Raw genomic sequence first — 116263 nt, forward strand, 5'->3', positions numbered from 1 at the left:
GCAAAACACACATAAGCTCTGTCTCAGATTAAGATAAGTACAAAAACAAGCAATACCCTACAATAAGTACTAGCATTTCAGTTACTCAACAGGGATGCAGGATACATGGTCATTTAAATATTCCACAAATAAATGGGTGTTCAGTCTGCATTTGAAGACTTCAAGGGACTCTGCTGTCTGGACAGCCAGAGGAAGTTCATTCCAACATCTGGGAGTCAGGACAGGGAATAGTCGCTATGCTTGTCTTCTATGAGACTTGAAGCATAGTGTTTCAAGCCGAGCTGTCCTTGAGATTTGAAGTACTTGAGGTATAGATCAGGCTTTGATCATTGACATCATGTATGGAAGGGATGGTCCATTTTTGGCTTTGTAGGTGAGCATCAAGGTTTTAAATCTGATGCGAGCAGCTACTGGAAGCCAGTAAAGGGAACGCAGCAGTGAAGTGACGTGTGAACTTCGGAAGATTGAAGACCAGTTGTGCTAATGCATTCTGGACAAGTTGTAGAAGTCTGATTGCTCTTAGAGGAAGACCAGCAAGTAGCAAGTTGCAGTGGTCTAGCTTTGAGATTACAAGAGACTACACACGTACATGCCAGTTTTCTGTGAGAGAAAGGGCTGAATCTTCCATATGTTACAAAGGAGAATTCTGCAACACCGGGTCAGATTTGAAACATGAGATGAGAACGACAACTGGTTGTCCAAAGTTATGCCCAGGCTGCGAGTAGCTTCAGATGGTGATACCAGGGAGTTCTCAAAGGAAACTGTGAGGTCATGATAAAGGCTTGGAGTTCATGTCATGTACAGAAGCTCAGTTTTACCGGGCTTGAGCTTCAAGTTGTGGGCAGTCATCCATGACGCAATGTCAGTCAAGCATGTTGAGATGCATCTGGAAACCTGTGTATCGGAGGGTGGGATAGAACTAATTAATCGGGTGTCATCAGAAAAGCAGTGGTAGGAGAAGCCATGAGAAGATATTACATCACCAAGAGAGCGAGTTGGAAGTGGGTCCTCCATGTTACCTGATAGAAACATCCCTCCAGATAGGACTGAAACCATTTCCATGCATAGCCAGTCACACCAAGGCTGGAGAGAAGAGAAAGAAGAATGTTGTGGTTTACTGTGTCAACAGCAGTCGAACAGTCCAGAAGAATCAAGACGGATAACAGTTTGGCAGTTTTGGCAGCATGGAGATTCTTCATACCTGCTATGAGTGCTGTGTCTGTTAAATGTACTGGTTTGTAGCCAGACTGTTTGAGATCGATGATCTGGTTCTGGGTGAGGAGAAGAGATCATTGATTGTAAACTGCTTGTTCAAGAACTGATCTTATATTGCTTGACACTCTTAAGATTTTGGAATATTTTAGATTGTAAATGCAAGTATTCCGGTGTGAACAAATATTTACAGGCACATTTTCAGGAGCATATCTGTAACGTGTGCCCGAGTGCCGAAGGGCGAGGGGCAGAACGCACAGACTTCATCGACGTGTACAAACATTTATTGATACATAAAGACAATGGCACTCGCATTAAACAAAAACGATGAACACGAATACATTTAACAATGACAACGTTAACATTAACCTCAACATGCTACATCAACAATGACCAACAACACTGCACACAATGACCAAGGTTTAAATACACAAAGACAAAATGAGGTGCAGGTGTGTGCAGGCGTGGCCACAAACAAAGATCCTCCCACTGCACGTGGCGAGCCAAACCACGTGGCGAGCCAAACCACATGACTCGCGAGAGGCGAGCATTCCATGACAATATCCAAGTCTGTGAAAATGTCCTCACTCAGTTGTTGGTTACTTTGTTGGATTTGCACCTGTGCAGGTACTGATTTAAATTACATCATTTATTCTACAGCAATGATCACCAGATCAATCATTCCCTGGTTCTGAGGACACCGTAGCAAAAGCAAATGTAGGCAGTGTATTGTCACACCTTCCTGTGCTCACAGAAGCCACATCTGTACTCCAATCTTGGACAAAATCTGAAAACACGAGCTAAAGCCATTCAAGTCACACTTTCTTTTGAATCATTGCATTCTGTTTGAGGGTGGCTGAAACTCTGAGATACCAAGGATTTAATAATGGCTTAACCGCGTTCGCCCTGTAAGACTCTTAGTGTTGAAGTTGCCAGCAGCCTTTATCTGCATTTATCTGCCATAAATCCATTAGAGAAGCTTATTCAAAGAAGCTTTCACTTCTAAATGTTAGCAGCACTACTGCTGACCCAGAGTCACCACTATTATACCAATAGAACAACAATAGAAGTAGTTTGCTACAGTTGTTCATTTGAGATAAAGAAAGACACTATGGTAGCGCACTGTTTGAAACTTTACTTAAGAGAAAAGTCAAAAGATCTTTTATTTTTCATATTTTATTGAGTGGAAGCAACACTCACGGTTTTGGACAGTTTTGCAGCGGATTCAGAAAATCACAAGGTCCCCAACATCTATTACTGTGGTACGACCTAAATGCAACACATACCACTGCTAGCACTGCACTCACTTGTGACACCTATATATAACTGGAAAAAACACACAAAATTATGCAGCTACTCATTATCAAGGTCCTACAACAGAAAGATATTTCGCTATTTATGGCAACTTTATTTATTTTCCTAGATATGTTTGTCGGACCATCTAGAAGTTGTCACGGTTGGTCGGCCAGCTAGCAGGATGGACACGCCCACTCCTGCTAGGGATCACACCCCTTACCTGCCCCGCCCACAATGTCCTGAGTATTGATTATGTTCACCTGTTGCTTAATTGCTTTCTACCCTTACATAAACCCACAGATCCCAGGAGACAGGGCTGCACATTAGTGGACCTTCGACACCACAGAAGCCCTATTTTTGAAGTGTACACTGTATTTGTATAGTTCTCTAATTCACATGTATTGTCTATATTTTCCTGCTCTGAAGAAACACTTTGACGCACCAAACGTATACAGTCCAGCAAAACTAAACTTGCCTCATCTTGTCAGTAGGTGGCTGAATATAAAAATACTCTTCCACCAAAGTTGATACCTTTCACACTGAATTGATCATTAAGCCAACAAATTATAGAGAATTTACCGGCTGTTGTTATTTTTGCAGACTGATGATATACTGCCGTGGACATTTTTGTAGACTGGTGATACGGCCAGTGAAATCATGTTTAATATTTTGTATTGAGTTCCTAATTTAAAGGGGATAAGGCTGCAAAGGTGAAGTTGTATTTAAAAGGTCAAAGAATAAAGGCTTCCTATCACTCCTGTATGTTTCATCTGTGTCCTTTTAATTCAGCTTCTGCAGAAGGGTTTATGTGTGTTACCAAAAGGGACATATTTGTACAGACGCACTCTTAGTTAAACTCCAAAAATACGCTCAAAATGGATTCTGACAATGGAGACCAGCACTGACAATGAGACAAAATCCCAGCCGGAGCATCTAACTGAACCTCTTATCACAGAAGCTGTAACTTGAGTTATTATGTATGGTCATTATTCTGCACCAGCTGACACAGAAAATGCTGCATTGAACTTTAATCCACTGATCCCCACGGAGGAAGTTCAACATGCTGAAAAAGTAGACCTACCCTACTGATGCTCTCCATTCTATAACAGTGCTCTTTTCTGTCCTTTAATATGAACCACACATGCACCTATGTGACAGTGGCACTGAAGTTCCGGTTGATTAAACTGGGATCAGCCAAGTATGCTGATCCAGTCGACAGATGCAGACGCAGCAATCACTTCCCCCCGACTCCCAGAGGCAGTGAAACCTGTGATGGCAGTTTCAGAAATGGCAAAATGAAATAGATCAGGAGTAAGAGTTTTAAACATCCTGTCTGAACAGGAGAGAGCTGTGGTGCTGTGGTTCGATTTCAGAAGGTATGTCTCAATCTCCTTGTGCTACTTTTGGAGCAAAGAGGAAAGAGGACCAAGCACATGTCTGACTGCATGTGATAAAATTAAAATGGATTAATCACCATCATAATCATCATCATCATCATCGTCATCATCATCATCTCTCAAGGAGTAGAGTAAAAGGAGGACCTGATCATTACATCTCCTTCTTTTAGATGTAAAATGGAATTCACAATGTTCTGGCAGACAGTGTCATTAGCGGCTGTTGGTCTTGAACACTTATCTCCCTCAGACCCTGGGCAAGTCTTTTTGAGAGAATATTCTGCTGGTTTCTGAATCACACTGTTGAGAACTCCCAGAGCAAGTGATGTTTATCTGATGAGAGCCAGAGCAATAGCCACGTATTGAGCCATCTGAGAGTACAACTCAAGTAGCATTCCAAATTGTTTAGTAACTGTACAAAGTAATACAAGATTGATGCATACAAGATTGCATACCATTCAAGAGTACTTCATTTTCAAAAAAGTTTGTTAGATTCATAATTACATCATCATCATAATAATAATAATTACATTTTAAAAGATTTTGTTCCAGTTTTGAAACAAGCTTATTTTCTGTTTATTTTAAGTGGACCCACTCACCAGATGATAAAAATGCTAAAAATGCGAAGCCATGTGCAAACAAATATCTGGGGCAAATCAGAAGCCAAGTTCTCTATACACCAAAATGTATTTCCATTTTATTCCATGGAAATCATTCATCACACCTGATTCACTACAAACCCAAGAACCCAACAACAAATCACATTCCACAGTACCCATAATCTACACAGACAGGATATGAAAGGAGAAAGGAGAAAGTTCTGGATGTAGAAGTCTTAATTTTTTACATAACTGTAGCTGCCAGACTGCCAGGTGAAAACATACAGATGTAAGACCACCAACGTCATCATCACTGTCATCATCCCACGATGACAATGTTCACTAAATGATGCCTCCCCCGCTGCGCACTGCTGAACAGCCTCCAGTAGGCGACCTGAGAGCACCCTAAAGACTAAAGGGAATGGATTTCTACAGTAACACCGTGAGGACATGATTCTGTGGGTACACTGAAGGCTGTTTTTGTCAGCGTCAGGGAAAAAATCAATAGTCCAGAGATACAGTTTGAAAAGGAACGTTGATGGTGAGTTTTCTAGATTCCCGGACTTGAAGATTTGGGAATTAGGAACCGGAGGTCGGGGCTGGGACGCATGAAAAGCAGACCGAGAGGGACAACTTTTCCAAAAATGGATCAGAGTTGTTTTTACAAATAGGGAGTTTATAAACTTTTTTTTATTATCAAGAAGCCAATCCGGGAAGACCGAGGTTGTGGAGAAAGTTATCTACGAGGGAGACTTCGTGTAACAATGTTCGGAAATATTACCGATTTCAACAGCACTGTCCCGCTGGTTATCAGTGATTACAATTTTCCTGCTCTCATATTTGGGATATTACTGATTATAGTTATCATCTGTGGAAATGTACTCGTATGCCTTAGTGTTCATATAGAAAAAGCTTTGAAGACAACAACAAACTACTTCATTGTTAGTCTGGCTGTGGCGGATCTTCTGTTGGCAATATTAGTTTTACCTCTTTTTGTGTACGCAGAGGTAAGTAATCAAAGCTTGAGGTTTTGAGAAAATCGTGTGTATAAAAACGTTCACCTTAACATTGTATATGTATTTGTAATATGAGGAATATGCGGCAACTGTCAGTAATCCAAGTTTTATTAGGCTATTTGTAATCAACATCTCTTTCGTGTTACTGCATAACATGAAAAAATATAGCCTATATGAATTAGGAGTAACATGAAAAAACGCGATTTGGAGAAACATTTTATATTAATTACCCAAATCTTCAAGTACATGAGACTAATAATGATAAAGGAGCGTGATGGGAAACTCAGTCACTAGTGGACTTTTACACCTTACAATCTGTCATCCTGAATGAGGCGACTTGTCCGATCGTGTTAGTCTGAAGTTCCCACCACGGGTTGATTCTGCACAGCTTGTCTAGACTGATGACGGTTCCAGGTACGCTCAGTGAGACACGCGGTGGACAGTCTCCGGCTTACATTCAACACGTACCATTACTTATTCCACTGATGATGGCGAGTTTGTACAGGAAAATGAAGCAAATATATTAAAGGACACGAATGACACCGTTTGCGTTTGTAGTAGGCTATATATTATTTATTTGAAACGCCACCATAAGAATAATGTTTGAATAAGTATGGGTGCACGAGAATGAGTGATGTCCGACTGCGCTCTGTCTAGTTTCAGGGTGGCGTTTGGTCTTTAAACATGTTTCTCTGTGACGGGTTGATGGCTATGGATGTGATGCTTTGTACAGCGTCTATTTTCAACCTATGTGCAATCAGCGTCGACAGGTTCGCATTTTCAAAATATTCATATCTGTTTCTAAGAAGTATAGAAGTGTATTGTATTGGTGATCTGCCATATATCCGTATGAATATAAGTTTAATAAGCATTCAGATGCATGTATGTACATATGTGAAGTATATAGAATATGGTGTAATTTGCTTGCTCATTAGCTGTCATCTACTGCCCTGCAGAGTGTAGTTTAAACACTCTAGCTTTAATATCTCGATGCTACTGAAGACCTTGATGCAGCGTGGTAGATATAAACTCTGCAGGGAGTAGCTGTAGTAATTGTTCGTGGTACTCTGTGACAGGTTCATTGCAGTGACCGTCCCGCTTCATTACAGCCGAAAGCGTATTGACCACCGGCAGCTTTTCCTGCTGTCTGCCACCTGGCTCCTGGCCCTAGCAGTGGCCTTGCCAGTCATCTTTGGCATAAACAACGTCCCTCAGCGCGACCCGGCGGCATGCCAGCTGGAGGTCGACTCCTACGTGGTGTACTCGTCTGTCTGCTCCTTCTTCATCCCCTGCCCCATCATGCTGCTTCTCTACTGCGGCACGTTCCGAGGCCTGCGTCGGTGGGAGGAGGTACGCAGGGCCAAGCTGAGGAGCAGTATCCTGCCTTGCCGCCAGCTCCAGTACGCTGCCGCTCTGCAGGCCCCCGGGTCTCTCCTGCCCTGCGTCATGGAGCAGGACCTGGCCCAGACCACCTCAGATCAGCTGGACGGTGACATGCAGCCCAGCTGCCCGTTGCCGCCAAAGTACAGCAACAGCCCAATTAGAACACTGACCTATGCAGAGATTCAGAGCGCAGGCCAAAAGAGGAAGAGGGCTAAAATCAACAGCAGAGAGAGGAAAGCCATGGGGCTCCTGCCTGTTATTGTGGGTGAGTGTTAAATTCAAGATTAAAGGAGCTGGACTCAATTTTGAAGTTCTTGCTAACTTCCTCTAGACTTAGACTCTAGACTTAGATTCGAGGTGTAGACTCTAGACTTAGATTCGAGGTGTAGACTCTAGACTTAGATTCGAGGTGTAGACTCTAGACTTAGACTCTAGACTTAGACTCTAGACTTAGATTCGAGGTGTAGACTCTAGACTTAGATTTGAGGTGTAGACTCTAGACTTAGATTCGAGGTGTAGACTCTAGACTTAGATTCGAGGTGTAGACTCTAGACTTAGACTCTAGACTTAGACTCTAGACTTAGATTCGAGGTGTAGACTCTAGACTTAGATTCGAGGTGTAGACTCTAGACTTAGATTCGAGGTGTAGACTCTAGACTTAGATTTGAGGTGTAGACTCTAGACTTAGATTCGAGGTGTAGACTCTAGACTTAGATTCGAGGTGTAGACTCTAGACTTAGACTCTAGACTTAGACTCTAGACTTAGATTCGAGGTGTAGACTCTAGACTTAGACTCTAGACTTAGATTCGAGGTGTAGACTCTAGACTTAGACTCTAGACTTAGATTCGAGGTGTAGACTCTAGACTTAGACTCTAGACTTAGACTCTAGACTTAGATTCGAGGTGTAGACTCTAGACTTAGCCACCAAAGGAGACCATCCGTTCCCTTAAATCCTATACCCTGCTTACAAGCCTTTTTTCAAAGCCCTCCAAAGACATGCACACCTAGTGCTTAGTTCACCCTTTTATGTGCTGTCTGCCTGTAATAAAAACCGAAAGACAGGTGGGCCTGCCTCCCTATACAGAAGTTTCTTGAATGGTTAATACAATACATTCTGAAAAAAAATAAAATATTGATGGCTGTAAGGGTGCAAAAACAGTTTAGACTAAATGTTCCTAAAATAAACCACTTGTATCAGCATATATTTTAATAAAATTAAGAATAATGCATTCCACTCTAATACTGCAGTATATTCCTGACATAAAAATAATGGTGTTTCACTATAGTGCTGTATTAAACCAAATACTCCTAAAGTTTTACAAAGGCGGTATAAGCTAAAGATTATTACACCCTTTAATGTCTAGGATTTATCTTGGAAATAAGATTTGAGTCATTTTTTAAATGTCAGCCAGATAGATTAAATTTTTTATGACTATAATTTTGAGTAGTCCCTTTCAATGTATGTTTTTTTTTTTCACTAAAAAGAAAAACACAAATTAGTGTCTTTCTTAAAATCTTTGAAGTGCTCAATATCCCTTATTGCAGTATAACATAGAGTTGTGTATTTCATGTGTTATTGCTGAAAAGTCACAGTGTTTTTGTTAAAGGTTCACGCAGTCTGGTTAGAATTTTCAGCAATAATAGTGCTTAGGTTAAGAAGAACAACCAGTCACTTTGGAATTGTAATAACACGTAAACAGTATCATTTGTGTATCTGTTGTTGGAAATTTCTAACAAAAAAAAGTCTAAAATTTACATTCATAAACACATTCAGACATTGAGATTATACAATCAGCTCACAGTTTTCATGACATTTGTATAGACACAGGTTAATAAGGTTCATTTCTGTTATAAGGTTAATTGTTAATTAAGTGACGTGTTAAGTCATGTTGGGTGTGTTATGTTTAGGAAACAATAAAAGGTAGTGTAGCAGTCCTCCAGGAACAGGACTGGGTAACACTACCAGAGGTGTATAATGCAGACTTAATAACTGTGACGCCATCAGCATTACTGAATTATCCAAAGTATTCTGTGCAAACTGCCCACTGAGCTGTAATTCTTGTTCATTCACAGCCTTCTTATCTTTTGTAAGAAATGGAGGGCATGTTTTAATCTTAGCATATTGCCTTTTAGGAATAATTCAGATTCTCTCCTTTTTACTCCCATATTCTCAGTTATCTTAAAAGAGATATTTGAAATGCCTATAAGATATTTTGACAGTTCAGCGAAATTTGTGAACCCTATACACTCTAAGACCAGAACTGGTCTTAACAGTACTATCTGCTGGTAGAGGGCAGCGGTATTTGCGGTGAAGTATGTTCTTTTCCTATGACTACAGGTGCTTTCCTGCTCTGCTGGACCCCATTCTTTGTAGTTCACAGCACACGGGCTGTGTGTCAGACCTGCGCCATCTCGCCCCATCTCATGAGCACTGTGACGTGGCTGGGCTATGTGAACAGTGCACTCAACCCTGTCATCTACACAGTCTTCAACGCAGATTTCCGGAAGGTCTTCCACAAGTTCCTGCACAGCTGCTGCTAACAGCCACTGAGCCAAACAGACAAACAAGTGCTACAGAATAATCATATAGGATATACTTAAATACAGTGTATAACACACATTTGTAAGTGAATATATTATATATAGCAAGGTTGTTTTACTTATGGCATTTGTATTTTACGATTTTACTATTTTTTATATTATATATTTTGCAACAGCAAAATATATGTTTGGCAAAAATGTGCTTACTGGTGAATATTGTCCACATTTTATATTGAAACCATTGAAAGTAAAGGTTATGTACCTGTGTGCAGCTATTCTTATAATGAAATTAAAATTTTTTAAAGGCATTTTCCTTTACGGCATTTAGCTGATGCTTTTATCCAAAGCGACTTTTCACAAACACATCACATATGAGACAGTACATTTGAGAATGTACCGTTTTTTGAGCCATATTGAGCCATTTCTTAGTTCTAAATTCTAATCTGCTGTCTTGTTCCAAAATTTTATGTGATACTTTCTATCCCAGTTAAAGGAGCAATGTCATTTTTACCACCAAAAAGTATCAAACAATATTTATGAATGTGATTTTTTTTCTAGAAAGTGCAGATCAAATGCGATGAAGAATCAAATTGCTTTGTAGTCCTCAAATAAACCAGTTTATGCTCCATGGAGCTTGTCCCCCACATGGAGGTGGCCGTGTTCAAAAAGACATTTAGTATACAGTCGCTGAAGAATCCAGGCCACTAGGTGTCAGTATAATGACATAATCGAACATAATCCATAATCTGAAGAAGAATCGTTGGGAAAAAAAATGATTTATTTATCATTTATCGAAACATAACCTCAAAATTATGAACAAGCATTTTTAATCCCTTGTCCATCAGACCAGTATCCTGAATTTGTTGCACATTCTGACTTTGCAGTCAAACTCCAAAACTAATTGTTAACATTCGGTTAAAGTTTAGTTTGTTACACATGCACGTAACAAGGTGGAGATATTTTTCTTAAACTACAAAGGAGACCAGAAACACTTGTGAGATAGAGTTTATCTATAGCCTTTTTGAAACTTCAAGAGCCTAAACTGAGAAGTGGGAAGACTAAAGGCAAACATATAGATATTAAGAAAGTCCTGATCAGTTAAACATTGATTTGACTTTAATCATACAGGCAATGAAAATGTTAAAAATACATAAATAAATAAATAAATAAATAAATAAATAAATAAAATTTTAACTTGAAATTGCCAGTGTTGCAGTTCTGGAAAGGGCTGAAGATACATTATGAATGGACCAAAATATTACAAAATGTCTAATTAACTACTCTCTAAGCCTGAAGGATTTTACTAGCCTGAGATTCCCTGAAGAATAGATATGATAGAACACCATATTCTAATCTGTGCACACTGTATGTCAGTATGCAGAAGGCTCACATTTTATTTTTATAGCTAATATGTCTGTATAATCAGGTTTATCCCTGCCAGTCTCTTGAAAATTCAGGACAAAACATGACCATATCAATTTCCTGCATTTCCCTACATTTCAGAATTTCAGTTTCTTTAACATTTCTGCCAAAAGTATTAAAACTTGTGTTTTAAACCATTTAGTTATACTGTATTTTATCATCTGCTGCACTGAGTACATTATTTTAACTGCATTATTACTATGACATAACCTGAAAAATTCAAAGCTTGGGTGATTAAAATAATTAGTAAAATTATTTTAGTAAAATAATGGGCAGAATAAAAAGAAATATGTCCTGCTCAGATAAATAAGTCCTGCTCGAACTGTAAGCCACTCTGGAAAGAGTATCTGCTAAATGCCATAACTATAAATATTAATGTAAAAAGGCAGATAACCAAGCAAGAATGTATATAAATATTTATACTCATCTCCACTGATATTACAAACACCTTGTCTATACACAATGTTTGCGTAATTAGGACAACTATCTTATAGATGTATTTTTTAGTTCTAAAACTACAGACCAATGTTTACCTGCTGTCATTAACAAGGGTTGTCTATCACAAAGAACCATTGCCCGTTGGGTCTTTGCTGGCTGGCAGACTATTCTTAACACAACAGTAACATGGTAGTGATAGAAGTATATCTGTAACGTTGCCGCTGGCCCGAGTGCCAATGGGTGTGGAGCAGGACGCACAGACTCCCTCGATAAAGTGAAACATTTAACAAAAAACACAAACGACAATGGTGGCACTCACATACAACATTAATGACAGACATGACTTATATGTTTAACTAAACACAGGCTACAGTAACATTTAACAATGACTGCACACACGTTTTATGTACATCAGCAAACAAACTATGAGCAACAGGATGCACACACTAGCAGAGGTTTACCTAATACATTCATGCCTCTACCAAAGTGGGTTGTGGATTATATATATATATATATATATAAATTTGGGCATTAGATGTTTCTTTGCATCTAAAACCACTATTTAAACACCAAGACAAAGACAGTTTCAGCACTAAAACACATGAAAAAAGAATTAAGCCTTTAGTATTAAGTCTTTCGATTGGACAGAGCCTTTACCTCAACATGGTTGAAGCTGAGTGGTATGAAAAAAACAAGAAGCAGCCAAAATCCAGCAAAGAAACTTGAAAGAATTCATGAAATCATCAGTACTTTTGTACAATAAACACACATACCTACAAATATGTATAATTCACCATGAACCCATCCTCACTTTTGTATAATACTGTATATAAATACATATATAGAGAGAGGTAGCATAAAGTGTGGTGTAGTACTTTTCCATAAAAACAGGATGCTTCGGACAGAGGTCCTTCATATGCCATGCAAGCAAAGGACTTCATTCATTCACAATACCATGTGTATACGAGTTTGTATGAGAGACACAGTCTGAGTTGAACTAAGGTGAGAAGAAAGCAGTTATCATGCTGTTATCATTCATTAAGAATGAATACTTGGAAGAATTCTGTCACTTCATGGTAGTCTTGCAAACATCTGCAAACACAGTCTTCATTCCCCAATACCTTGTTTGTCATTCATATACCCAATTCAGGTACTACTAAAGGGTTAAGACGATATCAGCACAAAATAATCAGGAATTTGGGTCATGAAGTGTTGATGAATTTTTGTAACAGGTTGTCACAACATTCTAGGCTTCCTCCAGAAGCCAAGGTACTGTCAAGACCAAAATCTACTGAAACTGGAGATAGAAGTGACATAATGGAAGTGAACTAGACGGTGAATTAAACAAACTTTCCTTACTCACCTTTGTGTATATCTCAGAAGAATTACAAGGCAATATATTTCTTTGCAGGACAATTTAACCAGCAAGAAACTATTTTCCTCACACCTGTTGAAGGCGACTGGCCACAGTACTCCTGACATCCTGCTGCCATTGAGACAGTGGTGACCATGGGGCTGTGTCTTCCTGCACTGGTAGATGCTCTTCTCTGCCTGATTAAGTACATTTGAGCAGAAGGATTACAAAATTGGTTCAGGTGGTTTAGGTTTGTCACCTGGAGATGGACATTCATTTACACATAAGAAATTGATGGAAAAAAAATCTGTGCTGAGATACCTTGAACACCAATAAAGTGCATGCAACACATAATAGCATATTACTGTAAAGGAGTAAAATTTTAATTCCTTAATGAGAGTTTATTGACATTGATTAGCTCCACCTAGAAGTGGAGCTTTATTATGGACATAATGCTTGTTATGATCTTCCATGGAACACTGGAAGGTTTGATTTTATCCCTCTTCTGACTGCAATCAAAGTATAGTATTTAATGAATAAGTTATTGAAATTATCAAGAAACTACATGATAATGTTCAATGCCTTTACCTTTAAAATAGCAATGAAAATCATCTGTAAAGAATATCACATTTAATAATTCATTGTTTATGACTCAGTTGTAAATTACTATTATTTAAAATTGAAGAAGGATGTGCTATCAGACACATTCAAAACATCAGAGAGCTTTCAAAGTGCTGACATGAAAAGCCTATATCATAAAACACCAACCACAAAACCACTAAAGACAAAGTATCAGAGGCTAAAATTAAACTCATCCAATGGACTAATTAGGGAATTAAGGATTCCCCAATAAGCTTGAGGCTGTGAAGCAACCACTGCAGTAAGAGTCTCAGAGCACTGCAGCCCTCACAGTGTAGCCTCACTCCCAGTTCCTCTGTGCCCACTCACAAGCCAGTGGGCCATGCCAGGGCACTGTGGCTCGAGCTATGACATCACACGGCTGTGTGGTAAGAGGAAGAGTCCTGCAGTGAAGCTTGCCTCAAATCTCACTGCTCATGCATCACTTTTCCTGGAAGCCTACAGAAGGGGATGGGGGGAAAAAGGTTTTTGCAGAAAGTTGGAACACCACGCAGTTAAATTCCACAAACGTTTTTATCCAGTCACGGTGCTTTCTTTTGTTTTATTTTAATTGACACAATCTTAACAAATGCAAGGATGTGCTCTAAGAATACGATCATTTTGAAACAAACCTAAAGCCAAGCAATTCAAAGTGATTAAATGTTGGTATTCTGTTTATCTCATATTTAATGTAAGTACACAAGTTCATAACACTTGGATATATAACAAACATATGTGATTATAACTAACCTTCTGAGTTTCAGCAGCCATAAGTGCCTCCAGCTCAGACATCCAACCCAGGGCCTCTGCCAGCTTCCTTACCCCACTCACCACATCTCCTAGCTCAGCCACGTCATTGTGCCGTGGAGACCCACAGGCAAAAGGCCCAACCGGATCACGATTTATCAGGAGGCGAGGAACAGAACCACGCACAGTTCCAGCCAAGCTGGCAAAGGGCTCTACCTGCAGAGGCCCAGTCAGAAAATTACAGCCAGTAAGATGCAGCTCAACTGTGACACTTGTTGGCAAAACTGATTAACAACCGTTCCTGTCTGTCCCTAAAATGATCCTTTACTGATAATTACTGATAATTACTGATAATTCTCTTGCATGGAAAAAGAAATTAATTCTTCATACATTGGCCTAAATATATAGCTTTAGCCCAGGGCCTAGACAAGAGACAAGGAAATTGCACCTCACTTTTAAACAGAACTGCACAAATTTGCAAATAATGTGAAGTCTACTTACCTAATGCAATATAGGGTTCTCTCACCTCTAAAGATGTTCCCATTACAATTAGTAGGTCTGTCATTGGGAAGTCTGTGAGATACAGAAAAAAGTGCTGAGGCAGTTCTTCACCAAAGAATACGATGTCAGGCTTAATGACTCCCTTACAGTGAGGGCAATTAGGCACTGTTCCATCCATTATGTCATTCTGGGAAAGACAAAATCAATTAAGCACTAAACAGTTTCTCTCTATAAATATGTAAAAAGCAAATAAAAGAACGTCATTTGGCATGAACTCAGCCTGAATCACACGATCGTTCGTTTCTGGGGTGTAGACAAAGGACACATACTCGCAGCTCTTCTCCTTTGTAGTCCCTGCGACAAACCATACAAGTGGCTGTGGCAAACGTCCCATGTGCCTCCACCAACATCTTAGGTGGAATACCTGCCACTTGAATATGTGTAGAAACACAAGAGCAATTGAAGAGTATAAATCAGTTCTATATGTGGCATGTATACTCTGTCTCATTTTGCCAGTTCACAGAGCAAGAGACCCAGTACTCACTCCGTTCCAGCCCATCTATGTTCTGAGTGTACATCCGGAGTAGCTGGCCCTTGTCATGAAGTAAGCGGATGAAGTAGTGTGTCAGGTTTGGCTGGTAATTACCAGGATACAACTCCTTTGCCAAGGCAAAGAAGGGTTTGGGGTTGTAGTGGAAATAGTTGATTTCAAAGATAGCCTCAGCGTAAGGCAGGTTGTACTGCTGGAGGTTGTCGTACAAACCACTTCCAGGTGACCTGTTTGAAAAAAGGAAGTTTGGGGTTTTCTACTCTGAAACCAACGTCAACAAATTCCTAGGATGTGGTGCTGGTAAAATTCCGATAGCATTTCCTACCTGAAATCTGGAATTCCACTCGGAGTACTGATTCCTGCTCCTGCCATCACAGTTATTCTTTTGTATTGTCGTTCTCTAATACTTTTCGCAATATCCTCTAACGTCTGCTGCGGGGCACTGCCACCTCCACCAAAAAGCCCGCTGTTTTCATAGCATTTATGTAAGGTTCTCCTATAAGAACAATATAAGAATCGTTTAGAGAACATGCATGAGATGGGGTACCATTTACTACACTACAAACGTATACTTACTGGCAGCAAAAAAAACATGGTGGTGAAGGTTCTCTCTGTTTCTGAGCATGTGCAAATTTTTGTGAGACCTGCTGACTGGCATAATATGTCCTTGATAGACCTGCAAGGTAGTTATAGATATATATTAAGAAAATACTAACTATGAAGCAAATTCAATTCTAATTGAGCGTCATTGAGTATTATACAATAAAGATTATGAGCCAAACCAAAGTGGTTTTTAGATTAACAGATACCTCGACGAAACGAAGTCGCTGGTTTCGGACACCCTAAGACGTGTGAGGTCCGTGTTACTCTGTACCGTTTTATGGAGCTACCTCCGACGTCTCCTCCGCTGGTTTTGACAATTCTAGTGAAATAGCGTCTAGGTAAAGTCAGCAAAGCGGTCATGTTATTTGTTTAATGAGACTGACGCTGACTGGCAGTCTACTTTCTGAAACACTTCTAGAACAGGAAAACTTATACAGAGTTCGTCTTACAAATAAATTCACCCAATTTCAGTACCCCATGTAAATACAAATACTATCGTACGATATCGTAGTCGTTCCAGTGACGTAGACTGACGCAACACCGTAATAGCCTGTAAGTATTAAAAATGATCTAAGCAGGAATGTAGAGATTGCAACAGTTTCTTCCCCAATAAGCAAAAGGCTACGTGTTTCATCATCTATAAAGTTAAAAGCATGCAATTTAAATGTATACTAAGAAATAACCGTGTTTCGCTGTTGTATGTGTGCTACTATTATGATGCTTTAGGTAGAAAGAACAAATCTCGTTGAATGAAATACCGTGTTTTTTGGTATACTATACAATATAAACGGAAGTGGCGATTGGTTTATACATTTTTTTATACATGTTATTTACTAAAAATCAAAAACAAATTAATAAAATGAGCCAGACAGTAATGTTAAAACCTACGGCTTTTCACGTCGAATCTGACGAGTGACTTTTATTTTCAAATTTAAGCTCCGCACCATGCCGGAAGTTGCTTGAGTGCTGCAGGATTCGTGTTACACGGACGGCGAGAAGTGTGTGTGTGCGGTGCCTAACGTTGCATGTCCTCTGCGCCAGCAGTACTGGCTAATTAATACAAGACGGATTCAAGATGAAAGACGTGCCAGGGTATCTCTGCTTTCAGCAAAGGAAAAGTTCCACCCCTGAAATGGCGGCAGAGTGGCATGCGCTTGAAGATTTGTACAACAAAAAGTAAGTTGCGTTATGTGCTGCCTGCCAGCTTATGTTACTTAACGTTAACCCTCTTTACACAAACGTGTCCTTCTTCATGGTTTAGCAGTTTGTATGGGTGGTTACTGGTCAACAGACTGTCCTCGTCCCGCCGTCTGAGGCTAATGGGATGCAGAGGTTTTTTTTGAGGGGGGATTGCATGTAACGTTGTGTTATGCATAGCTAAATACATTATGTTTAATTGAGGGGAAATGAGTTAAAATTCGGAGATCGTGTTGGCAGTATGGCATTTTTAATTCTCAGACTGTGGCATCAGTTGACTCTGAAGATGACGGAGTTTGTCAAGGACCCTTACTTTAAAAGTGGCGACAGCCTCATCCAGGTGAGTGGTAACCTGGTAGCTCCCGTGTGAGAGTCGTTTATGTTCACCATCATCTAATTCGCGGCCTTTTCTCTGTCTCCAGCTCTATGACAACTTTCTGAGTGATTTTGAGCACAGGTATACCAAATGTCTAATAGATTTAATATAGTGATTTTTAACAGTTTTTATTTGTCTGTTCAATTAATTGGTGGTGATAACCCCTGTTGGTGTTTCTAGGATCAATCCACTATCTCTGGTGGAAATTATTCTCTATGTTATCAGACAAATATCAGGTAAGTAACTATAATACACATGAGCCAACCATTTGTAAACCTTAAAGGGGACAAAGGGTGGTTATCGCAGTTGTTATTTTATTTTGTAGAGGTCCATATAATTTTTAAAGTGGAACCACAAATTACTGAGCAGCCGTAACAGGGCTCACAGGTTTTCTTGCTGCTTAAAAAACCCCGAAAACACCCCAGTCAGATTGTAGCATTCTATTCTAGTTTGAGATTGCTTTATTTTCCCAGAAAACTAAAATGAGATGGAGGCTAAATGAAATAGCGTCCACCAGAGTAATTGTAGCTATGCTATAACTGATCACCATGGCTCATTATAGACTTCATCTTCTGGCAGATCCGAATGATGCGATCACCTTTCTTGAGAAAACTAAAGAAAAGGTATGTGACAGACAAGATAAATTCTCACATGACTGTGGGATTTTCAGAGCGTTCCTGTTTCCTAAGTCCTATTGTGTAAACAGGTAAAGAGCAACGAGGAGGCTGTCATCTTGTGCAAAACATCTATAGGGAGTCTGAAATTAGAGATCAGTGACCTCGCTGCAACAAAGGTAAACTAACAAAGCTCAGAAACTCGTAGAATAATAAAATGAGTCCAGGTTGGTGAGTAAATCTGAATTTGGATGCATGCTTAAGGGTCCAACCATTAATGATGATTAATTTGTTCTAACTGCATTATCCCACATATATAGGACTTAATGTCAAAGCAGATGTTCAGATTTTATTAGGTCAATGACTGAAATATCTTATTGCTCTGTTGTTTTTATTCCACACTACTGCCTTTTTTTATGGGATTTTTTAACATATTGTTTTCTTGTCACCTTTATCTTTTCTGAGGCCTCGGTTGATTTTGCCAGCCTTGTGCCCTGATGACCAGAGGGGAATAGTAATCCTTTAACAGTATCTCATTATATTATATATTATTTTGGTAGGACACCTTAAAAACCATTTAAAAAAGCTTTTGGAATATTGAAAATGGCATTAAATGTTTCCAGTGAGGTCAATATGGGAATGTATATTTGTATTTTATCTGAGTAAATGTTGAATATATGAAAGGCAGTGTTTACCTTATTGTGACAACTCTTGCTGTCTTCTTTTTTGGATGTCTTAGTTTTTAAAATAGTACTAGTAGTGGTATTGGTTAACCTTTTGTCAAAATAATAATACTGATTATCAAAAGGGCACAGCAAGGGAAAACAAATACATGAAATTTTAGATTTTGGTCTTTTATTATTAAAAATTGTGCAATGATATTACACATCAATTTTTTTTTATCACCTATAGCATGTTAAGCATGGTTCTGTATGTATTTAATACATATCCTGTCATTGGGGAAATATTGCTCTGCATGTTTTGCATAGCCCTTTATTTACATTTCAGTTGGATGCATCCGGTGATGCTTTGCAGATAACATGATTTTGTAAATAAAATCCCTTTTCACAGTCGGTTATTGAATTAGATTTTGTGGTTTGCAGAAATTGATCGAGGAGGTTGAAGAGATGCTGAATAATCTGCCTGGTGTAACATCAGTTCATGGGCGCTTCTATGATTTGTCCAGCAAGTACTATCGGTTTGTTGGAGACCATGCGTTATACTACAAGGACGCCCTACGCTATCTTGGCTGTGTAGAAGTGAAAGATTTGTGTGGTATAATATGCAGTCTTTTTTTTTTTTTTTATATGTCTATATTTTGTTTGATGTTGATTTGTACATGAATATTTCAATTTCCCAGACTCTTGTCTTTTTGTGTTCTCCTTGCCCTCACAAAGTAAGGTGACTGATTTGTTTCTATGTTGTTAGAAACAGAGAAACAGGAGAGAGCCTTTACTCTGGGACTAGCAGGACTGCTAGGAGAGGGGGTTTACAATTTTGGAGAACTTGTAAGTCTCTTCTGCTTTCACAACACATCTGTTTTAGGCAGTATGTTTGGGGCAGTGGTAGCTCTGTGGTTAAGGTACTTGACTTGTAGTCAGATGGTTCCTGGTTCAAGCCCCGCAACTGCCAGGTTGCCACTGTTGGGCAACCCTCAATTGGTCAAGTTGTACTCAGTCATAATTGTAAGTCACTTTGGATAAGCGTCAGCTAAATGTAAATATTTGGAAGTTATCATACTGACTGGTATTGCAAATACTGTTATTTCAGAATGCCAATGCTCTTAGCAATAATGTGCTGTAAGCATCGTGACCAACCTCAACCATTTCCAAATGAATTTTTTGATGGTGTTGGTTCATTTATGGTATTCATAAAATTTAAATTATTGAACAATTTAGGTAAAAATTAAGGTCTTAATTGTGCCACATCAAGGGGTCATAAATGTAATTTTGATATATTGCTGGGCATATCGCAATATGCCATAATCCATATTGTGCAACCCTACTAAATGCCAAATCCTTTTGTTATATCAGTGTATAATGTAAGCATATTTCTTTATCAGCTGATGCACCCAGTTCTGGAGTCTTTGAGAAATACGGACAAGCAGTGGCTTATTGATACCCTCTATGCTTTTAATAGTGGCAATGTTGTCAAGTTCCAAGCCTTGAAGTCAGCCTGGGGCCAGCAGGTAAGGTTTCACATTCTCCAGAAGTTTGAAATGTTAAAAATGTACAGTGGTTATTTGGATCAACATTATAGGTGTACAGGCAAAGAGATCTTGTATTTTGTGGAGCTTGTCCAAATAGATTTTATCTCAAGTAACGGATGAGGACATATCTGTTCATTACAGCCAGATCTAGCAGCTCATGAGCCCAAACTGATGCAAAAGATCCAGCTGCTTTGTGTGATGGAGGCAAGTGTTTGTTCTTCAATTTCTTTTTTCTTTTTTTCGTAACATTCCCTGTTTTAAAGCCTAACACCAGCTAACTGCCTGCCTTTGTGCTGCTGTTTATTGCATAAAAACTGCTAGTAAAGGAATTCTAGAAAAAGCAGTGTTCAATCATTAAGCAAAATTAGTGGCAAATCATGGCATGGACTGGCAGAAATGTCTGAGAAGTGACTCACACTCCATTGCCTTTTATTCTTTATCCTGTCTCTTAAAAATTGTTCAAAAATACTTTGGTACTGTCAGAACTCAGGAAATGCTGACCTGTGCCCCAATAACTCTCCCAATAAAAATAAACGTTGACATCTTCCCATACTGTTAACAGCCATTGACAACAAATAAGAATGTTCTAGCTGGCCAGCTTCAACAACCATGTGCATTGTATAATCATGTTTCATGTTAGCTTCACAGTTAGCTGGTGCTAGAGTACCCTTTAATATGCTGGATATACTTCACAACTGAGTAAATCTATAACTTGCATAATTTCTTATTCTTCCTTAGATGACTTTTACACGACCTGCCAATAATAGACAGTTGACGTTCCAAGAAATAGCACAGAGTGCACATATCCCAGTGAATGAGGTGATCTGTGCTTTCATCTCAAATTCTGTCCATCAATTGATTTAGTATAATTTTACATACATATATGACCGTATGTAAACTGAGCATTGGCACTTAATCTAAATCACATTTAATCATCCTCTGTGTCCTCTCCCATAGTCCTACATATATTTTTAAGTTCACATTTTCCACATGTGCAGGTGGAACTGCTCGTGATGAAGGCGCTCTCTGTTGGCTTGATAAAGGGTAGCATCGATGAGGTGGACCAGACTGTTCACATGACATGGGTTCAGCCAAGAGTTCTGGATCTAATCCAGGTAGAACTTTTCATGACACTTACTAAGATTGCGGATCCGAATGCTTTCTCTGCTTTGCTAACATGTTTGAATGTGATGTGACTAAGCCGACTTTATTTCAATTAGATTAAAGGTATGAATGACCGTCTGGAATTGTGGTGCAAAGATGTGAAAAATATGGCAGTGTTGGTGGAGCAGCAAGCCCAGGACATCCTCACTTAGAGCAACTTGCCAGTCCTTCAGATCTTACATGTCTACCATTCCCTTTACTGTTTACCCAGTGTTTCATGATGTTTACAACTTACATTTTCAATGTGGAGTTACCTTTGTTTGTATTAATGACTGGTATCTGTTAATATAAGTTAATGTTTTGGGTTTTTTTGTTTTTTTTTCCACTGGTTTACTGTGCTGATTGATCTTTTGTGTTGTTTTGTTATTTTTTCCTAGAAGAAAATGACTTGAGATTCCTTTAATGTGTTTTGCCTTTTTTTTCATAAAACGGGTCCTCATATTTCACACAATATTTTGGGTTTAACCTGGATTAGAGAAGAAGCCATATTTATGATTTTTACTTTAAGTAAACAGCTACTTTGAAAACAGTTCTTTCACTACTTTCTAGTAGGGTTGACTGACTAAGATGACATGCATAATTTCACATATAAATATCTGAGAAGCATATATGCTGTATGTATTATAATGAACTGTTATGCCTATTTGAGGTCATTGGGTGAGTCAAAAGTGTACCTCCATGTACAGCTGTTGGGAAAATCTTGCATTTCTCAAGAGCTGTAAAGTGACATACTTCAAGGTCACACCATCTGCTCTATTATCATCTTTATTTTTCATTCACTGAGTTACAAAACTATGAAACAATGAAAACCGTTGGCATGGTGAATTAGGAATTTAACCTCAGCTGTGTATCCTACCAGTGTGGTGGTTAAAGTATGTTACAGGGCTGCAAAGTGAATTACTAAGTAAATCATATTTTTAAAATATTCATAATGTTACGTGCTGGGCTGCACATATAACAGCAGCTCTATTAGCTTAATATTTGTAAGCAGATTGTAATAATGAAACTACTACAGTTGAAACGTTTGCTGGATTCACATGTTTGCATGCAAATTTTAAATTGGTAACTTAACATATTAAACAATTTTAGCTGGTGAGCTTTAAGTTATTAAACCAACCTGCTTTAGTAGACGTAGGAGAGCAGAGAATTCTCTAAATGTGTAGAGATGCTTGCCAATCTAGGTGTGTATATTTTACTGTGTCTTCCTGGTGGTTGACATGTAATGTGTGAAAATTCTCAGCTACACAGATAAGATCTGACTAAAATGAAGAAAAGATGGTTTCCAAAGAGTAAACTTTTAGGTCTACTTTCACCTTCTACTATTAAAGCATTAGACCACACTAAAACCATGGCCCACCTAAACATTTCACCTCTAAGCTGTGAAAGTAGAAATCTTGTTGAGAAAAATATTTTTGTTTTCTGATTGTGGAACTAATGACAATACAGCTAATGTCACTCAGATAATTGCTGGAGAAATGTTTCTTCTGTGTTTGCTGTTTTGTTATTCAATGACCACATTTGTTTACATTACTCGCAGTGTACACAATACTTTCAACAACTCTCAAAGTTAGTTTTGTCAAGTTGGCACCTTAATTTAAAGCATTAAAGTTGTATCAACAAAGATAGTTATTCCAAAGAGGTGTACTCTGTACTATGATTAGAGGTAATAAATGTCTTAAGCAATGTCATGTTTATGGATTTCCTGGGAAAGACTAAAGAATGACATTTTGTCAGTTATGTCAGAGGTAGATGTCAGTCAATGTTTTGTTGGGGTTTTTTTTTTGGGGGGGGGGTGATCTTTAAAGCATTATAGCCTACCTGAATTGCTAAAACATCTCAGAATTTGCATTTTGTTTACCAGCAGACATAGAATATGTTTTTCTATATTTGTACATAGTATCTAAATGTACATTTTGGTTGATCTGTCTTTAATGTTTGCTATTGCAGGTTTCTAATTGTGGACATTGTGGGGTATTTTGTGAGTGTGTGTGCTTTGAGTGTCTGTGAAATCATCCTTAATTCAGTTTGACAGACATGTGATAATGTGATTAGTGAAGGTTGTAAATATACTTAATGGACAATTTCAATACATGGAATAAGCCAACAATAGCCAACATATTATCTTAAACAATAATATATCTACACAAAATAATTTATAGGGAAAAAAATGGGTGTTTTTATGAAGTATGAACCTTAATATTGTCACTTAATATATTGGCCTGCTTAAAACTAAATGTTAGAATCAAATTCACATGTTAATAGTGTAGATATATTAATTACCTTATTTTTTTTAGGGTTAGTGTAGTTGGCAAATTAATATGTTTTGGCAGAGCGGTCAAAATGAATAGTGCATATGCGTGTAAGCTATGTAGCTGCAGATGGTGTCTCAGACTCTTTCCCTTTAAGAACGAGGACGAGGCGCATGAGTGGGGGAGGGTATTGGCTGGGGTGGAACGGTCCAGTAATGAGCACATTCTGAGCATCATATGGCTTAAGACAATACAAGATCCATTTCTTTATACATGTCTTTAAACCAAAAAGACAAAGGGGCTGGGAGGGAACCAGATCCTTCGCATTTTCTTATCTTTTCACCACAGTCTTCCGGGGAAGGAGCTTCACCTCTACATCACAGCGGGAGCGCAGAAAGGGAACAGAGAGGAGCAGAAGCACTGGGAAAATGCAGTGCCAGATAGGTCTTGTTAGGTGCATGACTGAGGAAATGCTGTATTTTTGTATTTAGAGCATGATTTAGACAGGAAACCTTGTTCTCTTCCACAGCTTTAGGCTCCTACTGGTCAACAATTACCCTCTGGTATATCATCATTTTTGTGTGCCGGTGCAGTACGTTGTTGGGGAGGGGGAGAGCGATGCAATGTCTGATTGAGTGTATCAATGCTGCTGCTGTGTGGGTCTGTGTGGCTGTGGGAGAAAAAAAAAATTGGGCCTTGTTTGCCTCCGGATCTCCACGCACGGAAAGCGGAGGACGGATGTGAGCTGCTGCCCAGCAGGGCCGTGTGGGGAGCAAGGGAGAAGCACACCATCTGCATGCTCGTGGGAAGAAGCAAGCATAATAAAGGCATCCATTACCCCAGGCCTGGCACTGACCGTGAGGAGCTATAACGCAGGAATGAGGGCCCGATGAGTTTGGTTGCTTCCCCTTATTTTGACTGGACTTTAAAGGAGCCTTCCCCCTTCTTCGCTTTATGCTGATGAGCTACTTGAAGGTTGGGAAGTGAAATCATTTTAGCATTTCTAATACTATCACAGTCTTCCTTTACTGCTATTTTCTGGGTTTCCTTGAGATTCTGAGGATTTGCCAAAACCTGTTACATGCATGTCCACTGGAGGCAGGTTTGACTTTGATGATGGGGGGTCGTACTGTGGAGGGTGGGAGCAGGGTAAGGCTCATGGCCGAGGGGTCTGCACAGGGCCTCAGGGCCAGGGGGAATATGCAGGGGCCTGGAGCCATGGGTTTGAGGTTCTTGGAGTGTATACATGGCCTAGTGGGAACAGTTACCAAGGAACCTGGGCACAGGGCAAGAGGCATGGAATTGGTGTGGAGACGAAAGGGAGGTGGAAGTACAAAGGGGAGTGGACACAAGGATTCAAAGGGCGCTATGGGAGGCTGGAGAGCACCAGCAGTGGGGCTCGTTATGAAGGAACTTGGAGCAACGGATTACAGGATGGTTATGGCTCTGAGACTTACTCTGATGGAGGTGAGAGTATTCCCACATCTATCACTGCTAGTTCTTTCATTCAGAATCTTTTGGAATTTCTGATACATCTCCACATATGTATAACGAAACTAAATTACTAGGGTGACAGTAAGTCAATCAAGTGAATTATTTTATGATGTCTATTTAAGTGGGCGTGTGGGTGGGTTGTGGGTGTATGTGTGTAAGGTAAAAAGTGCTATTGACAATTATGTAACACTGCAGTCTAAATTAGTATAGACTTGCTACATTTGTTAGTTTTTTTTAAATGATACACATTGTATGTTTATATCGACTCACTTTGACAGCCCAGTAAAAAGGACCTTAAAGTTAATTTTTGAAGCGATAAAAGCGCCACCATTACTACTACACCATGTCAGCCCATTTCTACAGCAACATCTACACAACCGACGCCTCTGTACAGTAAATTGCCATGGAAACCCAAAGGCAGCGGGTCATTGTGTCACCAGAGACTCTTGTGTTCTGAAATCTGATTGGATGTTTCCCATTTTGTGGTTTTGTATCTAATGTGTAACAATATCCGTTCATATATGAATGCGGAAAAACAATACTACGGCTCGGGTTACATTAGTACAAGACAGACGCACAGAAATGTTTTAATCTCACTGTTTTAAAATTATTTAAAATAATCCATATAACTACAGCTCGTTTACGTCTGAAAGCCCTAACAGAACACATTTATTGCTAGCGAGATTGCCGAAAACCAGGCACTCGATCGAATGTATTGAGATAGCAATACTAAAAAACGAAACAAGCAAAGTCTAACTGCCAATCAAATATGATAACAAATGTATTTATATCTTATTTTACCTACTGCAGGTTTAAACAAATGATTATACGAATGATGACTCGGTGCCAGATTGTCAGGTATCAAGCCATTGTTAAATTTCAGCACCATGGACAGTTACGCAGTGACAGTCACGGATTAACGTTAATTTGTGTAAGGAACCATGTGAGTTCGCCTTTGTTTAACGTAATTTTATTGTGTGGCTCTCGGTGCTTACTTATGGACTGATGACGGATGAATAACTAAGAAAAGGCTTGAAAAATCAATACCTAGAAATGCATGACATCGATTCTAAGGTACATCATTTGGTCTTACATCAGGTTCACAACTTTTGTTAGCAATCTTAATTCAAAAACAAATGTATGTACATTAGCTACGTGAAATTGCTACAGTAAACGAGAAAGAATTTTCTAATTGAGAATAATGGGAAAATGCCTGTACAAATTATAAATGATATTTTATTAGAATCTAATTTATTATTAAAATTGCAATGTTTTATTTTTTAAACACATCTCACACTGATCAGCAACACCACTGTTATATAGATAATGTATAAATTATATTATAAAGTTTCAGAACTGAATATATTTTAAGACTAAAATGCAGACTAAGGAGACTAAAGTGCTCAAATTAGAAAAACAGTTGTTGATTTTTTTTTTCTATAGCCCATCAAAGTATATTTTAAAACATGATTTTATTTATATATTTAGACAAGTTTTCAATTAATTTGTTTGGGAAGTTGTAAAAAAGCATCAGGCTACAGGTCATAGCCAATCCCAGTAGAAAAGAAATCGCATTCATTATTTCATGTGGAAGGTTTATAGCTATAAAATGTAATACATATACTTAGCACTCATATTTACTATCATACATACACACATAGTCTGTATGTGTTAGTACTAATACTTGGTGTGTTGTGACCAAGTTTGATTTTCTCTGTTCTGTCTTTCTGCAAGGCACATACCAGGGACAGTGGTTAAGTGGCATGCGACATGGCTATGGGGTGCGGCAGAGTGTGCCTTATGGCATGGCTGCAGTCATCTTTTCCCCTCTACGCACCTCCATAAACTCCCTGCGCTCGGAACACAGTGAGGGAGCCCCGACGCCTGAAGATGGCCCCGCCATGAGTGGGGCAGCTGGGAGCCCAGTGGGACGTGGAGGCTTCGTGCTTTGCGCCCAGAGTGATGTGGACAGGCAGAGAAAGCGGAAGGGCCGTTTCCGGCAGTCCATCCTGAGTGGCCTGAAGCTGCGGCGCTCTGAATCCAAGAGCTCCCTGGCTAGCCAGCTAAGCAAGCAGAGCTCCTTCTGCAGTGAGGCAGGCATGAGTACGGTAAGCTCGGCCGCATCCGACATCAACTCCAACGTCAGCCTAGGGGAGGCGGAGGCAGGAGGCAGTGTGGATGCCACAGTCACCGAGACGTACGTGGGGGAATGGAGGAACGACATGCGAGCAGGGTGGGGCGTCAGCCACCGCTCGGACGGGCTGCGCTATGAGGGCGAGTGGGTCGGGAACAAGCGGAACGGCTATGGCTGCACCACTTTCCCAGATGGGACCAAGGAGGAAGGCAAGTACAAGCAGAATGTTCTGGTGAGTGGCAAGCGGAAAAATCTAATACCTCTGCGCACCAGCAAAATCCGGGAGAAGGTGGACCGTGCTGTTGAGGCTGCTGAGAAGGCTGCGGAAATCGCTAGGCAGAAGTCCGAGATTGCATTGTCAAGGTAGGTCCAACACCTGACTCATCACGTTTTGATTTTAACTCTCAACTAAGCATACAGCTTCTAAAAACTCTAGCAACAACAAAGCTGTTGTATGTTCAATATTTGTATTAGCCAATTAGAACATGCTTAATAATACATAAAAAATAATATGTCATGCATAAAAAGGTAAATATTAAACTGGAGATAGTCTTTATTAATACCACTTGCTGCAGATCAAGCCATGCCCGTGGAAAAGCTGAGGCAGCAGAGGATGTTGCACTGAGGGCCCTGGAAGAGTGTCGTCTCGCCCGGATTATTGCCAAAGAACTCTCTCCCTCCTTCCATCATTATGGAAATGGTGAGAAAGACTCCACAAGACAAACACTTTCACTTACTGTATCTCTGGCTCAGTCTTAATTGTGAAGTATAGTAAGAATTTGCAGTTTAGAGAATTACTTACAAGTGATGTCTCCATGCCATTCACCAGGACTGGAGTGCCAGAGACCAAAGCGTCAGGAAAGAAAAGAGAAAGACATGGAAGTGATCTCCACTGGAACTGACAGCCCTGAGCTCTGCACACCAGACACAACTCCCCCAGCCCAGACCCCAGACCTGAGTCCTGCCCTGAGCAGCCCTTCCACACCACCCTGCAGCCCACCTTCTCACCGTGCCAGGAGCACCTGCTTCATGCGCCAGAGTGCCATGGATGAACAGGGAGGGGCTGAGATTCAGGTCTTGGTTGAAGGAAGAGGCTTGGACAATGGAAGAGGCAGCACCAACAGCTGGACTACTGACATGTATCCCAACAGGCGGGGGAGCAAGGGAGAAAGTAGCCGCTCCACCACTCCATCCCTGCTGGAGGAAGAGATCAGCCACATCAATGGACATGACCAAAACTCCTCCACTCACCACTCATGGGAGAATGGCTCTTCAAATCACAAGTCCAATGAGCGTGTCTCCTCAGATAAGGGATGGGATCATGTGCCACCCTGTCAAAAGCCCTGGAAGTATGCATCCTCAACTTACAAGTCCAGGGAACATACAGTCTCTAATCATAGAGAATGGGAACATATTCCATCCAGTCACAACTCTGTGGACCACAACTCTTCCAAGCTTAAACCACAGGTGCACACATATTCCAATCACAGGGCCTTGGGTCGTAATTTATCCAATCACAAAACCCATGATCATTCTTCCTCCAGTCACAGGCCAAAAGAATATATCTCCACACAGGCAAAACCACAAGACCGTGTATCTTCCCATTACAATCCTCGAGAGCATGTATCTTCCTATCGCAAGTCACACGAGCATGTCCACTCCCATCATAAACTAAATCAGTCCTTAAACAATCATACAGTTGGTGAATCAAGCTTGAATGACTACCAGCCACCAGAGCATGGAGTCAACAGCTCCACTTTGGGATGGACTGTTGAGAACTCTTCCCATTGGATCCCCTGCCACACAGAGCTGCCAGAGAAGGAGGACGAAAAGCTGGACGACTACCGGGTTGAAATGAGGTTCCAGCCCTTAGACTCCATTTCCCAGCAACACTTTGGCTCGGGCACAGAATGCCCGAGTCTCCAAGGGCACAATTCACAGAGACTGCGTCTGCGGAACCATGAAGGCAAAGAGTGGAGCCTGGCAGCCAGGGAAGGGTCCATGGACTCTGTGCAGATGCTGGACAGCCTGAATGTCGGGGTAGATTTGGAAGAGTGGCCTTTGCACAGGGACGTAACCCTTTCGCCCCCTTTAACATCTTCTCCGATCACGCTGGAACAGGATGGCGAGCATCTGAACCTGATCAAAACCAACTCAGTAAGTACACAGCCACAAATAGGGTTCTCTTTGTTTGCAGTTCTCCAAGGATGATAGATCTGCAGTAAGTGGAGTGATCTGCTGCTTATCATTGTGAACAGTTGCAAATGTACATAGATTAGCATTGTCATTCTTATTATACTGAGTACTCTTCAAAATAATGATCAGATTAAGAAAATAGAAGAAATTGCATGTGATTTGCAGTATGTTTTATTTTCACGGTCTCAGATGAATTATTTAAATGTTAAATATACCTTTAAGGATAACTAATTCTAAGTTATTTTTCCTGTTCCTTTTTGCAGGGCTCCAGCTCAGTCCTGGTTGTCATGGTGATTTTACTCAACATTGGTGTAGCCATTTTGTTTATTCATTTCTTTATTTAAACATAATGGCCTAGAGAATGTTACTAACAGCACTTACTATTAACAAAAAGTAAGATATGCACATGATGCACATTTAGCACCACTTCTTTATGTAAGGAACCCAGAATTTACGTTGGTCACACCCATGTACATTGGACAAGTCCATGTAAACTGTAAGCTTATTTTACGGTTCCATTAATTATATATTTCTATTATTATCCATTAGGTATCTTTGCTTACTTTTTCCTTATCCATAATAAAGGCCCATCCACAGTATTATTTAGGACTAAAAATAATATTGCACATATTTAGGTTTTAAAGATACAATATTTGCCTGATATAATTTGCCTCATATCTTTCAGCTCTTACAAAGCTATTTCTTTCCTTTTCACGGCACATCAGGCCTGATTCTTTTCTGAGCAGTAAGATCGTGTAGTTTAGTGAGATGGTCTTGTGGTCTTATGTACAATGATGTTGTAGCGCATGTGAGGTCTAGTGCAAAAGGCACTGATATGTAACTAGCCAGTCCAAGACTACACACCCCCACTAATATCCCAGGGTACAGCCCTACAAAAACGCTGCAATCGCTCATAAGTTTATGCATCTAAAACCTCTCATATCCATAACCAGATTTTGCATACTCTGTAAGTCAGAGGTAAGAGCTATCTTAAAGGGCTTCATCATGATATATTTTCATCAGAACCGAGACACACACATGCACAGTGAATGGGATAAGCTTGTAGCTGTCATGTTCACTGATATGATCCCCTTTAGCATTGTCACTGAATGTCAGCACAATTCCCTCAGTCGCTTAGTTTTACTTCACAGTATACACAAGTTCACTAGATATACACTACTATGCTGAACTCGCTACTAAAGAAAATAAGTTTCTTTGTAAAACACATCATACTTGCTATATGACATGAACCACAACAGAGGTACATCGGTGATTGAGTGTTATGCTCTGTAAAATTTGAGACTGTTACCTTTTGACCACTGCTTTCAATATATATATTCTGTATTACCGAATTAGTATCTTTTAACAGTCTGCAAGATATAATTGATAATGCTGAGTGCCTTTTTAATTAAAAAAAATCATCCCAGCAAGCAGGCTTTGTATAGGTGACAATGCATACAGAAGTCATACAAGGAGGCATGGAACAGTCTGTCTCTATCCCAACCCATGTTTGATCCGATTGAGTTGGCTTTCGAACACTGAGCCTGTGGAGATTTTTACAGCATGTTTGTTGGCCTGTTTTATTCTGCTGTTAATCTGTGTGAATTTCTGCCTGTCTCTCTGTCCAGCAACTTTAGGTGACAATAGGGACTGAAAGCAGTGTAAAAAAATGCCAGCTTACGTTACTCAGTGGGACCTGACTGAAATCGTCTAAATTAATGAATGATAAACTGCTACTGTATATTTTATACTACTCATCCAGTGACATCTTCATGTTGTGAAATCATTGCATGCCCGCGCATGCCTTTTCTTACGCAATGATTTATGAGGTTGTTTCCAAGTTATGTGGAAAAATTAATAAAATGTTTGAGGTTATGATATTCTCTGCTTTTTCTTAACAAAAAAGAGAGAGTAAGAAATAGAAAAACACAAAAAGGGCAAAATACAAACATCGTGGGCGAGTGTTTAAAACCGTGTAATGCGAGAAAAAAATGGAGCAGGTATATGATCAACGGATACTGAATATTTTTTTAGATTAGCTAATGATAGGCTATATCTGTAGAGTGTAGATTACTAAACAAAATTTAAAGAAACAACCGATCTACACCATAACAGTTTGTAACGGTTGTAGTTTATAGTTTTTTTTTTATTGCAACGCAATCGGTCATGACTAATAAATCACCAGATGTTGCTAAAATTGTCTAAATCTGTTACTAAAATAGTCTAATAGTGACTTGCTATGTCTCCCTCTATGGATATGCTGCTGTACTCCAGGACCGATGCTCTAATAGCTATAATAACAGGAGCGATGCCGTTCCACTGTCTGGACCCGCGGCACTGTGTGAAAGCGTGACTGTGAAACACTGAAGCGCCACGGAGAATTTAGGGTCCTGCTCAAATAAGCGTGTCATATTGCACATCGTTTCAATATTCCGATAAAAGGCACACATTATGTTTTTATTAAAAAAATAGCATATGATCGCTTCTGATTTCAAACGTTTTTTGTTTTAATTGAGCGAGACTTTTACTATTTTGAGTGGACTGTTTATGTCGGTTTTACGTAGACGCATGCAAAGCTCATATAAAAAACACGGTAATATCATTTAAAATATGAATTAGGATGTTTTTCTCTTGTTTTGAATCCGCCCATATTATCTGGGTGTCAGCCTTGTTCGGGGGGCTGGTCAATGAGGTCCGATGCGTCACATTTCTTTGGGCCTTCTAGATCCCACCGGCAGCGGATCGACTGCTTTCCCCCCCTCGACCAGAACCGTCTTGGGTTTTTTTTTTTGCGCCATTTGGATCGCTCCGAAAATAAGGTATTGAGTCGGACGCGACGAAAAACACGGCTAACGAAATGTTGCGACATCATATCCCTATATCGATGTACTGTGTCTGTCTAGCCACATAGTGAAGTGGGGAGCCCAGGGCTGGCGTCGCTCTGGGGCTTCTGCACGGCCTTTGGGACTCCTGCTAGCCAGAATACGCTCTTTGCGCCTCTCACCTATCGTACTTTGTGCAGTTTTGCATGCGCTAAGCGTTATTAGCGCTACCAGTCGGTTAAAACAAGGGCATTAGCCAAGCTAAGTGTGAAGGCTAGCAGCCGATGTACAATTGCTAGGCAGCTAGCTAAAGTTGGCGTTAAGAAACTGCGAAAATTGCTGATAAAACGCAAGTTTAACCAGCACTTTGCAGCCTGAGCCTAATTTTTGACTGTTTGTTGCATCGACCAAGCATTTGTTCTTCTGTGGAAAAGCCGAGGAGTGTGTAGATGTATTTTTTTCGGGTTTCACCTATTTCTGTTGGCTATAGTAGGCTAGCAGGCTTAAATCTGATCTGCGATTTCAGAGACCGTTTTAACCCTATAATAACATGACGTGAAATGGTAACCCATTATATTTTAGACATGGAAGATTGACTTCCTAACTACTGTACGCGATATAATCTTCACTGAAAACGCAAAAAGGGTCAATTTCTGTGCGCACACATTTGTCTTAACAGCTTAGTGCAATGTGTACGGTAAAGATCATTTAAAATTATCTAACATGCTATGCCAAACCAAGTGCATACTACAGAACAATGCACAGAAATATAATTTGAATAGTTTCAAGTAAGTTGACCCTATTTCTTTCTTGGCATGCACACCACCAAATTCCATATGCTGAGAAGTTCTGCCAGGCTGTTAATTTCATATGAACCTAGAGTGATAAAAAAAGAAAATTACATTCACAGGCCTTTCCATTACATTTCTGGTGAAATCCCCATAGTACAGCCCCCTTGTCGTTTATAATTGCCCAGGTCCCACTGTGCACTGTGAAAGCTGAATCCATACATGTACAGCGGAAGGATGACGGAGGCATGGCAGCAGCAGCATGCAGTGGCCCCTCCACCTGTTGCTCATCCCCTTCTTCAGGGAGCAGAAAATCCCCTGGGCAGCGCGGTGTATGGCATCGTCCTGCCGGCCGACCCCGCCTTGCAGCAATCCCAGCACAGCCAGCACGCCCAGCAACACCCGGTGCCGGCCCAGCAGCCCTCCCTGCAGGTGGGGAGCGAGGGTGGGCATAAGTGCGGAGCCTGTGGCCACGACATATCCCACCTGGCCAACCCACACGAGCATCAGTGCATGGTGAGCCAGGATCGCTCCTTTCAGTGCACCCAGTGTATGAAGATCTTCAATCAGGCCACTGACCTGCTAGAACACCAGTGCGTGCAGGTGGAACAGAAGCCCTTTGTGTGTGGCGTGTGCAAAATGGGATTCTCCCTTCTCACCTCTCTGGCACAGCACCACAACGAGCATGCGAATGGGAACAACCCCATGAAGTGCTCTATCTGCGAGAAAACCTACAGACCAGGGTCGTCGTCCTCTAACCCACAGCAGGCGTCCACTGGGGAGACCTCCAGCGGTGGGGCAGCCATGGGCTCCCCATCCTCCACTGCTTTTCAGGCCTCCGACAGGCCCTACAAGTGCTCGGTGTGCTCGAAGGCGTTTCGCCACCTGTCCGAGCTCTCTCGCCACGAGCGAGTGCACACAGGTGAGAAGCCCTACAAGTGCAACACGTGTGAAAAAAGCTTCAGCCAGGCGTCTCACCTGGCGCACCACCAGCGCACGCACAGTGCCGACCGCCCATACAAGTGTGCCGTGTGCGAGAAGACCTTCAAGCACCGGCAGCACCTGGTGCGTCACATGTACGCCCACTCGGGTGAGCACCTGTTCAAGTGCAACCTTTGCGAGCTGCACTTCAAGGAGTCATCCGAGCTGCTGCATCATCAGTGCCAGCCGGCCGGCGAGCGGCCCTTCCGCTGCACGGCTTGTGGCAAGAGCTTCAAGCGTCCGTCGGACCTGCGCCAGCACGAGCGCACGCACTCGGAAGAGCGCCCGTTCCAGTGCGAGGAGTGCCAGATGAGCTTCAAGCAGCAGTACGCACTCGTTCGCCACCGGCGCACGCACAAGAATCCCGCCGACCGCCCCTTTAAGTGCAACCAGTGCGACAAGGGCTTCCTGCAGCCCAGCCACCTCCTTTACCATCAGCATGTGCACGGCATTGAGAGCCTGTTCAAATGCGCCGCCTGCCAGAAGGGTTTCCGGCAGTCCGGGGAGCTGCTCCGGCACAAATGCGGCGAGTCCGGCTCCGGCTCCGGCGCTGCCGAGAAGCCGTACAAGTGCGACGTGTGCGGAAAGGGCTACAAAAAGTCATCAACACTGCAGCGGCACCAAAACTCCCACTGCACGGAAAAGCCATTGAAGTGTTCCCTGTGCGGCCGCCGCTTCCAGTCCTCGTCTGACTTTGTGCAGCACCGCTGCGATCCAGCTCGCGAGAAGCCCATGAAGTGCTCGGACTGCGAGAGGCGTTTCAAATACTCGTCCGAGCTCCAGAGACACCGGCGGGTGCACACGGGCGAGAAGCCATTTAAGTGCCCTACCTGTGACAAGGGGTTCAAGCAGCGTGAGCACCTTGCCAAACACGGCATAGTCCATTCACGTGAGGCCCAGTTTAAGTGTGTTTGGTGTGGGGAGTGCTTTGGAGAGCTGGGGGCCCTTCAGGAGCATACAGTTCAACACACCGCAGAAGGAGGGGGCTACCCAGTAGCCCCATGCATACAGTAGCAGCTTAAAACCTTGGGCTCTCTAGCTTCTTACCTCGTTAATGAAGCCACGAACGTATAGCGCAGACGTTAGAAGTATGACGCTCTTGATAGGATGCTAATTCTGCTCTAACGTATTTTGTTGCGTAATTATAAAGACAAGAAATAAAACCTGTGATAGGATTTTTAACGTTTCATTTTACAATAATACCAGTATTCCTTCTTCCAGCCAAGCCTTAAAAAGCTTAATCTGGATAGACTAAAAACAACAACAAAAAAAACTTGCCTCAGTAACCACAAAGCTGTACCACCTGAATGTTCAAGTCGATGTAATGGTTTGAACAAGTGTATTTCCATGTTTGTGGCACATATTTGTGATAAGGAGTCTTGCCTCTCATTTTGATGACACATTACATACTTGTGGGAGGTAGAGTAAAACAAAACGTTTAAAAGGTATTAGAAGTCTTAACGTCAAATTCAAATAGGTCAAAAAGGCTAGTGATTCTGTTTAACCCTACTCTCTTTGGTATTTGAAATACAAAATATTCTGAAATATAAAAATAGGAAGAATTGTGTGCCCATGTGTGTGTTTGTTACCCTTTCAGTTTTTATTTCAGTATCACTGAACTTAATTCATTCACTGTGTCAGACATTTAGCACATCATAGTTCTGCTGTCATCTTCAAGGTTGACTACAAATACAAGGGACACTTGAGGATTTTTGAAATTGGATTTCACTGGCTGGAATAAATTATTGGGGCCTGTGATTGACAAATTGGTTGCCTTTTGATCCTGTGCAGTATATGTAAAACCTCATGCTTTTCACCAGCCATAGTACTTGTATATATTAAGGCTCAGTATAGTGACTGTAGGTATGTATCTGTAACGTATAACTCCTAATGCCTAACCCATGATGTAACAGGGTATGTGTATGCATGAATAGCCTAAAATTTGTATGTTAATATTTTATGTTGTAAACTGTCACCGGTGCATATTTTGTATGTTCTCTTATAGGCAAAAGAATTAGTTACTCTCGAGTATTGCAATCTATGTGATCAGCAAAGGTGATTTTTTTTTTCCCCCTGTAGTTACTATGGGAATTTAAACAATTACCAGTAACACATTTGCTGGTATGCTTACAGTTTACAGTAACACAGTGACTTACTTTTGCTTTTGACCTGCCTAGTAACAGCATGTCTGTCCTATTTGGATAAAACAAATAAACAGAAGGGGTTGTTACTGCTCAGTGATGCTCTAATATTCACAATACTGTTCAGAAATTGATGTTTTTGTAATTATATTACTTGAGTACAGTGGTAGAATTTAGTGTCTGTGTATTTGCACCATACTGTAAACTTTGTTTCATTGATCATCTCTGAGGACAGGGCTTACTTTATTATAGTGGATCTAGAATGATTACATTTATTATAAGACACAATGTTACATTTATTTGCCATATATTTGTGTGTGTGTGTGTGTGTGTGTGTGTGTGTGTGTGTGTGCGCGCGCGCGCACGTGCCTGCTTCCCGTGAGTTAATGGAACTAATCCCCCTGAATTGTCATGCCTTTGTAAAAGTCGCTGATGGGTAACATCCCATGATTTAATTAGCATCTTATTACTAAAATAGTCAACCAATATTAAAAGGATTCTAATGCATTTTGGTTGTATTAAGTAATACTACTGAGTACTTTGTGGTGTTATTTAATTATAAATCAACTAATGTGTAAATTTGGATAGAATTGCACCATAATGCATCAACAATTGTGCTGATCATAATTATTCATACAAAATGGCAGAAGACTCAAGCAGACAAGATGTCTGTAAAGACACATCTGATTTTAAAACATAATTATATATTACATTTTGTATTTGTTGATATCAGCAACTGCACCGTGGATGATCTAAAGAGGCTGCAGGCTTTTGCTCCAGCCCTTGAAAGCTCTGCCCCTTTCACTAATGACCACACCTCTCTAACCAAGAAAAGATCCCAAGTAATGAAGCCTTATATATTTAAATTGAATGTCATAGATATTAAAGCAGGATTACAACTTTCCCAACCCTACCCCAAGCCATCCTCTCATTATGTTTATTGCTTACACCCTCAATCAATCCGAAGTGACTGGCGTATGTAAATAACCCTATATGTAAAAAAGATCATAATCGTGCACAAATATCTTCACTCGTGTACCATCACATAAGGCTACATGACATTAACCAATAAATGTTTGTAAAGATAGATCTACGAGTCATTTTCTGTTCCTTTTTAATTTATGAGTATTTCGTCATTTTAACAAGACCGAAGAATCGCAAGACCATGTAGGAAACTCGTTCAATTTCATTATGCGTCCAGATTGCCTCGATGAATCTCGGCATACCTTTCGTTTGGAAAATAACTTTACCTGGAAGTGTATTGAGTACTTCCGGCGCCCTAATCTAACCCCAGATAGAAGGGGCTAAGCTAGCAAAGTAGTGAAGGGACCCCTACACCCCTCGGCAGAAGCACTGGGTTCCCCCCCTCCCCCCCAGGATTTTTGGTTAATATATTTTCTGTTAATAGACTCAGACCTCTTAGGTGCATTTCGGGTTGGTAATGACAAACTGTAGCCAATAAGGGGGCAATTTCTCGAAATGACAGTTTAGAATGAATGTCATCCTAATAGCGTTACACGAAAAAAAAACCCGTCGCTGAGGAATCGCGCTATCTAGCAAGCTAGCGTAGCTAGGCAACTGTGTTGTTGAATCTGGCTGGATAGTCCGCTATCTAGCTAGGTTCTCACTCTTATTACGAGCACTCATCGGTGTTAAATGCAGCTAGAAACCATTGACCAGTAGAGAAATCTGACCAGCCTGCTGGTCTGCGTTTATTGTCAAACGCCATTACAATTTCTTGCTAGCTAGCCGACTAGCCAGCAGTAGCTAACGGAATAACCAAACAGAGCAGATTTGAATTGATTCACCGTCGTCGTATTACGGTAAGATCTATTAATTTGCGTAAGCGTACAAGGCCGTCTCCGTTTAAATGAGAGAGCCAGCTACATATTAAGTTAATTAAGATAGCTAGCGCCACAGATGTTGCGTTTCATGTCAATTAGCTAGCGAGCTAGCTAGCTGTTAATCAAGCGTCTGTTTTTCACGTCACTGCATGGCGAGCTAATTAGCCAGCTATGCTTTCTCGCATTTTCATCAGATCTTACTGACTAGTGTTCTTACGCTGGCGTTCTGTCGGAAAACGAACAGTTTGCTTTTAATCAAACTGGGACAATCCTTAATCGTTGCACAGGCGTTGTGGTCATGGTCCCCGCTGCATTGCAGCCGTCTTTCGTTGGAGAAATCTGTCGCGAATTCCTATTCTGAAACATCTTGGTATAAGACCCCTCAAAAAAGACGCTCGGCTTCTCACTGCTGCTTTGGAAGTCTTGTAGTTAGTGGGGGAAAGGCAGATCAGTTGCCCATGCCCGCCATGCCTGGTCCGGTGGCCAGCAAAGCACGGGTGTATGTTGATGTCAACACTTTGAAGAGCAAGGATTACTGGGATTATGAAGCACATGTGCCTAGTTGGAGGTATTAAATGTGTTAATTTATCAAGTATTGGGGGTAAATCATTTGGGATGCTGCATATGATTGAGACACACTCTCTCTCTCTCTCTCTCTCTCTCTTACAGTAACCAAGATGACTATCAGTTGGTGCGAAAGCTTGGAAGAGGAAAATACAGTGAAGTGTTTGAAGCCATCAATATTAATAGCAATGACAGGGTGGTAGTTAAAATACTCAAGGTGAGGTGTGAAGTGATGTGTGTACACACATGGAAATTTGCATATAGCTCCTTTTTCACCATGCCCTGACTTTTCAGCCTGTCAAGAAGAAAAAGATCAAGCGTGAGATCAAAATCCTGGAAAACTTAAGGGGTGGAACCAACATAATTCGCCTTGTGGACACAGTGAAGGATCCTGTGGTAGGTCCTGTGGTAGTTAATGTTCAGTACTCTTGAAACATGTCTAGAGCTATCTGGCATGTATGGGACTGAATGATTCCCTATGGCTAAGGCAAGATTTGCACAAGAATTCATCATCATATTCCAAATTTTAGATGCTTGCTATATTTATACTTGATTATACTGTAATAATTCATATCTTGATTGTTAATGAATATTATGTCTGTACTTCATGTAGTCTAGAACACCTGCCCTTGTCTTTGAGTGCATCAATAACACAGATTTCAAGGTAAAAGTACTACTATTATTAAAGAACTTTGAGATATCTAAACAGAATTGCAGTTCAACAGTAAATGTTGCCAGTATAAAGAACATCATAATATTTCTGGTGGAAGAAGATGTATTTGACTTAATTCTCATTGTCTTAATTCTTATTTTTAGGATCTGTACCAGAGATTAACAGATTTTGATATTCGTTTCTACTTGTATGAACTTCTAAGGGTATGAGCATACTATATCATTGGTTCTGTTTTTTCCCCACTTAACTCAAATTTAAATGAGGATTCTCTTACCTGTTTTGTTATGGTTTCTCTCTAGGCTCTGGATTACTCTCATAGCATGGGGATCATGCATCGGGATGTAAAGCCACATAATGTCATGATAGATCACCAGATGAGAAAGGTAACCGCTAATGTTGTTTCTAATATCTTCAGGCAGCTGATAGGAAGGAAATGGGTAACTTATGGATTCACACACACACACACACACACACACACACACAAAAAAATTACTTATGTGTTTTAGTTGCGTCTGATAGATTGGGGCCTTGCTGAGTTCTATCATCCAGCCCAGGAATATAATGTAAGGGTGGCCTCAAGATCTTACAAGGGACCAGAACTGCTGGTTGACTATCAGGTATAGTGTTTCAGCAGTACTAGACAAACATGTTTTTGTTGTTGTAATGGATACTTCAGTTATTTTGGCACAATGAGAAGTCTTGAATATCCCAAATGCTTTGTAGATGTATGACTACAGTTTAGATATGTGGAGCCTGGGCTGCATGCTGGCCAGTATGATCTTCCAGAAAGAGCCCTTCTTCCATGGCCAGGACAATTATGACCAAGTAAGAGCCACAAAATTGTGATATGCACTAGACATATAAACAAATGGTTGCTTTCTATAGATTGTACAAGTGGGCAATGACTGAACTATACATTGTTGCTCCAGCTTGTCCGCATTGCTAAGGTTCTCGGGACCGAAGAACTTTTCAGCTACCTTAATAAATATCACATCGAATTGGACACACGCTTCAAAGACCTGCTTGGACAGTGAGTTTTATTTAATGTACTGCATCTGAGGTGATTAGCGTTAGATGAAAGATTTGTGACATTCACAGAATCCTCAGTGAACAACACTGATACCAGTTAATACTGAATGTTATATCTGAGCATTTGTGTTTCATTGTGTTTCAGCAGTATAGGTTTAACACCCTTTTTTTTTTTTTTTTTTTCCCCCAATTAAAAAAACTCTGCAGGCAAACGCGGAAGCGTTGGGAGCACTTTGTTCAGCCGGAGAATCAGCACTTGGTGAGCCCCGAAGCCCTGGACCTCTTGGACAAGCTTCTGCGTTACGACCATCAACAGAGACTGACTGCCCAGGAGGCTATGGAGCACCCCTACTTCTGTGAGTCTACCCACACTGTCTTCCATTTTCCATTGCTATGTCAGTCCCTCAAGTTTCTTGTGAATATTTAGCTTCTGTGCAGAATTCAAGCATAGGGTAATTATAAATATAGACAAGTATGTGGCTCTTGTCAGTGTTGCTAGAATGTGCTACAATTATTTTACTTCACACATCAAGTGAAAGGTGAGTCCAGTCTCATGGGGGTTGCATATGTCTGTGTGCAGATCCAGTGATGAACGGACAGTCTCTCTCAAACTCAGATGGCAGTCTGGCAATAAGCAGCTCAACCGCAACATGATGATCTAAAAGCTAAAAGGTAAAGACTGTTTGCAGCAGTGTGCTCATTTGAGGGAAGAAGTCACTGTGACCTTTGTAAACCTTAATTTCTTCTCCTCCTTCTTGCAGGAGAACCTTTTTACCTCAGTGTTTGGCAGAGCCCCTGCGTTTCAGGTGTAAAGCTTCACTATTGGAGCAAGAAGTCATTTAGTATCACATGTACAGAAGGGACACACAATGGGCTGGCCAAATCCCTCTCCTCCCCTCACCTTTCTTCACTTTGTATTAGTGCTGCTTGTTACAGTTACCCAAATACCAAAAACTGGTATTCGTTCTGTCCCCCTTGTCTCCTCTATAATGCTGTACATCTCTCAACAAAAAATAAGGAAAAAAGAGAAATATAAGATATTGTGGTTGGGAAAGAATGCCTGCTCTTTCCTCATGACTCTCAGGCTCCGTATGACTGATGTGGGCTCAGGATCCAGGTTGCATTATGTGCTGGAAGATTGTGTTGGTCAGTGACTTGCCCTGCTGAAATGTGCGCAGATTCTAAATTATAGTATTATTGGGTATGGAGGCTTTTCTGCAATCTATTGAAAAATATCATATATTAAACAAGAGATGATAATTTTTAACCAGTTTGATATGCGAGTGTGTATTTTTAACCTTTGTGTTTGCTGGTGTCATGGATGTTTCAAATATAAACAGTGACAGTTGTGCTGCTATTAAGGAACCAGCTGCTTCCTGGGGTCTAAATTAAGCCTAGCCCTTAACCTAAAAAAGCTTTTAATGGAGAAGCCCAAGTCATAAGTTACGGTAAGTCACGGCGTGACTGGGGTAGCCTAATCATTGCAAGTAATACTGAATACACTGGAAAGTTTGTAGGTAATTAGAATTAGCAAGTTGATTTAATATGTTAAGAGGGCTACAATGCTTTTAAGACCTTTTGAAGTTTTATGCCCATGATGGCACACCAAACCTAATTCACTTTATTCATAAACTCCAGAATTTAGGACGACAGTGGTGAAGTCTATACTATTTTAATAAATTGCAGAGTATTTTGAACATGAAATGTGCATTGTCCGTGCAGTACAGAGAAGATTACTATAGTAAGTTTAATATGTATTTTCAAGCATACAAATGGCCACTACAGATGAGTTCTCCACCCATCTAAGGCACATCCACATCACCTCCTCACATCTCTTCCTGAGTCCATCACACTTCCTTCTGAAATGTACAACACCGAGGAAGCTGCAGGCAATGGGCCAGATCTGGTTGGTTGTGTACAGGCATTGAGAGCAGAGGCTGCAGTGGTAACTGGCTTACATGAGCACTCACATCACATTAGCATGAGAAATGAAGTCCACCAAGGGTGCTCCAAAAAGAACAATCGCATCATCTGTCCATATTGAACTACAACCGGTGGCCTTTTCTATGTTGACATTTATATAAAATGGTGTCATTTAATAGGGTGAAAAGTCAATTGCACTTAGTGGTGTTTTTCCCCTCAATGACACGACCATGGTTCACAGCCACCATGGAACTTTTTGTTGAACATCCTTGGTGTCCTTTTGTAATACTACGGTGTACAACAATGTACTCCTTCAATGGAGATATAAAGCTAAAACCAAGAACATTCAGTTTTCATTATGAATACAAGAGTTAAATAAATAATAAATACTTGCATAAATACATATATACTGACAGTGGTTTTAAAAAAAAACTAGCAGTGTATTAAAACTTCATTACAGGAACTACATTAAATACAATGTTCATGTAGAGAACACAAGGGAAAGTGGGGTCAGTGATGGAGTGTGAATGGTACTTTAAGTAGCTCTGGCTTGGCTAGGAGCTTTCATTTAAATATGGAAATTGATTTATAATAAGTGCAGCCCTGCCAAAGCAATTAAGATACCTTTGAGCTTTCATTAGCCTCTAATTAATTGGCTACCATTATTATACAGTATTTTTGAGGATTCAACCATTTGACAAAGGTATATTGTTCTGAGAAGTTGACGATCTCAAATTGTAAACATAAATATTGTGGATGTGGTGGCACTTCAAGAAGCTTTAATAAAAACTGTTATCACTTCACTGATACCAACATGGTCAATCCATTGTAAAGACCTCTCCTTGGACATAACCACCAAGTGTGTACCAGCATGAAATGCTGTATATGTGAAATCTGATAAAATCCAGGTGGAAATGAATCTTATTTTCTTTTTCTTTCGGACACTGGTGTCACTCCTGGAGTGATTCAGTTCGATTGTGATGGGCATATTTGTGAAAGGGAGGCAGATGTTCAAATCTGCCCACGTTCTCCGGCTGTCCGGCTGCCTGAATACTCAGGGAATTAATTCTTGCAGCTCTGCATCACTGAGCTCATTGACGGTGACAATGTGGTCGAGCTGCTGCCGGTACCGTTCCTCATCCCGCATGAAGTGAGGGATCCTTGTTCCACGGAGAATGGCATGGTGGCGAAGTCGCTCCACGTCTTCGTAAGACACCTGCAGGAAAGATTTCCTTCAGTCATAACTCTGTGCCATGTGTGCAGTGATACAATCAACTCCAATCAATAAAATGTACCTTTCCCAGTGAGGTTAGCATCTTGAAATCTATATTTGTCCTATGGCGTAGAATTCTTAGGATTCCATCAAGATAAACCTGATCTTTACTGAAGCAGCCTGTAGGTTAAATTATCAGTGCAACACCATTAAGACATAACACTCAGAAAAAGGTAAAGTGTCGAAAGTGTGATTGCTGTTCCATGTTTCTTCACCTGGTTTCGAGGTATCTGTTTGTCCCCGTTTGGCACGGAGGCAGTATTCCCAGCGTACAGCAGGGTCCTGGACGAAGCGAGCGATATGACTGAAGAGCTGGCTGAAACTCATCCTGGCTGCATGGTGCACGGTGTAGTACAGAAGGGCAGCTCGCCATAAGAACGGCTGTTTCCGCAACAGCACACTGTGCAGGCTGGCCAGGCCTTCCTCCGTTGGATTGGCTGGCCTCAGTTCAAACTGCTTTCTGCCAACAGCAGTGGCCCAAGGCTGCATGTTGTTGTTCACGCCTCGTATGTAATGTGTACCTGAGAGCGGGGATTTAAGCAGATCAGCAAGAATGTTGCAAGCTGCATCAGAAAGAAAGAAATCATCACAATGAACATGTATGTGTTCCTGTGTCTGAATCTAGAATTTACTAAAGCTTAGATTTAAACTAGACTGCCACATAACAGACAGCTGGGGACTGAGCATTCTCTGCTTCAGCTCCTAAAACATTCCCTAAGCCATCTGCTGCTCTGATACGATCACTACATTTAAAAACAGACCCAGACTGGCTTTCCATGACCAATTGTTCCCATAACCTTAATGACCCCCAGTTTAACTTGGTCTTAGAGTTTTTCCATTATTCTTATTGTTGTTATTATTATTATTATAAACATGAACAACAAGAATAACATAAATAACAACATCAGCTTTGTTCTTTGTAGGATGTCATTTTAGAAAACCTAGTATGCATTAAAACTAAATAGAAAGAAATAAGCAATGTAAAGTCAACAAAAAGCTAATTTTAGATAAAATTTGACCATTGGCTGGTTTACTGAATTGGCTAGAATAGATCTTTCATCTTATGACAACTATACATATTTTTTCTGTTTTGAATGCCTCTGCAAAACTCAATGAATGCCTTTTTACCCCAGAACTATGGACTTAGAACACAACTTAGAACATCAATTACAAAGATGAGAGAACAGTAGCAAGGACATGAAAGAGCATGAGACCTAGAAGGGGGGGGGGTAGGGAACTGGAGACTCACGAGGGGGGCCAGGGAACTGGAGACTAACGAGGGGGGCCAGGGAACTGGAGACTAACGAGGGGGGCCAGGGAACTGGAGACTAACGAGGGGGGCCCAGGGAACTGGAGACTAACGAGGGGGGCCCAGGGAACTGGAGACTAACGAGGGGGGCCCAGGGAACTGGAGACTAACGAGGGGGGCCCAGGGAACTGGAGACTAACGAGGGGGGCCCAGGGAACTGGAGACTAACGAGGGGGGCCCAGGGAACTGGAGACTAACGAGGGGGGCCCAGGGAACTGGAGACTAACGAGGGGGGCCCAGGGAACTGGAGACTAACGAGGGGGGCCCAGGGAACTGGAGACTAACGAGGGGGGCCCAGGGAACTGGAGACTAACGAGGGGGGCCCAGGGAACTGGAGACTAACGAGGGGGGCCCAGGGAACTGGAGACTAACGAGGGGGGCCCAGGGAACTGGAGACTAACGAGGGGGGCCAGGGAACTGGAGACTAACGAGGGGGGCCAGGGAACTGGAGACTAACGAGGGGGGCCAGGGAACTGGAGACTAACGAGGGGGGCCCAGGGAACTGGAGACTAACGAGGGGGGCCAGGGAATTGGTGATTAATGAGGGGGGCAGGGAACTGGAAACTAATGCTCAACAGACACGTGGCCTTGCCTATGCCAAGTGACAACTGGAGGGGGGTTAACTTTTTCCCAGGGAAATATTTTGTAATATTTACAATTACAGATAAGAAGGATTTTTATTTATGTTTTGGTCACCCCCCCCCCCCCCCCCAAAAAAAAGGTTTTTCACTTTTTTTGATGTATGCATTACAATAAGACATTAAAACAATTGTTATTCTGCAAAGACTACTGCAAAAGTAATTACAAAGACTGATAAATATCTCAGTATACTTAATATTCATTTGGAACAGGAAAAAAATGACAAACCATTTATACTCACCAGCCACCAGAATTGCATTATTTATTGTTATTTATGAACTAATGTATTATTTATTTAAAATACCTACTTTGTATATACTTACTGGTAACCTGTTTTATAGATGCATTTTTATAAGCAATAACAGACTGTTGTCCATCTTTTGGCACATAGTGGCTTGTGAGTGAATTTGTGTTTTAATTCAGTTCTGTGTTTATCAATAGTCCCAATTATATAAGCTATCTCCAGTTTTAAAATACATATGATGTTGGAAAATATGCCCTTTGAGCTGTAAAAGAATCACGTAGATGGGAAGTTAGCAAGTTGTTTTACTGGAATAGTTAAAGTTCATACCAATCTCATGTCTTAGCATCCCTTCTAGCCAGTGTTGTCTTGCTCCAGACAAGTTGATTGTCAGAGTTGGCCTACAGCTCTCTACTGTCATAACAGCCTGGGACAGGAGCTCGTCAGAGAGACACACCACCACCTTGCAGGAGAACCCAACACCAGTCAAACAAAAGAATGGGATTACATAAGTCAGTCATTCAAGCACAACATGCAGAAAGAGAAGTATACACACCTCACCCACACAGCCCTCTTTCTGTAAGTACTTGCGTGCAGTTGCCCACACACGACTCTTTGGTAACACACTTCCTCCTGTAACTTCTTCAAAGTTCTCATAGTTGCCAAACCTTCTCAAAACACACTCCATAACACCAACTGCCTGGAAACAGGAATAAATATTGTATTGGATAAACTGAGCAGTACTATAGGGTGTTGATAACACTTGTGAGTCCTAAATAAACATACCTGGGTAAGAAAAAGGGCAGAGCCTTCATTGTACTTCTCCAGGACGCTGCTGGGCTCTGAGCAGGCATACTGAAACTGGGGCTCATATTTATAATCAGACTGGAAAAAGGTCTGACGTTCCTGCTCGAGGTTTATAGGGCGCAGGGCCACTAGCAGGCAGGGCCCACGCGGAGTAGAAGGTGTGGTTAGCGGTACAGCCCCGACACCTCTGGCAATATGTGGCAGGGACATAGCTGGTCGGATTCGTCCTCTGCCCCCTCGGGGGGTCGGTGTGGAGTTCATAGTGCAGGTGCTCTCGCTGCGGCGCATCCAACTTCCAGGGCCCAGGCTGGGGCTCGTCAGACTTCGCATGGGGGGCGACGGCGCCCCACAGCGCCATGGGGGCTGCAGCACCTTCCTTTCAGACTGTGGATTGGTCCGAGGGAGTTGAGGTTTGACCTCCAGGCTGAGGGGCCTCCGGAGCTCCGCCCTCTTTGCAGGTCCATCCAATGGCTCTGTTCCTCGGATGCTGCTCACAGCTGCAGCCTGGGCTCTGAGCTCTGCTGGCGTGCTGCAAGGCACGCCAGCGGAGGGGTGAATCTGCGGCCCATTGTAGAGCCGCCTTTCCCTCTGGGTGATGCTACTTGCTCTGGCTCTGGCCCTGGCCCTGGCCCAGACAGGTCTGGGCTTCTCCAAACTGGACTCCACCTCTTGAATGTCAGCACTGGTAGCTGCCATGCCCTCCCCATCAGCCTGCTCCATACAGTTCTCTCCCAGATCCAGGACCATTGCAGCAGTCGTTCCACAGTCAAGCGTTGCTGCACCCCTGCCCACAAAAGGATATATGCTACACCACTTCTGGACATTGATAAAAATGAATGAAATAACAGCTCAGTAGTGTTCCCTATGCTAGACCAGTGTTATTCAACCCCTTCCTTGGGAACCAGTATCGGACCCATATTTTTTGCTCTATTCCAGTTCCCAGTACAACTGGTTCAGGTATTCAGTGTTACAAATGGCTTGATTCAGATGTATTAGGAGCTGGGATATAGCAAAAACGTGGGCTGTATAGTAATTCACCCTCTTAAAGCTTTAAAAGTACTTAAACAAAGTAATCTTAGTATTAGGTTTGTACAACTTGGTATAATTTGTGGAATTTTGTGGAATTTGTCCATTAATGAAAGCCTCCAAGACTACTGATGAAGGTCTATTAATTTGTGTTTGAATGCATCCCAAGAACTGTTGCATGCAGAGGCTCATGATACACTGTAGTTTGCTCACTTTCAGTGCTTTGAATCATCAATCATAATATTAATAATATTCATATATTATGCATTTAACAAAATAGTAAGTAGCAAGAGTTCGTTTAGTGGTACAGAGAACGGGCAAAGGAATGGGAATAAATTTTTAAATGAAACAATAGTTTTAATTTCTGGACATAAAAATCATTAAAATAAGTATGACCAAGAAAGATTTCGACGAAGAAACCGCTACGTTTTGAGTCACAATGCAATACCCTACTGTATAGAGTAACGGAGTCTGAACTATTGAATGAGTTTTCATTTGCATAAACCGCTCCCATATAGATAAGACAATGTTTTTAATAACCGCGGTAAGAATGAGTAGATAGTATGCTACCTGATTTCACAACACATGTATGACTGAAATAATCTCAGTACTTTAGAGTTTAACATGTAATGACACCTTGTCGAAACGGGATGAATAAAACATGCCACACAATGAGTAGAAATAACGTAACGTATTGTAAATGGGCTCTATCACATACCATGCAGCCTTTTCTTGGTGGGGCGAATAAACGGGCGTCAACGAGTGGTCGGTGTGTGTTTAATTCATGGTTACATTCCGCGAACACTCTCAAAAGCAGCGGCTAAACCTCCGGAACAGACAAGCGAGCAATTTGGGTTTGGGAGTGAGCGGAGCAAGAGAATGGCCAGGATCGCGTTGGAACAAATGACGCGCTGGCGCAGCCAAATGACAGAACCGCGCACGGACGTTCTCTCTGCGTAAGCACGCACTGTCCTGCTTTCTGCACGCACAGTCCTGTCCTGCTTTCTGCACGCGCAGTCCCTGTCCTGCTTTCTGCACGCGCAGTCCCTGTCCTGCTTTCTGTACGCACAGTCCCTGTCCTGTTTTGTTTGGTTTTTTTTGCACGCACAGTTCCGTCCTTGCACGAATCAAAATGCATATATAAACGGACAACATGTGAGCTGGTTTGTCGTAATAAATGTAACATTCAGAAAATGCATTGCTCCATTGTTCACCCCTGTTCCCACACCCGTGTACTTATTCAGTTTCAGACTACAATAATATAATATATTGTACTGACTATAGTGTCAGTCGTCCCTGTTTAGTTTAGTGACTGGAGAACGTGAGACTAAGGGATTTAAATAAACGCCCCGCAAACAGATAATAATTAATAATGTTAAAAATAGTGAATGAACAGGTGCCCTGTCAACATCTTTCTCGTTTCATATGAAAATAACTCTCACCATGCAAACATAGTTTCACATTGAGTGCATGTCATTAAGACTTTACAATAACCGCCAATGCACTGGGACACAAAACTACCAGTTTAGAGCAGGTTTGCTTTACTGAATTATATATCAATACTTTTGTGAGAACTGATAAAAAGTGTAAATAAAGTAACAAACTCTTCCATAGACTACACAAATTAAAACAATGCAAAACATAATCCACAAATTATTATCTACACACATGGTATTTTTAGAAGTTGATCGAGATAAAGGAGAACAAGTAATGTTTAAAGTTATTAGGTATGAGGAATACTTTTAGCTTACTTTTAGAATGTGTGCAATGCTCTGTGGGTTTGTATTTGAATAACTTGGCGCGCACACACACACACACACACACACACACACACACACACACTCTGGAAGGTTGCCAGTTCAAGTCCCACTACTGCCAAGTTGCCACTGTTGGGCCCCTGAGCAAGGCCCTTAACCCTCAAGATGTACTCATTCATAATTGTAAGTCACTTTGGATAAAAGCATCAGCTAATTGCTGTAAATGCATGCATGGACACACACATGTACAAATAGATGTTTGCACACACATATATACACAAAAAGAACCCTGATATTTCTTTTGTTATTTAACTTTTGTTTATACGTTAAACATGCTATGGTCATGCAAGTTCTGCATGCTGCAAGTTGAGTTGAGTTTCCTTATAGACTTTCCTTATAGCAGGGACTTTCCTTATAGCAGGGACAGGGAACCAGGAAAGTGGGAACTGCAAAAGTCCTGCAAAATATACTCTTTTTTTCCCAAGCAATCATAGTTTCTTCACCATAGAGAAAGTGTGTGGGGATTTTCAGGATACCTGGCACAGGCACAGTGAAGCGGCTAAGCAGGAAATAGGGATTTTCTTTTTTTACTATTCAGTTTTGTCATTTCTACTTTTCAATGGAAAACTGTACACAATTTTCCCTGCACACAATGCTTGCTCAAACAGTTACTCCCAGTTCCCACTTCACCAGCGAATGCTTTGAAGACAGGTGTTCACGATATCCAGAGATTTTCCTACTTTAGCTTGGATGTACAGATTGCAGTTTCTTATAGTTTTAACTGCATGATGAATTGCATGATGCCATCATTTCATGAACACACTTAATATGTAAAAACCTCTACAGTGCACTGCACCTCTCTGTGTTTAACATATATTAACACATAACATGTATAACAGTAACATATATACTGTTAGATTATCCTTTTATAAACCTTATTTTGTTTTATCTGCAAGCATCTGTTTCTATTCTGTAGCAACTGAGCATTGTGCTCTTAGAAAATCACTAGCTCTCAACTGACTTCCCAAGGAAAACACAGAAGATCCTTGGAGCAAAGTAATGTTACAGCAAAAGGTACGGCTTTACAATTAAAAAGTAATAGAGGAAGGGCCACTGGAAATATATATTTAACAGTATGCTCCTATCCACACACACACACACACACACACACACACACACACACACACACACACACACACACACACATTTACTAAAACTTTAGTTTATTAAAGTGATGCTGCAGTACAATTTACCACAGGAATACTTAAATTAGGCAATAAAAATTACCCGGAATATTTTAGTAGTCTGGACAACATAATCCTTTTTACACTATTATTCTCCATGGTATCTACTAAAATGCTTAAAACAATACCACAAACTTCAAAATGCTATTTATTCATTGTGGAAAAGGTTTGTCATCAATTACGTAAATCATAATAAAATAATTTAAAATTGAAAAACATTGTAAGAAACCGATATAAAATCAGTTCTGAACTTAATGAAACATTTGAGACATTTGGTAAAACCATTATCATAATGCTGAACGTTGCTAGGCAAGGCAAGCGACGTTTATGGTAGTATAAGAATGTTAATGCTAAATAACAATGATGGTCTGGCTCTCAAAGTGTACAAAGAGAAATGTGAGTCTGACGATAACACCACAGAGTTTCAACCAGAAAGCGGCACATGCAGAAAAAGGATATACAGCATAGAGGAATTTCAGGCTATGCAAGTTAATACAAAGGTAAAGACAGATAAATTATAGAGTATAATAAATTGCATTCTGTTTAATGTATATCAGATTATGATATCAACGTGAGATCAGAAAAGGAATCAATAATTAACCCATCAAATTCTAATTTTAATACATTAATAAATCAAGGGTGTCACGAACGGCCACCCTCCTCACGTCCCTGACGTCACGGTTTCCCTGTCTTCCTGCACTCCCTTGTTCCATGCCTTAGTTTCGTTTTCTCCACCCCGTCTGTTCCTCTACTCCACTCCTTGTCTTAGTGTCCACTGTCCCCATGCTCACCTGTATCTGTTTAGTGTCTGATTGTCTTGCTTATTTAAGCCCTGTGGGTTGATCTTCTGGTTGTTGGTTATGGTGGTAAGTTATGGCTTTAAATTTGTTTATATTAATTGTCATTGCTTTCCTGTGTACTCCAGCTGTGTGTTAGATTACCCTTGGCACCCCTTAGCCTCTTTTTTTTTTTTTTTTACCCTTTGTTTCCTCATGAAAAACTGCCTCCTGCATTTTGCATTCTACCTCTTCTTCCTGCCTTGTTCCTGTTGGAAGTGTAACAACTGAGCCTTAAACCAAATATGCAGCAGGAGGACCTCTCGGTGCTATGTGTTCAGCCCAGGCACCCCCACACAATGGCTTGCTCTCAGATGGGGACATGGATTACATCAGGGCCCTGCTCATTATTCTTTGGGAGGGTGAACCATTGGCACTACCCTTGTGTATGGCAACACCCAGTGAGTAATGGGGAGGGTATGTCAATGGAACATATCATGCAATGCTGTAACTACCTTCAGCACCTGACCTGCCCTGATCTCCTCCTCCCCCCTGGAGTTTGTGAAGGTAGTGTTTTTGAGGACACTTCTCCAGGGTAAGGTGCTCAAGTGGGCCAACATTAATCCTCTAGCACAGGGTTCAGGAGACTATGATGTTGGAGGGTTTCTTCCAGTTGCCCTCTACATGATTTGCTCCTCCTAGTCCACCAACTGTGGCTGCCAAACTCCCCATCAGTCCCTGTTCTGGTCCCTGCTGAGAGGGATGCTGCCCGGCCAGTCTCTGCCTCTGGTGAGAGATGCTGCCTGGCCCGATCCTGTTCCTGATGCCTCTCAGCCCCTGGCATGAGAGGAGCTGCCTAGCTGGATCCAGCCCCTGTGTCTTGAGTGGCGCTGCTGAGCCTGATCCAGTTTCCGGCACAAGGGATGCTGCTACCCGGGCCAATCCAGCTCCCAGCGCGAGATGCAACCCATTCTGACAAGTCCTGGACCCTGGTGTGAGTGCCACTAATCATAAGCTTGTTCCTGGCCTATCCTTGCCACCCAGGAGGCCTCAATTTGTTCTTGTTCCCTGTGTCAGGTCTGTGCCTGTAGGTACACCTCTGGATCCCCCTGCAGTGCCACTGACCACTGTAGCCATGCCTCCAGACCCTGCAGCACCACTGAGCAGAACAAGCCCGTCTTCAGGCCTTCCGGATCTGCCGATGACTGACCGGTGCAGCTGTACCTCTGGACCTGCTGTCATTGACCACTGCAGCTACACTTCCAGACCCTGCAGTGCTGCTGAGCAGTGCAGCCCCCTCCACAGGTCTCCTGGACCCATTGCTGACCAGCGCAGCCATGCCTCTGGACCTGCTGACTGCCTTAGCTGTGCCTCTGGACCTCCGCAATGTTGCTGAATGCTGCAGCCATGCCTCAGGACCTCCTGCACTGATTGCTGTAGCCATGCCCTTGGGCCCGCTGCAGATGAATGTTGCATCACTGGACTCGGCTGTTCCTAGAATGGAGGCCATGCCAAGTCCCAGTGACATGTGCCAGGCCTGTCCCTGTGGTTTCTCCAAGACTCCCCTATACCCCTAATAGCTGCATCAGGTGTGCTCCCAAAGACCTCTAGAACTCCTTCAGTCACACATCACAGTAAGCCAATGACACTTAAAACCTCTTCGTCAGCCTCCTGGACCCCTGCAGTTCCTGCCACTTGGGGCTGGCACAGCCATCTCATTACTGTTCCCTTGTCTGCTTCTGTGTCTTCAGTTCCTGTGTTGCCTGCTCCTGGTTTTGTCCTTGTCCCTGTTCATGTGTCCATCCCTGTGTGCAGATTCTGTCCTGTTCCTGTGCCTCTCGTGGTTCATCCTGTTTGCCTCTACCCTTGTTCCAGTGCTTCTCCTTTCTTCTCCTAACTCTGTGCCCACCTCCTCTTCCAGCTGTGTTGCTGGTCCAACTCCTTTTCCCCATCCTACTTTGTCCCTCAATCTGTCCCTGAGTCCCATACATGCCTGTGGTCCTACCCCATCTCCTGTGGTTGTGATCCTGGCCTGACTTCTGCCTCTGTTTGCGCTGTCTTGTTGGCCCTGTCTCTGCCTAGTGTAACCCTTGTTTCCTGCCTGGTCTTTGACTTCCTGCCTCTGTTTCTACATCTGGTTCTTGTCCTGTTCTGGCCATTCCTTCTCCCAGGTTTGTCCATCTGTGCCTGCTCATGTCCTGTGTTCCACTCCTGTTCCTGTCCCAGCTCCCTGTCTTGTCCATTCTGTCAGCACCTTGTCCTGTTTGTCAACAGGGTGTGTGACAAATGGCCACCCTCCTCACATCCCTGATAGTTTCCCTGTCTTCCTGCACTCCTCAATATCACTCCTTGTTTTAGCTTCCACTGTCTTATTTAAGCCCTGGTTGTTGGTTGTGGCAAGTTGGCTGTCAGGTTTGCCTTATGCTTGTTTTATTGTTGCTTTCCTGTGTACTCAGCCATATTTACCCTTGGCACCCCTTAGCTTTTTTTTTTTTTTTTTTTTTTTTTTTTTAAAACCCTTCCTGTTTCCTCATGAGTCTGCCTCCTGCATTTTGCATTCTGCCTTGTTCCTGTTGGAAGTGTAACAGTAGGCTGCTTTAAATATTAGCTGAAAATTTGTCAGCACATCTTTAAACTACTGAATTGAAAGAATGAATAGTCATTTGGGTAAGGACTTGTTTACTGTTTTGTACATTGTAATGTGGCAATGTTAACATGGCATCATGGCAGAGCTTGCATTCAGTAGATTGGTAGCATTGGAAAAAGTCTAGATGCAGTTTACAAAAATTGCACAAACCCTACACTAACCACAGAAGTGTAAATTTATAATCCTGTTCAAAAATTACCATATACCTGAGAAATCAGAGTATAAGTTTTACACAGTAAAAAGTAACAACATGCATAAAAACAAAGCATAGGCCTAAATGTCTCTACAAAGAGGACAGTTCAAGCATGATTGAGTGGGTGAGACTGTCTTGCATCACAGTGAGAGGAAGATCTTTCAGTGTTGTGCTGAGGCATAAGTATCTTGTGAAGAGCAAGCACATCAACATTTCTATTCAGAAGGGTGGGATCACAAATACTTTAAATACACAGGACACTTGACATGGCTGAGCTGAGAATGAAGAGGTGATTTGACAATGACTGGGCCCTTTCATGACCAAGAGATTTCACTTTGACTTAATTTTCAAAACTCAGTTTCAGTGTGGGTGATTTGGTGTGGACTAAGTTAAGAATACACTTCAGTAGTCCCATCCATCTACTTATCACTAAGGGAAAATGTAAAGAGCTGGAGGAGCTTTCTTGTGGGATTAAATAGGACTGTAATCAAGACAGAGGTGTGTAAGGTTAGGCTTAATAGACTGGTGATTGGCCTCCAGCTAGGGTTGTGCAATGATTGAATGGGTATGTGTCGCTGGCTGTTAACCAAAACTTCAACATCAAAGCCACTGCACATCAAAGTGTTAACTGAGAAAATGGGTCTGAAAACATTCTGGTGGGCAAAGGCATGAAGATGCATTCATGCACATCATTATTATCTTAAATTCTATGAGGATTTTACATCACTATTTCAGGTTTTTCAGAACTGGAATTATAATCATAAATTGTGTTGAGAAGGCATGCGAAACACCTTAATGTCACTGATCCTTTCAAGTACAACTATCCAGTTGTACCTGTTTTAGGCATTAGGTGTTTTGCTAAAAGCTTTCACAAATAGGGTATATTTGGTTGAATTCTTTTTTTTGCAGTATAGATTCAAAATCAATTTAAGATTGATAATGTTTTAATATTTTAGTCAAATACCATAACACTTCATATGGAGCTGGTGGTAGAGGGATGATTAAGCAATATTGCAAACTATGCAGTTGTACCTGTTTTAGGCATTAGGTGTTTTGCAAAAAGCTTTCACAGATAGGGTATATTTGGTTGCAAACTATTTGTGAAACTGAACCCCTATATGAAAGCCAAAACAAGTAGACTACCAAGTTGACTGAATTTTCAGTGAAACTTTCCCCCCTAGCCACACTGACAGCTGGCTGTGAAAACTTATAATATATCCAGAATCACTTTGCTTTCCAAATGTGCTCAGTAAAATGGAATTTAACTTGGCAGAACAGTTTATGAACATATGTAAAAATCCCAGAATATACAAGATTTATATCCATTACACAGCTAGTCAGTTAATTGCAGGAAGGTAAATTGCTTTGACTGCCCTCAGTTCTAAATCATATAGAACACAGTAAAATCAGTATTAAACCTAAGTGGAACACTTTTATTTTGTACTTTTTAATTTTAGACACAAAACTACAAAAAAAAATGGGGGCTAGGAGAAGTCCAAAAATAGTTTCTCCTCTCAACTCACTTTCCAAAAACAGGCACTGTGTCTTATTGGGAGAAAAAGCCACACCTCCACTGCCATACTAAAGATGATGCAACCATGTACTTTTTGTATAAACATAATGACCTCATTGATAGCAATGTAATCAACCTTCTATTAATTCTAGCAAAGTCCATATTTACACCAGCCAATTCTCTGAGCCACATTGTTTGGTTTTCTGAATACATTTTTATGAATTGTTTGTTTTGAAAAATTAAAATCCAGTAAACATTGCAAAGTTCACAGCACCTTTAATATTTGTGCATTTCTACCCTTTTTTTAGCTTTATTACATCATTTTGCCCCATACATTTCCTTTTGCTATTTTTCATATTTTGTCTTGTTGTTGGTTATTATAGCACTTTAAACTATTAATTGCAATAAAAAGGTTACTAGATTAATGTTTAAGACCACAGATAGAAGATTAGAAAAGAACCTAATAACTGTTATAGTAGCCGTTGTTTCTGTAGTTGTGTTTGTCAGCTTTCACCCAGCAGGTGTCAGGCAAATTCATATTCCTCATATTCCAGACTGTTTACTCAGTGGCAAAACACATTATGGCACTGTAGCATTTGGAATTTTAGAGTCAGTCTCCAATACCAATGTTTAAGGATGATGTCGTTTAATATTAGAAATACTTATAGAATAATTTGGGAAACAGATTATTCATAACACTACAAGACTTCAAAAAGAGCCTTGCGCTTTACACCAAAATAAAATAACCTTCTGTCAAACCCTATTGTGCAAATCCTAATGCACATTTTATCATTGAGTAGATACAGGCCCTAAATAGGTTTTACTCAGCCATTCATAGTTAACAAGGAGGTCCTGGCTGCATAAGGTCTTTCCAAGAGTTTATTTGTTCTTGTATATTCCTTGTTGTTGTAGCAATGAGTTTTGAGTAACGACACCGGTCATAAGGGACAGGGACCACATGGAACAGGTCTCCTGGTGAGTTAGTAAAAGGCATTCCCAGATACCTCATACAGAGCCCTAAATAAACATCTTCAATATACACAGCCTTCACATGCTTGGCTCCTTCAATAAACTTTTCTGGCATATCTAAAGAAAATACATAGCCCAGGCCCAGGGCATAGGGTGGATAATAGTCTTCTGGGAAAATGTCTTTTGGCAGATACCATTTGGAGTGGGGATCTCGGAGTACCATGCCACTACTGGCCACAAGCCCTGTGATGTAGGTCTGCCTGGGGGCCTGGAGAAGTTTATTCATTAAAGTGTTCACGTTAAGGAACATATCAGAATCAATCTTCATAGCATAGGAGGCATTTCGGCAATGTGATGCCAGCCATTCCATAATCACCATAGTCTTTATGGTAAGATTAGTGTAGGTGTCCAAGAAATCACTCTGCACAATATCATGGTATTCCTCACTCTCCTGGGATACATTTTTCTGTTGCTCATTCCTCGCTTCTGGACTGACGTCACCAAGCAGAAAGAAGAGACTCACCACCTTATCCATGACCACTTTCTCAGTCCCCCACGTACTACGAACAACATCTCGAGCTTCTCTGTTGCCTGGTGCCACAGGCACCATGAGAACCAAGAAAGGATTTTCTTTACGACACCTCTCAGGTTCATTAAAAATGTATCGGTAGCTACAAGGATAGGCCACGTGATATGGTGTTGCTGGCTTACATGGTTCTGTCACTGATACTGATGTCAATTGAGAAGACAGAGCAGAGGGGTCACTCACTGAAGCAATGGCAGTAGTTGTCCACAAAGGAGATGTAGTGTTGAAAGTTATATTTGAAGCCCCTCTTGTGATTGTTGCATTGTATAGTATTTGAATAGTTGACATCCAAATTTCTGAGACTTCTGAGAGGTTCACATAATAGAAGACCAGTAGGGCCATAACCAGTAAAACAAGAAAATAAACACGGAAATGGTAACTTGGACATTCAGATCCTATGTCCAGCCAGCTCTTCCTGAAAACAGAATGTAGAACTAGACTGAATATTTCATGTTGTATATTTAAGGTTGTAAAAACAATTTTTTTTTAAAGTAACATTTTCTTTTTTTAACATTTATTGATATTTTATTTATGGATACATTAATAATAAAGTACTAATTAATTGTTTGTATATTACTAAATTAAACTCAATGAGGAATACATATGACTAAAAAGAACATTAAAAATATCCACACATTACAATAAAAAAAATCTATTTTGAATATAGTACTGCTCTAGATAACCTGTGTCTATTTAACAAGTTGATATTTGAACTCATAGTTACTAATCCAAAACAACCCTATGTAGAACTATTAAAACAAATAATTAAAGTCAAACCTACAATTCACTGTAAAGCCTATAGATTTATTTTGTTTTTAGTACAAGTGTGTATTACAGAGCAATACAATGCTCAACCCAGAATTATCTACAGTTAACAGTATACAGTTTTTTCTAACCAAAGTTTAAAAAAATTAAATACAAGTGTATTCAGAAAAAGCAAATCAGTCCTTAGGCAGAATAATTATACTTCATACCTTTTTTCTCCTCTTGTGCTGGCTTCCTCTACCATCTTTTCATTCGGACTACAGCACAGGACTGTTTTGTAATTTGCCGCACCTTTCTTTGAAGTACACCAGAGAAGAACTGCTTTTAGAGGTGACATGATCCCATGCAAATGCTGCCTGGTGTCATACCTCATTTATCCACATCCTTCCTCTTCCTAGGTAACATTTGAAAAATATTGTGAAAACAAAGATTACAATATTATATTAGTTGATTCTTACTCCTGCTGCTTTGGAGTCAATAAACTGTCAAAAAAGATATGAATGTACTTGTCCAAGCATCTTCCCAGTTTAATTGTGCCATGGGTTAGTAACTATGGTGCAGACTCCTGAGATTGAGGTAGTGCCTTCTGAGATGTTATTTTCCCCTCCACCACCATAAATCTGTCTCAGGGGTTTTGTTCTTTTGTGCAAGCGTGAATGAGTTTACAGTCCCATTCGCATTATATTGGCTTATCAATGCTTATGATTAACTGTTCCCAATAGCTTGCACAGAGTAGGCTTGTCTTGCTAAACCTGTTTCAATTTTTTAAAAACAAGTTGGCTTGATAGGCTAGAGCACTAACCACTGAGCAACAGTGGACAAGCCCCTCTCCTGAGGTCAAAAGGGAAGAAAAAGAGAAAGAAGCACAGAAGGGGACGCTTCTGCTCAATATTCAACAGTAAAATAATACAGGGGAACAACACTCCCGCCCCTTAAGTATACAATTTCCCGGCAAAGAGGCTGACGCGTTTTACTAATCGAGGCTTCGTGAAAAGTAGCCTTTGCGAAGACATTGTATAAGCAGGTGTAAGGCGTATAAGCAGCACCTGTAGGCAAGCACGCGGCTGATTGCGAATTAATGTACAGCGCGCGGCCTGCCTCTGGTGGCTGCAGGCCGGCATGTAGACGGCTGATTTTCCCCTCCACCGTCCTGTTTAGTCGTTTATTTTTATTCGAACCTCCATAGTTCTGCGGAAATCCACTGCTTTTGACAGGCTGTGCCTCTGACCAGAGTCTGTGAGAGGAATAATAATTCCGCGCATCGCTCGAAGTATTGCGCAATCATCCCGCTCCGAGGTGTCTTACTCTGGTTCCTCGCTCGCAGCGCTCTGCAGTCCTTCCGTTCCGACTCCACCTCCCACTCCTTACTTTAATAAAGCAATAAGCCACGAGATATTTTTTTCCAGAGTGAGAAAAGTGTAAATAAATGTGAGACTGGACTATATATTTTTTTGCATTTGCACAGCTGTCCTAAAGTAGGCTAGCTATTTTAATGAAATGTTTCTGTGAATAGCCATGATATATTGATTTAGAAAAAACTCCGTGACTCAACTTCTTAGATATGTTTATTACTGCCATCCTATGGGTTAACCTGAATTATAAAATGCATTGGTCTACAAGCAACAATTTTAAAATATGCCAATAGTCAATTTCAAATATAATACATGCACCTAAAATGTTTATTATTGCACTTATGTTAAGCACACGGACACATTCAATATTTAATTACATTTTAGTCTCTTTCACGATTTATCAAAATACTAAACAATATATACATTTACAATATACATACATAATATATAAGTGACGGGCAGGGACGACAGCGAATAAAGAGTGTCTCTATTCGTCATTAATAAAGACAACAAAACAAAAGGCACAGCGGCGAGCTCAAAAAAGAAAAGGCAAAAAAAATTCGCTTGCAGCAATCGCTCGAAGCGCAGAGGGACATGCAACACTCGTTGCGTCGGGCAATGCGCGGAACTAGAGGAGCGTGCCTGTAGGATTTGAAACGGGAGAGAATAAATAAGGCACAGGTACTCGTGGTTAATAATCAGGTGATTGGGTGTGTGTCAGTGGCTTTTCTGTTGGGTGCCTTGCACCATTAGTGCTCCGGTTATAACAGGAACCATTGTTGCCTTCACCTTCCACATCTTTTCTACCTCCTCTGTCAGGGCTTTGGGATTTCTTGAGTTTCTGTTTTCCTTGTTCCTGATGTTGCTATCCTTGGGACTGCAACATCTATCACTACGGCCCTCTTATGCTATTTGTCCATCACTTCTATATCTGGTTGCTTAGCCGCTGGGTAGCTCAGTGGGTTATGCCACTGACTTTAGTACAGGAGGTTAAGGGTTTGAATGAAAGTATCTCCTGTGGGCTCCTTTGAACTAGTGCTTTTAAGTTGCCTGCTTACCTCATTAGTAATGAAAGTTAAAAACAAGGGAGTCACATCAGCTCAGATGTTGCCTGGGTTAGCAAGGTCCATGTCAGGTGATGGGTGATAAGTGTCCCACAAGTGCAATCTGATGAAAAGTAGCCTACTGGAATAAATACAAGACACTCATGGACAGTCGTGGAGAATAGAGGACTGTTGGAAGCAACCCCAGTATGAAAAGACATATGCAGAGCATGTGGGAACTATATGTATGTATACACATATACACTGAGGTGCCGGCTTATAGGTAACTCAGTCTATAACAGTGTGGAATTACACAAAAGAGGGATCTGAAACTGCCAATCTGCTGTCCAGAAGGCTGACTTCATCTCAGCATTAGCATCCCTCCACTTCCTGGCAATAACAGAAACATGGATCAACTCTGAGAACTCAGCGACACCGGCTGCCCTGTCCTCTGCCTTTTCATTCACTCATTCTCTGAGGCGTCTTGGCAGGGGTGGTGGCACAGGTTTACTATTGTCTTGAGAGTGGTGTTTCACTCCACTTTCCATCTCCTCTTTTGAATTTCATGTCATTAGTGTCTTTCCCCACCAAACGTCTTATCATTGTCATCTACTGCCCTCCAGGTTCCCTAGATCACTTCATTGATTAACTTGACATCCTCCTGAGTCAATTCCCAATTGAAGGAAATCCACTCATTCTCCCTGGAGACTTCAACCTTCCATCAGACGAGCTGCATTCCTCCTGCATCCTTCCGCTGATGACAGCATTTGACCTCACCCTCAACCACTCTTCTCTAACTCACAAAGCAGGCAATGTTCTGGACCTGATCTTCACCCGTACCACCACAACATCAGACATCGCAGTCACCCCCCCTTCGCCTCTCAGACCATCACTTTCTATCCTTCACTCTCTCCCTTCTCTTTCCATCCAGTTCTCTCCATCATGTTCCTCCTCCATCCATTGCAATCTGCACTCCATAACTCCCTCTTCCCTTACTTCTACTATTTTGTCCACTCTTCCTCACCCTGACTCTCTATCCTCTCTCTCTTTGGATACAGTTACAAATTCTTTCATTTCTACAATCTCATCAATGAATCTTCTGTGCCCTCTCTCCTCTAGACCTGCGAAGTCCACCCCACCTGCTCCCTGGCTAACAGAAACACTTTGCTGCCACAGGAGAGAACTAAGGACTGCAGAGAGGCAGTGGAGGAAATCTCACCTAGATTCAGACCTCACCTCATACAAGTCTCTCCTTTCCAAGTTCTCACTGGAAGTAACATCTGCAGTCATCCTACTACAGAGAGAAATTCGAATCATCATCTGATCCATGCAAGCTCTTCACTATTTTTTTCTTCTCTCCTTAATCCTCCCCTCCTTCCTCATCTTTTACTCCTGAGGATTTTATCACCTTCTTTGAGCAGAAGGTTGCAGCAATCCGCCAGTCCTTTTCCTCTGTTCCCACGCCTCCAACCAACGTGTATTCCCCAACATCCAACTCTGACTGAAGACCCATCAATTTGCAGAATATTTAAAGGACAACTGACACTGCTCCCATATTGACTGACTAAATTAATACTTATTGTAGGGTATTGTTTATGTTGTTTAACAAACTCCAGCACTTATTGTTTATAGCACTTATCATTGTTTAAGATAGAAGTACTAAATACACAAGGTCTAGGTATCAGCATTCATCCCTGTATTCTAGTTCATTGGTATGTTTGATTCTAAGATACTGTCCTAGGATATATTCTATGAGTAAATGATAAAGCACTTTTTTAGTCGGTCTGGATAAGAGCGTCTGCTAAATGCTGTGTAATCTGGTGAATTAATAACCTGACAGTCCACAATAATACACCTATAAATATTACACCTTATACCAACAGGCACACATTGGATGATTTATATTAAGGCATCCTCATAGCTGAGTTGAGACACAACAGCAGTGCCAAATAGACAAACATTACTAACTACACATTAACTCTTTAGTTTGGCTGGTTTAGTCATGCTTCTACAAAAATCAAGTGTGTTAACACTAATTGTACCACACCACTATTTTAAACAACAGCCAGCATGAACTCCCTTTCAATAAGAATGTTAATACTATGTCTTAAATAACTGCTGTTAAGAAAACCTAAAAAACAATTTTGATGCCAAGATAATCTATGCAGTTAGTTGAGCATTTTGAAGTTCTCTGTTCCATGGCTACAGTATGGCTGTGGCAAGATGGAGTAGTGTGTTTAGTGTGAGAACTCATGTCATTTCATGTACAGGACACAACTGGTTTTGTTTCATTGGATTTTCAGTTTTTATTATGCTACCTTTATTTGTTTATATAGCATATTGTTTGCTTCACTGGCTTCATTAGAAATCATTTTAATAAATACATTGTGTTTTGGAGCTCACACCTTCTGTCACAGTTGTCTCTCAGGCGCAACTGCAAGGTTCCTATAGCCCGTGTGAGCCTTAGGAGCTGAGCGGGTTCTGTGTATGGATGTTCTTCCAGGGTCACTCCTCCTCTTCCAGTGGCTGTACTGCAAGTCACCCAACTAGGTTCAGTTTCTGTTCCTGGTGTGAAGGATGGCACCCAACCAGTCTCTCTTCTTGGCGTGAAAGTCGGTTCTTGCTCCCATGCCTTGCGTCAGACCTGTGGACCTCCCAGAGTCGCCTTTGCTAATCGCATCCAGACCTGCTGAACCTGCCTTCACTGATCCCCCCCCCAAACCTCCGGACCCGCGGGATGCGCTTCCGCTGATTGCCCCAGGTGCCTCCATACCTGACACACCCACGGCCAGACACAGCTGTGCCTCTGGACCTGCCTCCTGTCATGTCTTGCTGTTCTCAGCAAATGCGTCCGCCTCATAATCACTTCACTTAACACCTTTATTTTTTTAAATTAAAGGACTCTGTGGAGGGAAACTTTTATTAAACATCGAATCCCAAATATCAACCAATCTAATTTGACAAACAGACAACACGAAGTGTCTTGCAATAAGAATGATAATACTATGTCTCAGTTGCCATTGATCAGAAGACTTGAGTGCCAATGGTTAAGAAGACAAAGCTAATATGTGATGTATGTAAACCTTATCAAACATTATATATACCTTTAATTTCCATTATTTAAATGTTCTGCCTTGGGTGGAATCTAATATGCACAAATAACTGTGCTGTGGTACTTGCAGAAATTGACATTGTGTTATGCAGGAAAAAAGGTGGTTGGCAAAAATGTGATGGATATAATAGAAAAATGGTTTACTTGTAGAAAATGAAGGTTTCCTGAGTGCTTTTTTGTTTGTGTAATGGAAGGCTGGTCTCAAAATATATATGTATATTGATGTAAATGTAATATATACATTTATGCAAATGTGACATAATGTATAAAAGGGCTTGGTGATGTGTAGCAGTATATGGAGATTTGTTAAGCTTGCTCATTTTGGTGTTGTGGTTCTCATGGCACCACGTGATTCTATTTTGGTTTTCCTTTTGCCCCAGTTTTGTCCCCTTGTTTTGTTTATCTCCATGCTTTAGTGGGGATTACTTTCCCCACTAGTCTGCCTTTGTATTTATATCCCTTGTCTGCTTTTTTGTTGTTCTTTAACTTCCCCTAGAACATATTCTCTGAGTTTCCTGTGGGTTTTTTTTTTAGCTTCTTTCTATATGTTCTCTGATTTCATGTATATTTCCTGTCTTATTTATCATGAACTGTTACCACTACCATCATTCAGGAATTAACCTAAATAAACATTGCTTATCAACAAGTTTGTGTCCTACTTTCACTCACTCCACATTACACACAGTTACTTTAAACACAATGCCCAAACATGAAGGTGGAGCAGTCAAGACAGTCCCAAAAACATGTCACTAAAGAAGAGACTTGTGCTTGACATGAATTAATTATTTTGAACCTCTGCTATCATGTTCCCTAATCATGGTAAATCTCAGCAACTAGGATAAATGCCAATCACCACAAATTAGTAAATTTAGTCTAAACATGAAAATAAACCAGGCATGACAATCCCCATTATAACAAAACTGAAGAGGACACTTGAAGAGGACAAAAATATATTAACGATGTATGTACAATATATGTATAATATGTATATATACGAAATGTACAATGTATATATGGATATGTGTATGTACACAATGTACAGTTCCAGCTTACAAATTTACAGATTTAGAGTCACATGGTGGTGGTTGTCCCCACAGTTTATCAGTTTCCCTGGTACAGGGCCTGAATGGCCTGTGGGAAGAAGCTCCTCTTCAGTCTCTCTCTATTGGTCTTCAGGGAGCGAAAGCACTTCCCTGACCTCAACAGAGAGAAGAGCCTATTGTTGGGATGGGTGGGGTCCTTCACAATTCTTCCGGCCTTGGTCTGGCACCACTTGTAATAGATGGTCTGCAGGTCAGGAAGTTCCATATGAGTGATGTGCTCTGCTGAACGCACCACCCTATGGAGTGATTGTCTGTGCTTGTCTTTGTATCTATCAAACTGATAAAAGTAGTAGTAGTAGTAGTAGTAGTTGGTACTCAGCACAGATGTCTCTGTATTCTATGCCAGCCACTTGGTTATGGCGTTCCATGTACACTCTGCCCTCTGTGCATTGTGAGGAGTTTCTTTGTCTTGATGTCAGTGGCTTCTGTCTCCTCCATAGGCCAACTTTTTATACCAGTGGGATATCCGATGACTAGCAGAGAGTATATGTGTTGTTAGCCTGGATCTTGTTTCATTGAGTTGACTTCTCAGGACTTGCCTCATTCTTTGTAGGTATTTAGCTGTAGCTGTTTTCATTGTGGTCTCTTCATGATTCCTGTGGGATTCCAAGGCACTTGTAGTTGCCCTCAAAACTGTTATGTTACCATCTGGGCTCTGTGCTAGGCACCTTCCCTCTGCTTGTAACCGTCCAACCACACTTGATTTCACTGAGGAGATTCAGGCCTATGCAAAACAGGGACAAGGCATCTCCTTGGTAAATCCTGCACATGATGGTGACTTGTGTTGTTGGCTTGAATTTTGCCTCGAGTTCCTGTGAAGGCTTTTAGAGTCCTGTTGCTGTTATACAGTCTCAAGCATTCCAGAATCCATGTGTAGTGCACTGAATCATAAGCTTTCTTGTAGTCAGTCCAGACAGTGCACAGGTTGGTCTGTCTGGTCTCACAGTCTTGAGTGACAGTTTTATCCTCCAGTAGCTGGTTCTTGGCTGTCACATATTGAATCATGCATCTACTCACCTTAGCCACAATGATGCCTGACAGGAGCTTCTATGTAGTGAAGAGGCAGGTTATTGACCAGAAGTTTGATAGAACTACCCCTTTCTGGGAATCCTTCAGGATCAGGACTGTCTGGCCATCAGTTAACCATTCAGGGTGGATACCATCCATTAGCAGTTCATTCAGCCAGTAGGCATGGACCATATCAGGCTGTCCAGTTCTTCATACTTAAGATCCTTTCTTGGATATCTGCTAGCATGATGGTTACAGGATCCTATTCAGGGAGGTTGCTGTGTCTGCTATCAGGTCTTCTAACCACTCTGCATTGTTGCTGTGTGATGCTGCCTTCTCTCATATGCCTTTTCTGTATCGTTCAGTCTGCAGCTTTGGTGGGTCTGTTCTTATGCTGTTACCCTGTACACATTGGATAGATCATGAGAGAACATCCTGTTTATTCTCCTGGCTTCTACTTCTCTTGTGTAGCTCTTCAGATTGGCAGCCCGAGCTGTTAATCTTTGCTTGGCTTCTCCAAGGCCTCAGGTATATATAAGCTCTTCACAGAGACAGAGTAACATGAGCTCCTGAATTTTTAACAAAATTTTGATCATAAAGTGGGCAAACTGGGGAAATAACCTGAAAACATTGGATATAACACTACTAGAACCATTTATGAAGTTTTAATTTTTTCTAGCAAATCTATCAATAAAATATCAAAAACAAACTCAGTTCTTCAAACAAAAAAAAAGACAACTACAAGATGATTACAAGGAAAAAAACTACAAGAAGACAACTGAGCATGGACATCAGCAGAAGAACAAAGAAAAATATAAAACAAAACAGGATTCAGGACAAGAAATTCTGCAGTAAGGTATGCACCACTTTTGAAGAATATGCTTAATAGTAAAACTCTTACAAGAAGAGGCCAAATTTCTTATTTTAACTAGCTAGTTGCTAGCAGCATAAAATACATGAATCTGCAGAAGTGCTCCCCCAGCCGGAATACAAAATAAATAAATAAATAAAAAATCATCTGTCACCATGGCAACCAGTTCAGTGCAGAGCAAAGAGGTGGAATATCCTGCCTTAAAGTGTAAACGTGCCAAGGTAAAGAAAAAACGAAGAACAAGTCCTAGCTGAAAATCTAGATAATCAAAAACAGCCTGATCTTCCACACTGCTGACCCATCTGCATGGAAATAGGCATTCTGCAATCTCTTCCCATTTGTTGTTAAGGCAGGAATTGGCAGAAGCAGAAGAATCATTGTGTGTGAGGATGGAAATATGGACACTGACAATCCTGTGCTCACAATCGCCTACTATACCACAGGCAATATTGATACAAGGCAACAATCTGGGTCTGAGTTTTGAGGAGATCTTCTCCCTACTGAGGTGGAATGAACTGGGGAGGGTGCCACTGCAAACAATACTCCAGCCACACTCCTCTCCTGAATCCCACCCATCTCTCCCTCAGACGGACAGCTGAGGGAGCATCTGACCCTGCTGGAATTGGACTCTGCTGAGTTCAAAGAGTTCACACAGGCCAGAATCTCAGACAAGACAATCAGCAACCCCATCCAGCAGCTCGGAGAGGAGGTTCAACAGCTGAAGAGGGAGAACCATACTGGCATAACTGGACTCAGAGAGAGCCTGAAAGAGCTCCAACAGGAGCTATGTACATAGAAGGGGTAACAAAAACAAGCACCCTGTCAAAACTTTCAGAACTTCAGGGACTATGCTTTAGCCTCCACACACACACCCTCAGACACATACACCAACAAGAAACAGTCACCACATCCATCAGCAGTGGAACTACAGAAATACCTGCCTCTGCTCATCCACCAAGCACACAAAATACAACATCCAGTAAGGTCTCCACACCTGACACCTAAACACTCCTAGCAGCAGAGTCCTCACCTACCACCAAGCCCTCCAGAGCCAACCCAGCAGAGCAGAAACCTCACATCCAACAGGACTCCAACAGGCAATTTCTAGATTCCCAGAAGCTCTTCAACACCAGGTGACAGTGAAGTGCTGACCTGGCCCATTGACACCTGAAGAAGACTTGGCAAACTGCAGTACATCATCCACAAAGGCACCAATGACCTTCACACCCTGTGCAGAAACACCACAGTGATGGCAATAAAGAGAGTGGAAATGAGAGCTAGAAAGGGGATCTAAGAGAGCCACATAGTTATCTCAACCCTGCTACCAGGTCTATCACACTGACACACATAATCTACAGTATCAACACAAAAAATACGTATGGCCTTATCAATTATACATCTGGCACAACACCCCACCATCACCCTTCAGGACATGTACCACGGGCTCCACCTACACAATAACAGCATGAGGACCTTTGCAAAGATGAATCTTTGTAAAGATGTTGCCTTGGGCTGCAACTCTGCATCAATAAGTCTTACTCCACCTTCGGGAATCCCCAGACCACTGCTTCTGTATATGCCAAGCTATGACCCTTTGTCACCCAAAAGTCACAGCAGGTGATGGATTTCACCAGCCCCATGCTTGAGCCCCATGATTCCTCTGCAGCCACATGCTTACCTGCTTCACCACACCACACCACCAAAAAGGAAAATGAGACCGTACTACCTGTGAGGAAAACACCTTCAAAACTATCCAACCACATTTCAATAGTAAAATTAGTGAAATCACACTGCTGGTTAAAACTACATCAAAACAATTGGCCTATCAGAAACAGACACATACCTCTGTGCTGTCTTCATTCCTTCAAAATAATCCCCCTATTGTGATGAGGAGTATGTCATAAACCTAAACACCCTCCACACAGAAATGAGTCACTTTCAGGCCCATGGTAATGTGCTGGGAGATTTCAATGCTTAGATAAGAACAGAGCCTCATTACATAGAGCCACTCATAGGCTCTCTGGGAAGAGTCATATATTGTTCATCCTTCTGAGCTAGTTTGGTAGATTATGCAATCACTAACAGACCCCAGCACCATTAATGCATTCACTGTTAGGCAGCAATCCCCTTTGTCAGACCATAATCAAATTATTGTATACCTTACGATATCTGTAACGCGAGGTGGCCTGAGTGCCGCAGGGTGAGGGGCAGGATGCACAAACTCCAATGTCTGGGACATACATTTATTAACATTTAAACATACAGCACTAACAGCACTCACAAGAATCACACACACTTAATTCAAACAAGAAACGGTTAACATTAAACACAGACAAGAAACACCGGCGTGTCCACAAACAAAAGTCCTCTCACTGCACGTAACTGGCCAAACCACGTGCCTCATGGGAGGCGAGCGTTCCGTGACAATATCAAACCAAACCAACCAAACAACAGCAGAACACAGTTAACTATACACAATTCATTGGGTATAGTTTTATCATGGACAGCCATAAATCATGCAGTTAATCAATGCAGTTAATTCAGCTGATATTGCTGACAAAATCTATAACTTTAACAGCATAACTTTGATAAAAGCAAGAGCAGTGGTAAATGTCATATTAATCTCTTCCTGGCATCTCCATGGCAACGCCCCTGTTAATTTACTTCCTGGTTTTGTTTCCTCATGTTTTCTTCTTTTGGTTTATTTTGGTTCCACATTCTAACTACTTCAGTACCCACCTGTTATTTGACCCACCTGAATCATATATGTCTCCATTAGTCTCTGTATTAGTTACAAAACATAGTTTGGAGGCCAGACAGACTATCCAGATGGTGAAACATCTTGTAGGGTGTTATCCCCTGTTGCTGAGAAGTCATGGAGTGTACAAACAATAACGACCTCAAGATGTCCAATTACAAGATAGTGAGTTGTATAGTGTAAACAGTACAGTGATCTGACGACTTTGAAAGTCATGTAGTGTGTCCATGGATTAAGCAGAAGTAGGTTATCTGTTTTGTTGCCCAGAGACTGCAGATCTGAAAGGAATAAATACAGTAAACAGATCTGAAACCCATGTAATTTCCTCCTTAAGCCTGGGAGTTTAAACAGGTCCAGTGCTCATGTTTACCTCGTGTCAGACCTGGGTTTGAGTCCTGTGCTGGCTATCTGTCCATGAGCTGAATCTCAAGAGAGAAGAATAAAGTTAAGGTTTTGGAATGGGTCTTAATCCAGTAGAAATGTTGTGGAAGGACCTGAAGCAAGCAGTTAATGGGAGGAAACCCACCAACATAAGTGAGTTGAAGGTGTTTTTTTTACTGAGGAATGGACTAAAATTCCTCCAAATCGGTGTGGAGGACTAATCCACAGTTACCAGAAACGCTTAATTGCAGTTATTGCTGCATGCCAGATACTGAAAGCAAAGGTTTACATACTTTTGCCACTCACAGATATGTAATATTGGATCATTTTCCTCAATTAAAAATGACAGTCTAATATTTTTGTCTCATTTGTTCAATTTGTTGTTTTTTTTTATTTACTTTTAGGACGTGTTACAATCTCATGAAGTTTTAGGTCAAATTTATATAGAAACATCTTAAGTGTTCACAAACACATTACAGGGAATTGGTGTTGGCAATCTACTGTATCTGGTTCTTCACTCTGGTTAGTGAGTACTTAAGCGACCATGGGTTTTTGTGAAAGGTGCTTTATAAATCTAACATAATAACAATAATAATCATAATAATGATAATAATAATAATTATTATTATTAATAAACCATTTACATGACACTAAATGCTATCTAAAAAGCTGAGCCTCACATGATTTCAAGATAACACATGATTTATTACAAACTAATCAGTTACACATTACAATTGTTTAGAATGCAGCATATAAAATATTACCTTAATGTTACCTCTAAATGTTACCTCTAAAATGAAAGACAGAAAGAGAGATGTAAAGAAATAGTGAGGGAGTGAAATGTGAATAGAGAAAGTAAGCCCAAGGGGGAGATTTCCTCAAACCCAACTCCTGAGTCGAATAGCTCTGCCCCACCTCCACTCTCCACACCATCTTTCCCCCAAAACCCCACCATTCCAGCCTCAGACCTCTTTCAGTCTTATCCTGACCAAGAACTGAGTTTGCCACCACTAACCAACAAAAGCAATCGCATGCCGGTATCACCCCACCATAGGACAACAGCCTCAGGAAGGCACACTTGGTAAGACATTGATTTACAGTCGTGAAGAATAGCTGATGATTTGCTGGTTATTACCACAGCTGGGATATCACATGAGTGAACAATGTGATGTGACCATACTTATCTTTGCAGTCGGGGTAGATGAGAACAAAACTTCATAGATCAGAGTTTGTCCTACAATATCAGAATAAGTTGCCACAGATTTTTAAATACTTAGCTAATGCTTCCTCTCAATTACTTTTTATGAATTTATTGGTTAAGATTGTGCTAATGTCAACATCGACCTCAAAAACCTCAAACCTACATCCTCTGACAATATGCTTCAACATTTTGGTTGTTTTTCTTCTGTTTGATCAGTATATGACTAAACAGCACAGAATTCACAAAATACAGAATGAGTAACAATGGGTATAAGGAAATGTACCTGACATTCAAAGCCACACTATATTAGTAAGATTACAATCAAGACCACATAGTTTACCCTCTAGATGAATCCATAAAGCTTGCAGCACTTATATTGAAAATGGCAGCATTAGGCAGAAGATAAAGACACACTGTGGTCTTGACAACCACATTTTGTAGGCACACTTGTATCAAAGGACTCACAGATGCTTAGCATGAGATTTTTACATTCATCACCAACAATCATTACATTTACCTGAAAATCTGTATATTTACCTAATACTTTTATCCAAAGCAACTTACAATTATGACTGAGCATAGCTTGAACAACTCAGAGTTAAGCACCTTAGGGCTCAGGGGCCCCCACAATGGCAGGGCTTGAACCAGTAACCCTCCATTACAAGTCAAGGACCTTAACCACTGAGCTACCACTGCCAACAGCATGAGTGATTCTGATACCAGATGAGTGACAATGATACCAGAGTTACTTAACTGTAGTGAAGATCGTCACTGCAGTAATGCTAGTCACCACAGTACTGTTAGAGACCATAAACAGAAAAATAAAATAAGCATTTGCAATTACACCTGGATGTGATGTTTGTAGGCTGATCTCAGTGTCCAAGGTTTGGTCACTATCACAATCGTCCGGATGCATGACATTCCCTCGTTGCAGCATGTAATACATGTCTCAGCATGCTGTATGTGTGATGATAGGTTGGTGAGAGCTAGTCCCATTCTCATCATTGCAGCCTTTGTTGGTGTCTACCTGTAACCAAGCATGAGGTCTTGTCTCTGACTTTCTTCTGACCTCTTCTGCAGCACTTGCAGCAAGGAAGGCAGCTCTCTCCTCCTTGTAACTCACAGCGTGCTCTTGCTTGAGTTCACGGTAGGAGCAGGAGAAGACGTGAAAGATGGAGGTGGCTGGGAAGGCTATGATGAGGATGCCACTGAGGATGCTACTGAAGGCCACCACCTGGCCAGGGATGCTAAGTGGCACCATGTCGCCGTAGCCTACCGTCGTCATGGAGATGACAGACCACCAATAGGAGGCAGGGATGCTGCTGAAGCTGTTGGGCTCCACAGGTGGGCCGACAGCCAGCTCGTTCTCGGCCAGGTGCACGAGGGGGGAGAAGAGGGCCACAGCCACAAACAGGAAGAGCAGCAGTAGACCAAGCTCGCGTGTGCTCCTCTGCATGGTCAGGCCCAGCGTCTGCAGGCCCAGCGAGTGCCTGCCAAGACGCATCACATACAGGATCCGAAGGGCACGGATGACCCGTAAAATCAGCCCCAGCTTGTCTAGGTACCCTCTAGCAGTGGGCATGCCCGGACTCCTTTCTTTCTCACCAACCACCAGGGAGATGTAGTATGGCAAAATGGCCAGCGCGTCAATGATGTTGAGTGGCTCACGAGCAAACACTAGCTTGCTGCGAGCCTGCATGAAACGCAACGCCAACTCCAAGGAGAACCAGGCCACACATACGGTCTCCACAATAAAAATGTGCCGACACCTTTGCGAGCATTCACCCTGTGTGGGAAGAATGTTAGCAAATCATTTCAACCTTGCCTATTGTGAAGGAAATATTGTTGTGTTTCTTTCTCTATCATTGTAAAGCGTGAGAAAGCTTAGCATAAGATTAGAAGAACAGGACGTTCCCTAGAGAACGTCCTTGAAGAAATACACTCCTTCCAAGGAGTTATCTGGTCTCAGCAGAAGCAAACCCTCCCTCGTTCTCTCGAACGCTACGGCTATTATATAAGGGGAGGGAAATCACCCAAAGGGGAGCGAAGCAAATAGGCACGCTCATTTTTTGAAACTAATAACTCAATAAAATCTTCTTATCCACATCTGACTCCTTGTTTGCTGAATTTCCACCACACTATACATGGAATTTTCATAATATATACACAAACTAAAACAGATTATGTATTTCAAGGGATAGTACAACTCTACCCGCCACTCATTTTTTGTTACTAACATTTAATGCTATATAAAAGTATGTGCTTCTTGGGTTTGTTAACATCAGATTATTTACTACTCTACTAAACCCCACAGCCTCAGGTCACTACCCAACATATCCACTGTGTAATTTGATTGCCACTTGATCATTTTACTACCAAGTTATTTCCTGTTAATTTGGATCAGTTAAGTTTTTAACTGTCTGTAACTGTTAAGAGTTGATCAAGTACTGCCAATACACTGCCATCAAGTCTCTAGTACAGCTCCCTAGCATAGCAGTCAGAGCACCCTGCCTGAAGTGACAGGGTGTGATAGTGTCTGTCAACATTTAATTCATATTCATAATATTCATATTCATAATATACATATTCATAATACCCCCGAATGCTGACCACTTGAGTCTGCGTACCCACCCGGCTCTCTTCCTCTCTGAGATCAGGCATGGTGCTGATACAGAGGCTGATCACTGTCACAGCGATCATGACCACCGAAAGGCAGGCAAAGCTCTTTCCCATCCATCCAGAGTGAGGGTTGTCCACGGCCTCCCTGAGCTGACTCATCACACTGCAGATCTCCTCGCTGGCGGGTCCTGAGCACAGCTTCCGGCTCCTCCGCTCCTCCGTCCTCTGCTTGCACTTAGCCACCTCCTCTAGGCAGCTCAACATGCGTCGCCGGCAGCAGCTCTCCATGTGTGCCGGGTCGATGCCCCAGTAGGTGAACTCGTCAGAAAGCGAGATGGCACACGACTGACCCAGCAGCCGCAGCTTGCCGGCGGCCAGGAAGTTGAGGATGATGCGAAAGGTGGCGGCACTGCGGTCGAAGAAGAACTCGTGCCGTGTCTCATCATAATCATCACAGAGCAGCGCAATCTCCTTGGCCCCACGGCAGTGATGCAGCTGCCCCAGACGAGAGAGCGGGAATTCGTCCAGCGTGCTCCAGGGGAATGTGTAGCGGTCTCCACCCACATTGATGAGGGCCAGCCGGCTGTGGTCAATGCTCCCAACGGAGGAGGGGTCACGCAGAAACTGGGTCCTCTGAAAGTACACCCCTTTGGCAGTCTCCATCTCCAGGATCTCAGTGAAAAAGTGGTCGAGGCTGCTGTCATCAGTGCTGGCCGAAACGTTGCTGAAGTCATTGGTATTACTGATGATGGGCATGATGGCATTTGGCCAAACAAATACAGGATCTGTAGGAAGACGCTGGTGTCTTCACCTTCAGGGCATTCAAATTAGAGGTGTCAAAAGAGGAGCTTAGCAGTGAAATCTGAATAAAATATCATAATTTGGAGATTCATAGCTAATAAACATAGCATCTTCATATAATTGCTTTATACTTTATAATTTCTCCATATAATTTCTTTTTACTGTGTCTACTGTCTGTGTGTGTGTGTGTGTGTGTGTGTGTGTGTGTGTGTGTGTACGTCAGAGAAAGAGAGAGAAGTGTTTGGTAAGGAACACCAGTATTCGTTGCTGATATTTTTCCCATTACGAGAGTAAAACATAAACAAACCTGTTTATATGGAAAACAACCTTTGATGGACTACAAATCTAACTGCCATTGTTTTAATCATAGTTTGTGTTTGGCCCAGACACAAAAAATGCCTTACAAAACAGACAAAACTCGTAAAGCACGTGAGTCGCTTGTCGACTAGTAAGATTTTATTAGATATATATCTAAAAAAAATAAAAATAAACAAGGAAACGAATCTTGCACTCACCTTATGCGCCAGAAAAAGTGCTGGGTTTACTGTCCAAAAACATCACAGCTCGAGCACAACTATAATAATACTCCCTACCATCAAGCAAGATAAATAAAATGAAGAGAACAGCTAATACCCTTGGATGATATAGTCTAGAGTATGTGGAGGCAGATCTCTGTCCCGTCGTGTTTAAATCTGATCGCGAAGTATCACTTCATGCGGTGTTGCCAACGTCTACAAACAATTATGAGCGGCTGCTGAATGCTGCTTACTTTTGTGCATCACTTCTAATCATTTTTACAAAGTGGAAATAATCTGCCGATTGCACAAACATAGCCCCAAATCTCTTGCAAATCCGGGTAAAGCAGAGATTAGGTGAAAAAGAAACATCCGCTAATGTCGGAAAATTGTTATCTCGTTAAATGTTTTAGACCAATCCTGAAGCGTGCGTGCGTGCGTATATATGCGTGTGTGTGTGTGTGTGTGTGTGTGTGCGCGAGAGAGAGAGAGAGAGAGAGAGAGAGAGAGAGAGAGAGAGAGAGAGAGAGAGAGACAGAGACAGAGACAGAGACAGAGAGAAAAGAGTGGCTTGGTATTAATTTACTCATTATAAACATTTTAAATGTTTTTAACTAATAAAGGGTATTGTTTTTTAAAGCACTGGATGCATTAGGCAGTTAGAAATGTTTTTTAATTCCTGCTTTAACGGAGTCATTGAAATCTGGGGACCACAATGGCTTGGCCTTTGATTTGAAGAGATAATGATTGCATCACGATATCATTCGGAAAGAGAGTAATTGACATCTTAGAGACATCTTAGAGTTTTTCTCAACAATATAAAAATTAGTATATAAATGTTCCAAGTGCTCTTAGCTTTTGTAGTTGATGGACATCTTTACTACACCCCTGTTTGTTTTTCAAGCCTGGCTTTTATGTCATTCCATTTGCCTGCTCTGGGTCTCAGATTACTTGTAATGGGATGGCTTAACCATACACAGGAAAAGAATAGACTGTTGTGGTATAATATTCTACTTACAGCATGCATCGTTTTACTTTTTTTTCCCCAGTTCTCAAATAACCTCACTGAATAAATGTGCTCCAGATGCTGCCATACAACAGAACAATATCATGTCTATAACTCTGAATGCTGTCACAGTAAAATGCCTTGTAGGGTTCTGTACTGTAAAGCCAATTAAACCCAACACTGAATTTAATGGCCATTCTGAGGGAAAATACCAGAACACTCAGATACCATCCATGCCGTTTGTGGTACATTCTTAATTATTAAGCTGTTACTTGTTAGGCTGCCCATTGCTTGCATGTTGCAACGGTTAGTATCTTTACATAATTTGGACTGTTAATTCACTCACCATGTTACCTTGCATCTCTATGTGCTTTTGGACTGATAATATACTTCATATGTATTGTCCAGTCCTCTCATACTGTTGTGTGCTTTTCAAGAACCAAAAGACACTTGAAACAACATATATGTCCAAGGGGCGCATGTAGATAATAAACAAAAGAGGTCCCAGGACTGATCCTTGTGGAACCCCTTGAGAGAAGAGAGATCTGTTTTTTTTGTACACTGCGTAGCCATTCTGTACAATACTCTCTACTCTCATTTGGCACTGCTTTGTACAGGCCTGGTCTGACCTCCGAGTGGGTCTCTAATTTCATGGCAAATAAAAAGCTGCATGGGCCTTCTGACCCCATTTTTTTGCACAGAAACCCTTTAAATGTGCACGTCCAGTGCCCCCCCCCCCCCCCCCCCCAGGTCCACCAACAACCCATTGGTCAAACATCAAATGAAATGCAAATGTTGCTGTGTCCTGAAGTGGAAAGAAAAACCTGCAGATGAGCATTCTGAAAACAGAACTGACACTGGATTTCCAGCTTCCCTACACAGCTGTATCGCTGAGTCATCCAAGTTCTCACTTGTCACATCATTAAGTAGCATTTACCGTGGAAAGCCATTGCCATTGTAATGAAAGGGAGACAGAAGCAGAAGGCTGCAAATGCAAAGTGAGTTTATGAGCGCAGCCCTCAGAATGAGCGTTGTTAATCTTCAGAAATGCAAGTTACAGAAGGCAAACCTTTGCAGAGACAAACTTCTAAAATGTGAGTGAATATGCACAGTCCTAATGAGTCCATATATGAAACGAAATGTATTTTAAAAACCACAACTGTAGAGCAGGATCATTAGTGTAGGAAACATAAAAGATCCAGGAGAGCAAGCAAATGGAGAAGAAAACGTGGGAGCAGTCAGCATTTTCTGCTGCCACCTGCCGGACCCCAGACTTCAACTCTGGGGGAGATGCGGCGGGTGGGGCGGGGGGGGGGCATGTGGGGGGGTTGTCATCCTCCTACTACACCTTGTTTTTTTTCTTCACTACACTATGTGTAAATTAATACCTTTAAGATAAATAATTAAATAATTGGTTACAATTATCTATCCATGCCTTACTGTGAAGTGAGTAAAGTTATTTATGATTCATAACTTACTATTTATATCTGAAGAAGGTTCCAGGAAGGTTTTTCTTACTTGAGGTGTTTTCCACTAGATGGAGATATTATTTACGTATAGATGAAAGAACATTTCTTTGTGTTAAACACAACACAAATAAGGCATCGTACAGCACTATTCATATTCTAATAAATTAATTTCTCTGCCCGTGTTATAATCAGTATCAGCAACATTTGATAGGTTTTGTAATATTCATATTCTTAAACAAATTTAAACTATTCATTTAAAGCAGTGCTTGATGCTGGCTTCTACCTTTTGTATTTCTACTTTTTACATTTTTCTCTTTGGCCTACTGTGACCTTTTCTTGCATATTGCCATGTCTCACAAGCTCGTTGTACTCTTTTCTGCTCTCTATATCGGGTTCTAGGTGATTCAAAATAAGCCTATATTACCCAGGGTGCATTATATGTGTATTCTTATATGTATGTGTATTGTGTGCTTATATTTATACTTATTGCCACTTTTTAAGTGTTTCATTCAGAAGTAAAGCTAAAAATGTCATTGTGTAGTCACTGAACGTACAATAAAGAACAACTTAAAACTTAATTTCAATTATTAAAGTAATAGAAACCACTAAGCCCGTAATGGAGAACTCTGTACTATCAAATCTATCTATAATATATCAAAGAAAGATGTGGAATCTCTGGCTTCCTTGTTTTTTTTTTTTGTTTTTTTTTTGGCGAGTCCACGGGAATGGAGGAACGAGGCTTTGCCCTTGCTAGCCAGAGACCTAGCCGGCTCCAGCGAATCGCCGTCACCACGGTCCTCGGGGTGCTCTTTGGATGTCCTCGGTTCTGGCTCAGTAGCCTCAGATGCCCCCCCCCCCACCTCCGGAGTGGACGCAGACGCCGGTCGTGGTCCTGCCGCTAGAAAGTCCATCTTTCGCCGAGGGAGCTGGTGCTCTGTGGTGGTTGGTCATTCTGTAACATTGGCCCGAGGACACACAGAACAGGACACACAGACTCCCTCGATTTAATGAGACGTTTAATAACCGAAAACACTAATGACACTTGTGGCACTCACTTATGTGAGTATCGAACAGTATAGAAAGGAACAACAACATATCATGCTAACAATATTTATACTCAAGAAAACTACACTATTATTGAATCATAACTGAAAGCTGGATGAGTCTTGAAACATCCTTAAATATGAGGTGAAGTAGAAATCCAGAAGGTTGTTCATGCAGTGTTTGGAAATATTTTTGCTAACACACAACAGTTGAGCTAAGCAAATGGAAATCAGGTTAAACTTCAATCAAAACTAGTTGAGTGCTTATATCTGAAATACCAACTTCTATTTCTAAGAGAAAAGCAGGCCTTTCTCAAGCTATCGCCTTAGGCTGAAGTATCTATTATATTGTGTATACAGTATAATAAAGTATAATAGATAGGGCAACTACTAAGCTTAGGAAACAATGAGATTGAGGCCAGAGTCAAGACTACAATTTGTACACTTGGAGACAACATGCCTGCGGTGCAGTGCTGGTCTGGGCTGGGTAGCCATAATCTGTCCTGCAGGGGTTTTGGACTTGTTCCAGAGGAATGGGTGTGTCCTCTGGAGTTGTGTTGCTTAGTCTCTCTTGTACCTGTTGACACAAAGTCTGAAATCTGGGATATTTTAGTTCTCACCCAGTGGAAAATTTTAATACTGGGTTTAATTATTAGTTTAGGTTATATCCAGAGTGACTTACAAAAGGGCTTTGTCATTTATTCATAGAAGATATCCTAGTACAGTACAGTACGTTAGAATCAAACATACAAATGAACTAGAATACTGTCTCCAAAAGCAATCTGTATAAATATGGGTACACTTTAGCAAAAATAAGTTTAATAAAGAATAATCACCACCCTGTACCTGTAATATATACAACTACACTCGACAGCTCCAACATTACCAATTACAAACAGGTATCACTTCTCTCTTTCCTCTCAAAAGCCCTTGAATGAGCAGTTAACAATCAATTACCTCTTTTCCTCATCCAGAACCAGCTGCATGACATCAATCAGTCTGGCTACAAACCAGCACAATAATTTACATTTATAGCATTTAGCTGACACTTTTGTCCAAAGCAGCTTACAATTATGACTGAGTACAACTTAAGCAACTGAGGGTTAAGGGTCTTGCTCAGAGGCTCAACAGTGGCACTGCCCTTCATTCAACATTCAACAGAAACATCCCTCATAGCTGTCACAGGGAAACATGCTGCTAAATGCTGCTACTGTTTTGATTCTCTCACAGTAAACCACAACATTCTCCTCTGGGTTCTCGACTTGGTGTGACTGGTTCTGCATGGAAATTGTTTCAGTCCTATCTGGAGAGTGCTAACATGCAGAGGATCCACATCCAAACCATGTAGACTCTCCACTGGTGTTCCACAGGGGTCAGTATGAGGCTCTCTTCACTACTCTTTGTATACTCATTCTCTTGGTGATCTAATATCTTCTCATGGCTTCTCCTACCACTGCTATGCTGATGACACTCAATTATTTGTTTCTTTTTCATCCTCTGACATGCAGGTCTCCAGATGTATCTCAGCATGCTTGACTGACATTACATCATGGATGACAGGCCACCACTTGAAGCTCAGCCCCAGTAAAACCGGTTTCTGTAAATCCAGGTACCTCCCAAGCCTTACCATGACCTCACAGTTTCCTTCAAGAACTCCCTGGTATCACCATCTGAAGATGCCCATAGCCTGGGCATAACTTTGGACAACCAGTTGTCATTCTCAACTTATGTTTCAAATCTAATTTGTTAATTTAAGTTACTTAATGTAAGTTTAATTCATAATAATTTACAAAAAATTAATCAGAGCTTAATTACTTCTTAATTAATGCTTAATTACTCTTAATTACATTGGCTACTAGCAGCAAGCATGAAGTCCTCAGGGTATCTGTGGCACATTCTGTGAATTACATCAATCTGTTCCAGGTTTGTCTGACTGCATCTTTATATTAATTGTCGCAGGGAACATATGCTGCCCAGAACTGAAGTTGAGGAATGAGATTAAACTAGATTTCTCATCTTAATCCTGTTATATTTCTCTCTCTCTCCCTCTCTCTCTCTCTCTCTCTCTCTCTCTGCCTACATACCTGTGCTGCAAGGCAGCCCTTTTTTATCTTCGGGAATATTGCCGTGTGTGAAATTGAGTGTGTCAAGATCTACAGACTCAAGCTTGTTGTTGAGCAGTGACCTCAGTGGCCATGGCAGGTCATTGTGCCTGTGGTGTGCCACAAAGCACAAAGTTCATTTGCTTTACTTCAAATGAACCATATGCAAAGCATCTTTTGAAAAAACAGCATTTTTCGATGTAGACAGTTCCCCTACAGTACCATACAAATATTACTCAGTAATCGCCATCAAAACAGTGGCTTACAAGTGCGACAAGGCAAGGAGCAGGATATACAACTGTCTCTTGACATAAGAAACATTGGCAAGACAAAACACGAAATGTAAACAGTTATGGCACTCAAATAAAACAAACCAGTGCAGCATTATCGTCACAGTTGAAACAGTCAATAAACATGGTTCCCACAGCACGTGGCAGGCCATACCACATGGTGTGTGGGAAGGGGAGCATACCTTACAGTAACCCCCCCCCCCCCTTCAAGGATTGGAAGCATGGCAAAGACCAGCCACGGCAGCAGCCTCATCAGGACCCATCTGAGACACACAAATGTTGCACAGCATCCTGTGATGGCCCGAGTGTCGCAGTGCAAGTATCAGAATGCACAAGCATCTGTAATGGGAATCACTTAAAACGAACCAGTACAGCGTGATAAGGACAATGAATGATAACAAACACAAAAACATAAGCATGACTATATGGGTGCTGAACAAGGAACATGCACATGAACGTTAACAACAACCCGCTACAAACACAGGGGTTTAAAAACATACATCAATGTCATATGAACAAGGTGCAGGTGTCTCATAACAAGGGGGGCGTGGTTATAAACAAGAGGGCAGTCACAATCGAAACATTCAATAAACATGTGACATGTGATGTGTGGGAAGGGGAGCATACCATTACACCCAGAGCATACGTGATGATTTCACCTTGAGAAATCTTCAATAAGAGAGGATACAAATTAACGTATTTTCTGATAATTGTGTTATGATCAATAATGTGTATGATTTAGTATTACATACACATTACTTGATCATACACATTACTTGATCATAAGACAAATATAAACTCCTATATTCTAATTTTCCCACATTCTTCCCACTTTGATCAGTATATTGATCATAATGACTTCTAAAATCACATTTCTCTTTAATCAAATTGCGATGGTGGCAAGGAGTGGCCGAGAGGCTTGTGTGGTTGCGGGGAGTCTTTATTCTCCCTAGCAATGGACAGCAGCAAGTCTAAAGGAAAACAAAACAGCAATGCAAAGCAGTAGGACGCTGCTAGCAATGAAATTGCAGTAACTCTCATGGCAACATGGCTTGCTTGAAGCAGTGAGCAATGTGCAGCACTGGAGGAGGAAACCTGTGTGCTTTAATACAGAGAAACCAAACTAGAGACACAGCACATGAGAGTTGTGTGTGTGTGTGTGTGTGTGTGTGTGTGACTGAATGGGTGGGCGTGTCCTTCCTCCTGTGTTCCAGCGCACTTTGACAGAACACCCCCCTCAACCCACCTTCATTATTCTGGGCTGTACCCTTCCCAGTCCCAGGTGTGTGCCCAGGTGATGAGTACTGTTCGTCATCGTGGAGGGACGTAGAGACGATTCAGTGGGCTGCGTGGCTGCAGCAACGTCTCGGTTCAGGCGCTCGCAGACTGCTTCCACGAAACACAACGGGGGGAGAGCTAGCTCTCATCTGGTGGGTTTAGCCTCATCGCTGAACTGATGGAAGAGGGCGTCTGCCTTCAGGTTCTTCAATTCCGGTTTGTAGGTGACCTGAATAACAACGAAAGAAGTATACGAACCAACGAGCCTGCCTGGAGTTAAGCCTCTTAGTGGTATCAGTAAGGGTAATAGCAGTGCTACGACTTCCCCATCAAAGTACTTTGAACCAGGCCTGACTGTTTGTCTGTTTGTCATAGGCCACTCCCCTTTTCAACCACATAGCTCTCTCTTCAAGGCTGACCTGTATGTCGACCCTTGGATGGACAGGTAAGACGATGAGGTTTAATTTTCACAACATGAAAATATTTGCAAAATCTGTCCAAGATTGGCTGCCATTTCAGCTGCTACCAGGATACCAAAAGCTTGATACTCCCTAAGGACCCTGTATTATTCACATTAGTGAAAAATTAACAAGTGACTGTAAATGATGCATGGAGACCAAAAGTCTTTACTGTGAGAGCAGTGAAAAGAGAAGAGAGCTGTCAGTATACGATCCCTGTTATTAGTGGCTATATTGCACTTCAGACATCAATGTGTGAATGTATTTTTCACATACTGGTGTCATAAAGCACATTCTTGATTCCATTGCAGAGACAAACAAAATGTGTATCAGTGTTTCAACCTTGATGTTCCAAAGTTCCCCATACAAAGCAAAACTAATGCTACAAGTTGTTTTGTCTTGTATGATTTGTTCAAGATGCATTTTGTCTATGTGCAGTACAGTCGTGTATCAGGCGTTTTGCTGAATTTTTTGTTGAAAGGCTTTTTTTCCAACCTGTCTCTGTCCAGCATGACATTAGATTCATTTATTAGAAACTCTTATTTCTAAGTGTTATAGCCCATCGGTTACCATGGTAAATTTGCATTAACCATCACCCAGCTCTTCACCACTATTGTGCAACGGTGAGCGGTAAGGAGGCAATCAGCAGTGGCAGATCCGGGGGCTCCAAATGCTTGGCCACAGGAACAGACCTGGTAACAGGATGGGCGGCATCCACTGTGCTGGGAACCGGAACTGGATCAGGACGGGCGGCATCTCTCACACGGGGAACTGGAACTGGATCGGGATGGGCTTTCATACATCCACCAAACACAGAAATGCAACCATTCAAATAACCATAAACTCGTGGATTCAAAGAAACACAGCCATTCGAATAAACATGCAATGAAGTCAAAAATGCTGGATCAGATATCGATATGTGAGGCAGTGAGGCAGTTGTACCGAGCAGAGATGGACAGGCAGACAGAGAAAGAGATAAAGAGAGAGTGCATGCCTTGAGGGTTAATAAAAAAAAAACAGATCAGGCAACATTTAAATGCAAGATATCTGTAATGGCATCTCTATGGCATTATCATGTCATCTCTAATTTTGTTAAATAGAAGTACTATTTGAATAAAAAGGAACTAGAGTTCTGAAAAAGGAAATTTGTAAGCAATGAAAAGAGACAAGTGTGGATTATTAGTCAGTAAACATACTCTTGTGATGCAAGGAGGCTAACCAGGATGCGGGGAGAAGTCATGGGAAACAGAATAATATATTTACACAAAAAACAAAGAACGTAGCACTCATGCACACGTAAGGTTAAACACCGACAACAAGAGACTTAAACAAGAGACTTATATGTTTGTTTAAAAACACTAAAATGTCCAGTAAACATTGTGAAGTTCACAGAACCTTTGTACATTTTACCCTTCATTTTTAACATTAACATATAATTAAAATGATATTTTATAATTTTGCCTCATCGATTTTCTTTTGCTATTTGTGATATTCTGCCTTTGTCTTGTTGCTGGAATTAATGCACTTTAGGCATTTAAGCATTTAGGAGCACAGATAGAAGATCTGAAAAGATTTTTGACTCTAATAGCTGTCATGGTAACCTTCTTTCAAGTCACTCTAGTTGTGTTTGTCAGCTTTCAACGAGTGTGTGTCAGACAAAATTCATATTCCAGACTGTTTATTAAGTGGCAAAACATATTATGGCACTTAACATTTGGACATTTTGAGTCAGTCCCCAATACAATAAGACAAATGATGATGTGATTTAATATTAAAAAAATACATGAGGTGAAAATTATGCCATAGTATAAAATTACTAGTTTTTGCGGTCATTGCCTCCAGCTATTTCCAAATACTTCCCCACCCAGTGCATGTGAGGGCTATTCTCATGTACTCTGGTATCATCTGTCTCTTACCCTGAAGCTGTCTAGTCTGACTTCCTGTCAGGCAGATAAAGATGCAGACCAACAATACGAAAGGGGTACAATGTCCTCAATTGCACCTTTTATCATCACTTGGTTCATACAGGCACTAAATAAGTTTTACTCAGTTGTTCATTGTTAACAAGGAGGTCCTGGCTGCATAAGGTCTTTCCAAAAGTTTATTTGTTCTTGTATATTCCTTGTTGTTGTAGCAATGAGTTTTGAGTAACGACACCGGTCATACGGGACAGGGAACACATGGAACAGGTCTCCTGGTGAGTTGGTAAAAGGCATTCCCAGATACCTCATACAGAGCCCTAAATAAACATCTTCAATATACACAGCCTTCACATGCTTGGCTCCTTCAATAAACTTTTCTGGCATATCTAAAGAAAATACATAGCCCAGGCCCAGGGCATAGGGTGGATAATAGTCTTCTGGGAAAATGTCTTTTGGCAGATACCATTTGGAGTGGGGATCTCGGAGTACCATGCCACTACTGGCCACAAGCCCTGTGATGTAGTTCTGCCTGGGGGCCTGGAAAAGTTTATTCATTAAAGTGTTCACGTTAAGGAACATATCAGAATCAATCTTCATAGCATAGGAGGCATTTCGGCAATGTGATGCCAGCCATTCCATAATCACCATAGTCTTTATGGTAAGATTAGTGTAGGTGTCCAAGAAATCACTCTGCACAATATCATGGTATTCCTCACTCTCCTGGGATACATTTTGCTGTTGCTCATTCCTCGCTTCTGGACTGACGTCACCAAGCAGAAAGAAGAGACTCACCACCTTATCCATGACCACTTTCTCAGTCCCCCACGTACTACGAACAACATCTCGAGCTTCTCTGTTGCCTGGTGCCACAGGCACCATGAGAACCAAGAAAGGATTTTCTTTACGACACCTCTCAGGTTCATTAAAAATGTATCGGTAGCTACAAGGATAGGCCACGTGATATGGTGTCGCTGGCTTACATGGTTCTGTCACTGATACTGATGTCAATTGAGAAGACAGAGCAGAGGGGTCACTCACTGAAGCAATGGCAGTAGTTGACCACAAAGGAGATGTAGTGTTGAAAGTTATATTTGAAGCCCCTCTTGTGATTGTTGCATGGTATAGTATTTGAATAGTTGACATCCAAATTTCTGAGACTTCTGAGAGGTTCACATAATAGAAGACCAGTAGGGCCATAACCAGTAAAACAAGAAAATAAACACGGAAACGGTAACTTGGATATTCAGATCCTATGTTCAGCCAGCTCTTCCTGAAAACAGAATGTAAAACTAGACTGAATATTTCATGTTGTATATTTAAGGTTGTAAAAAAAAAAGTAACATTTTCGTTTTTGAACATTTATTGATATTTTATTTATGGATACATTAATAATAAATTACTAATTAATTGTTTGTATATTAATAAATTAAACTCAATTATGAATACATAATGACTAAAAAGAAGACTAAAAATAACCACACATTATAATAAAAAATGTATTATGAATATAGTACTGCTTTAGATCACCTGTGTCTATTTAACAAGTTGGTGTTTGAACTCATAGTTGCAAATCCAACACAAACATATGTAGAACTATTAAAACAAATAATTAAAATAAAAGCAGTGCCTAGCATTTAACTAAGTAAAGCCTATAGATTTATCTTGTTTTTAGTACTAGTGTGTATTATGGAGCAAACCAATACTCAACCCAGAATTATCTACGGTTAACATTACACAGTATTTTCTAACTAAAGCTTAAAAAATGTTTGCATGTTTCTGTAAAATGCAGGTGTATCGAGAGGCAGAATAATTATACTTCATACCTTTTTTCTCCTCTTGTGCTGGCTTCCTCTACCATCTTTTCATTCGGACTACAGCACAGGACTGTTTTGTGTCATTTGCCACACCTTTATCTGAAGTACACAAGAGAAGAACTGCTTTTAGAGGTGACATGATCCCATGCAAATGCTGCCTACTTACCTCATTTACCCACATCCTTCCTCTTCCTAGGTAACATTTGAATAACAGTAGTTTGCATTTACAAATATTTACAATATTACAAATATTTACAATATTAAATTTCTTGATTCTCACCTGCTGCTTTGGAGTCAATAAACTGACAAAAAATGAATGTTTCAAACCTTACACAGTGGTTCTCAAAGCGTCTTCCCATCTTAACTGTGCCACAGGTTAGTAACCATGGTGCAGTCTCCTGGGGTTGAGGTAGTGCCCTCCGAGGTTTTGCTTTTTCTCTCCACAGCCATAGATCTGTCTCAGTGTTCTTTTGTGTTAGTGTGAATGAGCATCACGTTCACATTATATTTATTTATCAGTTCTGTATATGGTTAACTGTTCCCAATAGCCTGCAGGTTTTAGGTTTGGCTTGCCAAACCAGTTTACATTGTTCTGTTTTTAATTAAGTTGGATAGCTAGTTCTTTTTATTATTTTTAATTCCCTGAAAAATGTTATTCCTGCTATACTTTTTAGAATAGCACTTAAGAAATGTTTATACTATACCCCCCTGAGTTGTGTTTATTTAGCGAGATTATCAATAGCATCTATCCCTCCATTTTTTCCCCAATAAACTTACATGGGGACATATTACTCAGTTTTTTCATCCCTTGCTTTTTTCATCCCAGCCAGTAAAATCTGATTCATATTTGTATAGCTTCTTTTCTTGCTAATGTAATTTATAAACTGGAACTAAACATAGCCCTTTTAAGCAGGTGACCACCCACTAAATAATTAATAACTAGCCACTTCGCATTTCCTTTCACACACATGCACACACACATATCAAGACTGGTTATAAAAATGTAATTAGATAACAATCACAGATTGTCGGTCACCAGGCGATTCTTGGTTTAATTTAAAACTTTTTGTTTGTTTCTTTTTCACCTAATCTCTGCTTCACTCGGGTTTTCAAGGGATCCAGGGCCTTCCCTAAAAGATGTATTACCAGAAATCTCAGGCTGATACACATATGTAATCAGCGTTCACCAGCAGCTCATAATTGTTTGGAGACTTCGGCAACACCGCATTAAGTGATACTTTGCAATCAGTTTGAAATATTAGCTGTTCGTCACCAAAATGTGAAAACTCTTAATTGTATTTATTTTGATGATAAGGGAGTACTTTCTAATTGGACTCAAGCTGTAATGTTTTTGGATAGTAAACGCACACTTTTTCCTGGCTCATAACTGAGTGCAAGATTCGTTTTTTTATTTTAGATATATGTCTAAACAAATCTTACTAGTAGACAATGGACTCACATGTTTTGCCCATTTCGTAACAGTAAGGCAAATTTTGGTTTGCGCCTGAGCCAAACACAATTAAACAACTATGATTAAAACTATTATTTCTGTTGGGCAGGAACAAGCAGATACAATAGGATGTCCAGGATTATTTTCTTTATGAATTTTAGGGAGGAGATAGAAACTGGTACAGTGAGGATTATCCACAATAAGACTTTATGTAAAATCAGGGAGGTGCCCTGCTGAAATGGCATGATTAATATTGGATTGGATGGTAGGTTGTAACTGTGGAGTGATGTCAGAATTGTTCTGCCTATAAAAACTAGTATCAGAAAGCTGCTTGAAAGCTTCCTTCTGTAAAGGTCTTTTCTTCAAATGGCAACAGCTCCACCCTGATCAGGTGTCATAAATATCAATGTCACTCCTTTTGTTAACATTGTTAAGTGCAGAGTATTCTTTGTTTGGTAGATTAAGTCTTTTAGCAGTTTTTTTTATGTATCTTACTATTTTCTCTTTAAAATCTAGTGCTTCAAATTCCCCTGTAGGAGGTATAAAGGAAAACTTGGCTGAGATGTATTTAGATAGATAAGTCAAGGTTTCCACTGGTATCATGACAGGCCATTTTTATTAAAATAAGCATGTAGTCTTAAACGCAGGAAAAAATCTTTAGTGTCTGTAATGGACACACACACACACACATATATATATATATATATATATATATATATATATATATATATATATTCCACTGCTTACCTTCCTGTGGGTGGTTATTTTCCATCAAGCTCAGGGCCCCTATCAGAGTCATGGGAGCTTAATATCTTAGCCATTCCTGTGCAGTATCTTAGCTGTTGCCAGAACACTCTTCTGGACCAAGATCTCAGATGTTGTTCCTGGGATCTGCTGGATTCATTCTCCCAGTCTGGGGGTCACAGCTCCTAGTGCTCCAGGTTTCTCTGTTGCCTTCACCTTACACATTTCTTCCAGCTCTTCTCTCTGCCCTTAGTATTTCTCAAACATTTCATGTTGATTGTTCCTGATGGTGCTATCGCTTAGGATTGCTACATCTATCACTATGGCCGTCTTCCACTGTTTATTGTATATATATATTTTTTGAATAAAAATCCATAGAAGATTCCAGGTGAGTAACTGCACAGTACTGTAGTTAGAGATGTAGAGATACTAAAAATGTAGTAAGCTATACAAGGTTTCCAGAGAGACAGGAAGTTTAAGACAAAGGGCCTTTATACTGTTTCTCTGGAAACAGTAGAAACTGTTTCTCTCTACATCTCTATACATACATACATACATGTTTTTTCAACTCAAGGTGTTCTCCACTAGATGGAGATATTGTTTGTATTTAGATGAAAGAACATGTTAGACAGACACAGCAAATAAGGCATCGTACATTGCTAATTATATTCTAATTAATACATTTATTTACATATGTTATAAGCAGGATAAGTAAAAATTGGTAGGTTTTGTAAAAATACATTTTGTATTTGTAATAAACAGATTTAAGCTATTTGTTTAAAAGTAGTACTTGACTTCTATCTTTTACACTTCGGCATACCATGAATTTTTTATTCAACATAGCAACATAGCAACATAGCACTTCAACTATATATGCCTTTCTGTCCATAAGAACTACTGAAGCAGTAATTGGCTTCTACCTTTTACACTTTGGCGTAGCGCGACTTTTTCATGCGTACTGGCACTTCTAACAAGTTCCCTGTACTCTTTCCTGCCCTGGATTTCAGGCTCTAGGTGATTCATAATGAATTATAAATTGCATTACCCAGGGTGCACAATGCACCATGCAACCCTTGGATTCTCATTCTTTTATTCATTCATTCAAGCAAACACAATTCTTTCTCTGTAATCCTTTATATTTTCAATAGTACGTGGTTGATTAATAATTATTTTGCAGCGCATGGCCTCCCTCTGATGGTGGCAGGCCCGCAGTGCAGACGGCCCGATACAGTTGCTTTTTCACTCCTGTTTAATCACATGCTTTATTCATCCCTATGTCCTTCTACAGAAATCCACTGAATTTGACAGGTCGCGCCTTCCCTCTGACCAGAATGAGTGTAGCCGCAGAAGATTCCGAGCCTTGCCCAAATCACTCCGCTCCATCTGCGCAGCAGCGTTTCTTATTCGCTCTCAGCGCTCTGCAGTTCCTCCGTTCTGTTGTCTCCATCTCCAACTCCTCGTTCACCGCTCAAGCTAGGAAAAAATGCTTCTGTTTTAATAAAGCAATAAACCACGAAAGGTCGTGCGTTACAGTGATTGGCATGACGTGTCATGATTTATTGATCTGAAGGGAAACTAGCAGTAGGCTGCAAAGGTTTTTTCATTTTTCCTACTGTGCATAATGCAGCAACATGTCCCAGTGCAAAACCTGTCATGCTTTCATGTCCACAAGGAATAGTTGATATGCTCACAATAAAGCATAGCTTTTAATGGAAAAGTAACAGTGTACACACATTGTAATAATAATAATAATAATAATAATAATAATAACATTCATTTGCCAAACAAACTGGAGGCTGTAGTACCTAAAACATATCATATGCATAACAGAATCTCTATGCATGTTGTCTGCAAACTTAAGGACCTTTACAGCTTGTTCCTTATAGACACTGTCACTTGACAAGATGCTGAAGAGAAGAGGTGAGAGCACACAGCCTTGTGGTACTCCAGTACTGAGGGTCTGACCTCTTTTCCTAACTGTACCTGCTGTCTCCTGTTTGCCAATGTTACTGTCACCCGCATTGTACTTGAAAACCAATTGTCCTCACAGAAACGTATGTATGTCACCATGGTGTCCATGTATTCATCTAATCCATCTATCGACCTTTTCAAAGGTAGTCCAGTTTGTGGATTTGGCGTTTCAGTGTCTCCACTGGTCTAGCTTTTCACTGTAGGGACAACTGTAGTCTTGGTTTTTAATTTTTACTTGTATTTTGGGATGAGGTGAATGAGATTGTGGTCAGAGTATCTGAGAGCTGTGTGTGTGAAGGTGCGATAGGCATTTTTAATAAAGGTGTATGACTGTTAGAACATTTTCCATACTTTCCAAATCAAGTATGAGTTACTTGACAAGTATGAGTTAATAATACATGACAAGTATGAGTTAATAATGATGTGTTTGTGTGTGTGTGTGTGTGTGTGTAGGTTTCCAGATCTTTATTCCAACTGAAATATGTTTCAGGAAAAGTGTATTCAAAAACAACAAAAAAGCCAAATTCTTAACTTTAGGTTACCATGGCAAGGTAACCCAATCTTGGGTTAATCTTGTGTTAATATTGTGTTATGTCAAAGGTCAGGGAGCTAGTTAGTGAGTTTATTAACAAAGGTTCGAATAAGGAAAGCCAAGTGTGTGGGTGTGTGCACATGTTTGTGTCTGTGTGCATGTGTATGGGTACTTTGATTAGCTTGTGTGCATGCGTTGTGTACATATAAGAGACCCTGTGATTGAGACTCTCAGGATATGGTTGACCAGTATCTGCTTCCTTGAGACAGCACGAGAACGTGAGTCAGAGAAGCAGCTGAGCACACACTGTCAGCTTCTTCGCTCTACCTGTCTCCAGCCTCATCCACACGCCTACTGCGGCTATGGCTATGATTTTCCCATCTCCCATTGATATGACAGTCATTGACAGCAAAGCGTTCCGCACTTCATGTGTCAGACCAGATTAGAAGATTGGATAGGGCTGGAGTTATATCAGCACTTTCTGACCTTTCTTAAAAACAGCCTCTTCATTCAGTGGGTGAAAAATATTATACTATGCATGACTGAAGTTAGTTAAAAAGCAATTATAAATCTATATTTAACCTACAAGTATGTATTTGTGAGAAATAATGCATTCATTTTTGATCCATATACAAGGATCACCTATAACAAGGTTCTACAAACTGACTCCAGGCTGCCATGTTCACTTTGCTGATATAAACACCCAAATGAGAGAGAAATGATATGCAGTATATCAGAAGGTAAGTGCATTTGCAGGTGCACTTCCCTGGGTTAATCTGATGCAGTACACAGCCTGCCAGAGCAGGTTGGTGAGAACGGCCCCCATAGGGAGACATTTCCCACTGGCACAGGGCCTAACACTATTCTTCTTCTGCTCTATAGAACTGCTCCAGTGCACTTGTGACACACTGAAAATTAGTTACATATAATTTGGTGTAACACAGTGGTGAATCACTGTGTTACACCATTTCACTGCAAGTTATACTGTGTATGACTATGTATGTGACGAATAAGCCAAACTTGAACTTGAACGTCCGCTACCAGGAATGTGGAATTTCACAGAATTTCATAATATACTGTTAGTGTTATGACAGATGCTTTCTGGTACCAGATGGAAATAGTCATATTCCATACATTCTTGAGAAAGGAGAGGTTTTGTATTCTGTGGTGATTGTATTCTGCGGTGGACAAAGACATTGCTCTGAGACAGACACAAGGAAACTTAACTCTTATTCACAGACTTTGTGCTAGTTTTTGTTAAGTAAATTCCATGTAGTCAAGTACAAATTGGAATTTTTGAACATTCTGGATGAGGTTAAACTTGTTTTAGATGAATATATAAAAATAATGTTTTAATGTGCTATTTTATTGTTTGTAATTTTGTGAAGTGGGCTTTGGGTGTGTTCATAACCTTCTTAAAAAATGTATATTTTGGAGCTTCAGCTTGTTATTTGTGCATCTGAAGGGGCCGATTCAGTATCAGAGGACATTGTTTAATTTTGTCAGTTAACGTTAACTTGTCAGTTAAGATTAATAAATGTAGCAATTTTAAATCATAGTTCCTATGAGTAAGGCTTCGCTTTAATTACATGAGCACTTTAATCAGAAAATGAAAGGTTTGATGTTGTTCTCATTTTGGAGCTGCATACATTTCAGGACTTTTGTGATCCGTATACATAAATGTGTTATTAATGAATGACTTATAGAATCCAACGATTATGTACGTTGTGCTTGTATTAATGTACAGATCAGTACGTTGAAAAGAGTAGTAGTCTACCAGACAGCTTGAATTCACAGTCACAGGAGGTTCAGAGATAAGGGGGAAAAATGAAGCATAAGAACATATGGTACAACTCAGATGGCTGATACAAACGACATGTTTTGGAACAGAAATTCTATCAGATAAGATAAGGAAGCCTCCCCAAATCTGCGCTGAACTATCAGCTATAGCAATAGCAATTTTGGTGCTAATTCAACACCAGGGATTTGGCTGCGTCTTACTGACTCCACAAATGCACAAAGACCACCACAAATGGACATTTGTATGACATTGCAAGAAAATGTATTGATGATTAGTGACTACACAGACATTCATAAGTTTCACAAGGTCTTCTTACCTTGCTAGCTTATCACACAATGGTAAAATCATTTTATGAAATCAATGCCCCTAAATCAAACAAAGCATCTATGATTCAGCTAAAATCCTTGTTTCCTCTGCACAAACATCAAATATTTCACATCCTGTAGGCAACTCAAGACGTAAGTACAAAATACCTATGTGCTCAATTAACTGTAATAAGTAATAATGAGACACATGGAATGATTATTCACACAGAGATCCATTATGCAAGGTTCTGTTCCAGGATGTGGTGAGCCTGGTGGTGGTCTGGGTCTCTCCTTGACTTCAGCATTGGCTCCTGTTCTGGGTTACACCACACAAACGTCAGAGAGGTGTCCGCCATCCTGGAAGTGTAGATGGCATCAAAGGTGTGGCTTTGTTCCTCTGAGAAAGTGTTTACCCAGTCTTCAATTTTACCTGCTCAAAGAAAGGAATCAGAGCTTGAATAAAGCATATATATATATATATATATATATATATATATATATATATATATATATATATATATATATATATATATAATATTATATATGGATATATATATATATATATATATATATATATATATATATATATATATATATATATATAATATTATATATGGATGGCATATCGGTTGTCAAGGAAAATCTTATGTGATGTTCTGGATGCTTACCTTTCCTCATAAATTTGCTCTTCCTGTGGTCCATGATTTCCTGGGGAATAAGTGAGTAATTCACCATGCAGTTCTTCTTCATGCTGCTAAAACTGCAGCTCTTCAAGGTGCTGGTTAGCTCCTCCTCCACAAGAGGGCACTGCAGGAATTCACTCACTCTCTCCAAAGAGGCATGTAGAGTCTATCAAAGTCAAAGCCAGAACATTCAGCCAAATCCATGCCAAAAGGAAGTTCAGGAGGAATAATCATAAAACTGCAACCCTATTGTTTGGATTAATTCAAATCCTGGTTTGTCAGGTGTATAAACTGCCTGCAGTTTATGAATAAGTAGACAGATTATAAAGATGGATTATCTAACCTGTGACATCTCTTCATATGTGACATAGAGGAAGTTATGAATATTTCTTGCATTGTTGGTCCAACCTTTCACATGATCAAACCAGGAACCATAGTGCACTAAAATATAATGAAGAAGCAGACATTTATATATAACCAAATCACTGTGCTTAATATCATAACTGAAAATGGGTTTTTTTGTTTTTTTTTACTAACCAGTCCCCTCCAGGTGCCTGACTCTGGCAGGAACTTGGCCATCTTATGGAAGTAGTAATAAGACACAGCCACATCTTTAGGGTTTCTTGCTACATATATGACCTGAAAAACAAAGGGTCATTTCAAATGGACCTTCATTTTGATACATGATAACACTGTTTCAACAGTGCTGGGCTGCAATGCTGGTAATGCGAAATTTTTATTTTTATTTTTTCCGTGAAATGCAAAAAAGTTTATTGGGGAAAACAAGATCGGATGTGCCTTTCTGAACAGCGTAGAGTGAAATGGCATACTTTGAAAAATTATATATATATATATATATATATATATATATATGAAAAATATTTGGTGTTTTAGTAGAAAATTAGCAAGAAAAAAAAATTAATGGTTAAGTCTACTGTGTATATAGGGCAGAAGATATAATGAGTTTCACATTAGACTGTGCTCTTTTAAATCTCCTACAGCAGAGCAGCTCATGTGGTCAACGCTGCTTATCTGTACTGATAAGACATCTTTTTCCACTAGGTCATAAACATCATTAATTTCGTGTGCAAATGGTTGCTTTCCAAGATCATCATCTATAAGTACATTGATACTAAAGCTTGATACTCCCTAATCGAAAAGTAATGAGTGACTGGAAATTATGCATAAAGACCCAAAGTCTGGAAATGCTGCATGGAGACCATATACTGACAAGACAGCGGTCAGTATATGGTCCCTGTTATTTGTGGCTGTATTGTACTTCAGATTTTTCACATACTGGTGTCAGCAACCAGATTCTTGTTTGGAGTGCAAAGAAAAACAAAATGTGTGTGTATAACAGTGTTTTAACCCCTAATCCTTGATGTTTTGTTCAAGATGCATTTGGTCTATGTGCAGTACAGTCAGGCATCAAACGTTTTGTTGAGTTTTTTCAATGTTTTTTTTCTAGCCTGTCTCTGTCCAGCATGACATTAAATTCAGTGCCTTTCAGAAGTATCTCACACATCCTGTTTTCGGCAAGATTGCACTCACATGTCTGTTGTCACAGGTTTGTGCATTGCTGCATATTAAGTTGCATTAAATTGATTACTCTTTAGTCTGCTTTTTATAGGTACTATGATTTACAACACCATATTTCTCTTCCTGAAAATCTGAGGTCTGCTGACAACCACAGAGCCTTCAAAAAACACACTTATTTAAAATTACATTCAGTTAGGACTTCTAAATACTTTTAATTGTTCTTGTATTAACTTTATTTATTTTCTTTCTTTATTTTATATATATATATATATATATATATATATATATATATATAGAGAGAGAGAGAGAGAGAGAGATAGAGAGAGAGAGAGAGAGAGAGAGAGAGAGAGAGAGAGATACATACATACATACATACATACATACATGTTTTTTTTTAACTCAAGGTGTTCTCCACTAGATGGAGATATTGTTTGTATTTAGATGAAAGAACATGTTAGACAGACACAGCAAATAAGGCATCACACATTGCTAATTCTAATTAATACATTTATTTACATATGTTATAAGCAGGATCAGTAACAATTGGTAGGTTTTGTAAAAATACATTTTGTATTTGTAATAAACAGATTTAAGCTATTTGTTTAAAAGTAGTACTTGACTTCTATCTTTTACACTTCGGCATACCATGAATTTTTTATTCAACATAGCACTTCAACTATATATGCCTTTCTGTCCATAAGAACTACTGTTTCTCATTTGTCAGCGGATTTTACAGTAATGTCTTCATATTTAAAAAGTCATAAGTGCCTACTTTTCCCTTCTAGATATTTTTACTGTTTGTACTTCATTGAACTTATTGTCCGTTTCAACGTTTGAGGCTTACTTGCCGCGATGAGTAAGATTTTGTAGTCACAGAATTTTAAACTGAGATTAATTGTACCTGTCCTTGTTGGAAAGACTACAGACCTGATGAAACCAATGGGCTCTCTGCATGGATAGCTTTCTCTGTCCTGGCCCAGCTTTTTCAACCTTCCTAAATGTATTTGTCATAAAAATAAAGGCAATTGGAATTTTTATGTATAATATGCAAGAGTACCTTGGTGTGAACTCTTAGTATTTAGCCTCATTACCAAAGAGTTATTGACTTTCCATATGACCTGCCAACCTCGAATAAGTCACCTGAGCATACCAACAACTTTCTCTTTTACAAGTGATTGTCAAGGAAAGTCTGGAAGACTGAAATGTTCCAGTCATGTGAGATCCAACATGGTTCTTTTCAGACCCATATTGTTAATTATTTATATACAGCCCCTTGGATGTGTAATTCACATATCATAATGCAGGTCATTTATTGTGGATGCTTTTTGCATTTAATCACCACAGAAACTTCGTTCTTATTCTTTGAAAGGCTTAGTTAACAGTGAATTGATTAAAATGTATTATACATGAACATGGTTACATGAAATCATAAGACAACCACTGAACATCAATATGAACATTTGTTTATCTTTGTGGAACTATGAAATTCATACAATTATAAATAACCAGCATTAATTTTCTGAGATCACTGAACCTCACCAAAAGAACAAAGCACAGTAGTTAATGTTTATAATATTTTTAGTAAACTATCATAAATCACTTATTTCTGACTTATTGATTATTCTATGTATTCTCCAAAACTATACTCTTAATAAATCTTAAATGAAAGCTGGATGAGTCTTGAAAAGTCCTTGAATATGAAATGATGGAGAAATCCAGAAGGTTGTGCATACAATGTTTGGAAATACTCTGTTTTCTTTTTGCTAACACATAATATGAATGTAGCTTTTATACTGTGTAGTGTGTAGTGTTTCTATAGGAAATACCTTTGCTCTTTCCTTACTATCAAACCTGTGTATAACTAAAAAGCAGCATATGTTACTGCAGTAGATTAAAGATATCATCTGATAAAACCTGTATATTACAGTATGATAGGTAGGGCAACTACATAAACTTGGCAAACAGTGAGATTAAGGCTAGAGTCAAGACTACAACTGGTGCACTTAGAGACAACATGCCTGCAGTGCTGGTCTGGGCTGGGTAGCCATAATCTGTCCTGCAGGGATTTTGGACTTGTTCCAGAGGAATCGGTAAATCATCTGGAGTTCTCTTGCTCAGTCTGTCTCTGACCTGTTGACACAAAACCTATCCTGAGTCTGAAATCTGGGGGCGTTTTAGTTCTTACCCAGTGGTGGATGAATCATTTTCATGTGTTTTGTTTCCTTTAACACAGCGGAAGCCCCCGTCTGGTCCAGGTGACACAGGAAGGGTAAATGGTGGGTGCACTTCTCCTCAGACATGTAGATTTGCTGAGTTTGCCGGTATTTGAAGGAATGCACTGACCAGCTCAGCTTATTTAGAAACTGTCTGTGTGCGTGTTTCTGACTGAATGTCTCATGTTCCTCCTAGACTAGAGCAAGACGTGTGTCAGCTCTGACTCCCTCTCTGACATTCATCACAGTGTCTGATGTTTCACACAATGAAATTAAAAGATATCCACATAATTCAAAAGTGTGATTAGCCTCCAGGATTAATTTATTCTACATGCCTGTTATATGTTCAAATGGCACAAATACAATAATTATATTTCGGAAGAACATGAGTTTTAATATTCAGTGGGCTTTATTATTAGTGGATGTTATATGCCCAAATGGAAAAGCTGAGCTTTTGGGTTTCACTGCTATACATAATAAAGCTTTACTATCTCAGACAACCATGTCAATATGACATGAGCATTCATGTTGCATTGAGAATGGTTTAGCATCTAAATAATGCTTGCTCACCAGTGGTCATGTGGTCAGAAACTGACTGGTGATGAACAGCTAACAAACTGTATGTATTGTGCATGCCAATAGATGGGTCTGTAATTATAACTTATAAAATCCACCTATGGGGCCAATGAGCAGATGCAAAGGCATTTTTTAAAATGGCAAGTGAATGTCTATGTGTCCTCGGTTTGTGTGTGTGTACATTAGAGAGCCCTGTTATTACCTTCTCCGCATCTTTGAACACCCTGAGCAGATTCCTCCCTAGAGCATCTTTGATCTCGTCCTCAGTCCAGCCACGTCTCAACAGCTCTGCCACCAGGTCCGGATACTTTGAGACGTCACCCAGACCAGTTGGCACACTGTGTGTTTTGCATGTGTACATGAATGCTCAGTATCAGAATTACATAAAAAGCCTCTCAAAACAAGCTAATGAGCATTTTGGTATGATTTGACACTGCTTAATAAGGGAAACTTCTACAGTTATAGAATGTCACCTGGCCAGTTTTTATGAGACAAGTTACATAAAATATCCTTAGGCACACTTACCTGGTCACACCATCATAATCACCTCCAAACCCTACTGTGCCAGAACCCGCTACCTTCTTGATATGCTCAAAGTGGTCTACATTTGACATGTGGAAAAGGGGTATGGTGTTAAACTGCTGAAAGACTAGATAAATGAGGTTACCATTACAATTCTGACTCACCAGCTACATCGGAAAGGTTTGCGGTCGGCCTACATGTGATGTAGTTGTTGTAGAAATTAACCATAACAATTCCTTTATTTTCTTCCTGAAATAAACACATAAGAACAAGATCAGTCATGTTTTTTAGAAGTATTGGAAACAATGTAGCTACCAGTAATTACCAGTAACTGTCACGATCACTCCCTCCCGGGTTCGGTGTTCCGTGTTTTCCCTGCCTTGTGTTTTTTTTTTCCATGCCATAGTTTCATTTTCTCCGCCCCTCATTTTATTGTCCACACCTGTCCCTCGTTAAGTTCATGTATTTAAACCATGTCTTGAGCCCTGTGTTTTGGCTGTTCATTTGAATGTTAGGCTCGATGGTTGTATGTTTATTTCATACGGTTGTGTTGGTTTGTACTCCGTGTTTCCTAGTCTCTGTGTTTTCTAGCCCTGAGTTTTCCTAGCCTCAGTTATAGCCTGCTTGCCCGTTTGTCTTCGTGTTTTTGTTTGTTAGTCATGTATCCCCGTGCTCTCTGTGTCAGCGCTGTGACCCTGGACTGCCTTAACGACTGATTTTGGATTTTCCCCTATTAAATCTCGCTCCTCTCCGCACATACGTCTGCCTCCTTACTGCTCAACGTTACAGTAACTCTCTCCAAAATACTAGAAGTCCTTCCTACATTCTTAAGGAAAGTAATCTCTATGGTCCAACTCCTGTTTTTCATTACAAGAGTAAATCATAGACGGGTAAAAATATATCTCCTGTCTGGTGTCTGTCTTGCAGATTGTGTTAATCATAAAAGCACTTCAATATGCAACAGCAATATGAACCACTTATCAGGTTTTCTCAGTCCAGGCCAGTACATGTTACATTTTATATTTTAAATCTGGTTTCACAACACGTGAAGTTAGCTGAGTTAGTTTCAAGAGTCCAAGGCCTCACCACTTTCTTAAGCACATGGTCTGGCACATTCCTTTCATGAGGGCAGATGGCATAGGCAGAGGAGTGACTGAAGATGACAGGGGCCTCGGAGGTGTCCAGCGCCTGTCTCATCACCTGCTCAGACACGTGAGACAGGTCCACCAGCATGCCCAAGCGGTTCATCTCCCTGATCAGCCTCTGTGAAAACAAAGGCATTGAAGAACACTCGGGCCTCAGCAAAGGACATTCTAGCTCATGTTACACGGGTTCAGTTTTCCCTGCCAGCAAAGCTGTTTGCACCGATATTTACACACATGGTGTCGACGACGGATGAAGGGACACACGTACATGTGCAAAATGTGTGGAAACAGGACTGCAAACATCCCATCAGTCCAAAAATAGAAGAAAGAGAGCCTTAAAGTGCCTATTATGGTGACTGGTTTGTCGGAGTGATGAGTTAACCTTGCCAAAGTCAGTAAGGCCGTTGTGCTGCACAGGTTCCGACCCTGAATCCACCAGCCAGTTATCTGACCTAAAAGACAAGATCAAAGGCACTCAGATTAAGGCAGTTCTAGTTGTTTACTATTTTAGTTGTTTAATGTCTTATGCAGTGCTGTCTATTGTCTTCATTGCATGTTGTTCACTGTAACCTCTTGCATAAGCAAGGAATCTCCCTTGAATTTTCCATTTAAACACATTGTTAGATTCCTGTGAAACAGGTCCTGGCGATTACGGAAGTAGTTAGGAATCTCACTACCTCAAGGCCAGTTTCTGTGTTGTAAAAGGAAGTTCAAATGAATATTCTAATGAATTTATATCCATGGCTTGTCTGATATCAGGTTTCCTAAATCAGTAACAGTTAGAAAGCCAGTCTAAAGTGATGACATGCAGCAGGTCCAGGACTGCCTGCCTGTACTTCTCACCAGGGTGTGTTACAGCTGTGTGTGAGGGTGAGATAGCGAACACCCAGCTGGTACATGCTGCGCAAAGTGCCCATGCTGCTGTCTATGGAGTGACCTCCTTCCACACCGATCAGGCTCGCTGTCTTATTCTGGGCAAAGGCATCCATTATATCTACGATTCCAAGACAAAGGCTAAAGTGAGTTTAGTCTAAAGGCCAATTTAGTAAGGTTTAGTGGGATTTTATTAACTTGTTACTGTATAACCTTTATTCATAATTATTAACAAACAATCAGATCTTAGGGGGAAATGCTTAATTACCTTGGCTACTAGCAGCAAGCATGAAGTCCTCAGGGTATCTGTGGCACATTCTGTGAATTACGTCAATCTGTTCCAGGGTTTGTCTGACTGCATCTTTATATTGAGTGTCACAGGGCACATACGCTGCCCAAAACTGCAGAGGAAGACCAGGTTTCTCAGGTTATTTCTGTACTCACCACCCCCCTCCCCCTGCATACATACCTGTCCTGCAAGGCGACCCTCTTTAATTTTGGGAATATTGGTGTGTGTGGAATTGAGTGTGTATAGATCTACAGACTCAAGCTTGTTGTTGAACAGTGACTTCAGCTGCCATGGCAGGTCATTGTGCCTGTGGTGTGCCACAAAGCACAAAGTTCATTTGCTTTCTTTCAAAGGAAGCATAGGCAGACAAAACAACAAAGCATCTTTGTGTTGACATTTATTTAGCCTACAGCAACACACAAAATATTCCTCAGTAATCACCATCAAAACACTGGCTTACTGCAAAATGTCTGTGGCCTACAAAAGTCTGTTTATAGTTAGAAGAAATGGTGGGGACGTATCTTACCCATCTATCAGTGGAGCCTCAGCCATCAACCGCAGTGCTTGTTCCTTTTGTTCATTTGTTGTGGAGGTGAACACAAAAGCCCAGAGTACCACATATAGAGCCCTGATGCACAACATGTTCATAACATGCTTCAAAACTGTCTCTTTTGTGCTGATGTCTCTGTATCAGGCAAAACAGACTGCAGACAGTGTCAGAATAGTTGTAGTTCACAGCAGTTACAGCATTTTGTTGTGTGTTAATGTATATGACAGTCATAAAATGACAAAAAGATACTTGTCACACAGCCTCATAAATGTGCAGTTCTTTTGTTATATAAAAAGGATAATAAATGACATAATGGAAGTTTGCGTTTGATGTTGTAGACCAGAGTCCATGTCCACTCAGCACATGTCCCATCTAAATGTTGCCTTTATAAGTGACTGTTGCACAATCTGTATAGCACTAAGTGAAAAAAAACTATTTCAACTTATTCAGTTGATTCCACTGACGGCCAGATAAACAATCCAATCCTTTAACATGTCTGTGGATGGTTTGGCCTTTCAAAGAATAAATGACAAAGGCAACACTGTAGCATGAAAACAAATATTTGAACATTGAATGATGAAGACAAAATATTAGGGCTAATCTCTCTTTCTGGGTTTATGCCATGTGAAATGATACATTTGTCTCGATTTGTCACTGTCTTTATCACTTTGCATCACCTTGCCATGATGACACTGGTATCGGTGGATTGTTTTCTTTTGTGTGTGTGTGTGTGATCCTGATGTAGATCCTCACCTTTTAAAGTTGCCATATGAAGCAGTACAGATAAAAGAGAAAAAAAAATATTAATGGTTAAGTCTACTGTGTATATAGGGCAGGAGATGCAATGAGTTTCACATTAGGCTGTGCTCTTTTAAATCTCCTACAGTGAAGCAACATGTGGTCAATGTTGCTTATCTGTACTGATAAGACATCTTTTTCCACTAGGTCATAAACATCATGAATTTCTTGTACAAGTGGTTGCTTTCCAAGTTCATCATCTATAAGTGCATTGATACCAAATCTTGATAACCCCTGAGCAAAAATTGATGAGTGACTGGAAATTCTGCATGGAGACCCAAAGTCTGGAAATGCTGCATGGAGACCATATACTGACAAGACAGCTGTCAGTATATGGTCCCTGTTATTTGTGGCTATATTGCACTTCTGATCTCAATAATGTGTCAGTGTGTTTCCCACATACTGGTGAAAGAAACCACATTCTTTTTGGAGTGCAAAGACAAACAAAACGTGTGTGCATAGCAGTGTTTCAACCCCTTACCCTTGATATTCCAAAGCTCCCCATGCAAAGCAAAACTAATGCTATTTTTGTCTTGTTCAAGATGCATTTTGTCTATGTGCAGTACATTAATGTATCAGACTTTTTCTTGAATTTTTTAGCCTGTCTCTGTCCTCTTTGTCACTACTGGGCTGGACATAAAATCAGACAATGCAGCTAGCACATCTGCAGGTAGGACAAGCTTGTCTTTAGCACTAAGAGGACAGCATGTCATTAAATTCAGTAGTGATTCCCATGTAGCAGTTTCAGTGTGTAAGGTGGGATGGAACCCAGAGCAGCTAGGTGATGACACCGACAGCCTACTGGGAGAGCAACCACACCCTAATGATGGTGGGCCCGTGTACAGAACAGTTAGATCTTGGGACAGGTAAAACAAGAAAAAGATAAAGACCCACTAGACTGTGGCAGCTATAAAACTACCTGTGCGTATATCGCCCTTCAGAGGAATGGAGGACGACAACACTAGAAAAAAAAACTAAACACCACGCTGAGCATGGGAAAATGGAGAAGCAAGGACACCATGGGAAAGATGGCATCCCTGATGCCCTGGAAAAACAAAATAAAACCTCCCAAACAAAAACAGAAAACAGGGAGGAACTGTAATGGCTAAGGGGAGCCTCAGGGGAGAGAGGGGACGTGTAAAAACATGGACACCCTCACAGCGCAGAAGTGAGGTATAGCACAAGGGCTCACAGACCGCCATACCCGAAGTTTCCGGCTAGGCGCTTGGCTCAGAACTTTGGCAAAGACCCAAGACTGAGTGACTGGGCCACTAGGCTTATATAGGCCTAGCGAAGATGTTGGGCATTAAGCCGGATTAGTGACGTGCCTGACTCGAGGCCTCCCTCTGGTGGCCGGAGGGGGCCTCGGCCTGGCACAGACCCTTACACAGCGCCCTTCAGAAGCATCCTGCACCTCTTGTTTTTTGCAAGCTTGCACTGAGATCTTTCTGCCGTCTGTTGTCAAAGGTTCGTGCCTTACTCTATATTAAGTTGCATTAAATTGATGACACTTTAGTCTACTTTTTATAGTTACTATGACGTACAACACCATATTTCACTTCCTGAAAATCTGAGATCTGCTGACAGCCACAAAGCCTTCATGAAATACACTTATTTAATACTATATTCAATTAGGACTTTGTTCTTGTATTAACTTTATTTATTTTTCTTTTATCCTTTTATTTATTTTATTTTAACATAAAAAAAAAAACCCAAAACATTTTTTCTTTGACAGCCCTTTGTCACTTTATTCGATTTTGGTGAAAGACTTTAGCATCATACAGGCTACCATCTTCCTTCTTAGCATTTGTGGGATCACGTGTTTGTGGTGTCCTCTGTATTTCAAATGCCTTATATGTCCTTCAAGGATCAACAAAGCATTCACTCTTTCTTTCTTTTTCTTCTTTGTTATGTAATTAGAAGGGAGATTTCATCTGTTGGTGTGGTGAGAAATTTCGTCTGGGTCTTGCTGTGACACCCGTGAATCTTACCTGACTGAGCTTATGTTATTGGAGAACATCTACCAGTCAACCAAAGATACCTAAGAGCCTTAAATATCAAACAAATCTTCTTAGCTGGGCAGATATGAACAAGGTTCATCTTTGCTTCTACAGAATGCCTCTAGATGCCTTATTTTTAACTTACAGTAAACAAATATGTTTTGGTATGTAGAACTAGTATTTGAATAGAGGAACTAGAGATCTGAACCATGACAAACAAGACCAGTGAGGTTTACTTGTTAGAAAAAACACTGTATACTTTATACTGCTGAGACCTAAATAACAATGACGCAAGAGTCCTCATTTGAGGAAATTATCTCTCTTGAGGTGAACTTGATTGCATATTATGAACTTAATGGTTTCTCAGGTAATTTCCGCCAGATCGTTCTAAGTATTTCCCCACCCCAGTGCATGCAAGAGCTATTCTCATGTACTCTGGTGTCATCTGTCTCTTCCCCCATTAAGTATTTAAGATGTCTAATCTGACTTCCTCTCAGTCACACACAGATACAGACCAACAACACACACACACACACACAAATCTGCAAACATGGCTCGGCTGGATGTTACAGAGACCTTCCATGGCATCACCTTCCCTGGACACCTGCATACTCAGGACAGCCTCCACTATGCTACTCACTTCAAATTTCAGGATACAGACACATTGATTGTCACATACCCCAAATCAGGTAACATCTCTCATATGCTTGTCAGGTGGATAAGCTATAAAACTATTTTATTTTAAATAAACTGTTCCCTATTACGATTTCTTTGAGGTGTATTTGTGAAATATGTCAAATTTGTGTCAATATATGTCAAATTTGTGGTTTTATTTAAAAACAAAACAGGAAGTAGTTTCATCAGCAATTATATTTTGAACTGAAGGTTGTCTAGGTTAATGTCTACACTGCCTGTTCAACACTGTAGGAACCACGTGGATGCAGGAGATTGTTACTGTGATGTCATGCAAAGGAGACGCAGTGAGGGCTCAAACACAGCCTAATTGGAATAGGGCTCCCTGGCTGGAGCAGTACTACTGTCCAGATGTCCTGAACGCTTCGCAAGAAAACCGCATCCTCACCACACATCTGCCATATAACCTACTAGCAGCTGCCCTCAGTGGCTCCAAAGCCAAGGTGACAACACGCCATAGACAACACATACACACCCACACACACACACAAACACACACATCATGCAAAGTTTATTTACAGTTTGGCAAGTCATAATAACCTATAGTCTCGGTCATCAAATCAATAAAATTTGCGTATTCAGGGCAAGTGTTTTTTTATATACATTGCCTGGCCAAAAAAAGGTCACCACCTGGATTTAACTAAGCAAATAGTTAGAAGCCATTGGATAATTACTGCAAGGGTGATTATGTGCATTTCCACACGCACAATGTGAAGGGAACTCAAGGGATTGGGACTAAACAGCTGTGCAGCCTTAAGAAAATGACTTACCAGGGAGGCTAACTGGCAAAAATGGCTTCAGTTTGCTATGGAGCATAAAGATTGGACTCTGGAGCAATGGAAGGGTCTGGTGAGTCCAGATTTACCCTGTTCCAGAGTGATGGGCGCATCAGGGTAAGAAGAGAGGTTGAAGTACAGGCCTGTGGGGGCAGTGCTATAATCTGGGGTTGCTGCAGTTCGTCAGGTCTAGGTTCAGCAACGTTATGTGCCCAAAGAATGAGGTCAGCTGACTACTTGGATATACTGAACGACCAGATTATTCCATCAATATATTTTTTCTTCCCTGATGGCATGGGCATATAGCAAGATGACAATGCTAGGATTCATCGGGCTCAAATTGTGAAAGAGTGGTTCAGGGAGCATGAGACGTCATTATCACATATGGATTGGCCACCACAGAGTGCAGACCTGAACCCCATTGAGACATTTTTCTTGGGGAAAAATTAATGCAACTCTGGACATAAATAAATGTTGTAAAAATGCAGAGGCTTGTGGAAACAATGCTACAGTGAATGCATGCCGTAATCAACGCTAAATGCGGTCCAACGAAATATTAGAGTGTGTGACATTTTTTTTGGCCAGGCAGTGTATCTCCAGAAGGTTCGTTGCACAACTTTGGGAATTTTTGGAAAATAGTGAATGTGCCCAGAGATCTTTCAAGATCTTGATCTTGAAATGCAATTACAAAAAATACCTTCACTATCCAGTCTAGTTCAAATTCATTCTCAGTAAGAAAGAAAGTGTTATAAGATAAGAGTCAGCAGGGGCTACATTAACCCTAGGACTTGACCTAGGGATCAAGAATTTTCAGTGGCAAGTCTCCCTTGGCCCAGCAGTTTCGTTCAAGGCTAGCTTTAATTAATATCTGGAAAATCAGCCCTGATAACAATAAACAGTATTCATTAACAACGAAATATAATAAAGAAACATGGGTGTTGTCACCCACTACATATTAGTCATACTTGGCTATTATCATATTTGTTCTCACATTAGTTCTTGCATCTCATACCAGCAAGAGGTTCCAACATAACTAGAAATGTCAAACATTAATGCTGAACCCCCCACCGCCCCCGCACTCTCTCACACACACACACACACACACACACACACACACACACACACACACACACACACACACACACACACACACTCACTCACATATTTTACCAGCATTGCAGCCCAGCACTGTTGAAAGTGTTATCATGTATCAAAATGAAGGTCCACTTGAAATGACCCTTTGTTTTTCAGGTCATATATGTAGCAAGAAACCCTAAAGATGTGGCTGTGTCTTATTACTACTTCCATAAGATGGCCAAGTTCCTGCCAGAGTCAGGCACCTTTTCTGAGTTCCTAAGCGCTTTCCTGGAGGGGACTGGTTAGTAAAAAAAATACATTTTCAGTTATGATATTAAGCACAGTGATTTGGTTATATATAAATGTTTGCTTCTTCATTATATTTTAGTGCACTATGGTTCCTGGTTTGATCATGTGAAAGGTTGGACCAACAATGCAAGAAATATTCATAACTTCCTCTATGTCACATATGAAGAGATGTCACGGGTAAAATAATCCATCTTTATAATCTGTCTACTTATTCATAAATTTAGAATTCCTACAGGCAGTTTATACACCTGACAAACCAGGACTTGAATTAATACAAACAATAGTGTTGCAGTTCCTCTTGAACTTCCATTTGGCATGGATTTGGCTGAAAGTTCTGGCTTTGACTTTGATAGACTCTGCGTGCCTCTTTGGAGAGAGTGAGTGAATTCCTGCAGTGCCCCCTTGTGGAGGAGGAGCTAACCAGTACCTTGAAGAGCTGCAGTTTTAGCAGCATGAAGAAGAACTGCATGGTGAATTACTCACTTATTCCCCAGGAAATCATGGACCACAGGAAGAGCAAATTCATGAGGAAAGGTAAGCTCCCAGAACATCACATAAGATTTTCCTTGACAACCGATATGCCATCTGTTGTAAAAAATATTAGTAAGCTTTTAAAATCAGGATAAAGTGCTATTACATGGAAAGATGTTGGGGTTCTACATTATATATATATATATATATATATATATATATATATATATATATATATATATATATATATGCTTTATTCAAGCTCTGATTCCTTTCTTTGAGCAGGTAAAATTGGAGACTGGGTAAACACTTTCTCAGAGGAACAAAGCTGCACCTTTGATGCCATCTACACTTCCAGGATGGCGGACTCCTCTCTGACGTTTGTGTGGTGTAACCCAGAACAGGAGCCAATGCTGAAGTCAAGGAGAGACCCAGACCACCACCAGGCTCACCACATCCTGGAACAGACCCTTGCATAATGGATCTCTGTATGAATAATCATTCCATGTGTACTTATGTACTTATGTCTTGAGTTGCTTACAGGATGTGAAATATTTGATGTTTGTGCAGAGGAAACAAGGATTTTAGCTGAATCATAAATGCTTTGTTTGATTTGGAGGCATTGATTTCATAAAATGATTTTACCATTGTGTGATAAGCTAGCAAGGTAAGAAGACCTTGTGAAACTTATGAATATCTGTGTAGTAACTAATCATCAATACATTTTCTTGCAATGTCATACTAATGTCCATTTGTGGTGGTCTTTGTGCATTTGTGGAGTCAATAAGATGCAGCCAAATCCCTGGTGTTGAATTAGCACCAAAATTGCTATTACTGTAGCTGATAGTTCAGCGCAGATTTGGGGAGGCTTCCTTATCTTCCTTAAGCACATCTTATCTGATAGACTTTCTGTTCCAAAACATGTCGTTTGTATCAGCCATCTGAGTTGTACCATATGTTCTTATGCTTCATTTTTCCCCCCTATCTCTGAACCTCCTGTGACTGTGAATTCAAGCTGTCTGGTAGACTACTACTCTTTTCAACATACTGATCTGTACATTAATACAAGCACAACGTACATAATCGTTGGATTCTATAAGTCATTCATTAATAACACATTTATGTACACAGATCACAAAAGTCCTGAAATGTATGCAGCTCCAAAATCAGAACAACATCAAACCTTTCATTTTCTAATTAAAGTGCTCATGTAATTAAAGGGAAGCCTTACTCATAGGAACTATGATTTAAAATTGTTACATTTCTTAATCGTTAACTGACAAAATTAAACAATGTCCTCTTATACTGAATCGGCCCCTTCAGATGCACAAATAACAAGCTGAAGCTACAAAAATATACATTTTTTAAGAAGGTTATGAACACATCCAAAGCCCACTTCACAAAATTACAAACAATAAAATAGCACATTAAAACATTATTTTTATATATCCATCTAAAACAAGTTTAACCTCATCCAGAATGTTCAAAAATTCCAATTTGTACTTGACTACATGCAATTTACTTAACAAAAACTAGCACAAAGTCTGTGAATAAGAGTTAAGTTTCCTTGTGTCTGTCTCAGAGCAATGTCTTTGTCCACCGCAGAATACAATCACCGCAGAATACAAAACCTCTCCTTTCTCAAGAATGTATGGAATATGACTATTTCCATCTGGTACCAGAAAGCATCTGTCATAACACTGACAGTATATTATGAAATTCTGTGAAATTCCACATTCCTGGTAGCGGACGTTCAAGTTCAAGTTTGGCTTATTCGTCACATACACCCAGGGAAGTGCACCTGCAAATGCACTTACCTTCTGATATACTGCATATCATTTCTCTCTCATTTGGGTGTTTATATCAGCAAAGTGAACATGGCAGCCTGGAGTCAGTTTGTAGAACCTTGTTATAGGTGATCCTTGTATATGGATCAAAAATGAATGCATTATTTCTCACAAATACATACTTGTAGGTTAAATATAGATTTATAATTGCTTTTTAACTAACATCAGTCATGCATAGTATAATATTTTTCACCCACTGAATGAAGAGGCTGTTTTTAAGAAAGGTCAGAAAGTGCTGATATAACTCCAGCCCTATCCAATCTTCTAATCTGGTCTGACACATGAAGTGCGGAACGCTTTGCTGTCAATGACTGTCATATCAATGGGAGATGGGAAAATCATAGCCACTTACTGGGCAGTAGGCGTGTGGATGAGGCTGGAGACAGGTAGAGCGAAGAAGCTGACAGTGTGTGCTCAGCTGCTTCTCTGACTCACGTTCTCGTGCTGTCTCTAGGAAGCAGATACTGGTCAGCCATATCCTGAGAGTCTCAATCACAGGGTCTCTTATATGTACACAACGCATGCACACAAGCTAATCAAAGTACCCATACACATGCACACAGACACAAACATGTGCACACACCCACACACTTGGCTTTCCTTATTCGAACCTTTGTTAATAAACTCACTAACTAGCTCCCTGACCTTTGACATAACACAATATTAACACAAGATTAACCCAAGATTGGGTTACCTTGCCACGGTAACCCAAAAGTAAGAATTTGGCTTTTTTATTGTTTTTGATTAAACACTTTTCCTGAAACATATTTCAGTTGGAATAAAGATCTGGAAACCTACACACATGCGCGCACACACACACACACACACACACACACACACACACACACACACACACACACACACACACACACACACACACACACACACCATTATTAACTCATACTTGATTTGACCTGGTCTAATTAAAGTAAGGCATACCAAGTTTGCTGATACTTGCTGAGTATCAACATTTCATTAATGTGACATGAAAATGGCAAAATGTACTGACAAATATTGCTGTTACTCATTGTGGAACTAACAGTTCAAACACATCAAAGAGACCAAGTTCTGGATAAGTGCAAATTTATAAAAAATTCAAACATAAATTTCACCTCAAAGAGCTCAGGTTCATGTTCAAATCTTATTATTAATTTTTTGAAGATATTGGTTTGAGTTCAGTCAATAGCATGAATAAATAGGCCTAAACAAATAAATACATAGTATACAAACCTTTTGCCAATACCAATTAATGCCAATACCAATAAAAATCACTTTTTGTTCACAAAAGGAAATGTTGCAGATTGTGAAAAAAGGTTTGTATTTCCCTTTTTCTTACTCATTTTGAAGAAGTCTAAAATGGGACCGCTATTGTGGCTGTTCATTTATTTCATCTTCATTTTCAAAATATGTTATTTCGTTTAATTCAAAAACATATGGAAGAGACTATATTACCAAACAAGACGAGGCAGCTTTTATCCATTATGCAGACAAAAGGTTGCATACATTTCCTGAGGTTGTTAGATATGCCCCAAACGTAGCCATTCTAGCTTTTTGTGCAATTACGCACAGAAAAATGCATTTGCTGTGAGAATAAGAGAAACTGGAGAGAAACTGACCGTGACACAGCTGAGAATATTGCATACACCAAAGTGGCACATGCATGTGAGTGACCGGATTTCATTAAAACAAGAAGAAAAGAAGAAATAAAGCATGCTTTTGCAAAAAAGTGTGGGTAAGATATTGTGCTGACTCAGGCACGCAGAGCAGATGCACTTAACCAGATAGCAATGCCTGACAGACTTCAAGCATCAGAAAGCAGACGTTGATCCAGCAATCCAGTATCTTATGGACAGTGCTGGAAATTCCAAATAGAAAACAAATTATGCTAAACAAATTTAGCCTACTTGTTTGTCATCTTTGGTTTCTATGCTGACCATAATATTTTGATTTCTCACTGATCAGAAACTAGTAAATTAGCAACTGGTAGTAAAAACAGACAGAATCAGTATTGAAAGATTTCCATATAACAGTGTAGCACTGATGTAGAAGTAAATGAGAATGCCATTCTTGCCAAAACATCAGCTCTTTGGTAAAAGCAAAGACTTTTTCAAAAGACTGATCCAGAACAAAGAAGCAGGAAAGGAACTGAAACTAATGTGGAGGACCCACAAAAACAGACACAGACAAGGAGGGTGGAGCACTTTCACACACAAAGAAAATGAGCAAAAACACTATTTAATCATGACATATTTCTATTAGGAGGACATTTAAAGCATTAAAGTATTAGGAACAACATTTAAAACATTACATTTGAGCTAAATAATTGAACAGGACACTTCAGAATACAGAAATTTATTGACGTTGAATACACTTGGAAAATAAAGTGTGCAGTTAATCCACCCACATGCACAGGTAGAGCAGTGATAAATCTATAACATAGCATTCATGATTGAAGTGCGAAGAGAGGAGAATCTCTCGAAGTCCCCCCTCATGACACTGTGGATCCAGGGCAAGTAGGCGGACACCTTTGTGTAGACAGCCCTCTTCCCCGTGCTACAAGTCTTGTCATTGGAAAGTATGCCGCCGGCGTACACTCGGCCTGTGTCGGGGTCGAGAAAGGCTAGAGCTCCTCCTGCATCCCCAAAGCAAACGTTCTCACTGTACTTGCTGGGTTCTGTACAGAGCGTCTTCTCCCCTTCACACTCGGAAGCAACAGCCAGGGAGATAAACTTCAGAGTTTCCGAAGGAGTGAGAAGGATTCCCCAGCCCCAGCCAGCGATGACGCCCCGCTGCCCCTCTTTGTCAGCCAGGTCTTCGCCTCTCTCCGGAAGGGGGATAGGGAAGACGGTGTCACTGAAGATCACAGGTTCCTTCAGCTGAATCAGGGCAAGGTCATCATCCCAGGTGTTGTTGCTCTGGAAGCCTGGATGTAAAAACACCTGTAGGCAATGGGAAGTAGGTATTTTAGAAAGAAAAATTAAAGCATTTTCACACAGATACTTGAATGGAGAAACATTATATAAAAGTCCCTTCACCAGTACTTTTATTGTGCCTAAATGTTTTGTGTATTTCAGGTAGAAAGATCCCTAGGTACAAAATAATGCATATATGTTGGCAAATTCACAGTTTAATGAATACTGATTAGTACAATAAAATAGGCTTGGTAGTATTAAGTATTTTATGTATTCTAATCTGCTGAATTTTGTAACTTTTGTTAAACACATTTTAATAAATAAGTGAATTATTAATTCATTCGTTTTTAAAAAGTGGTAGGCAGAGGAGTCACGAGAGACAAGCCAGCAATAATAATAGTAGGGATAGCAGCAATCCAAACCGCTGCTATTTTTGCTATTGTTTTTAGCTTTAACTGTCTGCTAAATGCCGTAAATGTAAATGTAATGTCTGGCTAGCCATTGATGGCCCATGTATTTACCTTCTCCACTGCCACTTCTGTAGCGGGACCAGCCTCAGCCTGTCGGGAAATTCCTAAGTAGACCTTGGGGATACGGGGTGTTTCCCCTCTGGTGTGCTCTCTGCTCTTCCTCACAAAGAGGTTCCTGCCCGCAGTCAGAACCCAGCGCGGAGCGATCAGTGCTCCTCCCGCAAACCCCCCGTCCAGTATGTTCTCACTGAGGAAGACCATGGCCTGCCAGGGGACGTGAGTGGAGACCAGGGAGCCTCCTACCATACGCTTGCCCCTGTGCACTGCACAGTACATACAGCAGTCGTGAGCGTTCAAACAACTAGGAGCTATAAAGAAACTTTTTTACTCTTTTAGTATAAAAGATAATCCCTGAGTCTCCTTTTTGCTCTGTTAGAAATAAATTCAGGTTCCACTTTATGTGCAAAGGCAGTTAACAGAGCCTTCAATGAACACTTGAATACTAAATAAGAGTAAGGTCTGTTATTTTAGCAGCAGCCACTTTGAGAGAACTTATTTGATTATTAAGTTAATATTTGTCTTATTTGATCCTGCATTGTTGTGGTACTTGTGCAGAAAAAAAAAAAGCATTGCATCTGGCTTGTAAAATAGCCATGTATACACATACATATATATAATACTTTTTCAAGTTCTGCCACATCATTCAGGAGAAATGGATTAACTTTAATAGTGGCTATGATTTCTTAAGAGCTATTCTGTTGTTCTACAAGGCTCAATTCTCACAGGCTTATCATGGAAGTGATCCTGACAGCCTGAAAGACAGCAATGTTTCAGAAGAATCCATGACAGGAATAGCCTCAAATGTACAGTATGAGGTGGTTGTGCTGTCCACAGTAGAACCAAGCTACTGGCACAAGGAGCACTTAGGGTTACTTGTTACCTGAAAAGCTGTTCACTGACAAACAGATGGTAGAGCCCACAAGGAAAACTGCCACAGCTAGCCTGGGAAGAACCATAAGGAAAGAAAACTTTACACACAGTATAGATACACAACATACACAACAAACCACAGGAGCAGGCTGTTGTATTTCAAGAAAGTCCTTGTCTCCTGGTTAATAACAGTCAGTACTGGCGCTAACAGGAGTTTATTTGCAACACTTTGGGGTGAATTAAAGTTTCAAAACACAAAATCACCAAAGGAAAAAAGCTAGATGTGGCTTTCCTTTCTAGCAAGGTACAGAGTTCTTTCAAATTTTGTATTTGAATGCCCAATCTGGGATTTTTGAGCCTGCCCAAAACCAGCTTTGAGTTCACTCCGAGAGGCAGTGACGCACATACACTGTACAGTTTAGTAGACCAAATCTTGCAGCTTTGCTTTTGTCTAAAGCCCTAAACGTGATTTCACATTTGCAAATTTCGAACAATTTGCATGACCCAATTTGCATGACCCAATTCGCATGAAACAATTTGCATGAAACAATATAAATGAATAGTAGGAATAAAGAAGAGAAAAGTGACCATACCACTTCATGATAAGATGTTTCTTTGGCAGAAGTGTTCAAAGAAGCAGCTTCTTTTATTCTGGAAGCAGGCAGAGCTTGAAGCCAGAGATCGTGGCTTAGTACATTTATACCTACCAAACCCGTTTTCCCAAAAGTCCTATACACGTCACACATTCACAAATTTCACAATCAGAGACGCTCCAGCCTGGCATAGCATAGGGTTTGGGCCCAGTCCGCTGTGAGTAACAGAGCCAAAGGAAAGGCCCGGGGTCATCAGAGCCATGCAGGCTCCCTTTGGCCTCCGTAAATTCCAGTCAGTGGTGCAAAGCGCAGCCAAAGTACACAAGCAGAACTCTGCAGCAAACATGCATGAAAATTACTTTGTACTAGTGATCACAATGTGACCCCAATCAGGTGCTCCTGCAGCTCATCGTTGCCCTGGATTTGATTCCCAGGGAGCACACGTGTCCTACTGGCAAAATGTATGTTTCTCTGTATAAGATTACACATACTGCTGAATGTCGTAAGTGTAAACTAGGCAATGCTGTGAGTGTTTTTGGAGCTTACTGCAGTACTGGTAATAATATAATAATATTTGATTTAGCAAATAGAACTGAAAATTCGTGGAAAATCTGAATTCTTTAAAAAGAAATTGATACACTAATTATTTGAAGGAATTCACAATGTTATGATTATTATTATTATGATTACTATTACAATTTACATTTATATAGCACCATTCTCATACTCAAGGACGCTTTACAAACATATGTATATTAGCTTTTACAATTACTCACACACCGATGTCATAGATCTCAGCAACTTCTGGTAAGTTTCACAGGTAAACAGGGTAAACATCTGAATGTCTTGCAAAATTCTGCCATTTTTTGTCAATTGTGAAAGAAATCAAGCTTGTAGGTTACAAATGTGGCTATTAGCCATGAGTCAGAGTGTCAACAGCTATGACAGGTCCAGGTGGAAATGTTCTAGGGCAAAGTCCAGCATGTCATCGTCTCTCCACAGGTTTCACTCGCAGAGTTCTCTAAATAAGAACCCTTTCATTTACAATATCTGGTAGATGTACCTCACCTCAATGAGTGTAAAAATAATTCACACTGATTTTTTTTTCACTTTGTATGATATTTTATTGAAATGTAAGTCTAACAGTTTGGGAATAGAGGATTTTTACTGGATTGAGATATTTAAATTTTTGCATCAGTGGTCGTCAGTGAGTTTCTGTCCTTTTATCCTTGCCTTTTGTCACTGGCTTGATGAAAACTGTAACAAAGAATGTTACAATGAACATGAAAATATGGTAAGAAAACAAGACTTCCCAAAGCAGTTACAGGTAACTGCAAATTAAATGTCTCATCATAGAAACTTTTTTTTTTTGTTCAAAATGCCCCTCTGCACACACACATAAATAAGAATGTTGGAAAATTACAGAATCCTCACTAATATTAAGCAAGCTGTTGCTGGGCAACATATAGCCAAATATAAACATAAGCTAATACTGTTTCCTTTCTTGTGATGAGAGGTAGCAAATTAAGATAAATGCTAGTTTTGAACTAAACACTTAAAAGGGTAATTTAAGGGTGTAATTATACTGTCATTTCCTATATCACATGAAATGGAGCATGTTTGGAGTTAAGATAACAGAAAGATTTAAGATATATGATAGGGGTAAAGTTATGTACATTTAGATAAGCTATCTATTAAGAAGCTTACATAGGCTTTCGACACAGTAAAATAACATACAGTACAACATTTATTAGTATAGTTAATAGTATGCAGAATAAAGATTATACTCAAATGTTAAGCAGAGTCTAAATGAATTATATTAAATATCTCTGTAATCCTCCCTCCAAACTTAAAAATAAATAACAGACATAAGAACTGACCTTTAGTAAATTAAAGAACCTTCTGGACATTAATTTAATTTACGCCTGATGAACTACTAAACCATTGACTTTCAGTACAGACTGACACAGGCGTATAATCCAAAGAAGCAGCAAACATCTTGTGACACTAAAGAATTTACTGTAATACTTAAAAGTAGTAGCAGTGAATACATAATCAGTGAATTCATATAAAACATCATCTGAATAACTCACAGATTGATCACCATTGAAATATGTTATGCATTTTATTACTTCTTTAATAGATATACAGCTAATTCGCAGTTTTCAGTAAAACACATTCTTAGTCTGTGAATTATTTGTGCTCTTTGAAATAATTATACTGTTACTGG

The 116263-nt window shown here is 40.5% G+C and overlaps 13 protein-coding genes, 1 long non-coding RNA gene and 1 pseudogene across 27 annotated transcripts in view; 7 read left to right on the forward strand and 8 right to left on the reverse strand.

Annotated features, from left to right (window-relative positions):
* LOC113577882 (uncharacterized) overlaps positions 1-3262 on the forward strand; it is a 19863-nt gene extending 16601 nt beyond the window's left edge. For all 6 annotated transcript variants that reach the window (XR_014122497.1, XR_004776745.2, XR_014122498.1 and 3 more), the window contains one exon: positions 2636-3262. This is a non-coding gene — a long non-coding RNA (uncharacterized LOC113577882). The remainder of the gene's footprint in view (positions 1-2635) is intronic.
* Positions 3263-5531: 2269 nt separating this feature from the next.
* drd4b (dopamine receptor D4b) lies at positions 5532-9731 on the forward strand. The gene is made up of 3 exons (XM_027012235.3): positions 5532-6287; positions 6594-7165; positions 9240-9731. The coding sequence occupies exons 1-3, from the start codon at positions 6202-6204 to the stop codon at positions 9440-9442; spliced, it is 861 nt and encodes a 286-aa protein (XP_026868036.3). The 5' UTR covers positions 5532-6201; the 3' UTR covers positions 9443-9731.
* A 711-nt stretch (positions 9732-10442) lies between these two features.
* On the reverse strand, positions 10443-16218 carry sirt3 (sirtuin 3). 5 transcript variants are annotated; one of them, XM_027011572.3, is made up of 9 exons: positions 15882-16217; positions 15649-15748; positions 15398-15568; positions 15067-15299; positions 14852-14952; positions 14670-14709; positions 14548-14594; positions 14025-14237; positions 10443-13733 (listed from the first exon to the last, which is right to left on the reverse strand). In XM_027011572.3, the coding sequence occupies exons 1-9, from the start codon at positions 16033-16035 to the stop codon at positions 13710-13712; spliced, it is 1083 nt and encodes a 360-aa protein (XP_026867373.3). In that variant the 5' UTR covers positions 16036-16217; the 3' UTR covers positions 10443-13709. The 5 variants fall into 5 exon arrangements, with proteins under 5 accessions (XP_026867373.3, XP_081566003.1, XP_081566002.1 ...); XM_081709877.1 differs by having other exon boundaries at positions 14548-14709; positions 14852-14946; XM_081709876.1 differs by having other exon boundaries at positions 14548-14709; positions 15882-16216.
* Positions 16219-16620: 402 nt separating this feature from the next.
* LOC113578388 (26S proteasome non-ATPase regulatory subunit 13-like) lies at positions 16621-22923 on the forward strand. Of its 2 annotated transcripts, XM_027011601.3 has the most exons (13): positions 16622-16851; positions 17134-17212; positions 17295-17329; positions 17429-17484; positions 17828-17871; positions 17955-18041; positions 18966-19137; positions 19291-19370; positions 19925-20050; positions 20213-20275; positions 20810-20890; positions 21070-21186; positions 21292-22923. In XM_027011601.3, exons 1-13 carry the CDS (start codon positions 16751-16753, stop codon positions 21385-21387), a joined length of 1137 nt encoding a protein of 378 aa, XP_026867402.2. In that variant the 5' UTR covers positions 16622-16750; the 3' UTR covers positions 21388-22923. The 2 variants fall into 2 exon arrangements, with proteins under 2 accessions (XP_081566004.1, XP_026867402.2); XM_081709878.1 differs by lacking the exon at positions 17955-18041 and having other exon boundaries at positions 16621-16851.
* Positions 22924-23660: 737 nt separating this feature from the next.
* On the forward strand, positions 23661-31186 carry jph3a (junctophilin 3a). Its single transcript, XM_027012979.3, has 5 exons — positions 23661-24951; positions 26713-27475; positions 27688-27812; positions 27942-29269; positions 29572-31186. Exons 1-5 carry the CDS (start codon positions 24570-24572, stop codon positions 29650-29652), a joined length of 2679 nt encoding a protein of 892 aa, XP_026868780.3. The 5' UTR covers positions 23661-24569; the 3' UTR covers positions 29653-31186.
* Positions 31187-31989: 803 nt separating this feature from the next.
* znf319a (zinc finger protein 319a) lies at positions 31990-37127 on the forward strand. The gene is made up of 2 exons (XM_027011741.3): positions 31990-32127; positions 33107-37127. Exon 2 carries the CDS (start codon positions 33141-33143, stop codon positions 34911-34913), a length of 1773 nt encoding a protein of 590 aa, XP_026867542.2. The 5' UTR covers positions 31990-32127; positions 33107-33140; the 3' UTR covers positions 34914-37127.
* Positions 37128-37379: 252 nt separating this feature from the next.
* On the forward strand, positions 37380-41417 carry csnk2a2a (casein kinase 2, alpha prime polypeptide a). Its single transcript, XM_027011474.3, has 12 exons — positions 37380-38452; positions 38554-38665; positions 38743-38844; positions 39062-39112; positions 39265-39324; positions 39421-39504; positions 39628-39738; positions 39845-39946; positions 40051-40151; positions 40358-40506; positions 40731-40822; positions 40912-41417. The coding sequence occupies exons 1-11, from the start codon at positions 38343-38345 to the stop codon at positions 40802-40804; spliced, it is 1056 nt and encodes a 351-aa protein (XP_026867275.1). The 5' UTR covers positions 37380-38342; the 3' UTR covers positions 40805-40822; positions 40912-41417.
* A 389-nt stretch (positions 41418-41806) lies between these two features.
* kiaa0895l lies at positions 41807-48271 on the reverse strand. Of its 2 annotated transcripts, XM_027011460.3 has the most exons (7): positions 48087-48271; positions 46322-47126; positions 46092-46235; positions 45866-45998; positions 43562-43867; positions 43369-43466; positions 41807-43289 (listed from the first exon to the last, which is right to left on the reverse strand). In XM_027011460.3, exons 2-7 carry the CDS (start codon positions 47087-47089, stop codon positions 43128-43130), a joined length of 1611 nt encoding a protein of 536 aa, XP_026867261.3. In that variant the 5' UTR covers positions 47090-47126; positions 48087-48271; the 3' UTR covers positions 41807-43127. The 2 variants fall into 2 exon arrangements, with proteins under 2 accessions (XP_026867261.3, XP_081566005.1); XM_081709879.1 differs by lacking the exon at positions 43369-43466.
* A 5357-nt stretch (positions 48272-53628) lies between these two features.
* LOC113577983 (beta-1,3-galactosyltransferase 1-like) lies at positions 53629-58388 on the reverse strand. Its single transcript, XM_027010928.3, has 2 exons — positions 58028-58388; positions 53629-57468 (listed from the first exon to the last, which is right to left on the reverse strand). The coding sequence occupies exons 1-2, from the start codon at positions 58189-58191 to the stop codon at positions 56337-56339; spliced, it is 1296 nt and encodes a 431-aa protein (XP_026866729.3). The 5' UTR covers positions 58192-58388; the 3' UTR covers positions 53629-56336.
* An 11726-nt stretch (positions 58389-70114) lies between these two features.
* kcng4b (potassium voltage-gated channel, subfamily G, member 4b) lies at positions 70115-74942 on the reverse strand. Its single transcript, XM_027012527.3, has 3 exons — positions 74583-74942; positions 73279-74077; positions 70115-72433 (listed from the first exon to the last, which is right to left on the reverse strand). Exons 2-3 carry the CDS (start codon positions 74020-74022, stop codon positions 71597-71599), a joined length of 1581 nt encoding a protein of 526 aa, XP_026868328.3. The 5' UTR covers positions 74023-74077; positions 74583-74942; the 3' UTR covers positions 70115-71596.
* Positions 74943-82887: 7945 nt separating this feature from the next.
* Positions 82888-86315, reverse strand: LOC113577992 (beta-1,3-galactosyltransferase 1). Of its 2 annotated transcripts, XR_014122501.1 has the most exons (4): positions 86245-86315; positions 85974-86156; positions 84145-85420; positions 82888-83020 (listed from the first exon to the last, which is right to left on the reverse strand). XR_014122501.1 is itself a non-coding variant. In XM_081709880.1 (3 exons), the coding sequence occupies exons 2-3, from the start codon at positions 86006-86008 to the stop codon at positions 84289-84291; spliced, it is 1167 nt and encodes a 388-aa protein (XP_081566006.1). In that variant the 5' UTR covers positions 86009-86156; positions 86245-86315; the 3' UTR covers positions 83358-84288. The 2 variants fall into 2 exon arrangements, 1 of the variants encoding a protein (XP_081566006.1); XM_081709880.1 differs by lacking the exon at positions 82888-83020 and having other exon boundaries at positions 83358-85420.
* Positions 86316-92788: 6473 nt separating this feature from the next.
* On the reverse strand, positions 92789-94464 carry LOC118242362 (sulfotransferase 2B1-like; annotated as a pseudogene). Its single transcript, XR_014122955.1, has 5 exons — positions 94450-94464; positions 93988-94089; positions 93794-93891; positions 93436-93616; positions 92789-93197 (listed from the first exon to the last, which is right to left on the reverse strand). The product of XR_014122955.1 is annotated as a sulfotransferase 2B1-like (transcript).
* Positions 94465-95488: 1024 nt separating this feature from the next.
* Positions 95489-104073, reverse strand: dpep1 (dipeptidase 1). Its single transcript, XM_027011899.3, has 10 exons — positions 101134-104073; positions 100788-100914; positions 100587-100719; positions 100289-100439; positions 99828-99897; positions 99387-99563; positions 98465-98549; positions 98304-98379; positions 97981-98116; positions 95489-97119 (listed from the first exon to the last, which is right to left on the reverse strand). The coding sequence occupies exons 1-10, from the start codon at positions 101253-101255 to the stop codon at positions 96934-96936; spliced, it is 1263 nt and encodes a 420-aa protein (XP_026867700.2). The 5' UTR covers positions 101256-104073; the 3' UTR covers positions 95489-96933.
* A 401-nt stretch (positions 104074-104474) lies between these two features.
* Positions 104475-110016, forward strand: sult5a1 (sulfotransferase family 5A, member 1). The gene is made up of 6 exons (XM_035531320.2): positions 104475-104644; positions 104883-105091; positions 106676-106802; positions 106890-106987; positions 107164-107344; positions 107567-110016. The coding sequence occupies exons 1-6, from the start codon at positions 104506-104508 to the stop codon at positions 107758-107760; spliced, it is 948 nt and encodes a 315-aa protein (XP_035387213.1). The 5' UTR covers positions 104475-104505; the 3' UTR covers positions 107761-110016.
* Positions 110017-111347: 1331 nt separating this feature from the next.
* hp (haptoglobin) lies at positions 111348-114151 on the reverse strand. Its single transcript, XM_027010702.3, has 4 exons — positions 114034-114151; positions 113451-113512; positions 112562-112833; positions 111348-112067 (listed from the first exon to the last, which is right to left on the reverse strand). Exons 1-4 carry the CDS (start codon positions 114039-114041, stop codon positions 111558-111560), a joined length of 852 nt encoding a protein of 283 aa, XP_026866503.3. The 5' UTR covers positions 114042-114151; the 3' UTR covers positions 111348-111557.
* Between the last annotated feature and the right edge of the window lie 2112 nt (positions 114152-116263).

This window comes from Electrophorus electricus, chromosome 3, assembly GCF_041902795.1.
Source record: "Electrophorus electricus isolate QZ-2024a chromosome 3, ASM4190279v1, whole genome shotgun sequence".
In the NCBI taxonomy this organism is placed as follows: Eukaryota; Metazoa; Chordata; class Actinopteri; order Gymnotiformes; family Gymnotidae; genus Electrophorus; species Electrophorus electricus.

What these genes read in the sequence shown, in the direction of transcription:
- drd4b (XM_027012235.3), top strand. Translation starts at nt 6,202, where the DNA reads ATGTTTCTCTGTGACGGGTTGATGGCTATGGATGTGATGCTTTGTACA. An exon ending in TGTGCAATCAGCGTCGACAG is followed by an intron (nt 6,288 to 6,593) that starts GTTCGCATTTTC and finishes ACTCTGTGACAG; the next exon opens with GTTCATTGCAGTGACCGTCC. An exon ending in GCTCCTGCCTGTTATTGTGG is followed by an intron (nt 7,166 to 9,239) that starts GTGAGTGTTAAA and finishes CTATGACTACAG; the next exon opens with GTGCTTTCCTGCTCTGCTGG.
- sirt3 (XM_081709876.1), bottom strand. Translation starts at nt 16,035, where the DNA reads ATGACCGCTTTGCTGACTTTACCTAGACGCTATTTCACTAGAATTGTC. An exon ending in CATAGATGGGCTGGAACGGA is followed by an intron (nt 14,953 to 15,066) that starts GTGAGTACTGGG and finishes CACATATTCAAG; the next exon opens with TGGCAGGTATTCCACCTAAG. An exon ending in ACAAAGGAGAAGAGCTGCGA is followed by an intron (nt 14,710 to 14,851) that starts GTATGTGTCCTT and finishes TGTCTTTCCCAG; the next exon opens with AATGACATAATGGATGGAAC.
- LOC113578388 (XM_027011601.3), top strand. Translation starts at nt 16,751, where the DNA reads ATGAAAGACGTGCCAGGGTATCTCTGCTTTCAGCAAAGGAAAAGTTCC. An exon ending in GTGGCGACAGCCTCATCCAG is followed by an intron (nt 17,213 to 17,294) that starts GTGAGTGGTAAC and finishes CTCTGTCTCCAG; the next exon opens with CTCTATGACAACTTTCTGAG. An exon ending in TTTACAATTTTGGAGAACTT is followed by an intron (nt 19,371 to 19,924) that starts GTAAGTCTCTTC and finishes TTTCTTTATCAG; the next exon opens with CTGATGCACCCAGTTCTGGA.
- jph3a (XM_027012979.3), top strand. Translation starts at nt 24,570, where the DNA reads ATGTCCACTGGAGGCAGGTTTGACTTTGATGATGGGGGGTCGTACTGT. An exon ending in TGAGACTTACTCTGATGGAG is followed by an intron (nt 24,952 to 26,712) that starts GTGAGAGTATTC and finishes TCTTTCTGCAAG; the next exon opens with GCACATACCAGGGACAGTGG. An exon ending in TCCGAGATTGCATTGTCAAG is followed by an intron (nt 27,476 to 27,687) that starts GTAGGTCCAACA and finishes CACTTGCTGCAG; the next exon opens with ATCAAGCCATGCCCGTGGAA.
- znf319a (XM_027011741.3), top strand. Translation starts at nt 33,141, where the DNA reads ATGTACAGCGGAAGGATGACGGAGGCATGGCAGCAGCAGCATGCAGTG.
- csnk2a2a (XM_027011474.3), top strand. Translation starts at nt 38,343, where the DNA reads ATGCCCGCCATGCCTGGTCCGGTGGCCAGCAAAGCACGGGTGTATGTT. An exon ending in TAGATCACCAGATGAGAAAG is followed by an intron (nt 39,505 to 39,627) that starts GTAACCGCTAAT and finishes TATGTGTTTTAG; the next exon opens with TTGCGTCTGATAGATTGGGG. An exon ending in TATGGAGCACCCCTACTTCT is followed by an intron (nt 40,507 to 40,730) that starts GTGAGTCTACCC and finishes GTCTGTGTGCAG; the next exon opens with ATCCAGTGATGAACGGACAG.
- kiaa0895l (XM_027011460.3), bottom strand. Translation starts at nt 47,089, where the DNA reads ATGGTCCTGGATCTGGGAGAGAACTGTATGGAGCAGGCTGATGGGGAG. An exon ending in CTGCCCTTTTTCTTACCCAG is followed by an intron (nt 46,236 to 46,321) that starts GTATGTTTATTT and finishes TCCTGTTTCCAG; the next exon opens with GCAGTTGGTGTTATGGAGTG. An exon ending in AACAGATACCTCGAAACCAG is followed by an intron (nt 43,467 to 43,561) that starts GTGAAGAAACAT and finishes TTTAACCTACAG; the next exon opens with GCTGCTTCAGTAAAGATCAG.
- LOC113577983 (XM_027010928.3), bottom strand. Translation starts at nt 58,191, where the DNA reads ATGAGGTATGACACCAGGCAGCATTTGCATGGGATCATGTCACCTCTA. An exon ending in AGCACAAGAGGAGAAAAAAG is followed by an intron (nt 57,469 to 58,027) that starts GTATGAAGTATA and finishes TTCTGTTTTCAG; the next exon opens with GAAGAGCTGGCTGGACATAG.
- kcng4b (XM_027012527.3), bottom strand. Translation starts at nt 74,022, where the DNA reads ATGCCCATCATCAGTAATACCAATGACTTCAGCAACGTTTCGGCCAGC. An exon ending in TCAGAGAGGAAGAGAGCCGG is followed by an intron (nt 72,434 to 73,278) that starts GTGGGTACGCAG and finishes CTTCCCACACAG; the next exon opens with GGTGAATGCTCGCAAAGGTG.
- LOC113577992 (XM_081709880.1), bottom strand. Translation starts at nt 86,008, where the DNA reads ATGGTAGAGGAAGCCAGCACAAGAGGAGAAAAAAG. An exon ending in AGCACAAGAGGAGAAAAAAG is followed by an intron (nt 85,421 to 85,973) that starts GTATGAAGTATA and finishes TTCTGTTTTCAG; the next exon opens with GAAGAGCTGGCTGAACATAG.
- dpep1 (XM_027011899.3), bottom strand. Translation starts at nt 101,255, where the DNA reads ATGAACATGTTGTGCATCAGGGCTCTATATGTGGTACTCTGGGCTTTT. An exon ending in GCCTTACTGACTTTGGCAAG is followed by an intron (nt 99,564 to 99,827) that starts GTTAACTCATCA and finishes TTGTTTTCACAG; the next exon opens with AGGCTGATCAGGGAGATGAA. An exon ending in AAACCTTTCCGATGTAGCTG is followed by an intron (nt 98,380 to 98,464) that starts GTGAGTCAGAAT and finishes TGTCAAATGTAG; the next exon opens with ACCACTTTGAGCATATCAAG.
- sult5a1 (XM_035531320.2), top strand. Translation starts at nt 104,506, where the DNA reads ATGGCTCGGCTGGATGTTACAGAGACCTTCCATGGCATCACCTTCCCT. An exon ending in CATATGAAGAGATGTCACGG is followed by an intron (nt 106,988 to 107,163) that starts GTAAAATAATCC and finishes TGACTTTGATAG; the next exon opens with ACTCTGCGTGCCTCTTTGGA. An exon ending in GAGCAAATTCATGAGGAAAG is followed by an intron (nt 107,345 to 107,566) that starts GTAAGCTCCCAG and finishes TTCTTTGAGCAG; the next exon opens with GTAAAATTGGAGACTGGGTA.
- hp (XM_027010702.3), bottom strand. An exon ending in GTCAGTGAACAGCTTTTCAG is followed by an intron (nt 112,834 to 113,450) that starts GTAACAAGTAAC and finishes TGTACTGTGCAG; the next exon opens with TGCACAGGGGCAAGCGTATG. An exon ending in CAGAAGTGGCAGTGGAGAAG is followed by an intron (nt 112,068 to 112,561) that starts GTAAATACATGG and finishes CATTGCCTACAG; the next exon opens with GTGTTTTTACATCCAGGCTT.